Here is a 128,684-nt window from a genome sequence, read left to right on the forward strand (position 1 = left end):
CAATAATGTTTATATATTACTGTGACAAGTTCAATGACAGTGGGGACGGTCAGACCCTTTAATCTGTGTCTGAATATAAATGTCTAAAAACTAAATATGATAGCTGTTCAAATAATAGATAGGACAGCTCTTGTATGTGTCTGAATACAGCTTTCCAAAGACTAGACAGGACAGCTGTAGTCTGTGTCTAACTAGAGCTGTCCTGTATGTGTCTGAATAGGGCTGTCCAAAGACTAAACAGGACAGCTTTAATCTCTGTTTGAATAGAGCTGTCTAAAGACTAGATAAGAGAGCTCTAGTATGTGTCTGGAAAAAAAAAAGTCCAAATACCAAATGGGACAGCTCTCCAAAATCTAGACAGGACAGCTTTAATCTGTGTCTGAATAAAACTGTCTAAAAACTAAATATGGACTACAGCTGTATTATCTGGTATTTGGACAGCTCTATTCAGACTCCGACTACTGCTGTCGTATCTAGTCGTTAGACAGCTGTAGTCTAGATAGGACAGCTCTAGTGTATGTCTAAATAGAGCTGTCCAAAGACATGATAGGACAGCTTTAGTCTGTGTCCAAAAAGAGCTGTCTTAAGATTATATAGGAGAGATGTCTAAAAACTACAAACTGTAGATAAGAGAGCTCTAGTATGTGTCTGAAAAAAATTGTCCCAATACCAGCTCTGGACTACAGCTATACTACCTGGTATTTGGACAGCTCTATTCAGACTCAGACTACAGCTGTCTTATCTAGTCTTTAGACAGCTATAGTCTACATCTAAATAGAGCTGTCCAAAGACTAGGTACGACAGCTCTAGTTTGTTTCTGAATAGAGCTGTTCAAAGACTAGACCAAGACAGCTCTGGTCTGTGTCTGAATAGAGCTGTCCTGTCTAGTGTTTCAGCAAGACCTGATGAAGCCTGCTTGGATGAGAAGCGGCACATCTACTTGTATGGCCAACAATAACGTTTCTACATTACTGTGACAAGTTCAATGACAGCGGGGACAGTCTGACCGCTGGAATGGAGTCATTCAATCGTGCTTGAATATCCTCGATGCATTTGAACACATCATGGCAGAAAGGACATCATCCCATTCTCAGCCTGCAACGAGTTGAAGTGGATCGTATGAGAATCCAACAGTTCAACAGAGTGTTCATTTCATCAAGTGGTTGAATTTATGGACTCCATAAAACCTGACGCCGTCTCCGAATATGGCAGCAGAGGCGTGGAGAAGGCCCACTCAGGAGCCGTGAAGAGCGCGAGCTGATGGGCTTTATGGCGGGCTAATTGCAGGCCTGGGACAGTCAGGAGGGAAAGTATCACCAGCAGAGCTGGAGGAGTGCGGGTGTTGCTTTTCTGCACAAATGAGGGCTATAGATGCACACATGCCAGAAAGTAATAAAAAATGCAAGCGGTTGTTTACTCTCAGGTGTCCGTGCTTCTCAACTTCTCAATGGATGAGAAGAATGGTATAATTAAAAGTAAAATATTAACCCGGGAGATGTTGTGTTGTGCAAAATGCGTGTTTTCAACCCTATTTATTTATAAAACTGACAACCATTTGTGGTCTTTCCTTTATACACACGAGGCCGTGTGGTGGAACTGTTTTGGTTCGGAAAAAAACACTAGAGTCAACCAGTGATGATGTAATAGGAGGCTAACACAGCCACAATGTGGAATAAACACACAAACAAAGACATCCATATCCAGGGAAAGCGGTGACTTTGTTGGTAAAATCCTCTATGGAGCAACACAATTTGCAAATGCATATCTCAATCTGTGTGTGCGAGTTCTAATTTGTGTGTCCGTGTATAGATTTGTGTGAAAGGGTAAATGGTATTAATGATAACTGCGGTAAAACTCACGATTGTTCGTATGACCCTTTTAAATTCAAGTTATCGAAACACCGTGATTGGTAACTGCACAATTTTAAATGCTAATATGAAAACAAGAGACATTACGGTTGTTCCCCTTTAATAAACAACATATCCCGATCTTATATAAACACATTCCTGTCCGAGCAACAAATATATTTAATTGTGCACATTGCACTTACAAGCTGGAGGTGTTTTAGGGTGCGTTCAAGGACCGCTAAACAGAGTAGGATATATATACATACATATATATATATATATATATATACACACTACCGTTCAAAAGTTTGGGGTCACATTGAAATGTCCTTATTTTTGAAGGAAAAGCACTGTACTTTTCAATGAAGATAACTTTAAACTAGTCTTAACTTTAAAGAAATACACTCTATACATTGCTAATGTGGTAAATGACTATCCTAGCTGCAAATGTCTGGTTTTTGGTGCAATATCTACATAGGTGTATAGAGGCCCATTTCCAGCAACTATCACTCCAGTGTTCTAATGGTACAATGCAGGCTCGGCCCTAACCAATCTGGCGCCCTAGGCAAGATTTTAGGTGGCGCCCTCCCACTTCGGCAGTGAAGTGTATATACTCACAAGAAACCGAATAGCTTTGTCTGTGACCTTTTTTTTTACTTAAAGAAAGCAAATTAACAATCAGAATTGTTAACAAGATAAAAAAAACTACGGATAAATAAATGAATACAAAAAATAAAAAATGAATATATGAAATACAATATTTTTTACATACATAAACACAAAATAAAACGTGTCAACAAGTTGCATAAAATAAATTAAAAATACAATATAAATAAGGCACTGCACAAAACAAGATATCAAACCAGTATGACTTTAACAACTATATTACAAAAAAAGGGGATCCAACAGAGTTCTCTATTTGTGCTTTTTAATATTGCATTAACTAGAATGACTTACAAATTACTGTACACCAGGGAGTACTGTAATTACCTAACGTTACATTATTATTTTCCATAACAATTTAGCCCCCTCCACAATATTAACCCGACGTTAAAACAGAACTAGCTATTTATTGATTAGCAATTGCCGAATCATGTAACATTAGCTTAATGCTAAAGGTTAATATCACATTCTGTAACAGACAAATAATTTCATGTAGGCTAACGTTACCTACCTGCTACCTCTGTCTTTTTCTCGTTTCTCCTCCTCTTCTTTTCTATTTTTTCTTCCCTGGGCACCTGACAGTTTTGGCCGTTTTGACATCTTGTGTTGATTTTTTTATGTGGTGACGTCCAAAAAGAGTCATGATACGGGAAGGGAGGGGGCGCACCGTGCAGGAGGGGGGGGGGGGGGGGGCGTAATGTTGTAACAAATAATATTTCTATTAAATAGGCTTTACTTTGTATTTTAATTAACGTGGGATTATTTTATGTATTTAGAAATAATAGTACCAACTTTTTTATTTTTTTCCTCCAACATTTGTGGCATTGGCGTGGCGACCCCTGATGGACGGCGCCCTTAGCATTTGCCTATACGGCCTATGCCACGGGCCGGCCCTGGTACAATGAGTTTGCTCATTGGCTCAGAAGGCTAATTGATGATTAGAAAACCCTTGTGCAATCATGTTCACACATCTGAAAACAGTTTAGCTCGTTACAGAAGCTACAAAACGGACCTTCCTTTGAGCAGATTGAGTTTCTGGAGCGTCACATTTGTGGGGTCAATTAAACGCTCAAATAGCCAGAAAAAGATAACTTTCATCTGAAACTCGACAGTCTATTCTTGTTCTTAGAAATGAAGGCTATTCCACAAAATTGTTTGGGTGACCCCAAACTTTTGAACGGTAGTGTATATATATTTATATATACACATATATATGTACATATATATGTGTATATGTATATACACACCTATATATGTATATTTGTATTTATGTGTGTACATGTACATACTATATATATATATATATATATATATATATATATATATATATATATATATATATATATATATATATACACACACACACACACACACACACACACACACACACACACACACACACACACACACACACACACACACACACACACACACACACACACACACACACACACACACACACACACACACACACACACACACACACACACATATACAGTATGTCTGCATATATGTACATATATATGTACCTCTACATATATATACACATATGACAGATTTCTATGCATAGAAATCTAAACACAGACACTTATTGTAACCCAGACCAAATTTAAACACACACAAATATAAACATGAGCACACCAATTTTTTTTAACACACAAATGTACCCAGACACACAGATTTGTTTTACAGAAGCACACACATCTAAACACAGACACACAGATTGCAACACCGACATTTTTTTTTTTTTTACAAACAAATGTAAGCACACACTTCTATATTTTTTTACACATACACAAATGTAAACAGACACACAAATTGGTTTTACACAAGCACACAAATCTAAACACAGACACACAGATCATAATGGACAGATTTGTTTAACACACAAATGTAAACAAATATGTTTTTTCAAACAAAAATGTAAACACATATATTTTTTTTAACACATACACAAATGTAAACAGACGCACTGATTTGATTTGTTTGACACAAGCACACAAATCTACACAGACCGTGACTTTTTCCACACACACGAATGTAAACATTTTTTTTTACACAAATCTACACACAGACTAGAAACATTTTTTTTCACACATGCCCAAAACTTTTTTTTATTTGTATACACACACGCACACACACATCTAAACACAGACGCACAAGTTTTTATTTTATTTTTACACCCTCACATCTAAACACAGCCACACAATTTATAACAGGCAGATACTCTATGGTTACACACACACACACACACACACACACACACACACACACACACACACACACACACACACACACACACACACACACACACACACACACACACACACACACACACACACACACACACACACACACACACACACACACACACAAAAGTGCATTTACAAATAGTTTTGCTTCAAAAATACTTCCATAGTCCTTCTTACTTACTGTCACTGGTTTTCTTTCTGTAGAAAAATGCCAGCTCCCCTGCGCCGCCTTCTCGATGAGCCACATTACTCTGCACCTCGCAAGAATGGACGTCACACTTACATTAAAGACACCACACGGCATGTAGAAGTCAAAGTGTATGATAAATGTTTCTATAAACATATTGGCAATATGATGTGATCAGATGTGCAAATTAAGTCACTTGCACTTAAGAAACTTAGACAAACTTTATTGATCCACAAGGGAAATTGTTCCACACAGTAGCTAAGTTTCAAAAGATGGAAAGGGTAAGGATTGAAAGGATAATGCAGGTATTAAGTAGACTAAAAATGTACCAAAGTAGCAATATAAAATATTACATATGTAATATTTACATATTATTTATACAGTATATTATACTGATATATAATATATACAATTACCATGTACAATATTACAATATATGTAACAGCTGCAGCAAAAAACATAAAATGCTGCTCCCCCAACAAACCACTGCAAAGTACAGGGCACTGGCCACAACAGACTGATAAAAGATCTCCAACAGCTTCCTGCACACATTAAAGGCCTACTGAAATGAAATGTTTTTATTTAAACGGGGATAGCAGATCCATTCTATGTGTCATACTTGATCATTTTGCGATATTGCCATATTTTTGCTGAAAGGATTTAGTAGAGAACATCGACGATAAAGTTCGCAACTTTTGCTCGCTGATAAAAAAAAGCCTTGACGTCACAGGTTGAAAGGCTCCTCACATTTCCCCATTGTTTACACCAGCAGCGAGAGCGATTCGGACCGAGAAAGCGACGATTACCCCATTAATTTGAGCGAGGATGAAAGATTTGTGGATAAGGAACGTGAGAGTGAAGGACTAGAGTGCAGTGCAGGACGTATCTTTTTTCGCTCTGACCGTAACTTAGGTACAAGGGCTCATTGGATTCCACACTTTCTCCTTTTTTCTATAGTGGATCACGGATTTGTATTTTAAACCACCTCGGATACTATATCCTCTTGAAAATGAGTCGAGAACGTGAAATGGACATTCACAGTGACTTTTATCTCCACGACAATACATCGGCGAAGCACTTTAGCTACGGAGCTAACGTGATAGCCTCGGGCTTAACTGCAGATAGAAACAAAATAAATAAATCCCTGACTGGAAGGATAGACAGAAAATCAACAATACTATTAAACCATGGACCTGTAACTACACGGTTAATGCTTTCCAGCCTGGCGAAGCTTAACAATGCTGTTGCTAATGACGCCATTGAAGCTAACTTAGCTACGGGACCTCACAGAACTATGCTAAAAACATTAGCTATCCACCTACGCCAGCCAGCCCTCATCTGCTCATCAACACCCGTGCTCCACTGCGTTCCAGCGATCGACGAAGGACTTCACCCGATCATCGATGCGGTCGGCGGCTAGCGTCAGATAGCGCGTCTGATATCCAAGTCAAAGTCCTCCTGGTTGTGTTGCTACAGCCAGCCGCTAATACACCGATCCCACCTACAGCTTTCTTCTTTGCAGTCTTCATTGTTCATTAAACAAATTGCAAAAGATTCACCAACACAGATGTCCAGAATACTGTGGAATTATGTGATGAAAACAGAGCTTTTTGTATTGGATACAATGTGTCCGAATACTTCTGTTTCAACGATTGACGTCACGAGCATACGTCATCATACATAGACGTTTTCAACCGGAAGTTTTGTGTGAAATTTAGAATTGCACTTTATAAGTTAACCCGGCCGTATTGGCATGTGTTGCAATGTTAAGATTTCATCATTGATATATAAACTATCAAGACTGCGTGGTCGGTAGTAGTGGGTTTCAGTAGGCCTTTAAAGGACTTGAGCTTCCTCAGGAAAAAGAGTCTGCTCATGCCCTTCTTGTATGCAGCTTTGCTGTTGTCCTTCCAGTCCAGTCTGCTATTCAAGTGGACTGTTACCGTTGGAATAATAACAGTTAATCAGAAAAATATGTTATCATTTTTACTTTTTTTGTCTGCCAGAACCACATGTCACTGATTTTCAATTGGATTCAAGGGACACTAACCAAAATAACAACATACAGCAGTTTAAGCATAAATACATTAGACACTTAGACCAGGAGTTTAGGGAAATGCTTTTATTTATTTTTGCATTTAAAAAAAAAGAAGTACTTTTAAAGCACAATGTTGTACTTTGTGTGTATAGACACCTCTATACCTTCTTACACTAAAAAAAAAAAAAAATACAAAAAATGGTAGCATTTGCACATTGTGTTTCAACTGGACATGTGTACAACCACTACGTGTGTCCTGTGGCGGACAGAACCAAAGTAAACGTTTTATTGCATAAAATACCTTTGACCCTAGTGGCCATTATGCGAGCGGAGGGAGAAGCACTGAATATGAAAACAAAGAAAGTTGCATTGTCTTTTACAGAGTGAATAATAATAGCAGCTTTCATAATGCACAAGTTGCACCTCACATCGCGGAAATAATAATGAAGCCGAAATAAAGCCAACTAAAACAATGGAACTTGTGCTTTTGTCTAAATAGCAAAATGATTACAAACCCACCACACGACCTAAAATGAAAGTAGAAAAAAAAATCAATAAGTGTGCACAAAAATCGGTTGATATTGTAGCTGCACCTAAATGCTAATCTCTGGTTGCACACAGCCCCCTTTTACAGAAACTTTGACCTATTTCCCCCCCCTTAAAATCTACACTACCATTAGTACTAAAAAGGCAAAGTCACAAGGTGACTGAAGCTCATATAATGCTGAATCTGTTCAAAAATATACATGCAATATTCTCTAATGAGTGACTTTGGTATAAACAAAACTGAACTTTCCTGTGTGCACTTTCAGCTACAGTGAAAACAATGGAAAGACATGAATGAATTACGCAGAAATTGCAAAAACACAGAATTGGAGTACTAACATTCTTAGAACAGAACCTAACCTGTTTTTAAAAAAAACAAAACACTGTGGTTTAGTCGAGCGCACCAATATGACCTTTTACCCGTTTCCTTAAACATCTTATAATGACGCGGATGCATTTGGCCAGAGCAGGTCAAACTTGGTTAGATATCAACAATGAAATGATTCTAACTTTCATTACCTACCATAATGATTTTTGAATTTAAAATAGGCTGAAAATTGAACCTTTTAAACAGGAAGCGAATATCACTTATTCTCGCATATTCACTTCAACGGTTGAAGGACAACTGTTTTTGGAAAGGTTCTTAAAATATCAATATCAATATGTATTGCACTTATTCCCCCCCCCCATAATATCGCTTATCACACAATCACTGTACAGTGGCACCTTGGTTTTCATATACCCCACTTTTAGACAAAAGTCTTTGCCAACATTTTTGGCCTGGGTTTTTGTATGCTGGCCTGGTAATCATACAAATAAACTACTTTCACATAATCCAGTGCCCAAACAATGAATCCATGTTTGGTTTTTAAATTTGAGTATGATAAATGAATACAAATACACTGTGGGGCCCAAAAAAGTTGCGAGCGCTAGCACTGTGATAGTTTTCTGCATGTAAAACTTTTAGGGGTGCTCAAAAAATGGATTCACATCCAAACCTGCTCAGTGGCCTTGTGGTTAGAGTGTCCGGCCTAAGATCGGGTAGGTCATGAGTTCAAACCCTGGCCGAGTCATCCAAAGACTATAAAAATGGGACCCATTGTCATGATTCGTGGTCCGGATCATGTTTTTGTGTTTTCTGTTAGTTTTGGACTTCTTGTGTTATTGCTTGTGCACCTGTGAGTTTGTTTGGTCACCATGGTTACTTGATTTTCACCTGCCCTGCACACGCACCTGTTACTCATCAGAGACTCTATTTAGTTCTGCCTTTTCCTGTCACTCGGTGTGGAGTCATTGTTTTTGCGTCACACCTTTGACTAAGTAAGTTTTTGATTATGCCATGTCCTAGTCCATGCTAAGAAATTAGCTTCATGTGTTTTAGGCACGCTTGCCTTTTTTGTTGTTTTGCCTGCATTTTGGTAGTTTGGATTATTTACGTTTAATAAACCAAAGCCTACCTTCACGCTGTCGTCCGGAGCCGTCCATTGTTGCGTTGAGAGAACGAACCGCAGCAAACTGCACCCCCGTATGTGACACCCATTACCTCAGCATCAAGGATTGGAATTGGGGGTTAAATCACCAAAATGATTCCAGAGCGCTGCTCACTACTCCCCTCACCTCCCACGGGGTGGAACAAGGGGATGGGTCAAATGCAGAGGGTAATTTCAAAACACCATATGTGTGTGACTATCAGTGGTAGTTTAACTTGAACTGCAATTCATATTTACTGCGATTAGAAAATATACGAATTTTAAAAAAGTCGTTTAAAAAAACGGAAAAAAAATCAACACTTTTTTTTTTTTTAGAATCAATTTTCGGTTCAAAAACAATGAACATCTATTATTGATTTTATTATTGATACTGTTGCTTTAGTTCATTTTTGGTTAACTAGTACTAAATGTTTTTAGTATTGTATTTGTATGTCTTCTCAATTTCTTGTACATTTCTTAGAAGTATTGTAAAGTTAGGATTGGGTTGGAGTTGCTCTATTTTCTTTTATTCGATTGATTAATATTCTGTGATTTTCATCCATCCATCCATCTTCAACCGCTTATCCGGGATCGGGTCGCGGGGACAACAGCTCCAGCAGAGACCCCCAGACTTCCCTCTCCAGAGCAACATTAGCAACTTCCTCCTGGGGAATCCCGAAGCGTTCCCAGGCCAGAGAGGAGATGTAATCCCCCCCATCTGGTCTTCGGCCTGCCGCGGGGTCTCCTCCCAGTGGGACGTGCAACGAGGACCTACCTCGGGAGACGCTCGTGAGGCATCCGCACGAGATGCCCGAACCACCTAAGCTGGTTCCTTTCCAAGCGAAGGAGCAGCGGCTCTACTCCGAGTCTCTCTCGGGTGACTGAACTTCTCACCCTATCTCTAAGGGAGATGCCAGCCACCCTTCTGAGGAAACTCATTTCAGCCGCTTGTATCCGCGATCTTATTCTTTCGGTCATGACCCACACTTCATGACCATAGGTGAAAATAGGAATGTAGATAGCTCGGTAGACCGAGCTTTGCTCATTCTGTGATTTTGGTAAATAAAAAAATAAAAAAAAATTTTTTTAGGCCCACACTGTGTGTAAGTTGTACATCAGCAGCCAAGAGGAGCTTTTGTAACCTGTATGTTGTGTTTTTAGTGTTTTCCTGCCTTCTCCTTGTCTGCACCTGTTTTTAGCGATTCGTCCTCGGCTAGGGGCGGAAATGGTGGCACATCCGCTGGCAATTAGCTCACCAGTATTTAGGCTCGTCACTCACTGCTGGACCTCGCTGGTTATTGTTTCCTGAACTCCACCTTGACGTGTGCTACCTGATCCCTGCTTCCATGGTATGTTGCCTTAGTATATTCTGTAATATTGACTTCATTGTGTTTTGTTTTCCTAGCCTCCTTATATTGAGAGGACTTGTTTTGCCACGCTGTGTGCGTCCTGGCTTTTGCCCCGTCAACCTCCGAGAGAGACAACATTTGTTATATTTCCCATGGTGTGCACTTTTGCCCCATCACCCTTTGTTAACATTTTGGACTAATTAAACTTTTTGCATTTCTATCGCATACCTTGCCTCCGTTCTCTGCGTCCACTCTTGAACTAAACCTTAACACTGTAACCTGATTCAAAAATGTTTTATTCTTATAGTCTATATACCAAATATATTACAAGAATCAGAAATGTATCGTTAGATGCCCAAAGATTCCTCTAAAACAGGGGTGTCCAAACTTTTTCCACTGAGGGCCGCACACGGAAAAATTAAAGCATGCGGGGGCCATTTTGATATTTTTTATTTTCAAACAATAACAAAATATATCAATTTTTTTTTTTTTTACCTTTAGGGCTCCTGGGGCCCATAAAGGGTCTCAGTCGCGGATGTAACAGTTGGTTGGGGGGCGCATAATCAATTAAAATAACATAACATAACATTAAAATGTTAAAAACAAGTCAAATTATTATTTTTTCTATTTTTTATTTAACGCTTACAATAAATCTGTATATCAACTTCAGGTTGATATAAAGTAAAAAAAAAAAAAGAAAAAATGCCTTACGCCTTTTCTGTCAAAGACAACTTTGTTTTTTTTTTATAGTAAAACTGAAATATGCAGTATTTGAACAATTGTGAAGTAATTGGAGCCCTGAAAAGATCAATAATGCAGGACACCATTGATTTTATTGTCATTGTTGTTTTTGATTAATCACAGTGAAAAGATAAATAAAATCCCCACTAAATATTTTGGGATCCAAAAGGTCCCCCACTCATAAAGTGATACATATTTATTATTATCGGTCTTACTTTCAAGACTTAAGTTACAAGATCAACTTCAGATATTTCTGTCGATTTTACGTTTGAACTATTATTTTGTTTGTTTTATGCTGTTTTGTCAAAGAAAATATGTGCAATATTTTTTCCACATAAAACATTTTAATGTGAAATATTTGAAGTAATTGGAGCCTTGAATAGGTCAATAATTCATCATAACATTGATTTTTTGCCTTTTTTCTTTCTTTGAGCATTGGCAAAAAAAGGAAAACAAAGATAGACAGCCTGCATGGCAGCTTTGTGTCAACATTGCAACTTTTTCTAGTTGGATTTCACCTCATTCCACTTTTTTAATGTTTTTTTGATTTTTGTAATAGCATTTCCAGAATGTGTGGCGGGCCGGTAAACAATTAGCTGCGGGCCGCACTTTGGACACCCCTGCTCTAAAAACTACAACTATAATCGATTACAGTCTGGAAGAGATTGGATTGACATTATTTCTGAAGGGAAAAATTGCTTTGGTCTTTGTACAATTGATTGAACAAAAACCAAGGTAGCACTGTATCATGATATTATAGTTATCGCAATACTATTGTAATCCAAGTTACTCAGACGACACACAATACTGCGCCGTTGTCATCTTACTTTACATACATCTCAACTGTCTGTACGCAGTTTTGTTCTAAGGGTCAAGACAATTCCGATTCGCATAATAAAACATTCACTTTTTGACTTCCTTCCTGCTGAATGCAGACTGACCCCGATTACTGGCTCCTCTGCTTCCATTGAGGATATTTGCGCTACATCAACTCAAAGCCTCTCAATTGTTCTGCTGACTCACGCATTACCGCGGGCAAGCTCTCCTGACTAGAAGATGGTTTATTGGCAAGCTTCCGTCTTATCATACTCGGCTAGGCTTGTTCAAAAAGATTAAGGTTAATGCACCAAGGAAAAACTTGAGTCTGTCAACAATTCACCTCAGGCTTTGGTCATCTTAATGCTTTTTTTTTTATATAATGTTGAAATCATAGTAAGCCTTTGCTGCCCACATTGAATTGCATGGACAGAAAACATTTCTATCAACCAACTACACCTGCCTCCACAAACTGCCACCAACACACTTAAGGACCATATTCTCCTGTTTGAGCTTAAGCAAAAGTGCTTAGGTCGTGAATGAAGGCGGGCTCATTACTAATGAGGCAAACTTTTTTGGGGGGGGCTGTGTGAAAATTGTGTAGTGTCGGGTTTTCCTAACACTCGTGCATGTCACTGAAATCCATGAAAAAAGAGAACACTTTAGATTAAAAAAAGGCTGCATTCATACAGGCAGTTGTCGTCATGTGACGTAGTGTGTGTATGCACGCTACAACAGCTTCTTCTTCCTGACTGGTTTTGAATAATAATCAGTAGATAATATTTTGTTTACTTATTATTATAACCATCCTGATGCTATTTGTGATGTTAAGAGTTCTGTTCGTGAAGCCATGACAGATGGGTGTAAACAGTTTGTGTGTATGGCCTTACGCAGGGGCGTGAGACATCTGAAATTAACTGTCAAATAAATTAAATCATATGATAAGACTCTACATTATATACAGTACAGGCCAAAAGTTTGGACACACCTTCTCATTCAATGGGTTTTCTTTATTTTCATGACTATTTACATTGTCACTGAAGGCATCAAAACTATGAATGAACACATGTGGAGTTATGTACTTAACAAAAAAAGGTGATATAACTGAAAATATGTTTTATATTCTAGTTTCTTCAAAATAGCCACCCTTTTGCTCTGATTACTGTTTTGTACATTCTTGGCATTCTCTTGATGAGCTTCAAGAGGTAGTCACCTGAAAGGGTTTTCACTTCACAGGTGTCATAGTTTTGATGCCTTCAGTGACAATGTAAATAGTCATGAAAAAAAAAAATGCATTGAAATGAGAAGGTGTGTCCAAACTTTTGGCCTGTACTGTATGTACTTTCTATTAAATAGTCACATAGTCCAAAAGCAATGAACATCTGTTAGTCCAGGTTGTCCAAACACAAATGATATACGCGCAGCCCCCCTCTGCTGTGGTCGAACTCACAAGACATTGATGAGCAATTTGTATTTCGATAGTTAATTTAGAGTGGCGTTTTGGTCCTTTTATCCCTATCTCAACGGATATTTCCGGATGTCTCCATTGAAGGGGTCAGAATAGATTTATTTGATAGTTTTCTGGAAGCTTATTTTGTCATTTTTCATGTGTGGTGTACACAGTATGCAAACTTCAAGTGCAATATGATGTTTCACCTTGGACTTATTCCAGCCTAGGAAACGCATACAAGCAAAAGTAATTAAGTGGATGGGGGAATATGCAAAAAGGCCAGATTTGATAGGGAACCTCATTTTAAGGTTGCTCCATCGAGAGTGTGCATCTTGGATGAAGGCGGGCAGTGACAAGACTTAAGTCATGGGCCAGAATCTGTGCAGTTGCGCACCTTTTTTCATCTAAGTACATTGTAGAATAGGGCCCTGAAAGACTATTTGCAAAGTAGTGTCTTGTCTACTGTACATGTTGGCTTTGATAACGAAAATGAAATACTAAAGAGCGGGTTTGCCAAGATTAATTCACCCCTATGCTATTCGTCCATTTTATGCAGGCGCAATAAGCTGTTTGTGAACTTAAATATTATTAACATCTGACGATGCATCACATGTCTCTTATTACCGTCGGGAAGGGATTCATATGGCCCCATTCCTGGGTGAATTTCGCGTGAGAAGAAGGGGTGGGGGGTTAACCATTTTGCAATGCAGTCTGCTTAAAATGATGGAAAACTGCTCTAAATAGCACCTGACATGTGGTCAAAGTTGGAATTGCTACAAAACACATTTAAAGATATTTAACCCTCTACTGCCGATGGGTGGCTAAAGTGGGTAGTGCAACCCCCTAATTTGTCATGTTTCATGTGTCAGGTAAACTGAAAAAAAATCCCCTTAATACTGTATAGTAAGTAAGTGTATTCACCTTAAGACCCAAGACATTTGATACATCCATGAGTGGTCTCCAGAGAGGCAAACACCTGCTTTACTAAAGTCTGCACTTTCTAGCTTGTCTGTCAATGTTAGCATACAGCTAACTAAAGTCCAGACATACCATTGGAAGCAAGGTTTAAAAAAGATGTGAGTGTGGGATTGCGATGCATTCGATATAATATTTACAGAGTGGTCATTATGAGATGAAATGGGGGAAAGTACAGCTGAATCCCAATCGAGACCCTTCAAATGTGATGCGCTTTTACCAGTTACAGTGGCACCTGGACTGAAAAACGTGATCACGCGTGTTGGCAGCTTGGCGAAGCAATTCGAGCGCATCACTGCGAGCCTGCACCGTTTTGAAGCAGAATGAGTCTAACCCCAGCCAAGAATAATAAAATAATATCTAAACGGTGGACATTTATCCATGAAGATATGGGAAAGCAGCTCGAAGGAGATACTGTAGAAGTCCTCTCTCCAAGGTAAATGTACATTATTATTACATTACCTCATAAAACTACTGTCGTTTAGAGTACATTCTATAGTAATTTTTTTTTTTTTTGTAGATTTTTTTTTCATTTTTAAAAGTCATTTTACATGTTAAAATTGTGCTCTTTTGTGGGGCCAAGCACCAATTACATGTATTTAAATTCATTTCAATGAGAGATGTTGATTTGGGATACATGTGTCGAGTTAAAAGGGAACTTGAATTTTGCCTATAGTTCACAATCATAATGAAATACATGATGACAGATGGATTTTTTTTGGTATGCATTCTAACATTTGAATAAACGTAAATAAATGTCAGCTTATAGGGGAGCCAACGGGAGGTCCTCGATTTTGCCCATAAAATCCATAAATAACCATTCATCTAATTAATTCGCCAACAATAATCCATTTACATTTTGTGACTTGAATATTAGCCAAGTATTGGTGATATTGTTATTATGAGCGCTAACGCAGACCCCTCCATCCATTTGCTACCGCTTATTCCCTTCGGGGTCGCGGGGGGCGCTGGACGCAGACAAACTTTTTATAGTGGTGATGGCAAGCTTTTGTGCAATTTCGACATGATCGACTGGTGAGGTGTTTCCTCGATTCCTTGCTCCCTGAAAGTTTATTCTTGATCATAAATCATGCATTTCACCTGGACAGAAGAAGGCTGAGGACGTATTCCGACAAGTTGTTACATTTGAAATGGCGAGAACAACACGAAAAGACACTTGGTTTCACCCCCCCTTTTTTGCGAGGATTATGAGTCATTCTTCATCCAAACGGGAATATAACTAGATTCTATCAGTCTGCATCCTAATGACAGCGAACATTGCACAGTAGGTGATGTTTTATTATGTTTGTTGGCTTTCATGAAGTCTGTAGTGAGTAATAATCAGTGATGTAGTTAAATAAAAAAGCGAACATTTTGAAGCGTTTTTGGAAATTAATGTGCCGCGTATGCTTAAAATAAGATACGGTAAATATTAAATGTTATTATAAATGTGCTTGTTACTACATTACATACAGTATATACTTACAACATGTATATAACACCTGAATGGAGGTGTTTTGATGATGGCAGAATAGAGCGACTACTACAGGCTCCATTGTAAGTGGACTTTTGATCGTATTTAATTAATATTTTTGTCATGTCTTTTATTATGATTGTGAACGATGGGCAACATTTTAAATTAAATGCAGTTCCCCTTAAGCGCTCCATCACAAAACCACGCTCGTAAGTTGAAGTACTACTAGATTTAAAAAAGCACAACACAGAAGGGTCATTCCTGGGAATAAAAAACAAACAAACTTGTATGTTGTAAACTAAGTCTGTGCATCATTACAAATACTAGCTGAAGAAAAGTATGTGTGCTACAATCAGTGCTTGAGAGAACAAAACACCTGCAATAGAGCACACAAGGTCTGTATTTCTAAGAGGCCTTCAGCTACGTCAATCCCATTCTTAGGATTCTAAACCTACACTCCAACACCTACAGACATACAATATATACGCTTCCTCTTCACATTCAGTCAACCATCCAGTCACACAAAGCGTATTCACCCTTTTGTCGCTCTAGTTGTGCTTAGCACGGATTCCTTTCAAGTAGCCTTTCCAGCGCTTTACCACTTCCTTAAAGATGGGCGAGCTATCGATGGATGCCAGCAGCTGCAGCTGGTTAATGTGCGTGGTGTGATAGTCCCAGCGAGCCAAATTGGGCGCAGTGCCCAACATGAAGTGGCGCAGGTCATAAATACTCCCTGACCCGGTGTCAAAGAGCGGCAGCATGGCTTTCAGAGACTCCATGCCGCGACTTAACAGCTGCCCGGCTTCCCTGCCGAGCTTCTCGCCAGCTGTCTCGCTCAAGTCGTAGAGTCCCAGCAGGGAATATATGAAGCCGTTGAGGACAAAGGAACTGGGTGAGGTGGGATACTCTTCATACCAGTCATATTTGTTCATAAATACAGCTTTCACCCCATGCTGCGCTGAGGGAACCTTATAGGGTCCCACTGCCTTTAGTGCAGCATTGAGGTAAGCCTGGTCCTTGGTGAGGAGATAGGCTCTCACCAGGGTGGACATGGCCTGGCCCTGGGCCATGGCCGAGTACCAGCCAGGGTCTAGTGGCCGGAAGCCCTCACCCAATTTACGCGTGACCATGATGGGCCAACCGCCTCGTTCGTCCTGGTTGCGCCGCAGCCAGTCGCTGGCAGCAAAGAAGGCGGCCATGTGGGCTGTGGTGGAGATCGTGATGTTGTCAACAAAGCCCCGCCCATGTAGTAGTAATCGCACAACTCGCTTGGGCATGATCTAGGGGAGAAATCAAAACCAGTATAGTAAGTACAGTGCACTCAAAAAGTATTCACAGCGTTTCACTTTTTCCACATTTTTATGTGACAGCCTTATTCCAGAATGGAATAAAATCATTTTTGTCCACAAATTTTAGTTTTTTTTTTGGATGGGCTTTTGGCAAATTTATTTTAAAAAATTGAAATCATATGTTCAGAAATATTCACAGCTTTTCCTAAATACTTTGGCACCTTTGGCAGCAATTACAGCCACAAGTCATATTAAATATGATGCCAAAAGCTTGGCACACCTATCTTTGAGAAGATACCCCCCTTCCTTTTTGCAGCACCTCTCAAGCTCCATCAGGGTGGATGCGAAGCTTCGGTGGACAGCCATTTTCAGATCTCTTCAGGGAAAATTGTGGCACTAAAGAAACAGGTCTGTAATTTGTAAATAGGTATTTGTCTCCAGTCTTGTAAATGGGTACAACTCTTGCTATTTTCATTTCCTCTGGGAATGTGCCAATTTATTTCCTCTGGGAATGTGCCAGTTGGAATGATAGATTGCTGCTATACATCAATGGTTCTCAAATTCTTTCAATCACTTTTTTTTATCACTTTCATAGAAATTCCGTGACAGTCAGTAGAGGTATTGGATTTACATTTCTTTACAATTTTGATTATTTTCTCTTTTGTCACATTATTGAGGAACATGGAGTTGGGAATTGTATTTATTGCGTCATTCAAGTCCTCAACTGGTCCGGTTTTTGGAATTCTTTGATCTAGATTGGTACCAATATTTACATGGTACCAATATTTACATAGTAACTATTAAAGTGTTCCAACTACTTAATTCATATTGTCATTTTTTATGTTTCCGTCTATAAAGTATTGAGGGTAATCCTTCCGAGCACCATTTTTAATTATATTGTTTAGTATGCCCCATATTTATCGTGTGTTGTTTCTGTTGTCTAACAATTGACTGTAATATTATTTTCTACATGTTTGGAGTATGCTGGTTAGTTTGTCCCTATACTTTTTGCACTTAATTTCTACCTTTATAGATCTTTGTTTTATAAATGTTCTATATAATGTATTTTTTAAGATGAACCGTCACCCAAGTCTGAGTTCAAGAGCGCTCTGGAGCAGGTTTTCATCCAGGATGTCTCCGTACATTGCTATACTCATCTTTCTAGTCTCGCAGTTTGTGCCGCTGAAAAATATCCCCACAGCATGATGCTGCCACCACCATGCTGTAGTGCAGTAGATGGTATAGGCCTGGTGATGAGCGGTGCCTGGTTTCCTCCAAACATGCCTCACATTCACGCCAAAGAGTTCAATCTTTGTCTCATCAGACCAGAGAATTTTGTTTCTCATGATCTGAGAGTCATTCAGGTGCATTTTGGCAAACTTTTTACAAAGGAATGGCTTCTGTCTGGCCACTCATTGCTGCAGAGATGGTTGTCCTTCTGTAAGGTTCTCCTCTCTCTAAGAGAAATGCTGTAGCTCTGACAGAGTAATCATTGTGTTCTTGGTCACCTCCCTGACTAGGGCCCTTCTCCCCCGATTGCTCAGTTTAGACAAGGAAGAGTCCTGGTGGTTCCAAACTTCTTCCATTTACAGAAGATGGAGGCCACTGTGCTCATTGGGACCTTCAAGACAGTAGGTATTTTTTGATACCCTCCCCCAGATTTGTGCCTCGAGACAATCCTGTCTCGGAGGTCTACAGACAATTCCTTCGACTTCATTCTTGGTTTGTGGTCTGCAATGCACTGTAAAAACCTCATTCATTCATTCACTCACCCTCTCACTCACACACACACACACACACACACACACACACACACACACACACACACACACACACACACACACACACACACACACACACACACACACACACACACACACACACACACACACACACACACACACACACACACACACACACACACATTATATACAAACAGGTGTGTGCCTTTCCATATCATTCCAATCAACTGAATTAACCACACGTAGACTCTAATTAAGCTAGAGGGACATTTCAAGGATGATCAGTTGAAACAGGATGCTCACTTTTGAGTTTCATGGCAAATGCTGTGAATACTTATGTAGATGTGATTTCTTAGGTTTTTATTTGTACTAAATTTGCAACTATCTTTAAAAAAACGTTTTGACATTGTTATTATGAGGTATTGTGTGTAGAATTTTGAAGACAAAAATTAATGTATTACATTTTGGAATAAGGCTAACAAAATGTGCCAACGTGCATTAATACTTTCCAGATGCACTCTAAACATGTAATTAGTCAAGATTATGGAATCTTCAGTTTGCATTTCAACTTAATTCATCATCAGACTAAAACTAGTCCTGAACAATTAAAGGTTTTATGATGGCAGCAGTTTGACTCCAGGACTGATTAACATTATTTCTCACCGGAAAATGTCCCTCAAGATGGATTACAGGTGCATCTCAATAAATTAAAATACGGTGCAAAAGTTAATTGCTTTCAAGATTTTAGTTCATGGGGATCAATGAAAGGTATAGTAAGGCTTTTTAGCTCACTTGCAGTTAACAGTGTGACACAGTTATTTACAATATTCAACTGTTTGACCTTTTTTCAAATTTTAGGAGGTACTGAAGTTGGGTTCTTTATTAGCTGCAAGCTATAATGATCAAAAATGATTAAGAAATACATTGTGGACTTCACTCTGTGTAACGAATGTCTGATTTAGTGTAGTTTACTTTGTACCTTTGGTAACACTTTAGTATGGGGAACATATTCACCATTATTAGTCGCTTATTAAAGTGAAGACTTAATTTAGAGTTATTTGGACACTAGGGGAACATATAAGGGTTGGGGTTAGGGTTACTAATAAGCAATAATTCTGAGGTTATTGAGGGAAGACTCTTGCTTAATGGCTTACTGGTTGTATAATAAGGCCATGTAGAATAAGGCATTAATAAGTACCTAATAATGACTAATTAAGAGCAAATATGTTATTAATTTGCATGTTAATAAGCAACTAATTAATGGTGAATATGTGTTCCCCATACTAAAGTGTTACCGTACCTGGCTGGGAACTGAACCATATCCACTGGAACAAAAGACTGATAATTAAGCCATTGCACTACCCAGGAATCACAATAATGTAAGCTGCAATTTGTATTCTTACCCAATTTTATATTTGTCTTACTATTATAATTTATATTGCCTTGTGGTGGCCAACTGGCTATTATCTCGCATCTTACCGCTGATTGGTCAGCTGCTTCATGCTGTCAATCACTGGCATGTTGAAAAGAAGGCAGCCCCAGAAATCCCATCAATAAGCTTGTGGACAGTTAAAAGAGAAAAGATTCAGCCTGAGCGGCCGTTTTTCGCATGGTGCTTGTGTTTGATTTATCTCCATTCAATAATATTATTTTTGGATGTTAAAAAGTGCAGGGGACACACCCCATCCTCAAAATGACATCAAATTAATTCCCTTTTGAAAGCTATATCATTCATTGAGATGCACTTATGTGTTCAACTATAGCGGTTCCACAGCGTTACATAAGGCTTAGCTTTACATAAAGTGCAATACAAGCAACACTTTAGAATCGTATAAATATGAGTGGGACAGATTCCCACCAACTTTGTGCCGCGTAAGTTTCATACCCACCTTAGTGGATTTCACAGCCTTGGTGTTAGACAAACCGACGCCTTTCCTGAGGTCTGTGACCAGATCGCGTGTCAGGGAGGTCCAGATGGTACGCGGCCCTATTCCATAGGTGATTTCACGGTCTTTGAAGGCGATGAGCTGCGTATTGGTAACATAGTGGATCGTGAACGGCGAGCCTTTCTCTGTAGTGTCGAGGATGACCGACAAACTGCCGTTGGAGGTGAACTTTATGTCCAAGCTGAGGATGAAGTCTTTGGTGTTATCTAACGGGAGTGATACTCCCCCCGAGGACTCTGTGTGGAGATAACGTTGAATAGGTTAGAAGCAGCAAAGATGTAATAAATGCATGGTCAAAACCTGAAACACAAAAACAGAGCATTCCTTTTTTTGCATTAACTGTGGTAGAAAAAAACAATGACCTCAATTTCAAGATTTTATTTTTAAGTGATCGAGGATGAGAGAGTATTCTAAACCCACTTTCATGTTCCCAACTAGGGATGCAACGATTAACCGGTTTAACCGTGATTAAAAACAATTATTCAATCACAAAAAGGCTCCAGAACACCGTGTGATTCAGTCTTCTTTACTCGCAATAAACGGACATTATGCTGGTACGTTATTTTTGGCACAACCTGCTCCGAGTACGCACTTATACGCACCTACTGAGAGGCATGCTAGTATGCTACATTGGTTTAAAATGGCAGCAGGACAAAGTAGTGAACTTTTCCCATGCAAAAAAAAGCTGAGGTCGACAGTGTGGGGAAATAATTTGGGTACCGGTATTTAAAAAATTTACCACGGAGTCATTGAAGACGATTGCTCAAGCATTTGCAAAACCTGCCAATATGGTGCAGCATTTGTGAGATCACCACCCAGCTTTACTCGCCAAAGTAGGTAAGCATACTTGCCAACCTTGAGACCTCCAATATCGGGAGGTGGGGGTGGGGGGGGGGGGGCTGTTTGGGGCGGGGGCGTGGTTAAGAGGAGAGTATATTTCATATATATATAATATATATATACATATATATATGTATGAAATACTTGACTTTCAGTGAATTCTAGCTTTATATATATTTATTTTTCATTTTATTATACATATAAATAAAAGACATACTTGAATTTCAGTGTTCTGCAGGCTATCCAGTAGGTGGCAGTATTGTCCTGTTTAAGAGTGTCACAACATTGCTGTTTACGGCAGACAAACTGCTTTACGGTAGACTAAACGTGACTGCTGTTGTTGTGTGTTGTTACAGCGCTGGGAGGACGTTAATGAAACTGCCTAACAATAACCCCACATAAGAAACCAAGAACTCTCTCTCCTTGTTGTGCACTCTACTCTCTAAAAGCCGTAGATGTTATGACGTCATTGGGCAGGCAAGCTGCTGGGAAAGCGGACGTGAGAACGGCTGTCCCCACTCAGGTCCGCATTGAGCTGAAGGGGGCGTGGCCTCCAGCTCCGGCTGAATACCGGGAGTTTGTCGGTGAGAAAATCTCTGCCGGGAGGTTGTCGGGAGAGGCGCTGAACAACGGGATTCTCCCGCTAAAAACGGGAGGGTTGGCAAGTATGGGTAAGGCAAATAACGAAATTACTACAGATGTCCAAAAATGGCTTTTTTGCCGATATCCGATATTGTCCAACTCTTAATTACCGATTCCGATATCAACCGATACCGATATATACGGTCGTGGAATTAACACATTATTATGCCTAATTTTCTTGTGATGCCCCGCTGGATGCATTAAACAATGTAACAGGGTTTTCCAAAATAAGAGAACAACTTCAACTAAATTATGGAAAAAAGTGCCAACATGGCACTGCCATATTTATTATTGAAGTCACAAAGTGCATTATTTTTTTTAACTTGCCTCAAAACAGCAGCTTGGAATTTGGGACATGCTCTCCCTGAGATAATCCTGATACCCACTAGAACTATGGGAAATACTATACTTTGACATTCACAAAGTGCATTATTGTTTTATTTTTTTTTTAAACATGCCTCAAAACAACAGCTACAAAAACAATGAAGGCACACAGCTTCAGTCCAGAGTATACTACAGTAATAAAGTAAACAATAACATAGTCCTTCTTTAGTGCAAGACTGCCTGGCATACTGTATAACAGGAAATTATAAACTGGGCTCAATCTGCCCTGCTCTAACGTATTTGTATGAGTAACAAAAATGTGCTGCAAGCGAGTGGTGAGTGCTTGAAGTGGGCTAGCAGTCAGCCAAAGCTTCTGAAATGCTGCGTTGAGACAGGGCACTTCTGTTCACTGCAAGCTGCAAAGTGTGCGCCATGCAGGGTAGGCTAGCCACACCAAACTCCATCGTAGCTTTTGCCATACTGCGTACGGTGTCCCTGACCACAACGTGAGCTTTCGCCCTGGGGTGTTTTTTGTTGTATTTTTGTTTTTTCTCGGCGGAGTCTTTAAGATACAACTCTTTTTCGGTGTTTGCTTTTCATCCATCTTCCACTTGTATTCATCGTGTATCTCCTTATGATTCTTGAAGAGGTGGGAAATCAACTTGCTCGTATTAAAGGAAGACGTCTTGGTTCCTCCTCGCATAACCAACTTTTTGCAGTCATTACAAATTGCCAGTTTTTTATCAGTCAGACACACTTTAAAATAATCCCAAACCATAGACATGGTGTCGTTAGTCAGTCACCGAGCGAGCTCGCTTGTTAGCCACGGCTACAGCACCGGCAACAACATACTCTTGTTGTTATGCTCCGCTCGCGGCGGTTTGATGAGGTCATCAAGCGTCGCCAGTAAACCTCTCATGCTGCAGTCGTCAACTCCTGTGTTGTGTGTGGGAGAGGGAAGAGGGGAGAGGAGAAGGGGAGGGGGGACAGGCTGCTGACTGGGAGACGTATCTGCTCTGTACTTTCCCCTACGTCCGTGTTTTACCGGATATGTACCGCTCCGTACAGCGCCATTTTAAAAAGTCATTAATTTTACTTTTTGAAACCGATAATTTCCGATATTACATTTTTTAAAGCATTTATTGGCATCCCTAGAAATTACATAATGTTAGTGGCAAGTTACTTCATGAAGATTTGAGTTGGTAGGGAGTTAAATATAAACATGTTAATTACAAACAATAGCATAGCGTTAGGTTAGTTTAGGGTGAACAAACATTGAGAGGTACTCCTCAATGGCTTCATTCCGTGACCATTTAACGTTAGAGATCACTTCTTCTGGTTTGCGTTAAATAAATGATCGGCATTGTAAGTTAAAATAGCGAGTGTAAAACACTAACATAACATCAGGAGCTTGCACAATAACTGCATTATATCATGCTATCTAATTATGTACATTCCAGTTATTAATAACACAGCATATTTTAATGATTAAAATTGAATAACTATACATGGATGACAGCTGATAACAATGACACTTGAGTTAATTACCCATATGAGTAACATTTTCCCCTGGGTGACCAATAAAGTTAGCCTTAGTCTTATATTAATAATACAATTATTAATTTATTTGTTTATTTATTGTTAGCAATTTTGTACTGTTATTATATTGTTATCATTGTTATTTCAGCCAGTAATAAATACATCAAAATCTCTAAAAGGAATGTCTGAGATTTTATAAACGTTTTGTTGTGAAATGAATGCATATCGTGAAACCGTGATTATTACTCAAGACTATAATCGTACAGTCAAAATCTACAATAGTTGCATCCCTATTCCCAACATGTATCTACTTTAATAACAGTCATGCTTTAGGAGAAACACTTTTAAAAATAATATTATTTACCATAGTGCAATTACCAGATGGAACACACATACACACACGGACAAGCTTCTCTAGGGATACATGAAAGTATGTGTCATTATACCCTGAGCTTAATTAAAAGGAACAGAAGGGAATTAATAAATCCCAGAATTCCCAAGGAAAGCAGTACCAGGTGGTCTAAACGAAAACAGACGATGTAGAGGCAATGCAGAAACTTTCATTGTGTCTGAATTTGCAGCTTGAATGTCATCTGTCCCTCTCTGAATGTGTTCTGTTCATGCTCAGCTGAAGTATTTGAGTTGCTTTTGTGAATTCACTTCAAACCTCTTAAGTGCGAGCAATTCTCAAAAAAGACTCCTATTTGGTCTCGTTGCTCGGCGCAGCTAAAAGAGTCACAGCCGCTTCACAGAGAAGCCCCTTAAAAGTTGATGAGACGAAAGAGTGCAGGAGTTAAAAAGAAGAGATGAGCAATGCAACGTCGGGTCGCACAAGAGCCTTTGAGGCCAGACAAACGGTGGAGTGGGTGAAAACGAGCCGACCGAGAGAGGACAATCGACAACCAGAGACAGCGGTTTCACACATGGCATGAGCCAAGTGAGTAGGAGGAGGCAATGGCCAAAGATACAAGGGCAGTCATCAGGAGAATAAGGAAGGGAGACAGTCTGGCGGGGGCCTCTGGTAGACTACAGCTCTTTAATGCACTCATAAATCCATTACTTCAGGCAAAGCAGAGAGTAAGTGGATTTGTACTCTTGCCCTGTGATTACTCTGCTATCAATAAAGAATGGGTGGGGAATATAGACGAGATTCCACCTCTTCTGCTCTGCACTTCAATATGGCTTGTTATAAGGTGACAGGGATATCATGCTGTTAAAACATTTTTGACATTAGGACTGTCAAGCGATTAATTTCTTAAAAATCAGATATATACTACAATTTAGAATATGAAATAATTGCAATGAATCACAGTAAATTACTTGCTTGAATGATTTTATTTTACTTTTAAATAGACGCTGATATGTTGACACAAATGCAATTTTATTGTCATAGACAAATATATCTATAATGTTTTTACTTTTACTTACCGCGGACATTTATCCAGGAAAATATGGAGAAGCTGCCGAATTGTGTGCTGTGTTTCAGTTTGTCTTCACTCTACAAACTGGACTTAGCCTGAATCAATGGGTCATATGCAGACATACATGTCAATTGCTGTCAATTTTGACCTCTCCGGTCCGTCACTCAAAGGTGTCTGTCGGTAACATAACCAATAAAAACAGGTCCTATTGTTACATGACGGAGAAGCAACCTAAAGTAGAAACCGATTAGTCCGCTCACCATTGTTATTACATAATTTCATAAAACTACTGTAGTAGTTTGTACTGCATTCTGTTGTATTGTTTTAATACAATAAACGTTTGCTTTTCTTTTAAAAGCTGTGCTAAAATTGTGGTGTTTTTTGGTGGACAAAGCACATTTTAAATTGATTTTATTTACTCTTAATGGTTTATGCGGTTTAGCAATATTTAGTTTTTCAAGGCAGGAGCTGTATCACAGAACAACTTAACCTTGTTTCCCAAGGCAACGCTGTACAACTTACAGTAGCACTATTAACATTTGCAAAAATAAACATTTCTTTATCTTACACACTGCAAAAACATGAAATCCTCGTGAAATAAATGGTATTTTGTCTGAGCGAATGATAAATCCACAGAACAGTGGTGGCCTATTATTTATAGAATGACATGGATAAAAAATAATTCAGTAGTAGAGGTGGCAATCTTTGGGTACCAAACGATTCGATTTCGATTCAGGAGCTACGATTCGATTACAAATCGATTATTGATGCATCTTTAATTTATGTAAATTAATGTAGTTTTAAATTTATTTTCGTTTCACTAAATAAGCGTTTATCACTTGCAACTTAAAAAAACCCAATTCATTTGGAATAAGAAACAGTTAAATTAATTCCTTGATTTATTAAATTAATGAAAACGTGCGCAAAACTAGAACATAAGTGTCCTACAATAAAGGAGTAGGTCGGATCTCTCAGAGTGGTGGCTCACCAAGTTTTAGAACAGTCTGCATTATTTTATTTACAATACATGAATCGATTATTGACGTTTACTAATCGATTCTATAATCGTCCATGTCCGAATTGCGATGCATCTAAAAATCGATTATCTCCCCCACCTCTAGTAGATTCTTAGTGCATTTTTCCATGGACAATATTGGTGCCGGAATGCACAGATGGCAAATAGTTGTTTTTTTTAATCAGGGGACAGACAATTGATCTACTTGTCAGAGGATTTTAGATGCTGCTCAACACTGGCATCCTAGATACAGTAAGGAAGAAAAATGAAACACCCAAAGTGAAAGAAGAGAGGAGGAGGCGGAATAAATGGAGGGAGGAGGCAGAGTGAAAAAAAAACAGACAGTAGAGTATGAAAACAACAGACATATAGAGGGTACTTTTTGATGAGAGAGCAGAATATGGAGTCGAACAGATGGAGCAAGTGTGATGGCAATACTTAGACAATACAAGACGCCTTGACAAGTGGGCGGAAATTGGTAAACAGGGTTTGAAGACAGAGTGAAATCTGCAGAAAGATGGGAATAATGGAGAATAAGGAGTGCTGAGAAAAGACTGAAGAGCAATGCTAAAAATGCCAAGGCAAGAGAGTGATGATTGAGAATTGAACTGTAAAGCAAGGCGAGCAAGAAACAGCAGGGGGGAAAAAAGTGTAGAAGGCAACAATTGAAAATAAATTGTTGACGAGAGGCTGAAAGGAAAAGAATTAGGAGAGGAAAATTACAGTCTAGACAGTAGCTCAATGGGGGACAACGAGAGAGGAAAAAACAGCAGGCCCTCAGAACAACAACTCACAGTATGCTTAGGTTAGAATGTTGTAATGTTGTATAGTGAGATTTTCCATATAACCTACAGTACATATTCTGTTTGGGCTGCAGCTATCTTTTTTTTTGTTACCCACTATTCTATCCATTATTTTGTTCGATTAATCGGATAAAACACACTTTATAGCCTCAATGCGTACAATGCATATGAAAAGCATACTTCACTTTTTCCACATTTTCTTATGTTCCAGCCTTACTCAAAATTGAGTAAATGCCTTTGTGTCCTCAACATTCTCCAGACAATATCCTTTAATGACAATGTGATTTTTATTTTCATTTTATAAAAGTATTCACAGCCTTTGCACAATATTTCTTTGCTACACGTTTGGCAGCAATTACAGCCTCAAGTCTTTTTGAATACGATGCCACAAGCTTGGCACAACTATCTTTGGACAGTTTCGCCCATTCCTCTTTGCAGCACCATTTAAGCTCCATCAGGCTGGATGCGAAGCGCTGTTTTTTCATCCAGGATGTCTCCGTAGATTGCCGCTTTCATCTTTCCTGACTAGTCTCCCAGGTCCTGCCGCTGAAAAACATCCCCACAGCATGATGCTGCCACCACCATGCTACAGTGTAGTGATGGTATTGGCCTGGTGATGAGCGGTGCCTGGTTTCCTTCAAACATGATGCCTGGCATTCTCGTCAAAGAGTTCAATCTTTGTTTAATCCGACCATAACATTTTGTTTTTCATGGTCAGAGTTTTTCAGGTGCCTTTTGTCAAACTTTTTACTGGCTTTTGTCTGGCCACTTTACCATTCAGGCCTCATTGATTGGTGGATTGCTGTAGAGATGGTTGTCCTTCTGGAAGGTTCTCCTCTCTCCACAGAGAAATACTATAGCTCTGACAGAGTGACCATTGGGTTCTTGGTCCCCTCCCTGACTAGACTAAGATCAATGCTGTAATGTACAGCGACATCCTGGATGACAACCAACGCTTCCCATCCAACCTGATGGAGCTAGAGAGGTGCTGCAAAGAGGATAGGGCAAAACTGCAAGCAGGTATGGCAAGCTTGTGGCATCGTATTCAAAAAGACTTGAGGCTGTAATTGCTCTCAATGGTGCATCAATTGGATGATTTTTTATTTTTAACATAACCGCAACATTTTTAAAAAAACCTTTTCATATTGTCGTTATGGGGTATTGTGTGTAGAATTTTGAGGACAAAAATGAATTTATTCCATTTTGGAATAAAGCTGTAGCATAACAAAAAAAAAGTGAAGTAGTGTGAATACTTTCCGGATGGACTGTGTTTTAGGAAAAATATTTTAAATGAAAGATTTATCGATCTCAATTATAGGACTGATCGCGGCCAATAATTGCCATTTTTAACTGATCGGTGATCACCTGATGAGCTGCCGAGCCCAGCCCATCTTTACCGCAGCTGTGTCTTGCCAGAACACTGGCTTTAATTCGAGAGCAAGCGTAGTCTATCCACAGTGCAGAGCTGCTTCAAAGATACTAATCCTCACCATCATGGCGGAAAGTAAAAATTGTTTCCTCCATTTATCATTATCACTGGAGGACTAGAGGAAACTGACTGGCTTAAGCATGCAACACAACAAACACACCGAGCTGGACAACACAAGAAGCTAACCGCTAAAGCTTCAATGTAGAGTAGGGGTGATCGATCCAGATGTCGATACTCGTACGGTATAGTATCATTATATAAGCAATACTTAAGCGAGTAGCTCATTCTTTTTTCTTGTTCTAATTATTAAAATAAAACGTATTTGTTATTGTTTACACACTCAGGGAGTAAGTCCCTGGATATAGAAAGGCTTTGAGGGCAAAACCCAAATTATTTAAATGGGAGCCAATAGTAGTTTTTGTTTAGTTCTTGTGCAATAGCCACTTTACTTTGTTTAAAAAATCGTATGTAGCATTCAATTTCTTTGAGACACTTGTGATTTAGGGCTATGTAAATAAACATTGATTGATTGAATTAGGGCTGAGCGATTGTTTGATCACAATTTGAGTTCGATCACAGTGATCCGCTGTTAGCATATTTCCTCGATCAAGCATGGTGGAAATGTCTGTTAGAAGGTACCGCAGTAGTAAACAACAGGAAAGCAACAAGGCTTGGTATAATCCTGCACGGAACAATCCACCTTTATTGACCGCGATCCTGTGTGTGTCTGTGAATGTGTGTGTACGTTTGCGTGAACGTGTGTTCGTGTGCACGACAATCTCGTTCCACCGTCGCAAAAGTCAGTCTCCTGACGACGTAATAAATGTGAAGTGAAGTGAATTATATTTATATAGCGCTTTTCTCTAGTGACTCAAAGCGCTTTACATAGTGAAACCCAATATCTAAGTTACATTTAAACCAGAGTGGGTGGCACTGGGAGCAGGTGGGTAAAGTGTCTTGCCCAAGGACACAACAGCATTGACTAGGATGGCGGAAGCGGGGATCGAACCTGCAACCCTCAAGTTGCTGGCACGGCCACTCTACCAACCGAGCTATACTGCCCCACAAATGTCCTATCAGTATTGTACTTCTTCCCCCGTACACAGCTGGAAGTGCAGTCCAGAAGAACAAAATAGAGAAATACAACTAACACTCGCACAGAAGTTGAAACACATTTAAAAGAAGCAGCGACTTTAGTGACACACTTTAGTTTCACTTCAGCTCACCAGTAATCCTGCACTGAATGCGGACTCGCAGGTACTCATAGAACATCTATGTGACTGTATTGGTCCCGACTGGGAGAATCAACACACCCACTGATTTAATCAGAATAGGCATTTTTATATCAAAATTGTATTTTAATCAGACATTTTGTTTATGAGTCTGCAAAGATTCCACTCCTCTGATATAACATGTACTAAAACTCAGCTGACACTTTTTTAAATCCACAAACAAACAAAAAGAACACAAACATTTTGTTACTGAAATAATCATTAAACTTGTTTTATTTGTTGGTACACATTATTTTACAGTACCTCTAATTTTTACTGCACTTTAATGTATTTTCATTCAATACAAGACAGAGAATTTGAGTTTTAAAAACTCCGCAATGTGGGTCACCACTTTTTGTTTGCCAAAGCACCGGTGGGAAACACTGATGCACAGTGAGGTCCACAAGTATTTGCACACCCTGCAATTTTGCAAGTTCTCCCACTTAGAAATTAGGGAGAGGTCTGAAATGTTCATCATAGATGTATTTCCACTGTTAAGAGACATACTCTAAAAAGAAAAATCCGGAAATCACATTGTATGATTTTTTTAATGATTTATTTGTATGTTACTGGGGTTTATAAGTATTTGCAAACATGAGAACATCAGTGTTAATATTTAGTGCAGAAGCCTTTGTTTGCAATTACAGAGGTCAAAGGTTTCCTATCGTTCTTCACTAGGTTTGCACACACGGCAACAGGGATTTTGGCCCACTCCTCCACAGAAATCTTCTCGAGATCTGTCAGGTTTCGGGGCTTTCGCCGAGCAACACGAAGTTTCAGCTCCCTCCAAATATTTTCTATTGAATTTATGTCTGGAGACTGGCTAGGCCACTCCAGAACCTTGATATGCTTGGTATGGAGCCACTCCTTGGTTATCCTGACTGTGTGCTTCGGGTCATTGTCATGTTGGAAGACCCAGCCACGACCCATCTTCAATGCTCTGACTGAGAGAAGGAGGTTTTTTGCCAAAATCTCACAATACATGGCCCGCATCCTCTCCTTAATACAGTGCAGTCGTCCTGTCCCCTTTGCTGAAAAGCACCCCCAAAGCATGATGTTTCCACCCCCATGCTTCACTGTAGGGATGGTGTTCTTGGGATGATACTATCCTTCTTTTTCCTCCAAACCCGACGAGTGGAGTTTATACCAAAAAGTTCTATTTTGGTCTCATCTGACCACATGACTTTCTCCCATGACTCCTCTGGATCATCCAGATGGCCTTAGGCAAACATCAGACGGGCCTGGACATGGGCTGACTTAAGCAGGGGAACCTTCCGTGCGATGCATGATTTTAAAGCACTACGCCGTAGTGTTCTACTGATAGTAGCCTTGGAAACAGTGGTCCGAGCTCTCTTCAGGTCATTCACTAGCTCCTGCCGTGTAGTTCAGGGCTGATACCTCACTTTTCTTATCATGAGTGATGCCCCACAAGGAGAGATCTTACATGGAGCCCCAGTCTGAGGTAGATTAGCAGTCATGTTTAGCCTATTCCATTTTCTAACAATTGCTGCAACAGTTGATCTATTCTCACCAAGCTGCTTCCCAATTGTCCCATAGCCTTTTCCAGCTTTGTGGAGCTCTACAAATTTGTCTCTGGTCTCTTTTGACAGCGCTTTGGTCTTGCCCATGGAAGCAGTTGGACCTTGACTGACTGTGGGCTGCACAGGTGACTTTAATGAGCTCAAAGAGGTGGTGGGTGGGTATTAGTTGTGGGGTAAAGGTGGACTTTTTGTTAAGGTAGACTGACAGCTCTTTGAGAGTCATAATTCTTGCTGATTCTCATGTGTGCAAATACTTATGAACCCCAGTAACATACAAATAAATCATAAAAAAAATCATACAATGTGATTTCCGGTTTTTCTTTTTAGATTATGTCTCTAACAGTGGAAATACATCTATGATGAACATTTCAGACCTCTCCCTAATTTCGAAGTGGGAGAACTTGCAAAATTGCAGGGTGTGCAAATACTTGTGGACCTCACTGTATACAAGTAATCAAAGATTACAAATAATAATTTGCCATTCGAAAGTGTTGTTTAGTAAATGTTAACTTGAAATAAAAGTCGTATAGTATTCACTACACCAATTATACTTTGTTTACTGCAGAATACAAGCAAAAAAACAAAAATAACTTTGATATGGTTGTTATCTTTAGCCCCACAAAACGTACCGAACAATTATATATATATATATACACACACTTATACATATGAACAAATATTACCTCAATTAAACATGGTGGAAATGTTTGTTATAAGATACTGCAGTAGTAAGCAGTAGGGATGCGGTACTCTCTATAATCCTGCATGGGACAATCCGCTTTAATGAAAAATAATATAATTGTGATATTAATCAAGATTGGATGATATGAAAAAAATAATGACTTTTTTTTTTGCTACATCGCCCAGCTCTACATTCCATACCACAAATGTAATATCATCACTGTGATGAGGTGGCGACTTGTCCAGGGTGTACCCCGCCTTCTGCCCAAGTGCAGCTGGTATAGATAGGCTTCAGCCCCCCCGCGACCCAAAGGACAAGCAGTAGAAAATGGATGGATGGATATTTGCAACAATACTATAGCATATTTTACATGTATCAAGATAAGCTTTTTAGGCATCCATAGTTCTATAGAATAGAAAATGAGAAGTGTAAGAAATCAAGATATCGTCTGGACAACACAGTTATCAGCTCACTGTTAAAAGTTATTAAACAAATTCACATTTGAAACATGAACACACACAGAAGTACCAAATATTGGTACAATTGACTTATGGCGTCGATTACCAGGTACCGAGAATTGGTACTGTATCGATTCCAATCAGAAAAGTATCCATCACTAGTTGTATGAGATACATTTTGTCAGGCAGATCCATTATGAAGAAACTTGAACATTCGAGAGAACATTCTATGAACTGCCCCCCCAAGAACTCATTGAGCAAGTACTGACTGACTGCAAGCCTCACTTATAACAAGTGCAGACACATCTGTCACTTGGCAGACATATTTCTGCCCCGGACACAGGAGATGGACTGTTGAACAAAACCATTAAGAAAGGCGCCTGTAGACACCGTTAGAAAAACCGCAGGCACTTTCAAAAATATGGAAGTAGGACATGCACTGCGCTCTTCTGTCAGTGAAGAAATATTGTCCAGTTATGATGAAACTACAATAGCAGCATCTATATTTAGACCTGAGCGATATAGCCTAAAAATAAAATCTTGGATTTTTTTTTTTACAAATATTCTATTTTCTGATTTTTGCTGTACTTTTCAAAGAAACCAATGAATACAAATTATAGAGGTCATTCAAAACAAGTTTTTTTTTTAAATCAAAAACTAGTGATTTGAAATGACACTGCATTCACTGCATCCAACTGTTAGCAAAATTCTAATTTTCATAATATTCTTCTTTTTAGACCAGATATACATTTACTTTTTATGTAATCATTTTCAAAGAATGACATTAATCTGAGAGACAATACTTCTGTCTTGAATAACATTATTCTGTAAACAAAAATGTAGCATTGTACATTGCATGCAAATAAATAATAATCTACAACATTGAGATTATTAAAGCACAAACTTAAAACTTATGTCTTGAATACAATACTTATGTAAACAAAAATGTAGTATTGCATATTACATGCAAATACATTGGCTACAATAAATCAATTAAAATACCAATAATCAACAAATAGAAAATAAAAAATAAATCCCAAAGTGCAAACATGAATCTTATGTTGTGAATAAAATACTTCTGTAAATAAAAATGTAGTAGTGTACATTGAATGCAAAAAAATAAGTAAAACATTACGATGACTTTAGTTTAAAAAGTGGATAAACATAGGCTTTTCCATTTTATTTGCACCACATCTCGGTGATGCGCATAGTGACTGCTTTAGTGTTTGCTCTGTGCATTGTGCTCCTTTTTTTCCCTAACATGGTACCTTGTGTAAATGATTCCACCACAGAAAGCTACTTTTTAGCAGGAGTTTGTTTGTGTTCATGTTCGCCTTGTAAAGAGATGCATTTCTCCCAGTCGGCTCGATGCTGTTGTGCTGCTGCCTTTTATAAACAAACTTTGCAGCGTGCAGTCACTTGTTCCACACCTGTTGCCGCAAATCTAAACCACTGACAACACTTTTCCTTTTTTGGGGACAAATGTCTTACTCTAATTAGCATTAGCCATGTTTTACTGGGTGTGTGGATCTCTGATAAAGAAATAAGGGGGCATGCGGAGGCTAAAAAAGCTCAGGGAGGGAGGGGCAAAAGTATGCCGGAGGTAGAGGGAAAAAAAACATAGATGTTTTTTATTTTAAATCGTCAGCAACAAAAAATAGGAATTTATCCATAAACTTAATTTAACGCTCAGGCATATCTATAATAATAATATACCAACGTTATGATTTGTGACTTGATCCAAGCAGGTGTTTTGTTTTATTGTGCAAGTTGGCATTTATCATTGATATCATTAGGAGCCAATATCAGGTTCTTTGCAAGTTTCAACAAGTTAAATTTAGGACTTAAGACCATAATGAACATAATTTAGGACCCATGTCGTATCCATACAGACAAAAAAGTACAAGCATTTTGTGGCAAGGATGCAGCACACATACCATCCTGTCTTGAGGGAGATGTTTATATCAAACCTTATATAGCCACAGTTAACAAGCGATAAGCTCCTTACCCCACGGCCAACTGGGCTGACAGAATGCTTACATACCTGGAGCACTAAACTGTCGGACTGAGGAAGCGCGGCTCTTGTCGTAGACACGGCTGAGACTTCCGCCCTTTGGCACAGCCCATGTTGCAGAGCTGATCCTGTTATCTCTCTCCTCTGCTGTATCATAGACCACCACGTGAGGTGCACGCTCGGTCAGGTTTTTGCTGTAATGGCTCAAGCCGTACTGGGCAATCTGGATGGCATAGAAGTAGCCCTGAGGACCCCATTGAGTAGACAGAGGAACACCTGTGCGGGGAGATAGGATGAAAATTACCAATACTGATAAAAAAAAGAAGAGGTTTTTTTTAAGTGTTGTCTTTCCCCCCAAAAATGCAACAACAAACAAGAAAAACTTGCCGACCACCTAACTTTCCAAATTTACACCATTTGGAAACAGTAGGAATAAAAGTCAAACACAAATAGACAGCGTAGACATTGACTGTAAATCTCATATTAAAAATATACAACATGAAGTGGCAAAGACACCTCAATAATGAATAAAGCAAAATATGTTTTGGACCTAAAAAAAGACTCCTTATTTTCTACTGTTCTCAAGTGTTATCATATCCAAGTTATTATGTAGAAATATGGGGAAATAACTACAAAAGTCAACTCCATTACTAATTGTGTTAAGAAAAAGGTCAGTTAATATAATGTCGGCTATAGAGAACATTTTCAACACTATTGAATCAAAAATATTTAAATTCAAGAATTTGGTGCTTTCACAAACTTAGAACTATGCAAACAGTTAACCTGTTACTCAAGAATGTACAACAATTCTTCTCAACATAAGGAGAAAATAACATTAGTGAACATTTTAATTTAAAATCTTTGTATTTACTTAAAACACTTAAAATCTTTAGCATATCAGTATGTGGAATCAAATTACGAAATGGATTAAGCAAAGAAGTCAAACAATGTTCCTATATGTTCCAGGTAAAGAAATTGTTCAACCTCAATAGAAGAACATCATACAGTACTTACAAACATCTTGAATTTTATATATGAGACATAATACATAATCTATTACATATACAGAAATTATGTGAATCACAACTAATTATTTATTCATGTGAACGTTATTGATATATTGTTTTTCATGTAAACTTTGTTGATATTTATTTTGTTTGTGATACAGATCGAGACAATGGCAAGTAAACAAGTGAACACATTTGTTAGTAAGTCCTGTAAAAAAGAAAATGCATAGGATTAAATACATGCTGCTACTTTCTACTCCTTTTCAGACATATTAGAGTGACATTTTATATACGTCATGTATAGACTGTAACTTTATGCATTTTTGAAATAAACTATTACTAATAACTATCTAAATCTAAATTATCCAAACTCTATTTTAAATGTATTTTACTTTAATAATTTTTAAAAATGTATTCTCAAAATGTACAAACTTTCAATGTACAAACTAATAGTGACCTAACATAGGGTGTGCTATTAGATGCTGTTGAGACTGCAAACAATGTACAATTTTAACAAATGCACCTTTCAAGAGCCCTGTGAGGTAGTTGGTATTAAGGTCAGTGTTCCACTGTTGCTTATTTTAACAACACTTTAAACATTAAAATGCTTCTACAAGCATTAGGAGAAAAGAGAAAGCCTGACTGTAATCTGATCTAATCTGTATGATTGGAGGGCAGCTTTTCGTTTTATACGAGACCAAAATACCTCGGCCTGTAGAAAAACTGATTAAATGATAACTGACATCAAGAACTTGTGACAGATAATTGTGTGTGAAATATGGACCACATTGCAGTCACGGAAGCCCTCTGAGGGCCGCTTCATGATATTGATCAGTCCCTCCAGGATTTCGCAAAGTTCGGATGACACCAACTCACACTAATTCGACAATTCCTGCAAATTATGTACGGTCTTGCAACTTTGGCCCGATATCCGGAATTAATCCCGTACATTTTGGCCAATCATCGACATTTTCGCCAACAGAATTTGTCCCGGCAGCATTCAAACCCGACGCAAGTGTCTAACCGTTACAGGGGTCTTTAACGTTTTCCAGACCAAAGACACCCAAACTGATGGAGATATGGAGCAGGGACCCCCACTTACATATTCCGTATAAAATTGTGTTATACTGTAAATTAAGATGATCCTAAAAGGTACCTTGTGGTTGTGCAAAACTAAGATTTTCAAGAATATCGCAAGCTGGCAGCAACCATGCTAATCCCTATCTTGCAACTAGAACGCTAATAGCTAGCTATTTTAAATGCTAAGATTATTAGAATAATGCAGAGTAATTATTGAGTCATGTTTTTATTTCAAACCTGCAACGTACAGTGACTAGGGCGGCCATGTCACTGCCAATTTATAAACCAATGTTAATGTATACACTACCGTTCAAAAGTTTGGGGTCACATTGAAATGTCCTTATTTTTTAAGGAAAAGCACTGTACTTTTCAATGAAGATAACTTTAAACTAGTCTTAACTTTAAAGAAATACACTCTATACATTGCTAATGTGGTAAATGACTATTCTAGCTGCAAATGTCTGGTTTTTGGTGCAATATCTACATAGGTGTATAGAGGCCCATTTCCAGCAACTATCACTCCAGTGTTCTAATGGTACAATGTGTTTGCTCATTGGCTCAGAAGGCTAATTGATGATTAGAAAACCCTTGTGCAATCATGTTCACACATCTGAAAACAGTTTAGCTCGTTACAGAAGCTATAAAACTGACCTTCCTTTGAGCAGATTGAGTTTCTGGAGCATCACATTTGTGGGGTCAATTAAACGCTCAAAATGGCCAGAAAAAGAGAACTTTCATCTGAAACTCGACAGTCTATTCTTGTTCTTAGAAATGAAGGCTATTCCACAAAATTGTTTGGGTGACCCCAAACTTTTGAACGGTAGTGTATATAAAGATTAAAAACATTTACATTTGTGAAAAAAATCTAAATAGAAAAAAAAAGAAGTCTAAATAACCAAATATTTCACGACCCCCCCTCAGTATCGCTGCAGGCCCCCTGTGGAAGACCTCTGGTCAAACCAATCAAATGTCTCCCAGCATCAAAAGAGGCGATTATACCGCAACCTTTTGAAAATGCTGCAGCAAAACCAGGCAATTTAGGCCCCAAAATCACAAAAAAAGCCCCAAAACCCTAAAGGGACTGTTTTACAAACTGATAGAAAGCTTGTTTTGGAATCAGAAGTCAAGCAGATTCCAAGTAGAACTTAATTTAAAAAAAGGTTTCAATTAAAAAAAAAGTTTGGAATATCATGTTGTATCAAAATATCAAGTTAAAAACGGCATTTGCATTCATAAAAAAAATGTCTGTCAAAATTGAAATACATTTATTAAGAAAGATTAAATGCCTTTTTGATACATTATTTCCAAGCTTTTGCGGGCCACATAAAATACTGTGGTGGGCCAGACATGGCCCCCGAGCTTTGAGTTTAACATCTGTGAAATAGAACCTCCACGACTTAGTCACACAACTTCATATAAAACTGCCTCTTGACACATCACAGATTTCTATTTCCACCAATCAAAACAGGATAAAAAGAGGCCGCCGCAACTAGTTCTGAGAATGTGTTGCCTTTCTCTTGGATTTACACCATTTTTAGATATCAGATATTTAGGTCAGAAAGGAGTTAGTGTGCACTAATACAAAAATGTATTATTTGCACGACACTAATGAACAACACAGGCGCCTTCTTGACGCCACAGGCAAATAATACCCATGTGCTTTGATTATACAAAACATGTTCTTCCATTGTTAGAGCAGATTTTTAACTTGTACAGAATATCTTTTGCGCAGCGAGAGTAAACAGACAGCAATTCCGGGAAACAGTATCTCTGCTAATTGGACTATTACAACAGTACTGTGCACAAAAATCCTGCAGTGTGCAGTTTTCTTGCCAGTGTGCTAGGGAGATTTCGGTTGATTAATCATTTTAATTATCACAAAGGTTACACTATCAATACTCAGTATACATTTACACTAGAAAATATAAACTCTATATATATATATTTCTTTTTTAAGCCTAAAGTCACCGTAATTTGGAACAAACTGCTTGTGCACTCCAGTATATATTTGAGTGATGAGTGTTTTCCTTATTTTTAGGTTAAAAACGATTCCTTGTAAATATCCAAATTGATCAACTCTAATACAAAATTATTTTTCATATTTATTTTAGGTAGGGCCTTTTCAGAAGGCCAGCTTTAACATCCTTTGGCAGTATCACACTCGCACATATTTTTCAAGTAGCTATTTTAAGCAGATGGTGTCTGCAGAGTTAGCGAGCAAAACAAATGCCAAAAATTAACATACTGTGTTATTTAAAAAAATAATTTAAGACTCTGGCTTTCATTACTTCTTAAATTGACTTGTCTGATACTGACTAGGGATGTGCCGATCGATCAGCAAACAATCAGTATCGGACAATTTTCCTGAAAAAGTATGTGATCGCCATTGCTGATTAATGGCCGATCACAAACGTTGAACTCCTCTGGCTTATATTGCATTTATTTTTAGTCACCCGGCTGACAAGCTAGCAGCTAATTGTGTATTTCCATACATAGTGTGGACCCGCTTCCCTAAGTTAATAATAATCAACTTCATTATGGCAAATAACATGCACTTCTTAGTGTCCTAATAACATTGTCACTGGAGGACCAGGCTAACCATGTTACACAACAAGAGCAAGCTAAGGTAGCCGCTAAAATAGGTTGAAACACCAAGAAATAAGTACCTGGTGAAGTTTATGAAGTGTAGATGGAACTACTTTAACTGACAACAGAAAGTAAGCAGTTATCAAAAAACTAGTAAGTAAAAATAATATAACAACTGTTGATGCATGTCAGCATTGTCACAGTCAGTACACGACATGTAAGAGGGCACATTGATCCATAAGTTAGTGGTGTTAAGACCAAGCGTATTATCCGTATACCGGTATTATCAATACTAGAGTGATTAGATCAATATTTGTATTTTCTCAAAATTATTTTTGTTGTTGATTTTCTTCATGGTTACAAATTCAGGGAATACGTCCTGGTCACAGGAGTGATTTCAATGAGTAATATCAATTTAGATTTTATTTAGTTATTGTGTACTCTTGACGTTCTTTTGATCAAACAATTGTATTTAATAAAAGAGAATAAGGAACAAGTTTAAATATTGTGCTGATATTGATACATTGTCAATAGCACTTAATATAAATACATTGAAAAATTTACTGTTAATACATGTAATCGGTATCAGAAACAGCAGCATAAATCCCTAATCGGGACACCCTTAATTCCAACAGTAACACAAACAGTCCAAAATATAATTCACGGAAATATGTATTTTATATAATTTTTATACATTTTATTTTATGCAGTAAAAACTACCTACCAGAGATACTAACTACAGAGATGCACTTGGTACTAAATCAGTACGTGTCCATGGACTAAATTTGTCCAATTTCTCAAATAGTTTGGCTCTAAATAAGTATCCTAAAACTTATGGAAACACCTTAATATGATCGTGTTTGGTTTTTGAAAAGTCGGACTAACACAGCTGGGTTATGCGATTGACAACCAGATATCTTGAGTGGGTGTGTGCTGCCACAGGATCTTTCGCATCCACCAGTCTCAACGCGTGAGATATAGCCCAGAAGCAGATCCCGTTCAATAAAAAAAGGTAACGATCGGAATTAAGAGGAGACTGTTTATTTGCTTCACATATTAAAAGGATGTAACATTTTGAAGTGCATTGATGGGATTAAAAAAAAAAGACACCAAGATTTATTTACCGTAAACAAGATGGCAAAGGATATGTATAATACCGGCTTCATTAGGACTTCCGACGAGTGAGATGTAAGATAATGAAGCAGGAATATTACAGGGCAAAGATAAACAAACCCTTCCACGCTGCATTTGTGTACTCCAAATTGGTTAGCAATAATCTTTATTCTGCACAACTGGCAAGCTTGTACACAACAAATGAAGCGGGCAAAAACCGTCTTTTTATTCAAACATAAAACTCCTTCCATCAATCCACAGTTATTCACCAAAGTTTTCTTTCCATTCTCTGTCCAAAACTTCCTTCAAAACAACTCAAAGTCTTTACCACCCGTCTTTGCAAAACAGACTCAGAAGTTCAAGAAAACAATATTATCTCAGTGATAATTAATTAAACACATTGAGATTTTATAATTAATTAGTGAACAGACAAAAAAGTATCTAATATTGGTACTGTTGAGGACCGGTAGTGATTACTCGCTAACGGAATCTAGTCTTGTATCGGTATAGGCCGAAGTATTTATTAAAACAAGGCAGAGGTTTTATTTAACAAGTATATTTAATATTTTGGCTACTGTAACATTACACAGAGTTTAAACAGTGACGCTGTGTCTTAGGCGTAACACTAGATGTAGCCCGCGTACCACAGTTTGAGAATCACTGTTCTAATTAGTATATTAGTGGTGTGACGATATATTCATTTCTCGTTTAGAGAAAAGCTCTCTCGCAGGCAAAACAAGACTCAGACTTTTTTTTTTCCTTAAATAGAAGCTTACCGTCTGGACGTGCTCTACAACTCTAAAATGTCGATAGCCCAATATCGCCTATGGTCTTGCCTCATGAGAGGATGGTATTGTCCCACCGCTGGTATCAGTGGGAAGCAAGGGAAGAATAGTTTCCCCTAAAATGCCAATAAAATAAGTCGTCAAATATGTACTTTTGTGTTGATATTTCATTGACTAAATATGTGCTGGAATGCATTCAACTCTTGTTCAGAATCAGCTACTGTCACGACAGCTGATTAACTTCGATAGGGTAGTTTAGAGTGGGCCGTTCCACTGCAGCCAACTAAACAGACATTGGATAAATGCTTGGCTTTATCCCGCCCATCCGAAGTGAATGGAAAGTAGGCTTTGCCTTGGCTGGCCTCAACCATAGACATGGCCTCAACGCTGAGCTTCCGCATGATTGGATGATCTAAGGCTGAATCCCTTTTTAGTTGACAGCAAAATGAGCTGATAAGCAATCTAGAAATATAGACCACTGCCAGAAATTATTTTTAAAATTTTTATTCTGGTGTTCCAAATTCATATGGAGTATTAAACAAATTTAAGTGGTGTTTTCTTGGTAAAATCTAGTATTTTCATATATTTTATTAGAGACTCTGCACACTTAGCTTTTTCACTAGAAGCACCGGAACAACTGAATAACAAATTTTAGTAGCACAGAAAATAATTGGGAGCAATATCAAGTGTCCTACATAAACACAATTGTACAAAATTCAAAACCAGTGAAGTTGGCACATTGTGTAAACCGTAAATAAAAACAGAATACAATTATTTGCAAATCCTTTTCAACCTATGTTCAATTGAATAGACTGCAAAAACAAGATACTTAACATTCGAACTGGTAAACTTAATTTTTTGCAAATATTAAGTCATTTGAAATTTGATGCCTGCAACATGTTTCAAAAAAGCTGGCACAAGTGGCAAAATAAACTGAGAAAGTTAAGGAATGCTCATCAAACACTTATGTGGAATATCCCACAGGTGAACAGGCTAATTGGGAACTGGTGGGTGCCATGATTGGGTATAAAAGCAGCTTCCATGAAATGCTCAGTCATTCACAAACATAGATGGGGCGAGGGTCACCACTTTGTGAACAAATTGTTTAAGAACAACATTTCGAGAGCTATTGCAAGGAATTTAGGGATTTCACCATCCGTAATATCATCAAAAAGTTTAGAGAATCTGGAGAAATCATTGCACGCAAGCGGCAAGGCCCGTGCCCTTCGATCCCTCAGGCGGTACTGCATAAAAAAGCAACATCCGTGTGTAAAGGATATCACCACATGGACTCAGGAACACTTCAGAAAACCACTGTAAGTAACTACAGTTCGTCGCTACATCTGTAACAGGTGGGTGCCATGATTGGGTATAAAAGTAGATTCCATGAAATGCTCAGTCATTCGCAAACAAGGATGGAGCGAGAGTCACCACTTTGTCAACAAATGCGTGAGCAAACTGTTGAACAGTTTAAGAAAAACCTTTCTCAACCAGCTATTGCAAGGAATTTAGGGATTTCACCATCTACGGTCCGTAATATCATCAAAGGGTTCAGAGAATCTGGAGAAATCACTGCACGTAAGCAGCTAAGCCCGTGACCTTCGATCCCTCAGGCTGTACTGCATCAACAAGCGACATCAGTGTGTAAAGGATATCACCACATGGGCTCAGGAACACTTCGGAAATCCACTGGCAGTAACTACAGTTGGTCGCTACATCTGTAAGTGCAAGTTAAAACTCTACGATGCAAAGTGAAAGCCATTTATCGACAACACCCAGAAACGCTTCGCTGGGCCCGACCTCATCTAAGATGGACTGATGCAAAGTGAAAAAGTGTTCTGTGGTCTGACGATTCAACATTTGAAATTATTTTTGGAAACTGTGGACGTCGTGTCCTCCGGACCAAAGAGGAAAATAACCATCCGGACTGTTATAGGCGCAAAGTTCAAAAGCCAGCATCTGTGATGGTATGGGGGTGTATTAGTGCCCAAGGCATGGGTACCTTACACATCTGTGAAGGCACCATTAATGCTGAAAGGTACATACAGGTTTTGGAGCAACATATGTTGCCATCCAAGCAATGTCTTTTTCATGGACGCCCCTGCTTATTTCAGTAAGACAAAGCCAATTCACATTCTGTTTGTGTTACAACAGCGTGGCTTCGTAGTAAAAGAGTGCGGGTACTAGACTGGCCTGCATGCAGTCCAGACCTGTCTCTCATTGAAAATGTGTGGCGCATTATGAAGCGTAAAATACAGAGACCCGGACTGTTGAACAACTTAAGCTGTACATCAAGCAAGAATGGAGAATAATTCCACCTGAAAAGCTTCAAAAATTGGTCTCCTCAGTTCCCAAATGTTTACTGAGTGTTGTTAAAAGGAAAGGCCATGTAACACAGTGGTAAAAATGCCCCTGTGCCAACTTTCTTTATAATGTGTTGCTGGCATTAAATTCTAAGTTAATGATTATTTGCAAAATAAATTACGTTTCTCAGTTCGAACATTAAATATCTTGTCTTTGCAGTGTACTCAATTGAATATGAAGTTGAACAGGATTTGCAAATCATTGTATTCTGTTTTTAGTTACGATTTACACAACATGCCAACTTCACTGGTTTTGGGTTTTGTATTATTAACACTCAAACAATGTACACAGTAACATGTGCAACCATACATATCATAAGCCCTAATGTAACTCTCACTTAAACAGCCCTCCCCTACAGCTTTTTTTAGTCAAGTAATACTACATCATGCCGCCCACACATGTACTAAGCTACACATACATTTACATAACATGACTTACATCACATCACATGCAATTACATAACATATCTTTATGCTACTTATACACATGCCAGAATGACTAGTGATGTTGATAGGTTTTCAATGTAATGAGTCCCTAAGACTCACAGGTGGTAATTTAATGTGGTTCCTGGGAAAATTCAGTTGGTACCACTAAAAGGGGCTGTTTGCAACCTTTACGCAGATGCTTAGGGAGAGATACATTTCTTGAGGATTTTAGGTTTTCCATTCGGACCACTATGGGCTCCTAGCACGTAATGACATAACTACTATTGGTAACATAAGCTAGCTGGTGGTGTTTTTATGTTTTTTGTTTAAAAAATGCAGTCGCAAACAGCTACACCCTTTTAAAAATATGTATTTATTTCTAGTTCTTGAAAATGTATTAAGTTAGTTATAATTATTTATAATAATGATAACTTGATATGATATGGTTATCATGACTTAAATATATTTTGATTTATCTTGAAAATCTGATTGAACTTAAAACGGTCACAAGGCCATGACATACACAATTCTAATAAAATAGCATTTTGGAACAACATAAATAACACCTAAATCAATTAGTAGAATTCAAATGAAAATGAGTACCAAAACATATCAACAGAAGTGCTGATTTGAACAAAAACTAAATCTTAACCGCAATCGACGTGCCTGTTTTGTTGAGAGTGGTGCAAATATGCAGTACTTGAAATTGTCATCTGAAAAGTGCAGACATTGTATGTGATTATGAGACTCAGCTGGAAAAAAGTGTACTTTTTTTTAGGAGGACGATGTAACCTAAGTTTGTACAGGAGATGTTGCAGTGCTATTGCTAGCCTGATCATTAGGAGTGGAAACAGAAAATACAGGTGCAATACTAGTCTGCTGACCAGCATGAGCTTTTATCTTTTTCTTCAGTGGCATTTTTGTGTTCTCCTTTTCCTGCTAACTATTTCATCAAGCAGCATGTGTGAGCAGACACCGTTTTAGTGTAACAAAACAGCGACCACCATTCAAAGTATTGTAACATTCCGAGGAATGGCTGCACGGAGAGATTCCAAGTATGCCTTTCTTTATTTCACAAAAATGCTGCGTTCAAGTTCAAACTCTTGTGTCTCTCATTTTACCGGCAACTCTCGAAAAACCTTTAACCCGCACAACACACATCACTTCCATCCATGTCTCTGAAGTCCCATCCCCCCGTCAAAGCCATTGTAGCTCCGTAGCCAACCACTACACCGCCGACAAAGTGTGTTTACTTATTTCATTACAGCACGTCCCATAAACGTTAAAACACAATCAACATGAACGATCACAACACTTGGCAGTGGTAACGTTGGTTTATTTACTATCAAGTTCGTATCTTTAGTTGTTAAAAATCAAATCCGCTGTGATTGGCTAGTTGTTTTGCTGGCAGCTAAACCAGCAAGTCGAGAGAACACCGATGCGGTGTAAGCGGTGAGCATTAAAAATAAGACAGACATTTTATTTACCAAGTACTTTATATTTAATATTTTTGTCCACTGTAACATTACACACAGTTAGAACAGTAACACTGTGTTTGAATATTTAATTAAGTGATTATTTGCCATACCACTCGATGGAGCCCGCATACCACTAGTGCGGGGGTCGGCAACCCGCAGCATGCAGCTCTTTTGCGCCGCTCGAGTGGCTCTCTTGAGCTTTTTCAAAAATGTATTACAATTTTGAAAGATGAGGGAAAAAAAAAAAATCATTTTATTACGGTTTCTGTAGGAGGACAAACATGACACAAACCTTCCTAATTCTTAGAAATCCCACTGTTTATATTAAACATGCTTCACTGACGGGAGTATTTGGCGTGCGCCATTTTGTCCTACTACTTTTGGCGGTCCTTGAACTTACCATACTTTGTTTACATGTACAACTTTCTCCGACACTGCCACAGAAAGACGTATTTTATGCCACTCTTTCTTTGTCTTACTTTGTCCATTAAACGTGACTGCAATCTAATCAATGCCAAAATGCTATTTAGGCTAGCTGTATGTACATATTGCATTATGCCTCGTTTGTAGGTATATTTGAGCTCATTTAATTTCCTTTACTTATGTCCACTGTGTATTTAATTTATACTGCTGGCCTCACTATGAACTGGACTCTCACATTATTAACTGTATCCACTAGGCATCCATTGCACTGGTCACCCAAAGGGGTGTCCCCATATCTGCGGTCCCTTCCAGGGTTTCTCATTGTTCCTATCGGGTTGAGTTTTTTCTTGCCCTGATGTGGGATCTGAGCCGAGGATGTCGTTGTGGCTTGTGCAGCCCTTTGGGACATTTGTGATTCAGGTCTATATGAGTGAACTTTGATTGATTGATTGATATATGCATGTCTCATGACATATTATCTATATGTAATATTGGCTGCATTTCTGATAGTTGTGTGCCATTATAGACCACATCAAACATTACCCAGCTTGCAAAGATTGTAATAAATCCATTATAAGAAGACAGCCTGCCGTTTCCTTTAACTTGGACACACATATTGACTGGACCTTTGGCAATTCTAAGCTGCTAATTTCCCGGGAGTTATCTCACCCTCCTACAAGACCCCTTTTTACCAACATTTCCCAATTATGTAAAAATGTGTAGAATACGAATTACATTTCAACATTTCTGTCAACAAAGATTTGTGTCAGCGACACAGTCATTTTGATTGTAGGCTATTATAGCAAATATAGACACTTACATCAATTTTAATTTAAAACGGTAATACTAACCGTGGGCAGATTTACTGTGGTTATCAATATTACCGTTTATTGTTACTGTACATTCGTAATTAGGTCCTATGTTTGGCCGTACGATAACCAAGACAACATAAGAAAACCGGGGCAAACGCTATGAATCTAAACCAAAAACAAATACAAAAAGTGGGGCCTATGAAAATGAAAGTCCGTCTGTAATACAAATTGAAGTCATACAGAGTTTTGTAATAACACATGTCAATGAGCAAAAGAAGATCTTACCTTCCACTCCACTTATGCACTTGACTCGATCCCGGACCTCCACATTGTAACCCTCAAATGACATGAAGACACCATTGGGATGATAGGGCTCCCGTTGAGCGTACACCTTCGAGTAACTATGCTGAAACTCGAAGCGATCATAGCCATCATACTGCACTACTTTTCCATACACCTCAAAGTACTTTTCCATCCAACTGAAGGGCATGTAGATCTCTCCACCCTCATGTCGGCCTTTGACTGTGGATTCATCATTAATCAGGCAGTCAATGTCCTCATACTTGCTCCCACTAACAATCGGTGGGGGTTCTGGAGGTTGTGGAGGGTGTTGTTGACTGCTCGCATCACCACCTTTGGGACTGGGTGCCACCAAAGCAGCCCGAGGCAGGAAACGCAAGGAGGTGTTAGTGGAGCAGCGATTCCACAGCAAGACAGTGAGGAGTGTGAAAAGGGCGCAGATGACAATTAGGGTCTTATAGTTGACACGAGCAGCCAGGCAACGCATGGTCACAGCTGACCTAAAAGCGAAACAAAACAAAAACATGTTTGAAACAATTATACAAAAACACATTAGTATTTTTTATTTTTGAGTCCATCTTTTGGTATGGCTAAATGACTAACAACTGAAGGAAACTGTATATGATCAAATAAACTGTTTGTTTTAGGACTGAAAAATTAAATAAACAAATAAATTGCGATTTTAAATCACACTAACCTGCAATCTCATTTCCAAATATCAAGTTTTAAAATGTTACTTAACTTAAATCACAAAATAATTGTTACTGTACTCAAGGGCTAGTGAGCCTCCTGGCCTGGGTGAGCTGGCTTTAATGCCAGGGGTCTAACGATGATGGCAAACACCACCAACAAGCCAGGAAGAGTGATCGCATTGAATTAATGCATTTACTTTTTATGTTGTCTTGTCTTTATTATACACATAAATGTACTGTAGAGTGAGCGTTCAGTTCAGTTCAGTTTCAGTTTATTTTGAACATGCATACGATACAATGTAATGCATCACATATTTCCAGTTGTTTCATTACAGCATGTCCGAAAAGGAGTAGGAAGAAGCAAAGCTTATTTAATCCTACCCCTTTTCATGTCATAGCAATTTTATCCGATTTTCTTGTTCTCTGTTTGCAACAGAACAGTGAATAAATAAATAATAAATAAATAAATCATAAGTAAGAAAACAAATATTAAAATACATAAATAGTCATTATCCCATTCTTTTTTTTTTTAAAAAGGTTCAAGATGTTAATCATAATTGTTCTTCTTTGTGAACACTTGTAATTAAATCTGTTTCTTAAAGGCCTACTGAAATGAAATTTTTTTAATTAAACGGGAATAGCAGATCCATTCTATGTGTCATACTTGATCATTTCGCGATATTGCCATATTTTTGCTGAAAGGATTTAGTATAGAACAACGACGATAAAGATCGCAACTTTTGGTATCTGATAAAAACAACCCTTGCCCCTACCGGAAGTAGCGTGACGTCACAAGACAAAGGATTCCTCACAATTCCGCTTTGTTTACAATGGAACGAGAGACATTCGGACCGAGAAAGCGACGATTACCCCATTAATTTGAGCGAAAAGATGAAAGATTTGTGGATGAAGAACTTTAAAGTGAAGGACTACAGTGTAGTGCGGGGTGTATCTTTTTTCGCTCTGACCATAACTTAGGTACAAGCTGGCTCATTGGATTCCACACTCTCTCCTTTTTCTATTGTGGATCACGGATTTGTATTTTAAACCACCTCAGATACTATATCCTCTTGAAAATGAGAGTCAAGAACGCGAAATGGACATTCACAGTGACTGAACATGTAAATACACGGTTAATAATTTTCAGCTTGGCGAAGCTAAAAAAATAGAAGCTAACTTAGCTACAGAGCTAACGTGATAGCAGGCTCAAATGCAGATAGAAACAACATTTAAAAAAAACCTGACTGGAAGGATAGACAGAAGATCAACAATACTATTAAACCATGAACATGTAAATACACGGTTAATAATTTTCAGCTTGGCGAAGCTAAAAAAATAGAAGCTAACTTAGCTACGGAGCTAACGTGATAGCATCAGTCTCAAACGCAGATATAAACTAAATTAAAAAAAACCCTGACTGGAAGGATAGACAGAAGATCAACAATACTATTAAACCATGAACATGTAAATACACGGTTAATAATTTTCAGCTTGGCGAAGCTAAAAAAAATAGAAGCTAACTTAGCTACGGGGCTAACGTGATAGCATCAGTCTCAAATGCAGATAGAAACTAAATTAAAAAAAACCCTGACTGGAAGGATAGACAGAAGATCAACAATACTATTAAACCATGAACATGTAAATACACGGTTAATAATTTTCAGCTTGGCGAAGCTAAAAAAATAGAAGCTAACTTAGCTACGGAGCTAACGTGATAGCATCAGTCTCAAATGCAGATAGAAACTAAATAAAAAAAAAACCCTGACTGGAAGGATAGACAGAAGATCAACAATACTATCAAACCATGAACATGTAAATACACGGTTAATCATTTTCAGCTTGGCGAAGCTAAAAAAATAGAAGCTAACTTAGCTACGGGGCTAACGTGATAGCATCAGTCTCAAATGCAGATAGAAACTAAATTTAAAAAAAACCCTGACTGGAAGGATAGACAGAAGATCAACAATACTATTAAACCATGAACATGTAAATACACGGTTAATAATTTTCAGCTTGGCGAAGCTAAAAAAATAGAAGCTAGGGGGAGGGTTTGGTGGTAGCGGGGGTGTATATTGTAGCCCGGAAGAGTTAGGGCTGCATGGGCAATGGGTATTTGTTCTGTTGTGTTTATGTTGTGTTACGGTGCAGGTGTTCTCCCGAAATGTGTTTGTCATTCTTGTTTGGTGCGGGTTCAGTGTGGCGCATATTTGTAACAGTGTTAAACTTGTTTATACGGACACCCTCAGTGTGACCTGTGTGGCTGTTGATCAAGTATGTCTTGCAGTCACTATGTGTGTGTACAGAAACCAAATACAACATGTGACTGGGCTGGCACGCTGTTTGTACAGGTTGTAGAGGGCGCTAAAGGCAGCGCCATCACGGCAAGCCCTTAATATTGTTGTTTGGGTGAAAATCGGCAGACATTCGAGAGAATGGTTGCCCTGAAATTCTGGAGTCTCCCGGAAAAATCAAGAGGGTTAGCAAGTATGACGCTATTAAGCGCCATTCATATAAAACTCGCAGGCCGCACTAACATTACATTTTCATATTAAGGTGTGGGCCGCAAAATAATGTTGCGTGTCTGAGACCCCTGGTCTAGAACATATTTTGCTTTATTCATTATTGACATGTTTCTTGCTACTTTTCCCAGTTCATTTTATCATCTATTATTCAATTTTTCCCCTTTCAATATCTATTCCGTCTATTTGTATTTTTGTTTGACTTTCCCCTTCTACTGTTACCAAATAGCAATATTTTAGTTCTACTGAGATTCAAAGATAGTGAGTGTGCCATGTTTTTGACTTGATGGATTCTTTTCGGCCTTTCTATTAAGAAAGTCTCCTGTTTGTCTACGATTTTAAGGAGCTCCCGGTAAGAAGACAACGACAAACGTATTTGTCTAATACTAAAAATGATAATATAAAAAAGTGTGATGTATTCAAAATGTAAACACATGGTCCTGATCATGGTGTCAGCCCAATGAAAAAAATAATTGTGACCTCAATCCGAAGCAAGAAAATCACGATTCACATTATTTGAAACTACATTTCTTTAGATTTGAGAATGAGGAGGACTATGTTAGAGATGACATTGACATGAACAGTACAGCAAAATAAGGTGAAAGACAAGTTGTTGTTTTTGCCCGAGCTTTGACTCATTTCTTTCTAAAAATATTTTGGTCATGTTATTGGAGGTCTATATCAAAAGAGATTTGCTGAAGCACTTTTGAATTTGATCAGCAAGCACTCTAAATCAATTGGGCTGATGTCTTAAAATAAAAGTAGGTAGACCAGTGAACAGAGCCAGTCAGACAAATCAATCTGCAGCCATGGTTTTATGTCCGATATGATTCTCTAAGCCAGCAATAAATTACAAGGTTCCTTCCTACACAATAATTACTGCCAACAGAATTGAATATTACTGTAAGAGAACCTGGTCCTCGGATAACAGGAGGGAGAGGGAAAAATCCTTATAACCGGAGTTTGATTCAACACCTCCACATCAGTCAGCTAAAGCTCACCCCAATTAATGTTTAGAACGAGAACTAGAAATAAATGCCACAATACAACACCTATATTTCCCAGACATATAACTGTACATGGGCCATAAATACACATAGCATAGTACTCCAGTATTAGTTAAGATGGTTATTAGCACCAAACAAATCTGGCAATTTTTGGATAGTGTGGACTGTCTGGACTATTGACTTTAAACCTCCTGAAAACCAGTGTCCTGTGCAGTAGACATTTGTGTTTTTTATAACAGGTAGGGCTGCATGAGTTGTCGACATCGAATCGACTTTGAGGTTTTAATCAGTGTTATAAATAACCGCAAGAGGCTGTTTTTTTTTTTTTCCCCTCTGCCATCTCTGACATTCGAGCGACAGACATGTTCGACAATCAGAATTATTGAGCCTCGCGTTTGTTCGTATTGTTGAAGGTTGTGGCCATATGCTGAGAAGTTGGGCAACTTTGAAATTGAACTTAAAACCGAAGACATCGCAAGGAAGACGGGCAATATACTCTTTTTCTACCAGCATTTTTTACCTGAGGAGTGAGGATTACAATGAGTTTCTAAATGAGCAACACAAGTCTTGTGCTGAAAGATAAACGTCCCATATCCCATCAGTTTGCATCCCAGTAAGAGCGGTACAATAGATCAGTGGTTCTCAACCTTTTTTCAGTGATGTACCCCCTGTGAAAATGTTTTTAATTCAAGTACCCCCTAATCAGAGCAAAGCATTTTTGGTTGAAAAATAGAGATAAAGAAGTAAATTACAGCACTATGTCATCAGTTTCTGATTTATTAAATTGTATAACAGTGCAAAATATTGCTCATTTGTTGTGGTCTTTCTTGAACTATTTGGAAAAAAAGATATAAAAATAACTAAAAATTTGTTGAAAAATAAACAAGTGATTCAATTATAAATAAAGATTTCTACACATAGAAGTAATCATCAACTTAAAGTGCCCTCTTTGGGGAGTGTAATAGAGATCCATCTGGATTCATGAATTTAATTCTAAACATTTCTTCACAAAAAAAGAAATCTTTAACATCAATATTTATGGAACATGTGCACAAAAAATCTAGCTGTCAACACTGAATATTGCATTGTAATGAATGGAATAGCCTACTTGATTTGATGTTCAGTTTATGAACTTACATTCATATTTTGTTGAAGTATTATTCAATAAATATATTTATAAAGGATTTTTGAATTGTTGCTATTTTTAGAACATTTAAAAAAAAATCTCACGTACCCCTTGGCATACCTTCAAGTACCCCCAGGGGTACACGTACCCCCATTTGAGAACCACTGCAATAGATGATTGTTTTATTATGTAAGAAGATTTTATTTATTGTTTAGCACTTTGAAATATTGCTACATGATGCTTAGTGTTTCATTATAGCTGGATCTGCTTATCACACAGTGTCTAAAACTTGTAGCACATCCTCCATATATTTAGGCTCAAAAATATAACATTCTGGATCATCATTTGTCCCAAACTAGTTGTTGTTTGCTCTCATGAAGTCTACTACGATTAGTATTAGTTGTTATTGTTGAGGTAAATAGTGAATGTTGGGATGCAATCTGAAATCAATGCACCCCCAAAAAAGTTCCAATGTTCTGTCAAATTTTGCTGCTTCCTTGAAACAGCTACAAGTAGCATAAAACAGTGATTAAAACAAAAATGGAAGCTATACTGTTGTTTGCATCAATGTGAACTTCGTCACACTGTACAGTAATTGTCTACATGATTATTGTCCGTTAATATACAACGTGAATGTTCTCACGCTCTAATTGTCTATATGCTTGCTGGTCAGAAGATACAATGAAAGAAACATCATTTAAAATCTCTACTTGTACATGAGGCATACAAGGCAGCTGCTTTCTATTAGTATTTTGTCCGAGGCAAATATTCTCGTCATGCGCATGCTCAGTAGCATTGGGTAGCAAGACATCAATGGGTAGCAGTCGTGGACAGAATACCGGCAATGTGTAAAATAACCAAAACATGGTGAATATTATGTTATGATAAATGTACTTGTAACTACGTTAGATACAGTATATACTTTCAGCATGTGTAGACAATGTTGTTGGTGGTTTGTGGATTTTTTTTTAATAGTTTTTTAGCGGGGGAATAGATCAACTTCCAATTACTTGCCTTGTTAGCCTCCTCTAGTTGTTTATTGACATGCACAAAAAAAGAGAAAGACATACGTGTTCTTGTGTCACATACAGTCGTGGTCAAAAGTTTACATACACTTGTAAAGAACATAATGTCATGGCTGTCTTGAGTTTCCAATCATTTCTACAACTCTTATTTTTTTGTGATAGAGTGATTGGAGCACATACTTGGTCACAAAAAACATTCATGAAATGTGGTTCTTTTATGAATTTATTATGGGTCTACTGAAAATGTGACCAAATCTGCTGGGTCAAAAGTATACATACAGCAATGTTAATTTTTGGTTACATGTCCCTTGGCAAGTTTCACTACAATAAGGCGCTTTTGGTAGCCATCCACAAGCTTCTGGCAAGCTTCTGGTTGAATTTTTGACCACTCCTCTTCACAAAATGTGTGCAGTTCAGCTAAATGTGTTGGTTTTCTGACATGGACTTGTTTCGTCAGCATTGTCCACACGTTTAAGTCAGGACTTTGGGAAGGCCATTCGAAAACCTTAATTATAGCCTGATTTAGCCATTCCTTTACCACTTTTGACATGTGTTTGGGGTTATTGTCCTGTTGGAACACCCAACTGCGTCCAAACCCGATGCTGATGATTTTAGGTTGTCCTGAAGAATTTGGAGGCAATCCTCATTTTTCATTGTCCCATTTACTTTCGGTAAAGCACTAGTTCCATTGGCAGCAAAACAGACCCAGAGCATAATACTACCCCCACCATGCTTGACGGTAGGGATGGTGTTCCTGGGATTAAAGGCCTCACATTTTCTCCTCCAAACATATTGCTGGGTATTGTGGCCAAACAGCTCAGTTTTTGTTTCATCTGACATCACATGGACAAAGATAAGACCTTATGTAGGAAACTTCTGTGGTCAGATGAAAAGGTGAAACAAGTCCATGTCAGAAAGTCAACAAATTTAGCTGAACTGCACCAATTTTGTCAAGAGGAGTGGTCAAAAATTCAACCAGAAGCTTGCCAGAAGTTTGTGGATGGCTACCAAAAGCGCTTTATTGCAGTGAAACACGACAAGGGACATGTAACCAAATATTAACATTGCTGTATGTATACTTTTGACCCAGCAGATTTGGTCACATTTTCAGTAGACCCATAATAAATTCATAAAAGAACCAAATTTCATGAATGTTTTTTGTGATAAACATGTATGTGCTCCAATCACTCTATCACAAAAAAATAAGAGTTGTAGAAATTATTGGAAGCTCAAGACAGCCATGACATTATGTTCTTTACAAGTGTATGTAAACTTTTGACCATGACTATATGAATTGTGAATAATATGCAATATTCCCAAAAAAGTGCAGTTACCCTTTAACAGAGATGCATACCCAACAGCAACATGGCTACAGCTATCAAAAGTGTGAACCGTGAAGTTCATTGCCAAAAAATAGATTTGATCATTTACCAGGGCATCAGTAGCCCTGTTTGACGCTAGAGATGGTGAAACATGCCAGTGTGTATTTTTCTTCAGACTTAGTCATGAGAGAATTCCTTGGTAATGTTTTTGAAAATAGTGCAACTTTCACAGTGAATGTAAACAAGTCTGTCTCCATTCAAACTACAAAGTCTATTTTTAAAAACAATAAATCAGTTTTAACTTTGATTCCAGGAAGGAAATAGGGGTTTCTAATGAAATAGGAGCCACACTTGTTTTGAATTGCTCAGCTCTAATGTTGTGGAAACTCGTGTTGTACAACGTTACTTCTCATGTGAAAACTAGCAATTTTAAAAGTCTGTCACACATGTGCCTGGGGGCTATATTTAGCTGTGCACACTTACTGCAACTGCATTTGCATGAACATTTGTAAGGCTAACACCATACTGTCAATTAGATCTAAATAGTAGTCATTTAAACATGCCAGTGATTGAACATATGGTGGCTTTTAAGATTACTTGTTACTGGATGCTGCTCAAGCTACTACTACAAGCACCATGAATAACATAATTAGCAAATATTCTCTCAGTTAAACTCAACGTTTAACACCAAGCAGTCTTTTCTATGGGTTCAAGTTGTTCCTTTCCAACAAAGGGAAACTAAGGACTTTAAGTGACCTAAATTACTATAAACAAATCAACATGTAAATGCATCACTGATAGCATGGTTTTAAAATGGCCGATATGTTGTAAGCAGCTTTAACGTGCCTGTGTACTTTATCTCCAGTTGGACGATTAAGCAGTTCATTACTTAACTGTAGCCCACTGAGGGATTAAGCATACTTTTCATCAAAGGGAGGAACCCCCCCGCCCCCCCAAAAAAACAGTGGAATCCTTTCATCACATTTTTAAAGGGCGGCTGTGCCAGTTGCATGTATTGATATTAAGATAAAAAAACACTGACTAAAATCATACAATGAGAATAAAATCTAACGCAGTAGTCCCCAACCACCGGTCCGTGACGCATTTGCTACCGGGCCGCACAAAAGCATTAAATAATTTCTAAACGACCGCATTTTATTCGACCTAACTTTCGCCTGTCCCTCTAGAACACACCAATAAGTTTGTTCATAGATGTTTAATAAAACTCCTTTCTGGTTTACGAAACATGTTGAAGAAGCAAACAAGTTTGTAAATCGAGGTTTCAGTGTATATCTTTGTTACATGTGACAATGCTCATTAATGGACATATACAATGTAAATGCTATAGATTGTAGCCAAATGCTAATTAACATCTGCAGTCCACGGTACGTTATTGGTATATTGTATTAATCATTGACTTGCTGTGGGCAATGTCAACGCAAAGAAACAAGCCCGGGGCTCCCACTAATTCAACGTTATGGTGACATTTATTTTTAATACTTATTCTTGCTGTATTTATCTGCCATCAGTGGAAGGCCGGTCCGTGATAACGATGCCTCCTGGTGCAAACAAGGTTGCGTACCTCTGGTCTAACGGGATCTTAATTAGGGATGGGAATTAATAACATTGTTTGCCATTCCAATTCTATTTTTGACTCAGTTTACTAAAGCAGCAGCTATCGATTTTTTTTAGTAATCGAGTTATCTATTAGTTTGTCCAATTAATCGAGTAATCGGCCCAAACCAACAATATAGCCTCAATGAGTATTTTGGGGATGTGTTTACAATAAACTTTTTTACTAATAAATGCACAAAATCAACATTGAAATTGCACTTTTAACATGTCAGCAATTATATATATTTTTTAAAATTGCGGTTTGCTGGCAGAAAGATCACGGCACCCAATATTAATAATGAATAATGGTTTTAATTCATATAGTGCTTTTTTCTTGTGAATCAAAGCGTGTTACACTGAGAACCTATTATACATTCACTCCGCTCCACCCATACGCCACCGCTCTTTTGCTATGTCCGCATATTTAAATTAGGCAGTATAAGTTAATTTGTTACCTGTAATATTAACTGTATACGATGTGCTGACATTGCCACTAGTAAAGATTCACTTCTGATCGTAGCGAATTAAAAACATTCATTCAAAGTTATTACATGCTGTGTGCTAATGTTTCTACATATTGGCTGTATTTACTCCCTTTGACGAAATAGCCACTTTGCAAATTGCCCTGTTGTCATCCTTTTTTCGTGAAATGTAACCACAAAAGACTCCCAGGAATTTAAAGCACTTTTTCGATTCTCATAACCTTAGCATAGTGGAGTATGCAGAGTACCTAATGAAGTGTCCAGTATGTTAAAGTAATGGTATGCAAAGAGTAACTACATCTCTGTAAAGTCTGTTCTGTTTTATGGCACTATTTTTATGACGTATGTGTTGACAATTTTGATACTGACCTTCAGTCCTCTCACAAAGAAACCGTCAAGTGGCCGCACATCGTAGCCAAGCTCACCATCAAGTCTTTTTGATAGTTGTTAACAGGCCACCTACACATGAGAGAAAACAAAATTACTTACTGCATCTGTAACAATTAATGTATTCCCAATGTGTACACATGTTCCTGTTCAATATGCAATTTTGCTTGTGAAAATACAAATTGTTCATTTTCACTTTTTAACTTTATTATTGTAATCAATTAGGCAGATTTTTTTTTACTCTAACACAATTTTTCTGGCTATATTCACAATTCTGGGAATTTTTTTTAAGGTCAATGTACAGGAATAAATGGAAATAATCTGATATGTAAATCTGCATGTTGGGAATTCAAAGATAATTGCGCATTTTGAAAAAAAAAGCCATCACATTTTATGCAACTAACCACACACACATTCCCCTACATCAGGAGTCTCAAACTCAATTTGCCTGGGGGCCACTGGATGCAGAGTCTGGGTGAGGCTCGGCCGCAAGAAAAGATTTCTTAAAAAAAAATGTTTTAAATGTCTTTATTTTTATTTTCAACACAAAATAAAATCAAAATATAAATGAACAAAATGAGAATTAAGTAAATAAATCAGTCATAAGTAATAACAAGAGAGGAGAAGTCTAGCAAAACTCCTAACCATTATGGACAACACCTCCCACCCAGTACACTCGGACCTTGCGGGGAGAATGAGTACGTTCGGTGGAAGGCTCAGACTCCTAAAATGCAACACGGAACGACACAGGAGGTCCTTCATACCGACAGCCATCAGACTGTATAATGCATATGTTCCTTGACTGCACTTAAATGTAAAGTATATGTAGAATATATTCATATTATTTATATATTATATATATAACATATTATATATATTATATTATTTATTGTTATTCTTGTCTATTGTGAGTGAACTGTGGTGCTGAATTTCCCCCAGGGATCAATAAAGTACTTGCTATTCTATTCTAACAATAATAATTCGATTTCTCCAGTCAGCAACAATGTATACACATACACATAATGTGCAACCCGGTTCACTCTCTCATCTCCCTGGTATTTTGCATACTCCTCAGCATGTCTAGTGGTATACTGACGTTTTAAATTGTATTTCTTGTGCACCGCAACTTTCTCTGTGCAAATAAGACACGTCGGGGTGCCCCTGTGCTCAACAAAGAAATATTGCATCTCCCACTTTTCCTGGAATTGTCTTTGCTCATCACTAACCTTTCTCTTCACTGCACGCTTTGAAAAAGACATGTTTGGTGTTGTAGAATATATTTGTCTTTAACCGATGCACAGAGAATAATGTTATTTCCGCAATGTGTGTCGTTCCGCTTTTCCTCCCGACAGCAACACGGCGGTCGGCGGAAAGTACCGGGACGGCTCCCGGAGTGTTATCCGGCGTCACATAAAAATATATGTAGTGTTCATCGTGTGAGGCAATGCAAATTAAACAAAAAAAAATAAAAAAATAACGGTTTGAATTGGTCCAGGTTATCGGGGACATTGTTACTGACGGGGGGCTCGCTGTGGAGTTTACAGTTACGGTAGCACAATTAGCCCTGATCACGACTAACGTGTTACACTTCCGATTCGCCCAGCGACTCTCTGTCGGAGTATCACCGATGGGGTCCAGTGCACCACGCTTTTGTATTGTCACTCGCTCCTTCGGTAACTACCGCACCGCTCGTCTCCCCCGCCCGGACCAGCGGGAGTGAGAAAGAAACACACAGTGACAGAGAGCGAGAGAGAGAGCGAGAGTGAGGGAGAGAGAGCGCGTGCAGGTCTCGTGGAAAAGCAGCAAAACGTTTCTCAGCTTGCATCACGCAAGTGACGTCAATGTTCGGCCCTCGAGAGCCACATACCACACCATGATTGGTAGATTCCTTGTAGCCCGGAAGAGTTAGGGCTACAAGGGATTCTGGGTATTTGTTCTGTTGTGTTTATGTTGTGTTACGGTGTGGATGTTCTCCCAAAATGTGTTTGTCATTCTTGTTTGGTGTGGGTTCACATTGTGGCGCATATTTGTAACATTGATAAAGTTTTTTTTATACGGCCACCCTCAGTGTGACATGTATGACTGTTGACTAAGTATGCATTGCAGTCGCTTACGTGTGTCTGTTGAAGCTGCATATAACATGTGACTGTGCAGGCACATTGTTAGTATGTACAAAAAGTGTACGCTAAACCTCGTGCCCTCAATATTGTTGACTCAATATTGTTGTCCTCAGTATTGTTGAAGGGTGAAAATCGGGAGGGTAGGCAAAAATGCTTCAGCTCCGCACACAACGCTGTCAAGCGCCATTCATATAAAACTCGCGGGCCGCACTAACAAACGTTCATATTAAGGTGCGGGCCGCACAATAACGTTTCGCGGCCTGCAATTGGCACGCGGGCCGCATGTTTGAGACCCCTGCCCTACATACACTGTGCAATACTCCATTGCATGCAATGATCATTTCCAAGATATATTGGGGCCACAGTAAAGCATTTATAATTTTATTTTAATTTTATTCACTGAAAGAAATGCATTTAGTTAGTTTAGTCTTTATTTGAAGTGACAATGCATAGAGACATTAAGCTCAAATACATATATGTTCTGCACGAGATTATAGCTAAACAGCTCATTTCCATCTGCAGTCCATGGTTACCATATTAAAAATATACAATGACATGCAATAAAATTATAACACTTTTTTGTAAAAAAAAATAACAATTTGGTTGATGTACTGCACTAATGCATGTTTGCATATCTGCTTATCATAAAACAAAATGTTCATAATTGTCTATGCATATTAACAATTACATAAATATGGTATTAGCCAGGATTAATTCGTTGCAGGTAGTACATTAAGACATTTCTTTTACAAACCAGGCAGCTTTTCGTCTGTATGCTGGAACACATTTAACTCTGGTAATTATTTTTCACTGTAGCTACATTGCAATCAATCTTAAATCCATTCTTGGACTCTGAAACCGATGCAAAATAAATCAAGACAAGAGAAAAAAAACATTTACAGTGAAGTGGAGGCTGTGCAGAATAAATCCGTGTTCTGACAGCCCAACCAATCTGTCGAGACAAATTAGCAGCATGACATGGATACTTTACTCAGCAATTAATTTGATCAATACATTTCGAGCTTGTTAAAATTGTTCTGGTTTTGACACACTGAAAGATGACATTGATCTTTTAATGAAATACGGTGATTTGACAAAATACTGCAACGCAATGGTCTGGAACAGCAAAATGTACAGCACAGGTGAAGAATTGACAATTAAAAAAGTTATGATAGCTACACAAAAATATCAACGAAAGCAAGTCTTGACAACTCCAAAAATATTGATGATCTACTGTATATTCTTGACCATAGAGCACACCGGTATATAAGCAGCACGCACAAAATGTTTAGAATTGTTTTTTTTCTCCATATATTTGCGCACTAGACTATAAACCGCAGATATACAGTAGGGTATACGTTGTAAAATTTGTAATACCTTAATCGTTTCCAAACGGTGTCTTTAACGCGGCAGTAAAACGGCTGAACAAACAAAACAGAGGTCATCTTAATGGACCCACTCGCTGCGGAAGCCAGCTCTACAATCAGCTTAACAGACTCAATAACTCCACGGTGATGTCTTGGTGAATTTACTGAGGAATTTGTGAAACTGAAACAATACAAAAAGAATGCTGTTGTCAAATTAATAATACTAACACAGATACTCTTAAACGTGTTAGCATATTAGCTCATGCTAACGACATTAGCTTCATTACATTACAATAGCACGTACAAATATGAATGAAAAACTCCTACAGAAATCACACATTAGACGGTTTAGTAAGTATAAACAGTTTTAGATATATTATAAAACTTACAAATGTGAAAAATCCATACGAGTAAGAATGCTATGGATGGCGATAAAACGGAAAAGCACTTCTACTTCCGGGTGAAAGTACTAAATGGAAGGACACAGCAGCACTTGCAGTAAACGAACTTGTCCAAGAGATGGCGACATAGTACAAACGCACCTTTTCAGTGAAATTGCTTGTTGTTTTTCCATGAATTAGCCACATCGTTTTTTAAGCCACAGGTTTCAAAGTGTTGGAAAAAAGTAGCGGCTTATAGTCCGGAATTTATGGTAAATAAAATGAGTGCATCTTTTGCTGATAAGGGCAAAAATAAACTGTACCTTAGCAAAAAGAAAAGCAGAAATGTCAGTCTTACACAATCGACCATGTCCGCTGCATGGTTCTACTGATATTTTTTAGGCCTGGCATGCTGAAGGCAGGTGGTGAGGAACGGAAAATGAGAGATTGTCCAATTGTTCCACATTTGAGCAGCTCATTATAGACTGCTGCTGTTATGTCTGCATTTGTAAAAACAAAAAAAACATGTGCATTATTGACGTTGTAGCCGTACAGTAGCATCACAAATGAGCTCTGGTGCAAGCAGAGTATTACACATGAAATTAAACACACAGTAATGGTTCTTCTGGGTGCAATATAGGGGTGGGTACCGAATATGGTACTTTTATAGGCCCCCGGTCAAACTGTCAGTACTACCGGGTATCGAGTCAAGTAAAATCAAACGGCGCCATATTTTGATACCTTTGTTCCACGTGACGTCTCATGCGGTTGCAGACTCGGAGGCTCAACCACTTGGCAGACAAACAAGCTTTCAGATTAGACTCTGCAACACTGCCTGTAGGCAATCTTGAAATTGTCCATGCCAACAAAGCAAGTACGCCTAATAGAAAATGCTCCAACATTACAGTAAGGCTCCACTTTTCAAAATGTGCTAGGTCGATGCTAATTTGCATTGAATTTGCCATCGACATGCTACCCATTAGCATTAGTCAAGTCAAGTCAAGTCAAGTCAAGTCAAGTCAACTTTATTTATATAGCACATTTTCAACAACTTTTTAGATTGAACCAAAGTGCTTTACAGGTTAAAAAAGCATGGAGCAAACAAAAAACAAAAAACTAAGCAAAACAAAAAACAAACAAAGAACATAAACAATGAATGTGCTAAACAAGATAGTGCAAATGCAATACGGTAAAAGGGGTCGAATAAAAAGTTTAAAAATTTGCAGAATAAAAATAATAATAAAAGTGCGATAAATTGAAAAATACAACTAAAGCGAAGGGGTGGGAGGGGGGGGGGGACTAGAAATGGTGGCCTAGTGGGCGGACTCAGCTCGGGTCAAAGGCCAGCGAGAAGAGGTAGGTCTTAAGGAGGGTTTTGAAGACCCCCAGGCTCTGGGCTGACCTAATGTGGAGGGGAAGGCTGTTCCAGAGCTTAGGGGCGGCAACGGAAAAGGCTCTGTCCCCTCTGGTCTTTAGCCTGGATCTGGGGACCGCTAGTGATTTTACATGCGCGATTGAACACCTCCAGATTTGACAATGGAAACTACAAAATGTAAAAATCAAACAGCTGGTACATAAGTACAATACTTACAGTAAAAACCCTGTTTAAGACGCAACAAAAGACTAGACACTCAGCTGTGGCTGGAGTCTATCCCACCACATTCGGGCGGAAGCTGGGGTACACCCTGGACAAGTCGCCACCTCATCGCAGGGCCAACACAGATAGACAACATTCACACTCACATTCACACACAGGGCCAATTTAGTGTTGCCAATGAACCTATCCCCAGGTGCATATAATTTTCAATTACAGTACAATGGTAAACAATTTAACATGTAATGAGAAATGGTTACTTAATGATTCCTTGCATAACATATTTTATATAATATGATTATATTACATTATAAACACTGCATATTTTTTATCGGTTATTTATTAAGAGCTTGATGTAGACAAAAGCTTTCAGTCTGTTAGCATAAAGCCAAATATTATTTAGAGGACATTATTGCATATTGTTCTAATGCAGACCCTGGCAAATTAAGGCCCGAGGGCCGCATGCAACCCGTTAAGCTTTTCAATCTGGCCCGCCGGAGATTCCCAAATAATTTTTTAGATCTCTAAGATGGAAACTGTAGCCGCCATTATGATGTGCAGTGATGTTTTCAAATTACCGTAAGTCTTGAACTGTACAAAGTATTTCAATGGTTGGAATCTGCGCTTTTGCATGATATACTAGTTACTATGGTAATCTACATCACAGCAGCTCAGACAAGGCACCAAGCAGTGTGGGTGGGGAGCGTTTTCACAGAGCGGCCAGCCTGAAATGCGGGTGTCAAGGACAGACGCGGAAGGAGATTTTTACAACTAAGTTCTAAAGCTTAGTGATATATCAGATTGTAGGTAAGGTTTTTTTTACCCTTCGCGTTCATATTTCGCTGTGTTTGTTGCATTTTTGTTGTGTTTTGCTTGATTGTAAAATATGTAGATCAAAAGGGTGTGTGACGTTCATATGTTGTCAATAGTCAGTGTTTTATCGTTCATAGTTAATATTGTACATCACAATCTTTTTTTTGGGGGGGGGGGGTTCTCAAAACCATGCAATCCTACTCAGAAGTGTATGATATCAAGACATAACTGGACAGCACACTTATCATAACCTGCCCATTGTTTCATATGAAATACAATTTAGATGTTATCATTAAACAAATTAACACATACACACTTAAGTACAAACATATGGTACCGTTAAATAGGGCTGGGCGATATGGCCGAAAACTATATCACGATATAATTTTTTTATTTTGATCGATAACGATAATTATTAATACTTTTTACGACTTATTTAAGCCGGCTAATAAAAACAGTAAAACAATTTCCAACTTCCAAAGGGTGCCATTTATCAGTGGAGAGAGTGTCTGGTAGCCAGGTAAGATGAGCGCTGCTAAGGGTAATACAATAATTAAAGTAGATTTGAAGGTAGTTGCAGATTTGAGACACTAGATGACAGTGGTGTATAAACTATTGAACACTACACAGTAGTTTGGGAATCAACTCATTAAACCGACACATTGGACATGTCAGGATGTAACCACACTGTCTGCATTAAAACAAACAAAACTAAAGACAAGTTTTGTGTCTTTGTTTTGGGTGGAAGTTGAAAAAATGTGTTTAAAGATTGGTTTGTTTATGAAGCTTGATGTGGTTTCTGTTATTTTAGGAGAGTTCAGTGACAGTCATGATTTAGTTAATTTAATTATCGTACTCGGTAAAAGGTTTATTTTTAAGGCCAAAAACAGATATTCACTTAGTATTACTTTCTTTAAAACATTTATTTAGTATTTTTTAACTTTAGAAAGTTATATGGTTGAAAACGATAATGATGCCAAAAAACATAAAAAAAAGATGGGAAGTCCTCAAAGGCTTATTTTGAAAATGTAATTTTGTTTATAGATGATATGCAATCTGTTGTTGTGTTCCCTAATTTGAGTGTACATAAATGAAGGTGTGTGTTGCTGAGTCCGACTTGGACGTGATCTGGACTGTTCATGGGTGCTTAATTTGAAAATGTAATTTTGTTTGTGGATCGTATGCAATCTGTATTCCCTGGTTTTCAGTGTACATGGCTGAAGGTGTGTGTTGCTGAGCCCGACCTGGACATCATCTGGACTTGACCTGGTTTTAAGAACCCTTTTAAACAATCTGATTTCATTGACAACCTGGTCTGGTGAAGATAAGGTCCTTTTTAAAAACATAAAATAAAATAAGATAAATAAATAAAAAACTTTTTCTTGAATAAAAAAGAAAGTAAAACAATATAAAAACAATTAAATATAAAATTGTAATTAATGAAAATGTTAGTGGACCAGCAGCACACACAATTATGTGTGCTTCAAGGACTGTATTGTTCTATATTGTAGGAACCAGAAGTTTAATAACAGAAAGAGACAGCCCCTTTTGTGTGAACGAGTGTGGATGGGGGAGGGAGGTTTTTTGGGTTGGTGCACTGGTTGTCAGTGTATCTTGTGTTTTTCATTTTGATTTAATAAAAAAATAAAAATAAAATAAAAGGCAAGTTTCTGTTATTGAGTTGATATATCAAGATAACACAGTTTCTCTTCTCACTCCATGCAGAGAATCCACGGCAAGACAGAAAGACGGCGTAACCACACTAATGTTATGAGAGTAGCATATGTGTGTGTGTGTGTACTCCTTTAAGAATGGCAATGAGTGAGTGGAAGAGTTAGGAGAGCGAGCAGTAGCATGCAGCAGTTTTGGAGACTGGCGAATGTGTCCGGTTGAGATCTACAGAAACAAGAATAAAGCGACCAAATTGTCAAGAATCGACGGCTTCGTCATTCCGACACAAAAGTGGAGCTTCGAGGACCCATTTTCAGGTCAAGTGAAGGGTGTTACCCCCAACGAAAAAAAATCGCCCATAGAGGGGACGTCTCCCCGCACTTCTCGACTACGGTGTGGGACTGGGGGGTGGGAGCCGAACAGCAGGAAAGGTGTAGTTGATACCGTTACATGATTGGCGGTTAGCATGTCCTTCCCATTGCACAGTGACACTTCTGGTTCACAATGCGTGAGTGAATTCATCAAATAAATCTTGCTTCATAATTTCTGTTTTCTTCTTGCCAAAAATTATAAACATATAGAATCTTTTATCGAATGCATTTTATATTGATATTGATTATGTGTCTATCGCGACATATATTAAAATCATATTATCAGCCCATCCCTACCTTTGAGTAACAGTATCGATCCTCAGATACCAGGATATCAGGGGCCTCACGTACTAAGAGTTGCGTGGATTTTCTACTACAAATAAATGGATGTTCAAATACAAAAAAGTAAAAAATCGGATGTTTTAAAGTATACACATGCACAAATCCAAGCACATTTATTTGTGTACATTGCAATCAACTTGAAATTGACCGCAGACGTCTGTGTGGCTGGGCACACCCTAACCCGCCCAGGCCAGGCCTCCTTAGAAATATGCAAGTGCTTGTGCTTGAGCTCAGCAAGCTACGTCCAATCACAAGTCAGTAGGAGGTGCATCTTTCTCATGTTTTGAACTGACGACAGAGCGATTGTCAGCCTGTCATTGCTGTGTCTCTGAGAACTGAACACAGACTGCAATAAAAAAAAAGTTTGGGTCAGGGGGAAGGTGAATAAGAAGATAAATGTGCATGGCCAAAACCAACTCAGGGAAATTATGCTGCAGCCCCTTTGAAAAGATAGTCGCTACAATGATAAGTAAAACTTCAGAAGAGGCGGGTGGGCGGATTACCCCTAATATGAATATAATTTGTATAATTTGCAACAAACTGTGCTCATACAGCTCATAAAGCCTGCTGACATAAGCCAGATGAGAGTTTTATGTGAAAATGATATAATATTTGGTTGAATGCGACCTTTTACATTTAAAAATGCCAGCGCCATCAAAAACTATATGAAAGACTTTAACTGTTGTTTGATTACTCAATTTCGTATTACAACACAGGAGAGCTTCTTGCGGTAGCAGCTGTGCGTGACACGAAGTCGGGAAGTCTCCGGTACCAATGTGCCCCAACCACCGCCGGCTGCTGCTACCCGCCCGAAACGGCCAAGAAGTCAAAAGAGCACATTGTGACAGCAATAGGTGGCAAAAATGATCGCTTATATAAAAAAATAGATGTCCTCACAAATATGAAGATGAATCATTACATGCATTTGCGAAAAAGTGAATTGTGTGGCCTTGCCTTGAACTTTTTTACATTGTTGAAATCAAATGTTGGCAAAGACCGAACGACCACCTCTTTGTGTTGCCAAAGTATCCACAGCCCCTAGAAATGTACATATGTGAAGCATGAAGTTGGCATGAGGCAACGCACACTTCCACGTCTTGATACATCTCAACTTTGGAATGAAAAAAGGCGTACGCCAGGTTACTGGTATCGTATCGGTTCTGTGAAAGGCACCCCTCCCTCGTGGCATGTGGATAAAAGAGGTGATTGTGTGTAAACTATAGTGCGTTTGGATAAAGTTGGCCTTCTATAATAGGGTCCTGTTAACAGAAAGCATTCACATGACCAAAAATATTAAAAACATTCAGTAAAAAGCTTTAAGTACGCTCCTCAGTCTCATAAAACCCTTAAATAAGCTACCGGTAAATGTGTATGGATGTAAGTTGTGATTGATCGCCATTTCATGCAAAGCTTTTCAATACAGAACTTTCCTGTAGTTGACCCTGCCTTTAATCAATTGACCAGCAATACAACCTGCATTTCATTTAGCACTTGGAAGAAATTCCACACCTGAGAGTGAACATACCACTTCTTAAAGAAGAATCTATAATGATCAACACATACAAACGTTCCTTTATTTCCTTTATGACCACGTCCTTGAAAAATCGGGATCGGGATTAAAATTGAATTCATTGTGCCGCCCCAGTATCGACGACTGAATTTCTGGCATTCATATAACTTACTTTTTGTCTCACACAACCATATTCCTCTCTCTTAGACACTTACTAACTATCTTGTTGAACAACACAAACATAACTATGCTAATATAACTGTAATTATAGTTCACCCGTGACATATAGTAAGAATAGCTTATAATACCTAACATGTTAAAATTCCACAACTCTCTCTTAGACATATACCTTACTAACTATCTTGTTGCAAACATAACCATGCTAATATAACTGTAATTATAGTTCACCTGTGACATACAGTAAGAATAGCTTATAATACCTAACATGTTAAAATTCCACAACTGCTTGGATTCTAAGCATATTACAGACAAACCAGGTCAAAGAAAGCTTTATCATAATATTATTTGAGAAATGGGTAGTAAAAAGCAGTTAGAGCCAAGCAGCACTCCAGCTCCTCTTTGAGAAGACCCTCTCAGTTTAGCCCTGCGCTGACACCATTTACATTGCTTTTACATATTGTCCCTTTCAGTCGACCTCTCTTCAGAAAGCAGTTGCCACCACGCATATGAATCATGAGCATCAACTTTCAGGCTCACTCTTGTGAATACATTTTGAACATTAGGCAGAAATTATTACTTTTACTGGTGCTGGGGATGTATATCAAGTAAATGTACAGGTGGGAGAATGTGATGTGGTCGGATAAAATTCTACTCTACTATCAGCATCATTAAAAGGCATCAACATGAAATATTTTAAGCTATTAATGCTGCTAAGGGTTTTCTTCGCCTATGCAGTAGCACCATGCCAAATTCCCAACCTCAAAAACAGTGTGATTTCATGCTGGATTTAGGGAATAAAGAGGGTTTCACGGGTGCTGAGTTTGCATGCAGAGAGGTGCCGTGTCGCAGTCACATATGTTCAGGAAAGCAGGCAGCGGGTTCTATATTTTGTCGGGCTGGACTACGGTTCGGTACGCTAGTCTTAATCAAAAATTAAAAAAACAATAACAAATATAATTGCCATGTGAACAAAGGCTGCATAGTACAAAATAAAATAGTACATGAATAATGTAAGGAAATGATTAGGCAGCATTTGTGACTTAATTACGTGATAAAACTCAGATGTTCCAAAACAAAATGCAGTCCCCTGGGTTAAATGTGTTGCTTATTTTTGTAATTTCCATTTTTACCAGCTCAGACTTCACAAGAATATTCTAAAAAAGATATTAGAGCATGAAAACTTTACAAACTTTAAGAAACTTAAGTGTTCCGCAGAAGCATGCCGTGGTGACCTGTTGATTTGTAAAGTGGAACATTGGTTTACGAACTTAATTGGTTCTAGAACATGGTTCGTAAACCGAAAACTTTACATAATGAACCAAAGTTCCCTATAAAAATCAATATAAACATGAATAATTGGTTTCTCGCCTTGACAAAAGTCCCTATTTCTGTAACAAAAAAAAAACTGCACACTATAGCTGTATCTCAAACCAACATAACAAGGTGGTAATAGCTTAACCATCGTTTTTATCCAAACATTACAGCAAGCGTAACTGTCAACAAGCACACACACAAAAGTATCCTTGGTTCACTCAGAAACGTTAACCATCATGTTGCCACAATTTAAAAACAAAAAAATAAAACCATTTGACCTTGTGAGTTTCGGATCAATAAATAAGCAGTAGCGTCACGTAATCACCGCTAGCTATCAGTGTGAGGTGATCCTTCATTGGCTTGTATCCCGGTAGTGCCTTCTCCTTTGCTGTAATAAAAGGTATGCTGTGGCATCTTTTTTGGTCTCATCACAATTAAAGACTTGCTGCGAAATAAAGCCCCCTTCGCTGATAAAACCTTCAAACTGAAGGTGCCGCAAGCCGGAGGCTAACTAAAGTAAACGCTAGCTCAAAGTTGTTGTCTAGCAACCCGAAGCTATACAGTAAAACTGTGAGAGTTTGGACACATTTAAAGTGTTTCTGATCAAAATTATCTCTAAAACAGGCTGACAAGGTACGACAATTGTGGAAACAGACACGTCGGAAGTGCCACTAACTGTCGAAGCTCTTCCAAATGGCCACGCCCGGTGTGTACAGAATGTAAACATGATGTTACCTAGGGAGCCCCGCCACTTTAAAATGGTCGTGGCCATGTGTACAGGAAGTGGTGTTCATAAATCGAGGTTCCACTGTATGTATAACACTATATACAGACTCCATTACAAGATCACCAGACGGTAAGATCACCAGACTGTTTTCAAGGGGGATAGTATCCAAGTAATTCAGTGTATTTGGCACTCTGACAATGATATCCTATTTTCATGACTGGAATTAAATGTGGGAATACAAAAAAATACTGTATTTAATGCCTGATTCCAGCAATTTTTCAAGAACCCTTAGCACAACTCCATATTTAAATAACTGATACATATTGGAGAGACATGGAAAAATACAAACGTAACATATCCAAAATTACGCCCAAAGGATTGGCCTTTGAAGCGCTGACCTGTTAGTAACACTTCCAGGATATTTTTGGAAAAGAAGGCTGTATTCCAGCTATCTATTGCAAAGACAAGACTTGAATCTTCAGAACCTTGTTAGTTCACTGAAAAGGCCATCGACTAGTTTGGAATATTAAGCAGCTCATGCTGTCGGCATTGAAAAAGGATTTTGGCAGGGAGAAGGAAGCTTCAAAAAGGCTTTGATGGTTTATATTCCTCAGTCTTAGGCAGATATGAAAGAATGAAAATATGGGAAGCGAGGGCTTCTGATGGAGTAGGGTAGCTGAGGTGATTCTATTCTTCAAAAGTATGCAGGAAAAATGCTTTTAAAATGGCTAGACAGAGAGATAATATGGTGGCTGATATTAACGATATCAATATATACCGTGATAGACGCGTAATATCAATAAAAAATGCAGTCGATAAAATGTTTTGGGGTTTTTTTTCGTCGGAAGAAATCTGAAGTTGTAAAGCAAGGTTGGTTGCATGAACAAAGGCACTCGCTCTCTGGTTAACGAGCAGGAAGTGATTACTGATCAGTGGGAGTGACGTGCTAACAGTCAATCAGGTAACAGTATCAAAGAGTTATATTTAGAGGAAGGTTACATTTTATAATTAAAAAAATGCTTACATTTGATATATTTTTGTCATTGTTCTTACTTTTGATAGGGCATAAAAAATAATTATCGATATCGACCATTATAAAACACTCATGTTGTGATACAGTTTTCAGCAATATAAACACTTTAAACACTGCTAATTAGAATTCTTAATTACTTGGGTATCTTTTTAAATCATTTTCCTGTTTTATATAGTTTAAAGACCTCCTTCCGCAGATCAGCAAATTCAACATAGCACTGGGTGAAACGAGCACTGTAGTGGTCTGTCAGGATCCCAGAAACTCACTGAGCTTTTTATTCACACACATTGATTAAAAGCAAACAGGTCACAGGTGAGTATGGTTACATTTAGTAGCCATTAAACCCCTGTGATAACATGCACACAAGCTGATACTGTCAACTGCCAGGCCAAAACCTCCAAGGTATGTAAACGTTGACCAGGGTCATTTGGATATTTTCTGTTACAATTATGATATAAAGGGAGCAAAAACAGTTGTTTGATAATGTCTTCACCTAATCACAAACTATTAGTGAAAGTAAAATTTCAGTAACACAGTATCTTTCTACTGTCTGAAAAATGGGCAATGGCATTTTCATGTATTTTCATTGAATAAAAGCTACAGTATTTGAGTTTTGAACAAGTCTGTTGTTTGCCAAACCACTGGTGAGAAGTACTGATGTATACTGATGGATAAGTAATCAAGGAACAAAAGGGCAATTTGCCACTGGAAAGTGTTTAGTAACAGGTAACTTGAAAGAAAAGTCTCATAGTATTCAACACACCAGTGATACTTGGTTTACTGCAAAATTTTGTTTTTGATGATAAGCTAAATAACAACATAACTTAACACCCCAAAATGTACCAAAACAGAACCAAAAAATATGGCCCAAAATCTTACTGTTACTGTTGTAGCCCTATTCCACATTTGTCATTTTTCTAATGCTCTGACAAACTCAAACCACAGACGTTTTCCATCACGACAGGGATCATTACTTACTGTTTAATAATTAATCCAACATATCTTTAATACTACTCCAGTTTCCTCCCAAAGTGAAAAACATGTACAGTTGGTAAGGTTAATGTATTTTTGCCTCATTCCTGTCAGAATCGTGCGTGTGGCCGAAGCAGTAGAGCAGCACTAAGTAACTTTTCCGCCTTCATTAAAAACATTTCATAACTTTTGGGACTTACAACCAGGGCTGGGCGATATGGCAAAAAAAATGATCAGGATAAATTTTTTCATATCATCCGATGTAGATTGTGTAATATCACAATGTTGTTGTTTTTTTTAAATTAAAGTGGATTGTCCCATGCAGAGTTATACCGATTACCGCATCCTTACTGTTTACTACCGCAGTATGTTGTAACAGACATTTCTATCTATCTATCTATTTCCACCATGTTTGATTGAGGTAATATATGCTCATAGCTGATAACTGTCATTTTGTTCATATCTATATATGTGTGTTTACTAGAGGTGCAACAGTATAGGTTACCCACGCTACAGTCCGTACCTAGGTTTTAGAGCAATTGTTTTGCTTCCATTTCGGTACGTTTTGTGGGGGTAAAGAGAACAACTCGTTTTCCTCTCAAAGTTATTTTGTTTTTTTGCTTGTCATCACAAAAATTCTGCAGTAAACAAAGTATATTTGGTGTAGTGAATACTATAAGACTTTTATTTGAAGTTAACATTTACTAAACACTTTAAAATGGTAAATTAGTATTTTTTATTCTTTAACTACTTTTATACAGCAGTTCTTCTCACTAGTGCTTTGGCAAACAGCAAGCGGTGACTCACATCGTGGAGTTAAAACAAAAAATAAAAATCTAAATTTGTATCTTATATTGAATGAAAATAAACTCAAGCGCAGTTTGAATTTGAGGTACTGTAAAATAGTGTGTACCAACACATAAAACCAGTTTAATGATTATGTCAGGAATAAAATGTTTTTTATCCACAAACCAAAACAACACAAATTGTCTGTATGCAGAGTTGTTGTTTTTTATAGCAGTATACTAGTACTATTGTGCTTGTTACTCCAACAGGAGTAACTTTTTTTAACTACATGTTATATCAGAAAAGTGGAGTCTTTGCAGACACATAAAACAAAAAGTATGGTTAAATTATATTTAGACATACAAATGCCTTTTGTGATTACATTAGTGAGTGTGTTGATTGTCCCAGTCGGGACCAATACAGTCACATAGACGTTCTCTGAGTGCCTGCAAGAAAGCATTCGGGGCTGTATTACTAATGAGCTGCAGCAGATAGTGAAACTAAAGTCACTGTTCATTTAAATGTTGTGTTTTAACTTCTATGCTAGTGTTAATCCAATTTCTATATTTTGTTCTTCTGGGCTGCACTTCCAGCTGTGTAAGGGGACAAGTCACAACACAATTGAACATTAATTAGTCGTAGGAGACTGACTTTCGCGACGGTGAAAGGAGATGGTCGCGCACACAAAAACACTTTCACACGAACACACACAAATGTACACAAACACACACACAGGATCACGGTCAATAAAGGTGAATTGTTCCGTGCAGGATTACACAAAGCATTGTTGCTTCCTGACTGTTTACTACTGCGGTAACTTCTGACAGACATTTACATGTTTGACCGAGGAAATATGCTAACATCTGATCACCGTGATCGAAAACCAAATTAATCGCGATCCACGATCATATAATTGCACAGCCCTACTTACAACTAGTTAAATGACACCTCTGTCAAGGCCTCAGGGGGTCTGTGTCGCTTTCAATGGCACAAAGCAATTTTGAAATAGGTGGCAGGAAGCCTGCCACACAAAAAACTATAATTGTGTTGACTTGTTTTACGGCATAAGTAATTCCAAAGTCAAGGATCAACATTGGCCTGGTTTTCACTCGCTGTGACCTCAAAGACGAGGAAGGATTTCAGACCGATGCTGCCTTGGCTCTATTCCTGCATTACTAGTAAGAACCTTTCCATGCTCGATTCAAAAAAATAATGCTAATGTTAGCGATCGTAAATTTGCGTGGTAGCAATAAATAGCCACCAACTTGATAGTTCGCAAATGAATCACGATCCACGATCATATAATTGCCCAGCCCTACTTACAACTAGTTAAATGACACCTCTGTCGTGGCCTCAGGGGGTCTGTGTCGCTTTCAATGGCCACAAAGCAATTTTGAGGAAGGTGGCAGGAAGCCTGCCACACAAAAAACTACAATTGTGTTGACTTGTTTTACGGCATAAGTAATTCTCAAGTCAAGGATCAACATCGGCCCGGCTTTTACTCGCTGTGACCTCAAAGACGAGGAAGGATTTCAGACCGATGCTGCCTTGGCTCTATTTCTGCATTACTAGTAAGAACCTTTCCGTGCTCAATTCAAAATAATAATGCTAATGTTAGCAATCGGAAATTCGCGTGGTAGCAATAAATAGCCACCAGCTTGATGGTTCGCAGTTCTACACTGACGTGACCAGCCACTAGGGCTGCAACTAACAACTAATTTGATAATCGATTAATCTGTCGATTATTACTCCAATTAATCGATTAATAATCGGATAAAAGAGACAAACTACATTTCTATCCTTTCCAGTATTTTATTGAAAAAAAACAGCATACTGGCACCATACTTATTTTGATTATTGTTTCTCAGCTGTTTGTAAATGTTGCAGTTTATAAATAAAGGTTTATATAATAAAAACAAAAAAAAGTAGCCTCTGCGCATAGCATAGATCCAACGAATCAATGACTAAATTAATCGCCAACTATTTTTATAATCGATTTAATCGATTAGTTGTTGCAGCCCTACCAGCCACGCAACAAAACAGCGTCAAGTTGCAATGCCGAGAAAAAAAAGGCACTTTAACAAACACGAACCGCGCACACACGCACACAAACCCACACAAACCCACAGAGACGGACAGGCACCAATGCGTAGGTATCATAAGATTAAACATACAATCTATTAAATAGCCAACATTTTTTGAATGAATCAAATGTAGAATTCTACATATTGAATCTATTTGCAATGCCGTCAAAAAAGGTTCTTTAACAAATGCGAACCGCGCGTGAACACACACACACACTCAAACACATGCAGAGAGAGACAGACAGACACCAATTCGGAGGTATCATAAGATTAAACATACAATCTATTAAATAGCCAACATTTTAATAATTAATCAACTAAATAATTTTACACAGAGTCTATTAGAGTGCTAAAACTGCAAAGATTTAATCAATAGTTAATATATCAGTGTGCAGATTTTCAAACATCACAAAATGCTTTTCCTTTTGAGGAAGTTAGATTTTGTGTATTGTTGTTTGTTTACACTGTTGCTATTTTAAATGTTTTTTAAATACCTAAACATGGTTAATGTTTTTTGGCCACTTAGCCTTTCCTTTCTTTTAACTTAGCCTTTCCTTTCTTTTAAGTGGACAACATTTTATTAGTCATTTAAACATTTTTAACAGCTGAATGAGCAGCACAGTTACAGTACAAAAAAAATATTTATGAATTAGTCGTCTTTGTTTTTCGTAAGTACATGCCTAAAATAACTTAAGATGCATTTAGAAGTCAATGGAAAATTATGTGTACACTTTATTATCTGATTAGTCAACTTATCGTTAAGATAATCGTTGACTAATCGACTATCAAAATAATTGTTAGTTGCAGCCCTAATGTGGTGGTCCTCATGGGAAAAGTGGTCTTTCTTAAGACAAAACACTACCGCTTTGTCCACCAAAATCAACCAAACCGGAAAGTTCTTAAGTGAGGCATTAAGGAGTGGGACCATCCAGAACTAGATGCAGTGTGCTCAAACAACCACCAGGTAGCATCTGTGACCAGATCATTCAGTCTCTTTCGGATTTATCAGGTTGCTAGCGCATTCTTTGTGCATTCTTCACTCACGCTATAAGTGAAGGATGAGGTAAAAATACAACCTTACCTAGTAAATATAGACTCTAAATTGCTTAAAGGAATAAACGCAAGTGCGTAGGACTTTTCTCTGTTTGCGGGCCCAGCAAAGCAGACAGAGAAAGTGCAGCAAAGCACTTGAGCATTACAGCATTGTCTACTTTAGTATGCGTTGCCAATCCAATAAAAACTTAATAGGTCTCCAAGGCCAAGGCCACGCATCCAACCGCTCAAGAAGGAAAACTTCATTTGCAATCCCAATCATGTGTGAATGTCAGGAAGGGACAGAAAGGATCTCATGGCGGGCTAATTGTGTGCAAGACAGAACAGAGAGCTTCAAAGCTTGTAATCCACTGAAGTGGTGGTATAGTGTTGATTTATCTTTAACCATCTTTAATGAATACAATGTACTAAAATGACACCTGTGTCCATCAGCTTTTCTACATACAAGGTTTACCGTATTTTACGGACTATAGAGCACACCGGTATATAGGCAGCACTGACTAAATTTCAGAAGCAAAAAACTGTTTTCTATATATTAGCCGCTTTGCACTATAAGTCGCAGATATATACATTGTGACATGAGGTAATTACACAGAAAGATTTTGTAAATGTTTATTTACACACCTTAGTTGTTTCCAAACGTGCCTGTAAAACAGCAATAAAATGGCTAATCAAACAAAACATGAGTCATTGTCATGGACCAACTGGCTACAGAAGCTCGCTTTCCAATCAGCTAAACAGACTTAAGTCCACGGTGACGTTTTGGTGAATACACAAAAGTGGAGCAATACAAACAGAATGCCTTTGTAAGTTAATGATACTAACACAGACACTCATAAACGTGTTAGCATATTATTGATTACATTACGATAGCATGTAAAAATATGCAGTATTATATCGAGCAACGATGCTCAGTATAATCCAGTACGGACCGATCCACAGCGATGCTGTGTGTGTGTGTGTCTGTGAATGTGTGTGTGTTTGCGTGTGTTTTTGTGAAAGTCTGTGTCCGTGGATGTGCGCCATGTATCGTTCCACGGCGCGAAAATCTGGCTCGTCATGCGAAAATGAATGTTCAATCAGCCTCTTCTCCTTACACAGCTGGGAAGTGCAGCCCAGAATAACAAAATCAAAGAAATATGACTAACACTAGCAAATAAGTTGAAACAACATTTAGAAGGAGCAGCGGCTTTAGTGACAGGCTTTAATTCCTCTATCTGCTGCAACATACCAGTAATCCTGCCCTGAATGCGGACTTGCAGGCACTCAGAAGAGTCTTTATGAGTCCCGACTGGGAAAATAAACAAACCCACTAATTTAATCAGAAAAAGGCATTTTTATATCTGAATATTTTTCAATTAGACTTTTTGTTTATGTGTCTGCAAAGTTTCAACTCCTCTGATATAACATGTACTAAAAAAACTGCATACAGACCCTTTGTGGTCAAAGCATTTTTGGTTTGTGGATAAAAAAACAAAACATTTTGTTCCTGAATAATCATTAAACTTGTTTTTTGTGTGAACATGTCCTAAATAACTGCATAGAGACACTTTGTGGTTAAATCATTTTTGAGTTTGAGGATAAACAACATTTTGTTCCTGAAATAATCATTAAACTTGTTTTACGTGTTGGTACACATTATTTTACAGTACCTCAAATTCAAACTGCACTTTATTGTAATTGTATTCAATAAACGCTACAGTATTTGAGTTTTTAAAAACTCCACAATCTGGGTCACCGCTTGCCATTTGCCAAAGCACTGGTGAGAAGCACTGATGTATACAAGTAATAAAATAATACAAATAATAATTTACCATTTGAAAGTGTTGTTTAGTAAATGTTAACTTGAAATAAAAGTCTTATAGTATTCACTACACCAATGATACTTTGTTTACTGCAGAATGCACTTGTTGATGACAAGCAGAATAACAAAAGAACTTTGAGAGGAAAAAAAGTTACTACTACTACTACTCCCACAAAATATACCGAAAAAGAAGCAAAACCGTGGCCCTAAAAGCGAGGTACGAACTGGAGCGTGGGTACTACCTGTACCGTTGCACCTCTCGTAAGCACAATGAACAAAATGACAGTTATCAGCTGTTAGTATATATTACCTTAATCAAACATGGTGGAAATGTTCGTTACAAGATACTGCAATAGTAAACAGTAGGGATGCTACTGTACTCGCATGCACAGGACAATCCGACTCAATTTTTTTTTAAATAATCGTGATATTAATCGAGGTCAGGTGATATGAATAAATTAATTGATTAATTTTTTTGCCATATCATCCAGCACTTAGACTTAGACTTACGTACACGCATACGCATGCATACATATACATTTACATACTGTAACTACCTGCTGGTGGTAATGTTTTATCTTTGTTTGGTTTTGATTTGATCTGAATTTTTTCCCATGATTACACACAATTCGTGCCTGAAAGCATATTGGTAGTAAATGAGGAAATGTGTGTCTGGGGAAGCATGGAGACAAACATGTTTGCACGGCAGGTAAAAACCTGTTGGAATTGGGCCATTAGTTATCATAAGATTCGCAATAAAAGGTCAAAATAGTGTTGGACTTTCTTTGTGTGACTTCTTCTGGGGGCTACAATACATTATAACACTTCAATATGTTTTCACGTAAAAACCCTTATTGCCTGTATTCTGACAAGTGATTTCTTCCTGGAAGTAAAAACCAGTGGTGGTGGTCAACCAAGCTATGATGGCTATTGTACAGCATGCAACACATGCACTGAGTACACAAGGGCCCTATATACAGTATTCCTGCAAAAAGCAAATATGAGCAAAATGTTTTACTATGCTATGTAATAGATTCCTGTACTTCAAAAAAAAGATTTGTCGAGTGATAAAGGATTATTTGTCGGTGGAGTTCCCAAACATATTTAACTATCGTGTGCTCCAGACATCATTCTACACGACAAAACAGATGCAAACTTGGAAAAGCATGAAGGTCTAGAACTTATTTGTGTCCGGCTGGGTAAAAGACATTGGCGTCAAGACTCTCCCGGAAAAATATGCATCGTTTTTGCTTGCAATTCATGATTTAACTTTATGTCTACAGCCATTTTTGTTGCCTGCCCTTGTTGTTGCATGCACCGTTTACACATGTTTTTCCCTGTCTTTATCAAAATATAACTATAGATGTCAACGTTGTGAATGTGCTGAAAGTTTAATTTATGAGTGTTGCTTTTGATAAAAGCTTAAGTCTTTTAGGTTTAGCTCACACTTGATTTCTTTTATTTAGACTTGCCGAGTTGGTGCTTTACGAAATACTTGTAGCAAAAATGTGTCTTAAGAAATACAATTAATATCAAGATAATACTTAAATTGGAAACACTAAACGTTAAAAGTATATCAAACAAACCTTTAACAGAATGTTGCCTACGCTGGCTTGACCACCACACATTTTCAGTGAGCTGGACGTGACTTCATTTTGAATCCTACACATTTTCAAGGTGTGGCGGCCTGGACACTGCCGTGGCGGTACGCCACATTAAGTTACATTAAGGGGAAACACTGCATATATGGCCGGATTGGCAACCAAGAACAGGTGTGTCTTGAGTGCCAATCAAAGACAGGTGAGGGAAGCAGTGCTCAGGACAGAGATGCACTGACAGGAAAAAGAAACCTTGAAAAGGAAAAATGCTGGAAAGGAAAATACACAGAACACAGGAGGTAGATAAAACCAAAATGGTAATAAAGGATCATGACAAAGGGACTACTATTCGATTGTAGTAGAGTAAAAAAGCTTTCTAAGGGACAGAGCTTCAAAAGACAAGACAAAAGCAGTGTGTGTATTGCCCTTGAGAAAGGCCAAGGCTCACTGCACTCTGCGGGTCAAAGGACACATTTATACAACATAGGCCTCTCCTGGGGTCCTTGACTCATCCAACACACTGCCAAAAACCAACACGGTATGAATAAATGGTCGACCGAGTGGAAAGAGACACGAACCAACACAGTATTTTAGATCGTATTAAAATGAGTTGTACCGATTTACAAAATTGTAGATGCAATGCAACTAAGCCCTCTCAATTCCTCACTGACTTAAGACCAGTCCACAGAAAGATAATTGGGGTCATTTTGAACCAGAGAATCCTTTAGCCAGGAAAGGCCAGATTATCTGACGACTAAAAATGATTCTGACAAATTATCTTGTGGTATTGGGGGCTTGACTATTATTTTGCAATTGACAAAACCTTAATGCAGTTTGTATAAATAGAATGTTACAACAGAGGTACACTTTCACTTGCATTAAGGGATGTTCCGATCAGGGATTTGTGCTGCCAATTCCGATACCAAACAACCATGAAATCAGTCAATACCAATACCGATACAGATCACATGTATCAACTTTAAATATTTCAATTAATGTATTGTGAGTGCTATTGACAGTTTAAAAATATCAATACAATATTTTAGCTACTTCTTTATTCTCTTTGATAACATACAATTATTTAAGCAAAACAAGGACAACAGTACACAATTGCTAAAGAAATTTAAAAAAAAATGATCTACTGCTCATTTAAATTATTTGGTGTTTGCCCTCAAAGTCATCCTGTGTCCTGAATTTGTAAGCAATAATAAAAACAACCAAAAATTATGTTGAGAAAATAATAATGTTGATCTAATCACTCTAGTATCAATTATATACTAATATTTCTTATGGTGTCGACACCAATTTATACATCTATTTATGGTTCCGACAATGCTGACACACTAACTGATGTTCCTCTCTCGGACTGCTTACTTACTTTCTGCTTTTTGATTGATTGATTGAAACTTTTATTAGTAGATTGCACAGTTCAGTACATATTCCGTACAATTGACCACTAAATGGTAACACCCAAATAAGTTTTTCAACTTGTTTAAGTCGGGTCCACGTAAATCAATTCATTGTAATGTGGTTCCATCTACACTTCTTAAAATGTACTAAGCACTTATTTATTCCGATATTGTTGTTGTCGGTCGTTTTTTCTTAACGGTTAACTTAGCTATTAGCATGACTGCTCCTCCTTGCTCTCGGTGTGTAACATGTTTAGCCTTGTCCTAATACTTGACAATATTTGATAAAGACACTAAGAAATGCAGGTCATTTCCCACCATGGAGGTGATTATTAACTTAAGGAGCGGATCTACACTGTGTATGGAGATACATACTGTAATTAGTAACTAGCTTCTCCCTAAGGGACTGAAAATAAATGCAATATTAACCAGAGTGGATTGGCATTTGTGATAGGCATTAACCGGCGATGGGGATATTGTACTTTTTCAACATTATCAACCAATACGGATCGGTGGCTGATTGATCAGCACATCCCTACTTGCAATTACCGTATTTTTCGGAGTATAAGTCGCTCCGTAGTATGAGTCGCACCGGCTAAAAATGCATAACAAAGAAGGAAAAAAACATATAAGTCGCACTGGAGTATAAGTTGCATTTTTGGGGGAAATTTATTCGATAAAACCCAACACCAAGAATAGACATTTGAAAGGCAATTTAAAATAAATAAGGAATAGTGAACAACAGGCTGAATAAGTGTACGTTATATGACGCATAAATAACCAACTGAGAACGTGCCTGGTATGTTAACGTAACATATTATGGTAAGAGTCATTCAAATAACTATAACATATAGAACATGCTATACGTTTACCAAACAATCTGTCACTCCTAATCGCTAAATCCCATGAAATCTTATACGTCTAGTCTCTTACGTGAATGAGCTAAATAATATTGTTTGATATTTTACGGTAATGTGTTAATAATTTCACACATAAGTCGCTCCTGAATATAAGTCACACCCCCGGCCAAACTATGAAAAAAACGGCGACCTTTAGTCCGAAAAATACGGTATTTTGTTATTTCAAAATTGCACTATTGAAACTTGTGAGAAAGTCTCAACTGTCCAAAGTTGTTTAGTGTGAGGAGAAAAAAGCAAATTACATTGTTATTTTATAACAGATTTGAGACATTTTAAATATTTAAATGCAGACAAAATCTAATCGATGTGTACAATTAGCCATAATAACTGGCCCTACTCAAATCTGCAATACAACAAAACATTTACAAATTGCCAGAGTATCATGGGAATTTATATAACAACCTGATGTTGGTAGAAGCTCCCCAATAAAAACAGAAAACCATTGTTGTGGTTTGTCTCAATATCATCCTAAGACCAAGCATCTTCTGCAGTGGACATTTGTGTTTTGCATAACAAGGCTTTATTTTTCCAAAAACAAATGTACCAAAAACAAAATGTTCACTGCAGAGGACTCTGGTTCTCAGGAGGGTAAATGCCCTGGGATTGTCTGGAGACCAGTCAAGGGCGTAGTTAGCTCGGACTGGCTTTAGCTCCTCACAATTCTGAACAGAATAAACGTTGGGAAATGGTTTGTCATTTAATAATGCACAGAGACAGGCAGAATATCACACTCCACCCACTACAAGTGAAATGTCAACTTGTGAAAAACACCATATATTGTTATTACTGTGCATTGTGCAAGATTGCGCTTGAACAAGCACAGACATACAATGATGGGAACTTGGAAGCATGCGTGAGTATATTTTAGGACTTGCTTTGGTTCTTTGTCCTTAAGACAAACACTTTGTGATGCATGAGGTGTAGTCAGGTTTAGATATCAACTATAATTTCACAGAGATCAGCAGGGGAATCTACTAACCTGATGTCAGACAGAAACCAACACAAGTAGGAGGAACACATGCTTTCCCGTAGGATTTCTTTGGCCTTTTTGAGATTGTGGCAGTCTTAAATGCCTAATTCCGTGGCAGCTTTTCCCAAAAATTGTGACAGAAGTCGCAATACTTTTTGTAGCCGTTCAAATTGTGAGAGATCGTGAAAGTTGCAAAAAGCAGTGGCCCTTTATCAAAAACATAGCAAAATAGGCTGACAGAGGGCACAGGTATCCATAAGAAAAATAATTAAGAATAAATAAAATGCTACCTCAGGCTTCACATGAGGTAGGCTCAAGACAAACTCACAAATAATAATTTTGCCACACCTAGTGTGTGTGTGACAATCATTGGTACTTTAACTTTAACTTAAAAAGTAAAGTAAAACTTTAAAGTAAGACAAATTTAAGGCATACTTTTTGCTGAAGACAACGAAACAACACCATCAATAGACATTCTAGAAGTGACCCTTGCAGTTATTTGCAAGCTGTACACTGACTGCTCCTTGGTTTACTGTAAGAGTGGCAGGGCACTTTTGTAGCCTTTATTTTGTACTAGCAAGTAGGACTGGGCCGATAAAACGTTATCTATATATATCGCGACAGATGTAATCATATCAATACAAAACGCGTTCAATAAATTTTTTTTTTTTGGTCGGAAAAAAACTGAAAGAATAAAGCTTGGTTGGTCGCATTCACAAAGGTACTCGCGGTCTGGTAAGCTAGCCAAACAGGAAGTTATAGTGAAATGGGAGGGACACGCTAAACAGCCAATCGCGTAACAGTATCAACCATCACTTCTGGTTGCGCCATCTTGCCGTCGATTTTCTGTACAGGGCAAAATAAATTAATAATGAGTGCTGCATAGAGCGAATAAATAGAGGTAAAGTCCCCGCTAGAGGATGGCAGTTTTTTGTCGTCCTTCCTCATCTTTTTTTAACAACACACGTCTGTTCCCTATTCAGATGTGCGGAAACAGGTAGGAACTCAAGTGCAGGACTGTATGACTAAAATAAATAACAAAATATAGCAAATGCGCTATTTAAAAAAAAAAAAGTGCTCTAATAATATTTAAATAATAACTACTGCATGCCATTAATTTGTGGCACTAAACATGCAAAGACTTGTTCTTCTCAGGTTTCTCTAAGTCAGTGCTACACCCCCCCTAGGAAAAATAAAATATTTTGCACCCCCCACTCTTCAATGTGACTGTAAGTAGTATAATTTGTCTATAAAATTGTTGTAACTATACCTCTGCATAGGGATGATGTTTGATAAGAAATTATCGAGTTTGAGCCTATTATTGAATCCTCTTATCGAACCGATTCCTTATCGATTCTCTTATCGAGTCCAGATAGGTTGTTGTATATGGACAAAAACACACAATATTTGGTTTAACAAACCACTTCACATTCTCTACTGCTCGTTACTATAGTATTACCATATCTGAGTTATTGTGCAGAAATGTGGGGAAATAACTACAAATGTGCGCTACATTCGTTAACCGTGTTACAAAAAAGATCAATTAGACTGATACATAATGTTGGATATAGAGAACATACAAACACTTTGTTTATTGAGTCAAAAATATTAAAGTTTGATGATTTGGTAAAATTGCAAACAGCTAAAATGATGTGGAATTAAATTATGGAATGGATTAAGTAAAGAAGTTAAACATTGTACTGATATAATCCAGTTTAAGAGATTGTTCAAATGAATAGTGCTTACAAAGTACAAAGAAGAAGAATTATGAGAAATACTTTCAACCTTATTGAAAATAAGATATTCTTCATCTCAGTATATTAATAATGACTGAATTAATCAATTACATATTACAAAACTGTTGTATATACTAATTCACAGATATTTTATTATAAAAAGGTCAGTAAATGATGTATATATATATATGTCGGATCATGTTTTGTTTAGTTATGTTCTGTTAGTTTTGGACTTCCTTAGTTGTTTTGTGCACTTCGGGGGTTTGTTTTAGTTACCATGGTTACTTATGATTTTCACCTGCCTTGTACGCGCACCTGTTGCTCATCAGAGACTCTATTTAAAGGCCTACTGAAATGACATTTTTTTATTTAAACGGGAATAGCAGATTCATTCTATGTGTCACACTTGATCATTTTGCGATATTGCCATATTTTTGCTGAAAGGATTTAGTAGAGAAAATCGACGATAAAGTTTGCAACTTTTGCTCGCTGATAAAAAAAGCCTTGCCTGTACCGGAAGTAGCGTGACGTCACAGGAGCTAGTATTCCTCACAATTCCCCATTGTTTACAATGGAGCGAGAGAGATTCTGACCGAGAAAGTGACGATTACCCCATTAATTTGAGCGAGGATGAAAGATTCGTAGATGAGGAACGTTACAGTGAAGGACTTGAGAGGCAGTGATGGACGTATCTTTTTTCGCTCTGACCGTAACTTAGACACAAGCTGGCTCATTGGATTCCACACTCTCTCCTTTTTCTATTGTAGATCGCAGATTTGTATTTTAAACCACCTCAGATACTATATCCTCTTGAAAATGAGAGTCGAGAACGCGAAATGGACATTCACAGTGACTGAACATGTAAATACACGATTAATAATATTCAGCTTTGCGAAGCTAAAAAAATAGAAGCTAACCTAGCAACGTAGCCAACGTGATAGCATCAGTCTCAAATGCAGATAGAAACTGAATTAAAAAAAACCCTGACTGGATGGATAGACAGAAGATCAAAAATACTATTAAACCATGAACATGTAAATACACGATTAATAATATTCAGCTTTTCAAAGCTAAAAAAATAAAAGCTAACCTAGCTACGTAGCCAACGTGATAGCATAGCAGTCTCAAATGCAGATAGAAACTAAATTTAAAAAAAACCTGACTGGATGGATAGACAGAAGATCAAAAATACTATTAAACCATGTACATGTAACTACACGGTTAAAAATTCTCAGCCTGGTAAGGCTTAACTATGCTGTTGCTAACGACGCTAAGGCTAATTTAGCAACTTAGCAATCGGACCTCACAGAACTATGTACTCTCTCCTTTTTCTATTGTGGATCACGGATTTGTATTTTAAACCACGCGAAATGGACATTTAAAGTGACTTTTATCTCCAAGACAATACATCGGTGACACACTTAGCTACTGAGCTAACGTGATAGCATCGTTCTCAAATGAAGATAGAAACAAAATAAATAAACCCCTGACTGGAAGGATAGACAGAAGACCAACAATACTATTAAACCATGTACATGTAACTACACGGTTAAAAATTCTCAGCCTGGTAAGGCTTAAAAATGCTGTTGCTAACGACGCTAAGACTAATTTAGCAACTTAGCAACCGGACCTCACAGAACTATGATAAAACATTAGCGCTCCACCTACGCCAGCCAGCCCTCATCTTCCCATCAACAGCCGTGCTCACCTGCATTCCAGCGATCAACGGCGCGACGAAGGACTTCATCTGTGGGTTTGGCGGCAAGCATCGGCTAGGCGTAGTAAGTAGTCCTTGTTGTGTTGCTGTAAGTATTGTACTTAGCCGCTAAGACACCGATCGATCCCACCTACAACGTTCTTCTTTGCAGCCTCCATTGTTCATTAAACAAATTGCAAAAGATTCACCAACACAGATGTCCAGAATACTGTGGAATTTTGTCGAAGAAAACAAGAGGCTTTTCTATCGGGTCCGATGGGGTCCAACCACTTCCGTTGCTTTTGTGACGTCACGCGCATAAATCATATCCAAAGGAGTTTTTCAACCGGAAGTGTGGCGGGAATTTTAAAATTGCACTTTATAAGTTAACCCGGCCGTATTGGCATGTGTTGCAATGTTAAGATTTCATAATTGATATATAAACTATCAGACTGCGTGGTTGTTAGTAGTGGGTTTCAGTAGGCCTTTAAGCCTGCCTTTTACGGTCACTCGTCATGGCTTCATTGTTTGCATTTGCAACAGTTACGTTGGCATTCTGGTTTTGAGCGCATGATTCCTGTGCTAAAGTTACCTTAGCTTCTAGTATTCCTGTGCTAAGTAAGTTTTTGCTTTAGCTTCTCGTGCGAACGGCACGCTTTCCTTTTGTTTTGTTCCTGTCTGTTGTAATGTGTATGATTTATGAGAAATAAATCATCTCCTACCTGCACGCTTTCGTCCGGAGCCGTCAGTTTTGCGTCCCGGGAGAACGAACCGCAGCACGCTGCACCCCACCGTGACAAATGACTGAGCTACGTGACTTCATTTCTTGTGATGTCCTACGGGGCATTTCTTGTCGGGACGGGATTCGTTCCCAGGTATTCGAATAAAGAACCAACTCTTTTTATTTACTATAGTGGTCTCGATAACGGGTACCGGTTCTCAAAAAGGGATTCGAGTCCGAGGACTCGGTTCTTTTCTTATCGAACAACCGGGAAAACCGGTTTTGAGCATCATCCCTACCTCTGCATAACATTGTAAGCTTATTAACATTAAAAGGAAACAACACCGGCCTTTCCTTGTCTCCCAACATGGTTACAGTGAAGAAAAGTGCGACATACACTTCATCATATTCTGGTACGGCAAAAAAAAAGCATGTCCCAGAGGTCACACATTTGAAAGGGACTGCTCCAAGTTTATATTTTCACACTTTGCACTATTTTGTTACACTTTATTAGACATTTCTTACATTATCCTTATTGTTTTTACCTTAAAGAGGTTACTGTTAAGTGTTTATAGTAATTTTAGAATTTTGTTTTCATTGACTGATTGTTTTCCATTCTTATATTGACATTTCATTTACTTTCTGCCTTGATAGCTGAGGGGATTATAATCCCAGGAAGGTTACATTTGAAGTGAAAATGTTAACATTTATTATTTTTTTCTCCCGGTCCATATTTCCATAGGCCATAAAAAAAATAAATATTAATTATCCATATCAACCAATACAATATAAAAAGCTTATATCGTGATACAGTTTTCAGGCATATCGTCCAGCCCTACTAGCAAGTATTGAAGACACACTCCAGAAAAGTCAGTAATGTTTCAATGTCTTTGAGGAGCATTACAACCAGATGTAATTTAAAAATGCATTAAAATTGTTGTCCGTTTCACCAGTCTGTTTCTACCAGTTACAGTTAGCCGCTTGCATGTAACACCCCTCTTCCTTGTTGACAGACCCACATAAGGCCCATTTCCATTGCAGGAACTTTTACAGGACCTTTCCTATTTACCTTTGTAAATGAAATACCCCCCTGCGTTCCCACCAAAAACTACCCGAGTAAATAAACATAGAAACAATTCAGTTCTGAGGAGCATGGCGGTACTTTTAACAGTTCCTGCAGGAACTTTAGAGGGGTGGGCTGTGTTGTCCAATGCTGATTGGTTGAACACATTTGGGACGTAAGTAAAGTATTGCATATTGTTCTAATGCAGGGGTGGGCACACTTTTTGGCTCAGGGGCCACATTGGCTTTTGAAATTTGACAGATGGGCCGGGCAAGCACACAATGCATCTTATATCTGTTGGAACTAAGAGTAGGCTTCTTTAACATGGGCTATTTTATTCATAATATATCTATTTTCAACAATATATCATCAAAGAAACATGCAAATAGTATTATATTTTATTCGTAATACATCTATTTTCAACAATACAGTATATCATCAAAGAAACATGCAAATAGTATTAAAGCAGAGGTGTCAAAGTAATTTTCACTGAAGGCCACATCGCAGTTATGTTTGGCCCCAGAGGGAAGCTTCCAACAGTGAATACTATTATTACACCATTTTTTAATGCATTTTATTAATAGATTTTTTTTTAAACTACAATGTAAAAAAATATGGTAAGTTGCAATAATTTCACCTCAAATTTGTGTGTATATTACTGTAAATAGAAAAACAGTACTGCTGTTTTTATGGCTGAAAAAAGGCAGCTCATTTGCCAGAATTTAACTGTAAATTGTACATTAGTTTTTTTTACTGTAAACAGAAAAAAATGCAATTTTACAGTAAATTTTTGGCACCTGAGCTGCCAGTTTGTTTGTTTTTTTCTTTCTACCGCAAATCAACAACTGTAGATTTTTCGGTGTATTACTGTAAATGCTAAAACGGCACCACATTTTATTACAGTAAAAAAGTACTGTTTTTTTTTCATTTAGAGAAAAATGCTGTAAAAACTTAAGTAAATTGCACAATTTTACCCTGAAATCTATTGCTACTTTTACATTGCACAATATGATGGATGACTTGCTTTGCAATCATTAGTATTAATATGTATTTCTATTTAAAAAATGGTTTGAATGTTTGATAATATATTTTTGCATAATTAGACAATATTTAAGTTAACATAATTTGCAATTACATGGAGTACATATATATTTTTTCTCCCAAAATAGAAAAAAAAATTCATTTAGTAAGAAAAGTTACAGTACTTTATTGATACTTATTATTTCCAGGGTTTCGAGGGCCAAATAAAATGAAGTGGCAGGCCACATCTGGCCCTCTGGCTTTGAGTTTGACACCTGTGTATTAAAGGGTTAACACTTTCATTCTCTTTCTCTCTTTCAGTGAGAGCAGTGTTGTTGATCACCCATTTTTGCCAGTGCGTCGAAGTTTAGTATCAGTTTTGTTGTGGCAATTCTCAAAACATATCATTGCTCAATTTTGTTTTAATATCTGGCAGGCCGGAGTAAAGGGACCAATGGGACGGATGTGGCCCGCGGGCCGTAGTTTGACCAACAGTGTTCTAATGTGTGGCACCTTGAGACAAGAATATGTTGATTGACAGTCTAAAAGTAACGTGTCTTGCTTCACTCGTTATGTTCTACACTTCTGTTAAAATGTAATAATCATTTATTTTTCTGTTGTTTGATACTTTACATTAGCTTTGGATGATACCATGAATTTGGGTAGCAATCCGATACCAAGTAGTTACAGGATCATACATTGGTCATATTCAAAGTCCTCAAGTGTCCAGGGACATATTTCCTGAGTTTATAAACATAATATGAATTTTAAAAAACGAAAGAAGATGTGATGCCAAAAAATATTGACGTAATCATAGTAGTATCGACGAGATACGGTACTGTACTTGGTATCATTACAGTGGATGTCAGGTGTAGATCCACTACGGTGTGTAGTGAAGTATGTTTAGCTATTCCTCCGTCCTGCAGGGACATACTTTATTTGTCACCATGGAGGCAAGGATTAGTGATTTAGAAGTAGTTAAAACACTGCCGACGGCGGATGGACGTTAGCCGCTAGCTAGCGAGCCATGTCTTAAAGCACCTCTTCCTGAGGGCGTTTCAGTGTTATAACTTCACCTTTCTCGTCAGTTTTTCAGCTAAAATGCGTCCATTCTCCCTTATCTGTCTACACACTGTGTCTGCTTGTAAGTACTCTGTGATTGTGCGCTGCCGAACATGCTCCTCCGCTCGTAAAACCAGAAATGACACAACGTGGCGACGACGGGGACCGGTACTTTACAGAGGCGGTATAGTACCGAATATGATTCATTAGTTTTGCGGTACTATACTAATACCGGGAAACTGTACAACCCTATTTTGGAGTGAAAAATCACAATTTGTTTTTTTCTCAAAATCGTGCAACTTTATTCAGTACACTTCGATTTTAAATTACATTGTTTTGTTTCTTATTGTTTTGTAATATTGTATCAATCCAACCTTGCTGAATAGTACTAATAAGACAGCGTAGGGCAGGCGTTTTCAACCTTTTTGGAGCCAAGGCACATTTTTTTTCATTAAAAAAATGCGGAGGCACACCACCAGCAGAAAACATTAAAATGTAAACTTGGTAGTTGATATTGACAGTAAAAAGTAATTGTTGCAATTGTTGGATATTAATTCAAACCATAACCAACCATGCATCACTATAACTCTTGTCTCAAAGTAAGTTTCACGACCTGTCACATCACGCCGTGACTTATTTGGAGTTTTTTGGTGTTTTCCTGTGTGTAGTATTTTGCGCTGTAGCAGTTTCATGTCTTCCTTTGAGCGCTATTCCCCGCACCTGCTTTGTTTTAGCAATCAAGACTATTTAAGTTGTGCGGACGCTATCCGTCTTTGTGTAGAAATTGTTGATTGTCATGTCATGTACGGATGTACTTTATGGACGCTCTCTGCTCCACACGATGTAAGTCTTTGCTGTCGTCCAGCATTCTGTTTTTGTTTGCTTTGTAGCCAGTTTAGTTTTAGTTTTGTTTTCCATAGCCATCCCTAAGCTTCAATGCCTTTTTTAGGGGCACTCGCCTTTTGTTTATTTTTGGTTTAAGCATTAGATACGACGTTTACAAAGTAATTAGCTACCTGCTGCCACCTACTGATATGGAAGTGTATTACACGGTTACTCTGCCGAGCTCTAGACAGCACCGACACTCAACAACGGCATTTTATTTGCGGATTATAATTACTGGTTTGCATAAAATATTCTTAACCCAAATAGGTGAAATTTCATAATCTCCCACGGCACACCAGACTGTATCTCACGGCACATTGGTACAAAAACACTGGCCAAGTAAATCTCTTATGGACAGCAAAACAGCTAATACATCTGACTAAAAAATGAGGCAAAACATTAACCGTCTGCTGCAACACTTTCACAAATGCTGGGAGAATATCAACATAAATAAGTTATAACTCCATCCATCCACTTCCTACTGCGTGTCCCTTTTGGGGTCGCGAGGGGTGCTGGAGCCTATCTCAGCTGTATTTTAGGAATTCAACCAATAGTACACCTACATTATAATTCCATCATGGTTTGCGTAATTACAATGATAATGCGTTAATGATGGCACACCAGAATCTGTTTGGAGAGACTGGAGGAGATGCGGATGAAGAGACAGGGCTGCGGAGCGAGCGCTCAGCGCCGGGACAGACAAGCTTCAAAGTGTCTTGGCTGAATGAGCGTTTACCGGACACCTCGGTCTCCTTAGACGCATCCTCGCTCATCCATGCGGAATGGACACTGGCCGAGAGTTAGTGGGCGGCCGAGGGTGGAGTCGGCTCTCTTGGTTGCTTTGTTGTGTCCACTCCTGTCTCTGGCCATGCTCCCCCCCCCCCCACCCCAGCAGACGATGGCGTGAAACACCGCAGGGCCACCACAGTGCATATGTTTTTTTTTAACTTTTGTAGCTGTATGTAGAAATGTCTGGTTGCATCAGCTCTGCTCTTTTAATGTATTTTAATGTCCTTTGTTGCTTGATGTTTCCCTCTTACACACATGCTTGAGTGTGCTATGGCTATGAGGTTTTTTTCTTTCTTTGGCCTCAGTCTGGACCCCCTCTCCAGGGGCCCAGGCTTGGACTTTTTCAAACCCCTCAGCGTTTACCTGTTTCTCACCTTTTTTGTGAGGGGCGCCGGAAGTTGGCAGACCCGTCAGCGATCGTGTTCTGTCTCCCTGTAATGTTTGTCTGATCTTGAATGGGATTGTGCTCTATTCATCCATTTTCTACCGCTTGTCCCGTTCGGCGTCACGGAGGGTGCTGGAGCCTATCTCAGCTGCATTCGGGCGGAAGGCGGTGTACACCTTGGACAAGTCGCCACTTCATCACAGGGCCAACACAGATAGACAACATTCACACACTAGGGACTAGGAGTGTGGGAAAAAATCGATTCAAATTTGAATCGCGATTCTCACGTTGTGCGATTCAGAATCGATTCTCATTTTTTAAAAAATCGATTTTTATTTTTTATTTATTGATTTTTTTTAATTTAATTAATCAATCCAACAAAACAATACACAGCAATACCATAACAATGCAATCCAATTCCAAAACCGACCCAGCAACACTCAGAACTGCAATAAACAGAGCAATTGAGAGGAGACACAAACACGACACAGAACAAACCAAAAGTAGTGAAACAAAAATGAATATTATCAACAACAGTATCAATATTAGTTACAATTTCAACATAGCAGTGATTAAAAATCCCTCATTGACATTATCATTAGACATTTATAAAAAAAATAAAAATGAACAATAGTGTCACAGTGGCTTACACTTACATTATTGCAATCAGCTGATTAAACATTGTCCTTTACAATTATAAAAGCTTTTTACAAAAATCTACTACTCTGCTTGCATGTCAGCAGACTGGGGTAGATCCTGCTGAAATCCTATGTATAGAATGAATAGAGAATCGTTTTGAATCTGGAAAATATATCGTTTTTGAATCGAGAATCGCGTTGAATTTAAAAAAAAAAACTCGATTTTGAATGGAATCGTGACCCCAAGTGATTGTGAGGCACATGCAGCAACCCCTGCACCACCGTGCTGAAAATCATAATTTCCCCTCGGGGATTAATAGAGTATTTCTGATTCCGATTGTGCATTTTGGGTAAACAATCAGTGATTTATGTGGAGAACTTTTGACTGCTGCACCGGTGTCGCTTGCATGCAACACCAAGGGGAGGTAAACAGACGTTAAGTTCACCTAGTTTTTGATACGGAGCCTGAACTACAAAGTGCTCCAACCTCCTCCCCCGATAATAATAAAAGCAGAAATGACCGCTCGGTCATGTTTGAACACGGTTCCCACGCAAGCGAAGCGGACTAACATCATGCAGACGTGTCGTTAGCATACTAGCTAACAGCGGCTTTTGCATCCCAGCTTTGAAGTTCCTGCATTCTTCTTCTAGTTCTACTTCCACCAGCCCACACGCTCAACGGTGTTGCACACGAATTAACGGTAAAGTGGTTAAAGAAAAAGGGTGTTTTAAGAGAAGAAAACCGGCGATATTTAATTATGATTTTAAAAATAATTATTTTTTTTTGGGGGGGGGTCGTTTAATACAAGTGTGACCCAGCTAGCTCTGCTTGTTAGTCTGTCAAGACGAAGCAATACAACAACAACAAAAAACACGTACTGTTGTCGACCTTACCTGCAGCATTTAAAGGTGATAAGCGGTACAGAGATTAATCGTGCCCGGGTACGCTGGCGGTAGTTTGTGTTCGTCTGGCGGTGAGTTTAAAAGATCCACACTTTACCCAAAGGCGGAATCAGCCATCGAAGGGACAGTGTGGTCACGCCGCCTCTCCAGCACTACAGCGACTGGCCGCGGAGCCGCGCAGTGAAGCGTCTGCCTGTGAGGGGCAAGGATTTTTTTAGTATCGCGAGACAAAGCGAGAACAGCATGTACCAATCAAAACGCCAACACGCCATAAACACATGTTACAATCCGAGGAAGTCATAATAATAATAAATATACAGTAAATATACAGTATTTGGGTTTCACTACAAGACCTATATCGAATCACCTCATATTGCCAGGAATTGTTTACACTTCTTGAACATATTAGTGCAAAAATATGTTTTACAAAATAAAATATTTTTTAATTTTTTAACGTTTCAATTATATATATATATATATATATATATATATATATATATATATATATATATATATATATATATATATATATATATATATATATATATATATATATATATATATATATATATATATATATAGTAACTCTTTAGTATGGGGAACATATTCACCATTAATTAATTGCTTATTAACATGCAAATCAGTAACATATTGGCTCTTAATTAGTCATTATTAAGTACTTATTAATGCCTTATTCTGCATGGCCTTATTATACAACCAGTAAGCCATTAACTAAGAGTCTTCCCTCAATAACCTCAGAATTATTGCTTATTAGTACTAAGTAGGGAAGTTGCTGTATATGATTCTCCATTTAATACCATCCATCCATCCATCTTCTTCCGCTTATCCGAGGTCGGGTCGCGGGGGCAGCAGCCTAAGCAGGGAAACCCAGACTTTCCTCTCCCCAGCCACTTCGTCCAGCTCTTCCCGGGGGATCCCGAGGCGTTCCCAGGCCAGCCGGGAGACATAGTCTTCCCAACGTGTCCTGGGTCTTCCCCGTGGCCTCCTACCGGTCGGACATGCCCTAAACACCTCCCTAGGGAGGCGTTCGGGTGGCATCCTGACCAGATGCCCGAACCACCTCAACTGGCTCCTCTCGATGTGGAGGAGCAGCGGCTTTACTTTGAGCTCCCCCCGGATGGCAGAGCTTCTCACCCTATCTCTAAGGGAGAGCCCCGCCACCCGGTGGAGGAAACTCATTTCGGCCGCTTGTACCCGTGATCTTGTCCTTTTGGTCATAACCCAAAGCTCATGACCATAGGTGAGGATGGGAACGTAGATCGACCGGTAAATTGAGAGCTTTGCCTTCCGGCTCAGCTCCTTCTTCACCACAACGGATCGATACAGCGTCTGCATTACTGAAGACGCCGCACCGATCCGCCTGTCGATCCCACTCTTCCCTCACTCGTGAACAAGACTCCAAGGTACTTGAACTCCTCCACTTGGGGCAGGGTCTCCTCCGCAACCCGGAGATGGCACTCCACCCTTTTCCGGGCGAGAACCATGGACTCGGACTTGGAGGTGCTGATTCTCATCCCAGTCGCTTCACACTCAGCTGCGAACCGATCCAGCGAGAGCTGAAGATCCTGGCCAGATGAAGCCATCAGGACCCCATCATCTGCAAAAAGCAGAGACCTAATCCTGCAGCCACCAAACCAGATCCCCTCAACGCCTTGACTGTGCCTAGAAATTCTGTCCATAAAAGTTATGAACAGAATCGGTGACAAAGGGCAGCCTTGGCGGAGTCCAACCCTCACTGGAAACGTGTCCGACTTACTGCCGGCAATGCGGACCAAACTCTGGCACTGATCATACAGGGAGCGGACCGCCACAATCAGACAGTCCGATACCCCATACTCTCTGAGTACTCCCCACAGGACTTCCCGAGGGACACGGTCGAATGCCTTCTCCAAGTCCACAAAACACATGTAGACTGGTTGGGCAAACTCCCATGCACCCTCAAGGACTCTGCCGAGAGTATAGAGCTGGTCCACAGTTCCACGACCAGGACGAAAACCTCACTGTTCCTCCTGAATCCGAGGTTCGACTATCTGGCATAGCCTCCTCTCCAGCACACCCGAATAGACCTGACCGGGAAGGCTGAGGAGTGTGATCCCACGATAGTTTGAACACACCCTCCGGTTCCCCTTCTTAAAGAGAGGAACCACCACCCCGGTCTGCCAATCCAGAGGTACCGCCCCCGATGTCCACGCGATGCTGCAGAGTCTTGTCAACCAAGACAGCCCCACAGCATCCAGAGCCTAAAGGAACTCCGGGCGGATCTCATCCACCCCCGGGGCCTTGCCACCGAGGAGCTTTTTAACTACCTCAGCAACCTCAGCCACAGAAATAGGAGAGCCCACCACAGATTCCCCAGGCACTGCTTCCTCATAGGAAGACGTGTTGGTGGGATTGAGGAGGTCTTCGAAGTATTCCCTCCACCGATCCACAACATCAGCAGTCGAGGTCAGCAGAACACCATCCTCACCATACACGGTGTTGATAGTGCACTGCTTCCCCTTCCTGAGGCGGCGGATGGTGGTCCGAACTCCTCCCATGTCCGAGTTTTTGCCTCCGCGACCGCTGAAGCTGCACACCGCTTGGCCTGTCGGTACCTGTCCGCTGCCTCAGGAGTCCTATGAGCCAATAGAACCCGATAGGACTCCTTCTTCAGCTTGACGGCATCCCTCACCGCCGGTGTCCACCAACGGGTTCTAGGATTACCGCCACGACAGGCACCAACTACCTTGCGGCCACAGCTCCAATCAGCTGCCACGACAATAGAGGCGCGGAACATGGTCCATTCGGACTCAATGTCCAGCACCTCCCTCGTGACATGTTCAAAGTTCTTCCGGAGGTGGGAATTGAAACTCTCTCTGACAGGAGACTCTGCCAGACAATCCCAGCATTTACCACATTGGCAATGTATAGAGTGTATTTCTTTAAAGGTAAGACTAGTTTAAAGTTATCTTCATTGAAAATAAGGACATTTCAAACTTTTGAACGGTAGTGTATATATACATATATATGTATATATATATATATATATATATATATATATATATATACATACACTACCGTTCAAAAGTTTGGGGTCACATTGAAATGTCCTTATTTTTTAAGGAAAAGCACTGTACTTTTCAATGAAGATAACTTTAAACTAGTCTTAACTTTAAAGAAATACACTCTATACATTGCTAATGTGGTAAATGACTGTTCTAGCTGCAAATTTCTGGTTTTTGGTGCAATATCTACATAGGTGTATAGAGGCCCATTTCCAGCAACTATCACTCCAGTGTTCTAATGGTACAATGTGTTTGCTCATTGGCTCAGAAGGCTAATTGATGAATAGAAAACCCTTGTGCAATCATGTTCACACATCTGAAAACAGTTTAGCTGGTTACAGAAGCTACAAAACTGACCTTCCTTTGAGCAGATTGAGTTTCTGGAGCATCACATTTGTGGGGTCAATTAAACGCTCAAAATGGCCAGAAAAAGAGAACTTTCATCTGAAACTCGACAGTCTATTCTTGTTCTTAGAAATGAAGGCTATTCCACAAAATGTCCCGGCCGAGTCATACCAAAGACTATAAAAATGGGACCCATTACCTCCCTGCTTGGCACTCAGCATAAAGGGTTGGAATTGGGGGTTAAATCACCAAAAATGATTTCCGGACGCGTCACCGCTGCTGCCCACTGCTCCCCTCACTTCCCAGGGGGTGATCAAGGGGATGGGTCAAATGCAGAGGACAAATTTCACCACACCTAGTGTGTGTGTCACAATCATTGCTACTTTATATATATATATGTATAAATATTATATGTTTCAGTGTTTCATATATATACTTATGCAAAACCTAAAACCAGTGAAGTTACATTATGTAATTTGTAAATAAAAACCGAATGCTATGATTTGCAAATCCTTTTCAACTTATATTCAATAGAATGGACTGCAAAAACAATATATTTAATGTTTGAACTGAGAAACTTATATATTTTTTGCAAATAATCATTAACTTAGAATTTAATGGCAGCAACACATAGCAAAATAGTTGGCACAGGGGCATTTTTACCACTGTGTTACATGGCCTTTCCTTTTAACAACACTCAGTAAATGTTTGAGAACTGAGGAGACCAATTTTTGAAGCTTTTCAGGTGGAATTCTTTCCCGTTCTTGCTTGATGAACAGCTTAAGTTGTTCAACAGTCCGGGGTCTCTGTTGTGGTATTTTAGGCTTCATATTGCGCCACACATTTTCAATGGGAGACAGGTCTAAACTACAGGCAGGCCAGTCTAGTACCCGCACTCTTTTACTATGATGCCACGCTGTTGTAACACGTGACTTGCCATTGTCTTGCTGATATAAGCAGGGGCGTCCATGATAACATTGCTTGGATGGCAACATATGTTGCTCCAAAACCTGTATGTACCTTTCAGCATTAATGGTACCTTCACAGATGTGTAAGTTACCCATGCCTTGGCCACTAATACACCCCCATACCATCACAGATGCTGGCTTTTCAACGGTGCCCCTATAACAATCCGGATGGTTCTTTTCCTTTTTGGTCCGGAAGACACGACGTCCACAGTTTCCAAAAACTATTTGAAAGTAGCTCCTTGAATTCCTTGAATTCCTTCTAAGTCTATCTGATAGCTCAGTTACAGCTCTTTTTATTACCAAATATGTGTTATATGTGTTTTATGTTGCACGATTGCACCAAGAAAAATTCCTAGTTTGTGAACCCGTTCTCAAACAATGGCAATAAAACTATTCTGATTCTGATTCTGATTCTGATTCTGAAACGTGGACTCGTCAGACCACAGAACACTTTTACACGTTGCATCAGTCCATCTTATATACCTAACAAAATTTACAGAAAACCTGTTTCGTTTCTATTTTTATTACGATAATCAATATGACAGTTACACAAAATAAACACACTATATAAATTCTAAGATTGTATAGAGACATAGAACTTGAAATAATGAATAAGATGGGCACCACTAGTTGCACGAAGCACATCAAGACTGTACTCGATGTCTTGCCATGCTGCAGCATAGCCTCATTAATGGTGGCAACGGAATGAAACGTTAATACCTGAAACACAAAATTGCAATGTGATCACAAACGTTAATAAACAGTGATTTAAATGAAACAAATCTGGTCAAAACATCTTATCAACTGACTTTGTAATACATTTTTTAAATTGTAAAAAGGCTTTATGAACACCCTGTTATATCTTACAGAATTTAAAAAAATATATATATACATGTATATATATATTAGGGGTGTGGGAAAAAATCGATTCGAATTCGAATCGCGATTCTCACGTTGTGCGATTCAGAATCGATTCTAATTTAAAAAAAAATCGATTTATTTTTTTTTTAAAAATTTTATTTAAAAAAAAAAAAATTTAAATTAATAAATCCAACAAAACAATACACAGCAATACCATAACAATGCAATCCAATTCCAAAACCAAACCCGACCCAGCAACACTCAGAACTGCAATAAACAGAGCAATTGAGAGGGGACACAAACACGACACAGAACAAACCAAAAGTAGTGAAACAAAAATGAATATTATCAACAACAGTATCAATATTAGTTACAATTTTAACATAGCAGTGATTAAAAATCCCTCATTGACATTATCATTAGACATTTATAATTAAAAAAAAAAAAAGAACAATAGTGTCACAGTGGCTTACACTTGCATCGCATCTCATAAGCTTGACAACACACCGTGTCCAATATTTTCACAATCATATTTTTGGTTCATTTAATAGTTAAAACAAATGTACATTATTGCAATCAGTTGATAAAACATTGTCCTTTACAATTATAAAAGCTTTTTACAAAAATCTACTACTCTGTTTGCATGTCAGCAGACTGGGGTAGATCCTGCTGAAATCTATGTATTGAATGAATAGAGAATCCTTTTGAATCTTGGCAAAAATCTTAGCCACACGATTATCAAATGTAATAAGAAAATTAATTCATACTGACCAAAGTGGCTTCATGGAAGGTCGACAATCTTCAGACAATACAAGGAAATTGTTTAATGTTATTTACCAGAGGTGGGACCAAGTCATTGCTTTGCAAGTCCCAAGTAAGTCTCAAGTCTTTGCCCTTAAGTCTCGAGTCAAGACAGGCAAGTCCCGAGTCAAGTCCAAAGTCAAGACTGGAAAGTCTCAAGTCAAGTCCCAAGTCCTGCATTTTGAATTTCGAGTCCTTTCAAGTCCTTTTAACCACAGACTAATATATTTACACAGATTTTGTATGCTTTTAAAACGCTGTATTTATTTATTAAAACAAGTGCATTTGAAATTGCAGGAAAAAAAATAGTGCTGACATTGCACTTCATAATAGCACTATTATCCAGTCATTTTAAACATTTAACTCATTCCTTTACAGAATAAACACATTTGAAAAAACAAGTGCAACTGTACTTATTTGCACAAAAGTATTAACATTGTATTTCCTTGGCACATTGCATTGTAACTACCGGTAGTTCCACAGCAGTTTCTATCCTGTTCTTACCTTATCTCATTGATCTCATCTCATACTGTATGTGTGTTGATGTGTGCGTACATATGAAAAACATAACAAAAACATGAACAAAACAATGAACAGAGTTGTACTTTTTAGATGTCAGGGCCCTATGCAATATGTTCACATATTCTTAATATAGTATACATTTTAACTGACCTTTATTTGACTATGTTTGTGTTTTTGTAGGTGGCTAACATACGCGGTGCTGCTGATCGCCGTCTAACGTTACGTTACTGTGTGTGATACATTGACTAACGTAACGTTATGTTTAGGTACCTCATGCAACCCTGCTTAAAAAAAATCACTTGACAAAAAGTATGAATAAGGTAGCGAACTGCAGTGGACGCAACATATTGCCGTGTTTGCAATGACGTTATAACCATAGACATCTTATAAGTAGACGCAGCATTGGCTGCTGTGACACGAGCAATTTGGCCGCCATCTTGAAGTGGTGATGAGGAGCCGGCGAGCAGCCTAAACTGACAGTTGACAGGTAGAAAACAAAGATGGTGTTCAGCGTTTTCCAACTCAAATGAGCGGACTGTTGAAAATAGAAATCGGGTGATTACTTTTCACAAGTAAGATTTAACATCAATGTACTATTGGTTGTATTTTATGAAAATAATATTACCACAGAGTTGAGAAGGAGCAAAGATCTTTAATATTTGTATGTGAAAATCACAAATAAATCTTCTGGGGGAGGATGACCCCCCTACATGGGTTTGGTTTACAAACTTTCAGCCCTACCTAAAACAAAATTCACCAGCTGCCACTGATTATGATGCATTCTCATTTTAGGCAAAATATAAGACAATACTTTCTTAACAGTATAATTGTAACCAGGAATAAGTCTTCAAGTAACAATATTCAAATACTAACATTGTTGGGTAAGACAGAATTTGGTTTTATTCTGAATCCAGTGAAACAGATTGGTGGTTTTAGCTGATATAAAGACTTTCAGGTGTTTATATATGTTTATGTTGAAGTATTTGGCAGACGCTTTTATCCAAAGCGACATACATAAAAAATACATATAAAACAATGACTGTAAACATGATCATTTAAGGGAAGAATGTAATACAAAATATCAATACAAAGTGTCAAGACAGAATAAACTCTCTGCTGCTGCAGCAACAGAGATACAGTCTATAAGATATATAGATATCTAATGTATTCATACATTGTTTATGTAGGATATACGCATGTATATATAACCTAATCATATTGTTTCTTCAATTTAAAAATAGCTGACCGTTTTTTTCCCCTTTCTCTGGGATTATATTCCCAGTTTTGATCTCGGACGTCTGGTCACTTATAGCGTATAAGAATATTATATTACTGTTAAGCAAACTATGAATAATAAAACACGCCAAAACATGTGTCCTTTATCATAGCTACACATATAACAAAAAAGCGCGTGAAAATCAGTGGTATTCAGTGAGGTAAAATGAATTAAATGCGCTGACAGTTCATTGCTCCTGCCAAATGAATTGCACTAGTGGAGCGGATCACCACTCCAAGATGGCGGCCCCGCGTCTCGTCTGCGCCTGTAGGCAGTAGCGCGCGATGCTGCGTACCCTTATAAGATGTCTATGGTTATAACGTTAGCAGTGAGTTTACAGCCTCACTGATTTAACTACACAGCAAATAAAAGTCACGTTACTTAGCCAATAAACGTTAGCTTACATTCAAAACTTACCCTTCTTTGTGCATCTTCAAATGTCGAACGAAGTTGGAAGTTGTTACGTCTCCGTCTATAATATTCGAACTGCATGATTTGCATAGGGCTATTCGTTTTTTGTTGACCGAGTCGTAGTTTTAATACCCGAACGAAATTAACTTTGGCATAATTGTTTCTCACTGCCGCATTGTTTGACAATTCTTCTTCATTGGTTGTCCTGCAATTTGATTGGATGAGAGCTGTGGGATGAAAACAGCGTAGATCTAATTTGATTGGCTGTTGTACTGAGAGCACACCAGCTGACAGGAACAACACGCTGATAGACACAGACGAAGAAAAGGAAAAATACGGAGCTGCGCGCTCCCAAATAACTTTTTAATCTTTGGGTTTTGGGGAAAGTAGCAAGTCATGTCAAGTCAAAAGGCTCAAGTCCAAGTGAAGTCACAAGTCATTGATGTTAAAGTCTAAGTCGAGTTGCAAGTCTCTTTACATTTTGTCAAGTCGAGTCCAAAGTCATCAAACTCATGACTCGAGTCTGACTCGAGTCCAAGTCATGTGACTCGAGTCCACACCTCTGTTATTTACTATGCCAGAAGTCTCCCTTATCCCACAGCAGTATGTACTGTTGATGCGGAGAAGGCATTCGACCACATTTAACTGCTCATTTATGTTTTGCACATTACGTAAATTTGGATTTGGAGATAATTTTATACAATGGATTAAGATGCTTTATACAAGGCCCATGGCATCAGTCAAAACCAATAATCATATTTCAGAACCTTTTTTGTTAAAAAGAGGAGTAAAACAGGGATGTCCTGCATCTGGATTATTATTTAATTTGGTTATTGAACCCTTAGCCGCAAAAATAAGAAGTGAAAATAATATTCATGTTATAAAAATTGGCTCTCAGTATAATAAGCTATCGATGTATTGTGACAACATAATTCTCTACCTGTCACATGTCAACTCCTCTCTACACTATATCAATAATGTCATCACTGAATATGGCTGTTTATCAGGGTATAAAGTCAATTGGGACAAATGTGAAATATTACCACTTAACACTGCAAGAAATCACAAGTTCAGAACTCCAAAATTGGGTTTGGTTTTGAAATTGTATTGCATTATTATGGTATTGTTGTGTATTGTTTTCATTTAAAAAAAAAAAAAAAAAATCATTTTTGAATTGAGAATCGTGTTGAATTGAAAAAAAAAAATCGATTTTGAATCGAATCGTGACCCCAAGAATCGATTCTGAATCGAATCGTGGGACACCCAAAGATTCCCAGCCCTTATATATATATATATATATATATATATATATATATATATATATATATATATATATATATATATATATATATATATATATATATATATATATATATATATATATATATATATATATATATATATATATATATATATATATATATATATATATATATATATATATATATATATATATATATATATATATATATAAATAAAGTCATGTTTCTACTGTACATTTTAGGATTGCTTAATAAAAGCGAGATTTGGAGAGTGACACGCTCTATTTTCCAATATTAATAACAACTGATCAAATATTTCTTTTAACAGTAATCAGGTCTTCAAAATTGCCCAAAATACAGTTATCGTAGTGTCTGATACTATAGTCCTGTCGTAATTTATATATCCATCCATTGTCTACCGCTTGTCCTGTAGATATATATATATATATATATATATATATATATATATATATATATATATATATATATATATATATATATATATATATATATATATATATATATATATATATATTTGATCAGTTGTTATTAATATTGGAAAATACAGCGTGTCACTCTCCAAATCTCGCTTTTATTAAGCAATCCTAAAATGTACAGTAGAAACATGACTTTCATCAGATTGCGTAATCATACACCTTAGAATCTAGTTGAGATGGGCTTTAATATTTGTCCAGTTACTACAGTTAATGTGTTTTTTCTGGACCATGACGTTTAGTTTGATCAGTTAGTTAGTTAGTAGCTGACTCTTTGCTTTTTCAAGTTTATTTTTTTTCTCAAATGCTTATTCTTGTAGATCTTTGTTTATTGAAAACACCTCAAAAAAGGCGCCTGAGACAGCTTTGAGGTCCTCAAAATCCAAAATCGGGGTAATATACCATTCAGTATAGACCAGGGGTCTATATTGGACCAAAAATACACAAAGATATCTGTCTGGAGCCTCAAAAAATTAAAAGCCATATTACATACAGATAGTGTGTCATGAGATATAAATTGAATTAAGAGGACTTAAAGGAAACTAAATGAGCTCAAATATACCTACAAATGAGGCATAATGAGGCAATATGTACATATAGCTAGCCTAAATAGCATGTTAGCATCGGTTAGCTTGCAGTCATGCAGTGACCAAATATGTCTGATTAGCACTCCACACAAGTCAATAACATCAACAAAACTCACCCTTGTGCATTCATGCACAACGTTAAAAGTTAAAATTTAAGTAATTTACTGTGAAATATTTTCACAGAAATTTACTGTAACTTCACAGCATTGATTAAACAGTTTATTACAGGGGTCCCCAAACTACGGCCCGCGGGCCGGATACGGCCCACCAGCTTCCAAAATCCGGCCTGCGGGAAGTCCCAAGTTAAAAAAAATAAAAAATAATAAAAAAAATAACATAAATAAATAAATAAATTTATATATATATATATATATATATATATATATATATATATATATATATATATATATATATATATATATATATATATATATATATATATATATATATATATATATATATATATATATACATACTTATATATATATATATATATATTTTTTTTTTTATCCGTCCTTTCTGATTCATTTTCTACCGCTTGTTACTTTTGGTGTCTCGAAGCCGCTCAGGCAAATCATATTGTCTAAAAATGCATTTTCCCATCGATAAGGTGACATCATCGCGCTTGGACTATATACTGTATATATATATATATATATACACAGCCCGGACCCCGGCCAAATTTTTTTAACCCAATGCGGCCCCCGAGTCAAAAAGTTTGGGGACCCCTGGTTTATGACAATAAAATTACAACTAAATGCTGTAACTTCACAGTTGTAATTTTATCGTCTCATACAAGAGTGTTTAAAGTAATCTACTGAATCTGTTTAAATGCACAGTAATTTGTAGTGAAATTTTACTGTGGCAAAAACAGTTAATTGCTGTTAAATATGAGAGTATCGTAAATGTTATAGTCATTTATTGTAATGTTTCAGTAAATTTAGATTGCAGAATTTTACCGTGAAGAAATACTGTTAAACGCCGTGAATTCTGGGTAAATTCTTACAGGAGTTATTTTTTTTTAGAAGCAAGGCTCTACTGTATGCGGCAGTTTTAATAACTCCTCCGACAGCAGTCCCACTTTTAATTCCTCTTCAGAAAATGTTTTTGAGTGACAGCAGTGGAGAAAAAAGGATTAGCAAATGTGAAATATCAAATGCGACGCAGCCCACATGGAGTACAATTTAGAAAAAAAAAAATGTTAGTAATTGAAGGAAGGCTTAAAAGTGTGTGCAATAAACATATTCCACTGCAGTGAGAGTTGCATGAATGTCACCATCCTCCCTATGGGTCTTTGTAAGCGGGCACAAACTGCAAACTGACTGACTGGGAGAGATAAGGCTCTCACAACCCTTAACATTCATTTGATCTTTGCCTGATTTGTATTCTAAGTCCATCTTTCATTTTGACTTTTGGGAAGGAGAGGAGGCCCACACTTTAATGTGGCACTCTCTCTATCTGACATCATATTCAGGCACAAGGGGGCAAAATAAATTGACTGACAGTGCTGTGTGGATGGCAATACTGAGTGTGTGTGCACGTGGGTGTGCGTGTGTGCGTGTGTGTGTGTGTGTTACGCGGGCGTCACTGCGGATGGAGACATTCATATGAAACTCTTTTATCACAGCTTTATCACGATGACATCTTCTTCAGCCATTACTAGGCCAAGGTTTGGAATGTCATTGGATGATTTGTGTGCGCACGCAGGATGTGCTCACCTTCATTTTGCCCTCACACAACCGGAAGGTGACAGAGTTCTAGCAGGACAGGCTCAAGACAAAGAAAAGATACAATTATTACAAAGGACGTGTGCCTTTTTACATTTGAATGGGTACGGTGCCATTTCCTGGTAGCTGGGAATCGATACTGGTACCATTTTTCCGTAATCCCGTGTGTGTTCAAATGTGTTAATAAATGTTTATCTTTTAAAAAAAAATATTTACATTCAACACTGAGCCCTGTTGTCCAGTTGTTATCTTGTTTTCTTACACTTCTGTGTCTCATTTGCAAGTACTATCAGTGATGGCGTTAATGCACTTTTTGTCTTATTATGCATTGAAATCAGAAAGGACGCGAAAGTCCGTGCGTCCCCCTGACACGGATATTTATTTATTTTTATTTTTTTTACCTATTAACGCTTTCCACCGGAAATTATTAATAATTGGGCCACTTCAAAGTAATGCACTTTCCGATACAATTTCTTACATTTTTATTCGCCGTTTTATCGATCACAAATACTGCATTTCCGTTATTAGGACTCCTGCGTGTTATTGTTTTCGTCATGGCGAGCAATAAACCCAAGAAGTGAAGCTTCAATGAAAAGTGGCTTCAGGACCCCATTTTTATGACTTAATCGGGTCCCTGGGACCCCATTTTGAAAATTCCTAGCGCCAACACTGACTATACCAGGGGTCGGCAACCTTTACCACTCAAAGAGCCATTTTGGCAAGTTTCACAAATTAAAGAAAATAATGGGAGCCACAAAAAATTTTTTTTAAATTAAAATGAAAAACACCGCATACAAAGCTTAAATGCTTTGTGCTATGTTAACCAGGGGTCTCAGACACACGCACCGGCACGCACTTTAATGTGGAAATTTGATGATAGCGCGGCCCGCGGATTTTGAATGAATGGCGCTTGATAGCGTCATACTTGTCAACCCTCTCATTTTTTCCGGGAGACTCACGATTATCAGGGCGTGATGGCACTGCTTTTGGCGCCCTCTACAGCCTGCCCAAACAGTGTACCTGCTCGACCACATGCAGAATGCAATTTCAGCTTGCTCATGTGAGTGACAGCAAGGCGTACTAGCTCAGCAGCCACACAGCTTACACTGACGGTATAGCCGTATAAAACAACTTTAACACTGTTACGTTACAAATATGCGCCACACTTTGAACCCACACCAAAAAAGAATGACAAACACATTTCTGGTGAACATCTGCACTGTAACACAACATAAACACAACACAACCAATACCCAGAATCCCATGCAGCACTAACTCTTCCGCTCAACCAACGTGGGGGGGGGGGGGGGGGGGGGGGGGCTGCATGGGATTGTGGGTATTGGTTGTGTTGTGTTTATGTTGTGTTACGGTGGGATGTTCTTCAGAAATGTGTTTTTCATTCTTTTTTGGTGTGAGTTCACAGTGTGGCGCATATTTGTAACGAAACAGTGTTAAAGTTGTTTGATACGGCTACTGTCAGTGTAAGCTGTGTGGCTGATGACTAAGTATGCTTTGCTGTCTCCTACGTGTGCAAGTAAAAGCTACATACAACATGTGGCCGGGCTGGCATACTGTTTGTAAATGCTATAGAGGACAATTAATGCAGTGCCATTAGGGCACTCCCTTAATTTAGTAATTAGAGTGGAAATAGGATTATATTTTCCCTGGGAGTTATCTAGGAGAGGCACTGAGATCCATAAATATCCTGGGAAAATCGGGGGGGTCGGCAAGTATGCAGCTGAGCCGCATCAGAGTGGTCAAAGAGCCGCATGCGGCTCCGGAGCCGCGGGTTGCCGACCCCTGGACTATACTGTACTGTATCATAGTAGGCTTTGCATGCAGTTGCAATTCCAAGACGTTAGATGGCAGTAGTGTCCAAACTACAGTGTGTTGCCTTAGCCACAAGTAGTCTTTGCCATTTAGTTGAATGTTGCAGTCTTTTCTTTTGTTGAGCCCTACAAAGTGTTTAAACCTGGGTTTTCAAATGTACGGCCCGAGGGCCGGATCAGGCCCACTAACAGGTTTTATCCGGCCCGCGGGATGAGTTTGCTTAGTATAAAAATTAACCTGACATTTTTGAATGAAAGAAACAGCTGTTCTAAATGTGTCCACTAGATGTAGCAATAGCAATTATTTGTATTTTTGTAGATGATGCTACATATGCACAAAATAAACCACATGATGTTAGTACATCAGTCAAGGAAAATGATCAAACTACATAAATAACATACTGTAATTTGATTTTGATATAATTGTTTTATCTTGATGGATTGAAAATTAACACCAATGAGTTGGCTGATATATATAAATGAGGACAAATAACGTATATGTACTACTAACCGCAACAGGTAAATGTAAAAAAACAAAACAAAACAACATTATGATTTGTACAATTTCAGAATGTGCTTGTTCTATTTTTAAACGAAGAAAACAATCTGAAGTTGTCTTTATTTTTTAGTTATCGTGCCGCGATTTGACCAGTCTGTCCCACTTGGGAGTAGATTTTTCTTCATGTGGCCCCAGATCTAAAATTTGTTTGACACCCCTGGTTTAGACCATAAGTATTGTATTTAATACACACCAGCTGTTTGATTGCAAGGTGCACTTTAGTTGTAGTTTTCATCTCATCGCTAAATTTGGAGATGCTGAAATCGCCATGTAGAATTGCTAATGCTACTCAGTAGAATGTCTATGGAAAATAAGGCTGCAACTAATTATTTTTTTGATCGTCAACGAGTCATCGATTATTTTAACAATTAGTCAACTGATTATGAAGCGTACACATATCCAGTGGCTCTAATTTGGCCATTGGCTTTTATATTCACACTGTAAAAAATGACTGTAAAACTACAGGAAGCAATTGTTAAATAGCAACAGTAAAACACAGTAAAATCAAAAATAGTTTACCACGTATTAAATGCAGTGGATTCCTGCAAACTAAGAAACAGTACATAACCTAAATTACTATGGTTATAATATGTAGAAAACACATGACTGTACTGTGAAAATAATGAAAAATTGTGCAATGTATTTGCAAATTATACTGTAAACTCACAAGCATGCACGTATTCTAAAATATACGGTATTATTCTGTCTAATTAAATAATTTCTAGATTGTACATTTAAACTTATATCATAGCTTAATTGTTTTAGGGGTTTGTGTTAAAGCATTAGCCTAGTTCACTTTTGACTAACAACATCTTTTCTTGTATTTTTGTGGAAAGTCGTTTCAGACATTGAGGGGTTATGTCTATCTGCTTCATTGCAAACTACATGAAAATGAACCACGCTATGTGTTTATAGGAGTGTTGGAACTGGTTGCAAGCAGCTATTTAACAGATATGGAGCATTTAAGGCTAATTTTCAATAGCTCACTTGAAGGAACATGTTGCGGAAAGCCATGTTGAGTTGTCCAGTGAAAGGTTGTACAAATTATTTCAAGTTACAATCCTCATGTACCACTCACATGTCTTGGAAACCCAGGCATTTTACGGATGCCAGTCTTGGTGACAAGGTGGCGCAGTGCTTCGCGCTTGCACCTCACAGTGAGAAGGTCCTGGGTTGATACCCAGTCTAGGGGTCTTTCTGTATGGCGTTTGCATGTTCTCCCCGGGTACTCCGGCTTCCTCTCACTTCCAAAGACATGCACCTGAGGATAGGCTAAATGGCAACATGAAAATTGGTCCTAATGTGGTATTAATATCGCGGTACTATACTAATATAGGGGCGGTATAGCTCGGTTGGTAGAGTGGCCGCGCCAGCAACTTTAGGGTTCCAGGTTCGATCCCCGCTTCCGCCATCCTAGTCACTGCCGTTGTGTCCTTGGGCAAGACACTTTACCCACCTGCTCCAAGTGCCACCCACACTGGTTTAAATGTAACTTAGATATTGGGTTTCACTATGCAAAGCGCTTTGAGTCACCAGAGAAAAAGCGCTATATAAATATAATTCACTTCACTTATGGTAGATTCCTGGCAACCACAGCTGCTGTATTTTACTGTAAATTTTAGAGGGTTTTTTGGGAAACAGGTTAATACAGCATACAGAGGCGGGAATAGAATACCGAAAAGTTGTGCTCAAGTAAGAGTACTTTGAAATAAAATTACTTAAGTAAAAGTAAAAAGTAGTCATCAAAATAATTACTAAAGTAAATGTAAGTAATTATTCCGTGGAAAAAAATACTCAAGTATTGAGTAACTTGTGAGTAACTTTTGCTTTATTTAGTAGCTAATTTTAAATAGTTCTTGGACTACAATTGTAGTTGATGTGAGTGTGCGTGTGTAAAACATATAATGAATACACAATTTACTGCAGCATGTTTTCTCTCGTGATAATTGGACTTCTTGTAGGTTAAAATGTGAACATTTCTGTACTGACACAGATGACAGCACATCATATAAATGTTATTTTTACTAGTTTGAAAGTAATCATTGAAGATTTGTGTTGCCTTGTCTGACTTCATGTCACTTTTTACAGTTAGTACATTTCTATTCACTAAATTAGTCTGATTTGTCAAATAATTCAGTTTCTTCTATTTTCATACCTACATTTGGAGTTGTAGTTTTCATTCTCTTATCTCTAATGTGACTGTTGGCCATACGCAGTGTGCCTCTCGTACACTAGGGGGCGATTGTGGTCATTTCAGCTTGTTTTGCTATGTGGGAATGTAAATACAGTAGAATAAGAGAATGCTACATGCTAATAAGCTAGCAGATAACTACACATTTCCACTGCTATTTAGTGTTGTTGGCAATATTTTAATATGTTTAAATGACACTCGGGGTTATTAGGATCAATAGAGAAATACAAAAAGATCAATATTTTAGTCAACTGTTTTAGGAGGTTTCTGCTTATCAGTTGTCTCAAACAGCCGGGATGTGCTGGTGTCATGTCACATAATTAAATTGTCTTCTTTTGAGAACATTCTGACACTTGTTAAAACAAGTAGATTTCTATCTTATCATACCACCGACCAGTGTTAATTTTGACAGCAGGTTTTAATTTAGTTTTAGTCATATTTTAGTCATGTAAATGAATTTAGTTTTAGTCGACTAAATTCCTCAACGTTTTTTTTCCACTAAAATTACAGTACATTTTGTCAACTAAAATATAAAGTATAGGAGAAAACACATCTTTGAAGTTGCCTTAAAGGCACTTTCATTAATTATTTATTATTGCAGAGCATCTCAGAAACTCAATTCACAACAAGACCTGCATGCTATGAATAATTCAATAAGTACATTTCACCCTAACCTTACTGTGTGTTATTATTTTAGCTGAAATTAAGCACTTTTTCAAATGTTGAATAATATGTGACTAAAATGGTCTCATGAAGAAAAAAAACAAGTTTTATTCTAGATTGGCGGGCAAGCTCACCTATGGGTACTACAAAAGTAGAGGTAGAGTAAGCAGTCTTGCTCCTTCTCTACTGCCTTTAATAGTAACAGTAATTCAGTACAGTAGGAGTCATTTGGAAATATTAGTTTAGGCCGACTCACTGTTGCTTAGATGATTAGCCTGCAGATGGCTCTTCAAGTTTATCAAAGTGCAGTAATCAATGTCAGTTTTTAGATCATCCATCCATCCATTTTCTACCGCTCGTCCCTTTCGGGATCGCGGGGGGTGCTTAGACTTGGACTTAGAAAATCTTTATTGTTCCCGAGGGGCAATTTGGTTTGCAGCAGTAGTCATTAAAAACAAGGTACAACAGTAAAAACAAGGTACAAATACATAAAATACATACAACATACAAACCATCATGAAGGCATTGAGCTAAAAACTAAAAACATTTGTAATACAATAAAAACTAATCGTCACACGTCGCTTCCCACTAAAGTGACTACATAGCAGCTAAGCTTGTTTAAGAAGCTCATTTATAAAGTCAACAGCTGAGGGAAAAGATGTGTAAGTTACCCATGCCTTGGGCACTAATACACCCCCATACCATCACAGATGCTGACTTTTGAACTTTGTGCCTATAACAGTCCGGATTGGTTCTTTTCCTCTTTGGTCCGGAGGACACGACTTCCACAGTTTCCAAAAACAATTTGGAATGTGGACTCGTCAGACCACAGAACACTTTTCCACTTTGCATCAGTCCATCTTAGATGAGCTCGGGCCCAGCGAAGCCGACGGCGTTTCTGGGTGTCGTTGATAAATGGCTTTCGCTTTGCATTGGAGAGTTTTAACTTGCACTTACAGATGTAGTGACAAACTGTAGTTACTGACAGTGGTTTTCTGAAGTGTTTCTGAGCCCAGGTGGTGATATCCTTTACACATTGATGACGCTTTTTGATGCAGTACCGCCTGAGGGATCCAAGGTCACAGACTTGCCGCTTATGTGCAGTGATTTCTCCAGATTCTCTGAACCTTTTGATGATATTAAGGACCGTAGATGGTGAAATCCTTGAATTCCTTTCAACAGCTCGTTGAGAAATGTTGTTCCTAAACTGTTTGACAATTTGCGCAGGCATTTGTTGACAAAGTGGTGACCCTCGCCCCATCCTTGTTTGTGAATGACGGAACATTTCATGGAAGCTGCTTTTATACCCAATCATGGCACCCACCTGTTCCCAATTAGCCTGTTCACCTGTGGGATGTTCCAAATAAGTGTTTGATGAGCATTCCTCAACTTTCTCAGTCTTTTTTGCCGCTTGTGCCAGCTTTTTTTGAAACATGTTGTAGGCATCAAATTCCAAATGAGCTAATATTTGTAAAAAATAACAAAGTTTCTCAGTTCAAACTTTAAGTATCTCGTCTTTGCAGTCTATTCAATTGAATATAGGTTGAAAAGGATTAGCAAATCATTGTATAGGTGGCGACTTGTCCAGGGTGTACCCCGCCTTCCGCCCGATTGTAGCTGAGATAGGCTCCAGCGCCCCCCGCGACACCGAAGGGAATACGCGGTAGAAAATGGATGGATGGATGGATGTATTCTGTTTTTATTTTAAGATTTACACAATGTGCCAACTTCACTGGTTTTGGGTTTTGTAACAGATTCGATTAATTCTGAACATTTTAACTATGTAATAGATTGTATATTTCTTTTATAACATCGGTGCCGTGGTGCCTAGTTTGTGTGTAATTTTGTTTGTAATTATGTGCACAATTCCATTTAAGTTATAAAGAAAAGGTCATTGACATGAATTAAAAATAATGGAAACTAGATGTTGGTATACCGGTATATGCAGCATCAAAATGGACAAACTATTAAAATTATTGCAAACTCCCTGTGGTCAACATCTTCATTACAGTACTGAGGTGATTAGATTTTGGGGGTGGTGAAACTCACCAATTCAGGATTTTTCAAAGGATTCTTTACTATTGGGAGGTATGGCCTGGCCTAGATTTGTGCCTTTGTGAGTGTGGTTGTAGGTTGCAGTGGTAGTAGAACTGTACTGCTTCATACTGAGAGCGACAGTATTTTTACTATGTTCACAACGGATGGCCTCAGTTTCTCTAAAAGCTACAAATATTAAAGTATTTGACGAATATAAGGCTGAAGACCTTTTAGTGGAGCCACTTACTGAAAACCAATGGGAGACCAATTGGATTGTTTTCGGGGTCATTTTGACTCAGTCAGGTTGACTTGTCTTCATCTTATCTAAAAAAAACAAAAAGACTCAGGTCACTGCGCAGGATGTCATCTCACGGCAGTAAGATACTTAAATACATTGTACCTGAATACATGTAATATTTTCTATATTACTTGTCAAGGGTTGGACAATTTGTCAGCTAAAATGTCATATGTCTAACTGTGACATGCAGGCTGCTCTGTTTGGACAATGGTTGATTGCAAAAGGTCCAAAATATATCACTATTTAAATTTGATGATTATTATTTAGGGATCGACTGATTATTGCCGGGATGATTATCGGCAGCGATATTTACGGCACGTCTCCTCTGACCACCTACCACCAGACTGTTTTTTTCTTTTAAACTTTAACTCAACAAATACCGTAATTTCCGGACTATAAGCCGCACCTGACTATAAGCCGCACCAGCTAAATTTAGGGGAAAATATAGATTGCTCCATATATAAGCCGCACCCGACTATAAGCCGCAGGGTTTTGATGTGTAATTACCGTAGTATATAGGGGTTCCTGCTACCACGGAGGGGATTGTCGGGACAGAGTTGACTGTTTGGGAACGCAAAGCGTCCCATTTATTAACTATAAATCTTTCAATCATTCAATCAAACTTTCACATCTTTGACATGGCGAAAAGCATTCGTGCAGAGTACAAATAATTCAACGGGTGCAAAGTAATACAAAGTGCTCGCATGTACGTTATCAAAATAACCAGCCTACCGGTATATGAAAAGTCAGTCTTTAATCATTGTGTCATCGTCTTCCTCCTGCGTACTAAAACCACCGAAATCCTCTTCGTCGGTGTCGGAGAAGAACAGGCCGTAAATAAGCCGCACCCTTGTATAAGCCGCAGGACCAGAACGAGGGGAAAAAGTAGCGGCTTATAGTCCAGAAATTACGGTAATCCTGAATCAAAATCAATGTTGTTATGAACTATTGACCGATTGAAGGCTCCAATTACTTCACATCAAATATTCCACTTTGAAAAATTTTGGGGGGAAATCTTGTACATTTTGTGTGTTTGCCATAAAAAAACAAGTTGACAAACAGGCATAAAACAAACAAAACAAAAAACATAAAAAAATAGTAAAAACTTATAATCGACGGATAGATCTGAAGTTGATCTAGAGATTTGAGCGTTGAAAGTAAAATAATAATTTATTATTTTTAACACTTTTATGAGTTGGATGCTTTTGGCTCCTTGAAAATTTTAGTGATTTTTTTTTTTTTTTTAACTCACTGATATCAATGCTGTGATGAATTATTGACCTACAGTATTTGGGGCTCCAATTACTTCACATTAAATATTCCACTTTAAAAAACATTTTGAAAAAAAGTATGACATATTTTGTGTTTTTGCCATAAATACAGGGTTTTATTCTAACAGCAAACTAAATTATATCGACATATAGAATGTTTTATTGTCATCAAACATGATTTTTAGAAAAAATAAAATAAAAAATGGACTTATTTTGAAAATTTTTATGACTGAAGATGTGAGGTGAGTCCTAAAGGTAAAAAAAACCCAACCTATATATATTGTATTGTTGGCCCTGCGATGAGGTGGCGACTCGTCCAGGGTGTACCGCGCCTTCCGCCTGTGTGCGGCTGGGATAGGCTCTAGCACCCCGGTTACCCCGTAAGGGACAAGCGGTAGAAAATGGATAGATAGATGGATGGTTTTGATAATGAAAAAATCTAAATGGCCCCCGGATGCTTTGATTTTTCAGAGGAAAAAGTTTGGACACCTCGGCACTAAGCTATCCACCCTGACATCCATCTCAGCCATTTTCTACTGCTTGTTCCTTTCGGAGGGAGGAAAATTAACGACAAATTAGACAAGTTCACTATTTCTGTTTCAGTTCAAATCCTGATAATTACGATGAAATGTAAGTGTTACCTAGCAGCCTTTATAACTGACTTTGAAACATTGAAATATAGTTGTATTTGTAAATTGATGTTAATGTCTAAAGTTGGATCCGCGTTTTTGGTCAGGAAATGACCAACTTTCAATGGTCAAATCAACGTCACAACCTGACATTGAACACATGTCGTCATAAAGTATGTTGTTTCAACGTTGTATTTGTGTTGTAAAACATTGGTTAGGAAATGACCAAAATTGAAATGACCCGTTTTCATTTTTTATTAAAAGAAAAATGATACAATTAATTAATTTTTCAAACTGAGACACACTGACTTTGGCTCATTTTCTGTGAAGAACATATATCAGAATACATATTTAATGACCACACACCATACAACCCCCCTACACATTTCTATTACATATAAGATGTCCGGGGCTAATAGAAGTGTGGAAATGGATGTTCTGTGTACCACACACACACACACACACACACACACACACACACACACACACACACACACACACACACACACACACACACACACACACACACACACACACACACACACACACACACACACACACACACACACACACACACACACACACACACACACACACACACACACACACACACACACAGCAGGCCAAGACAGGAGGAGGACAGTGTAGGTACACAGAACATCAGAGGGTCAAATGTGCGAGAAAATGAGAGCAGACAGTGTTGACAAACAATGTTGCAACCTTGTGTGGGAACCACAGGTGCAGAAACACAAAAGACGAATCCCTGTGGGATGCAGAAACTGGCAGAGAATATTTCCGTGCAACGTTCATATTGTTACTCAGCCAGCGATTGTGGGTCTGTTGGACCCTTGCATTTTGTGGCTTTTAATGCCTCACAATCAAACACTTTTCTGTTAAAATACTGAACAGATGTTTATTGGGATAAGGTAAACATCTGTTCAGTATTTTAACATAAAAGTGTTTAATTGTGAGGCATTAAAAGCCACAAAATGCAACGGGTCCATCAGACCCACAAACGCTGGCTGAGTAACAATACGAACATTACACAAGGGTTAAAGGTCGTCAAAAAGCATGTTGTTCCAACCTTAGGTTTGAGTTGCTCAACATCAGGACCTAATTTAACAAGTTCTCAACATTGTTTTAATGTATTGTGCCTGCTGGGTGTGGCAGACTGGGGAGGTATATTTGTAGTGTAATAGTGTTACACTGCTTTTGATCCAACTTTGTTATAAAACAGTGAAAAAACAAACAAACGGTACACATGTATTTTATTATTCATTTTGATCATTTCAGTTCTAACGCATCCATCCATCCATTTTCTACCGCTTATTCCCTTCGGGGTCGCGGGGGCGCTGGAGCCTATCTCAGCTACAATCGGGCGGAAGGCGGGGTACACCCTGGACAAGTCGCCACCTCATCGCAGGGCCAACACAGATAGACAGACAACATTCACACACTAGGGCCAATTTAGTGTTGCCAATCAACCTATCCCCAGGTGCATGTCTTTGGTCTAACGCATCCAAGTTGGAAAATATCCTGCTGTGATTCTTATCATTATAGTTTAATGAATTATTTTTGTGATGGGTGCCCTTTTTTCTGGCTTGAAACACTGATCAGAAAAATGGTGCAAAACTACTTAGGACTGTGAAAGGGAGAATAATGACGGTACTGCTGAGCTGAGTCAATATAATTCTGCTCATTGCTCAAAGGCACTTTGACAGTGCCAATAAATACGCGTATGCTCCAGGTGAGGCTTGAACTCACAACCTCGGCATCACTCTGCAGGTTACTGTCTTATAAGTACCGCGCGCTAACCGATTGCGCCACTGGAGCAGATGACAAAGCTTGATTTCAAACATTAAAATGATGTACAAAGTTCCAATTATATATATATTTTTCAATATTTCCATGAAATTGAAGATAACTTTTTGTTAATGCAGTTAAAATTTGTTTCCAGGACAGACATAAAGTAGACAGGGTATACCGAACAGGAAGAAAAAAAGGAAGGGAAAAAAACAAAAACTCAGCTCTTACTGGACTTGATACAGGTGGCGCGGGCGAACACCCGGCCCAAAATTGCCACCATCATACCGCAGGAGGTGAAGCGACGAGGCCGTGGGATGTAGGGGGTGGGTTACGTGTGTGTGTAGCACATACGTAAGCCTGAAGAGTCGCTTACCTCCAGGTCTCGGTGCTCTCGCAGAGTGTTTTCGCAACAACACAGCCAGTCAGTTCAACGAAAGTCAACAAACAATGGGTGTGTGTCCCTGAAAGACGGGAAAGGAATTTGACGCTTTTTTACCGCAGTTCTCTGGGAAGTCTAGTAGCAACCATCTTACCACTCCGTTCATTCCTGGTCCTCAAACTGATCATAACTTCACCTTGCAAAGCAGATAGCTTCTCCAAGATGTTATCCAATTTGCAATTTAGTCCAGGGACTATAAAAGTCTGAATGCCCACTGCGTTTTATTATTATACATATTTTTACGTACACTGTAAAAATAAGTCTCTACATTTTACGATAATACCTGACAGCGCAGTCACCAGAAGTTTACTGTAAAATCTACAGTTGTTACTTTTATTGTGTTCTACTGTAAATGGAAAAACAGTACCAGTTTTTTTACAGTAAAAATTCTGGCGAATGAGCTGCCTTTTTTTCCCTTTTTTTTTCTCCGTAAAATCAAGTTATTTTTAAATTGTTAATGGATAACTTGCTTTGAAATCATAAGTCAAGCAGATATTTAAATATTTATTTTTAATATATAATATAAAATAAATATATAATGAATATATAAAATATATATTTGAATGCGGCGTGGCGAAGTTGGTAGAGTGGCTGTGCCAGCAATTGGAGTGTTGCTGGTTACTGGGGTTCAATTCCCACCTTCTACCTTCCTAGTCATGTCCGTTGTGTCCTTGGGCAAGACACTTCACCCTTTGCCCCTGATGGCTGCTGGTTAGCGCCTTGCATGGCAGCTCCCGCCATCAGTGTGTGAATGTGTGTGTGAATGGGTGAATGTGGAAATACTGTCAAAGCGCTTTGAGTACCTTGAAGGTAGAAAAGCGCTATACAAGTACAACTCATTTATAATGCATTACAACACAATGGTTGTATATTAATGTTTAAAATATACTCAATTGCATGCAGTACATGTATATTTTTTATGTCAGATTGGAAAGAATGAATACATTTCATAAGAAAAAATAAGGTACTTTATAGACGCAAATTATTTCCAAGCTTTCACGGGCCAGAACTGGCACCCGGGCCTCGAGTTTGACACCCGTGCACTACAGTAATGATTCTCAACCTGTGGTACATGGGCTCTATCTAGTGCGGAGGTCTGCAGCCAACGGCTCTTTAGCGCCACCCTAGTGGCTCCCTGGAGCTCTTTCAAAAATGTATGAAAATTTAAAAAGATGGGGGAAAATATATATTTTTGTTTCAATAGTATTTCTGTAGGAGGACAACATGACACAAACCTTCCTAATTGTTAGAAATCCCACTGTTTATATTAAACATGCTCCACTGATGTGAGTATTTGGCGAGCGCTGTTTTGTCCTACTTATTTTGGCGGTCCTTGAACTCACTGTAGTTTGTTTACATGTATAACTTTCTTCAACGATGCCACAGACAGACGTGTTTATGCCACTCCTTTGTCTCAATTTGACAACCAAACGTTTAATGCTGTGCGTAACAGCACAAAGGCGAGCTTTGTTGATGTTATTGACTTGGGTGGAGTGCTAATCAGGCATATTTGGTCAGTGCATGACTGCAAGCTAATCGATGCTAACATGCTATTTAGGCTAGCTGTATGTACGTATTGCATTTTGTAGGTATATTTGAGCTCATTTAATTTCCTATGTCCTCTGTGTATTTAATTTATATCTGCATTTATCATGACATATTATCTCTATGTAATATTGCCTGCTTTTCTGATAGTTGTTTGTGTGCCATGTTGTTCCAGACCACAGCAAACGTAACCCAGCTTCCATAGATTGTACACATCTATACCTTTTTGCCATTCGAAGACAGTCATTTCCAGGGGTTATCTCACCCTCTGAGGAGCCTGCATTTTACTAATGTTTTCCAATGTTGTAAAAATGTGTAGAATAAATATTACATTTCAACATTTCTGTCAACAAAGATTTGTGTCAGCTTGCGACAGTCATTTTGATAGTAGACTAATATATCTAATATCGACACTTACATCATGCGTTGTCTTCATTGTAACACTTATATAAGACTTTTAAAGTCATTTTGATAGTAGGCTAATATAGCTAATATAGACACTTATATCATGTGTTGTCTTCATTATATCACTTAAATAGGACTTTTACAGTCGTCGTTTTGATAGTAGGCTAATAGACACATCATGTGTTGTCTTCATTATAACACTTATATAGGCCTTTTAAAGTCATTTTGATAGTAGGCTAATATAGCTAATATAGACACTTATATCATGTGTTGTCCCTCATTATAACACTTATATAGGACTTTTACAGTCGCCGTTTTGATAGTAGGCTAATATAGACACATCATGTGTTGTCGTCATTATAACACTTATACAAGACTTTTAAAGTAACTCGGATAGTAGGCTAATATAGCTAATATTGACACTTATATCATGTGTTGTCTTCTTATAAAGTTGTCATTTTGATAGTAGGATAATAGACACATCATGTGTTGTCTTCATTATAACACTTAAATTTATGATTTTTAAAGTAATTTTGATAGTAGGCTAATATTCACTACCGTTCAAAAGTTTGGGGTCACATTGAAATGTCCTTATTTTTGAAGGAAAAGCACTGTACTTTTCAATGAAGATAACTTTAAACAAGCTTAACTTTAAAGAAATACACTCTATACATTGCTAATGTGGTAAATGACTATTCTAGCTGCAAATGTCTGGTTTTTGGTGCAATATCTACATAGGTGTATAGAGGCCCATTTCCAGAAACTATCACTCCAGTGTTCTAATGGTACAATGTGTTTGCTCATTGGCTCAGAAGGCTAATTGATGATTAGAAAACCCTTGTGCAATCATGTTCACACATCTGAAAACAGTTTAGCTCGTTACAGAAGCTACAGAACTGACCTTCCTTTGAGCAGATTGAGTTTCTGGAGCATCACATTTGTGGGGTCAATTAAACGCTCAAAATGGCCAGAAAAAGAGAACTTTCATCTGAAACTCGACAGTCTATTCTTGTTCTTAGAAATGAAGGCTATTCCACAAAATTGTTTGGGTGACCCCAAACTTTTGAACGGTAGTGTAGCTAATATAGACACTTGTATCATGTGTTGTCTTCATTATAACACTTATATAGGACTTTTAAAGTCGTCGTTTTGATAGTAGGCTAATATAGACACATCATGTGTTGTCTTCATTATAACACTTAAATAAGACTTTTAAAGTCATTTTGATAGTAGGCTAATATAGCTAATATAGACACTTATATCATGTGTTGTCTTCATTATAACACTTATATAGGACTTTTAAAGTTGTCGTTTTGATAGTAGGCTAATATAGACACATCGTGTGTTGTCTTTATTACAACACTTAATTAAGAACTTAATTAAGATTTTTAAAGTAATTTTGATAGTAGGCTATTATAGACACTTATATCATGTGTTGTCTTCATTATAACACTTATAAGACTTTTAAAGTCGTCGTTTTGATAGTAGGCTAATAGACACAATATGTGTTGTCTTCATTATAACACTTAAATAAGATTTTTAAAGTAATTTTTGATAGTAGGCTAATATAGACACTTATATCGTGTGTTGTCTTCATTATAACACTTATATAGGACTTTTAAAGTTGTCGTTTTGATAGTAGGCTAATATAGACACATCATGTAACTTCATTATAACACTTACATGAGACTTTTAAAGTCATTTTGATAGTAGGCTAATATAGCTAATGTAGACACTTATATCATGTGTTGTCTTCGTTATAACACTTATATAGCACTTTTAAAGTTGTCGTTTTGATAGTAGGCTAATACAGACACATTATGTGTTGTCTTCATTATAACACTCATATAGGACTTTTAAAGTCGTCGTTTTGATAGTAGGTTAATATAGACACATCATGTAACTTCATTATAACACTTACATAAGACTTTTAAAGTCCTTTTGATAGTAGGCTAATATAGCTAATGTAGACACTTATATCATGTGTTGTCTTCGTTATAACACTTATATAGGACTTTTAAAGTTGTCGTTTTGATAGTAGGCTAATAGACACATTATGTGTTGTCTTCATTATAACACTTAAATAAGATTTTTAAATTAATTTTGATAGTAGGATAATATAGCTAATATAGACACTTATATCATGTGTTGTCTTCATTATAACACTTATATAGGACTTTTAAAGTCGTCATTTTGATAGTAGGCTAATAGACACACATTATGTGTTGTCTTCATTATAACACTTAAATAAGATTTTTAAAGTAATTTTGATAGTAGGCTAATATAAACACTTATATCATGTGTTGTCTTCATTATAACACTTATATAGGACTTTTAAAGTCGTCGTTTTGATAGTAGGCTAATAGACACATTGTGTTGTCTTCATTATAACACTTAAATAAGACTTTTAAAGTAATTTTTGATAGGCTAATATAGCTAATATAGACACTTATATCATGTGTTGACTTCATTGTAGCACTTATAGACTTAATTTTTTGCGGCTACAGACAAGATTATTTTTTGTAGTTTTGATCCAAAGTGGCTCTTTCAACATTTTGGGTTGCCGACCCCTGATCTGGTGGTATGCCAAAGAATCACTTAATTAAATATTCAAACAGTGTTACTGTTCAAACTGCGAGTGCCGAACATATTAAATATACTTGCTAAAAAATAAAACCTCTGTCTTGTTTTAATGAATTCTTAGGCCTACTACGCTACTGTATTTTAATGTTGCTCATTATGGTGGTACTTGAGAGCCGAGTGTTTTCTGAGGTGGTACTTTGTGAAACAGGTTTGAGAACCACTGCACTACAGTATAACATGTTTGCTGAAATTTTAGGGGGTTTTCTCACTCTCTGTGTAAGGATGCAACAAAAAAGGAATATTAACAAAAGTTCCACTAGGAAATACTGCGGTCTAATCTACTGCAGTCATGGATGTACTGTACTGTACTAGAGATAATCAAATCAGTGTCAAAAGCTCTGTTAGCTCATAATTAACACAAGGAGACTGCTGCAGATTATCACATTGGCGAACATGTACGGTAATTATGCATCATGATGTTCGAAATACTATCAAGCGGTAGCAGCTGTTTGCGTTTCTGTAGTCTCTCTATTGGTGTCTTTGCAAGAAAGCAGAGGTCTAAAGAAGCATAAGGGTTTCCCTTCGACTTGATGAATTAAAAACAAACCACCATCTTGCAAAACTCAAGAGCAAAAATATGCACAGGAACTCATTGCGCCAAAGGACTATTATTATTACATCATCTCGTGTTGCATGTTGGGCGTCGCATGCCAGTGAAAAAGCCAGGAGGTGACGGGAAGCACGGGAGTGTCTGCACATTAACATCCGAATATGCCGCAGTTGAGCCGAATGAAGAGGCCTCATTAAAATTTAATTGCTGCACAGTGCTGAGTGCCTTGCCATCGACGTCAAGATGCATGTGGCCTTCTTTTTCCCCCTCACAAAGCTTCGACCAAGAGTTTGTACATATCATTTGTGGGAGAAAACTGGTCATTGTTGAGTCTTTGCTATACCGTATTTTCCGGACAATAGGGCGTACCGGATTATAAGGCGCACTGCCGATGAGCGGGTCTAGTCAGGGGTATTTTCATATAAAAGGCACACCGTACACATTAAAGGGGTCTTTTTAAAAAAAAAAAAGTAAAACACTTCCTTGTGGTCTACATAACATGTAATGGTGGTTCTTTGGTCAAAATGTTGCATACATTATGTTTTACAGATCATCTTCAAGCCGCTTTCTGACAGTCGCTTCAGGATGCGCCGTTTTTTGGGTGGTCTAATTTTCGTGGCTCCACTTCGACAGCGTCTTCTCCCCGTCATCTTTATTGTAGCGTTGTAGCGTGCAAGGGCGGGAGTGTAAGAAGTGTCAAAAGATAGAGCTACCTGTTTTAATGACATTCAGACTTTACTTCAATCAATAACGGAGCAGAATCTCCTCATCCGTGGCTCACTATTGCAAAAAACAATGTGGTCCGTGAAAAAACATCCAACCGGAACTCTCTAATAACTAAAGTTCCTTGGGTGAATAATGTAAATCTCACTACACCTGTATGTTCTACTGACAAGATATATTAACTTTACACTAATTTATATTAGAAATGGCAACAGCGCAGGATGAATGTCCCATAACAAGATGATAAGAGAAAAAGAAGCTTGTCAACTATGGCGTCGGCATGGACTACAAGAGCGGATGCGCGCGCATTTTCAGGATTTACGCAGATCCCAAATACACATCAACAGGTACCAGAAGGTAAGAAAGTTACTTTTGCATAATATTGTGAAACAAATCGCCAGATAATATGTCTTACCTTATACACACACCATTACACTCGTGTGTTGGAAGCACAGTACAATCCATCAAGCGGTGCTCCAACCGGAACTCTCTAATAACTAAAGTTCCTTGGGTGAATAATGTAAATCTCACTACACCTGTATGTTTTAGCGTTTTCATGGCGAATCTACTGACAGATATATTAACTTTACACTAATTTATATTAGAAATGGCAACAGCGCAGGATGAATGTCCCATAACAAGATGATAGAGAAAAAGAAGCTTGTCAACTATGGCGTCGGCATGGACTACAAGAGCGGATGCGCGCACATTTTCAGGATTTACGCAGATCCCAAATACACATCAACAGGTACCAGAAGGTAAGAAAGTTACTTTTGCATAATATTGTAAAACAAAACGCCAGATAATATGTCTTACCTTATACACACACCATAATACTCGTGTGTTGAAGCACAGTACAATCCATCAAGCGGTGCTCCAACCGGAACTCTCTAATAACTAAAGTTCCTTGGGTGAATAATGTAAATCTCACTACACCTGTATGTTTTAGCGTTTTCATGGCGAATCTACTGACAGATATATTAACTTTACACTAATTTATATTAGAAATGGCAACAGCGCAGGATGAATGTCCCATAACAAGATGATAGAGAAAAAGAAGCTTGTCAACTATGGCGTCGGCATGGACTACAAGAGCGGATGCGCGCAAATTTTCAGGACTTACGCAGATCCCAAATACACATCAACAGGTACCAGAAGGTAAGAACGTTACTTTTGCATAATATTGTGAAACAAAACGCCAGATAATATGTCTTACCTTATACACACACCATAATACTCGTGTGTTGAAGCACAGTACAATCCATCAAGCGGTGCGGCTTCGTAGGTAGGTAGGTTGGTCTTTATTGTCATTGCACAAGTACAACGAAACTTTGTTCTCAGCACAAACACGTTCAAGATTAGACAAACAATGTACAGGGTTACAGAACAGGAACATTGATGGGTCGCCACAAGGCGCCCCATAAAAGATGGGAAAAAGGTCAACGCTGGGGAAGGATGAGTAAATAAAAATACAATCTAGACTGGGCTCCTAAGGGGTCCCAGTCTGGAGTGGGGAAAAAACCTCTATAGCAAAGCACATATATATATTACAACGTACATCTCGAGATATCTAGCAACAGAGGGGAGGGAGTGGGGGGCCATGGTAGCAGGCTGCAGCTCTCAGGCGCTGCCCATCTGTCCCATCACCCCTATGGGATTTGCGTCAAGGGCGTTGGATTGGGGGTGGGGTATGTGTGTGTGGTGTATATTTTTTGTGGATGCATGTGTGTGTGTAAGCCTGCAGTGTCTCTGTTCTGCGGCCTTGATGTTGTGCAGCCGATAGTCAGTCCAAAGTCAACAACAACAGGTGTGCATCTATAAGAGACAAGAAGGGAGTTTGTTGTGTCTTTGCTGCACTGTCCTTCGAGAGAGTCTCGAAGCCAGGGAAACAATCCAAGTTAGAATGTTTTGTATGCGAGTGAAAATAAAATGTGCTTTTCACTCTAAATTGTCGATGACTGATCCTCAAAATCCTGCGGGGCAGACAGTCCGATGTGATCCAAATCAAAAGAGTGTCCACAGTTCTTCCCGCATCCTCCAATCATTTGTGGCAGCTTTGGGGTACTTTGAAGACTGCCGGCAACTTCCAATTTGTCGACAAACCAGAGCAACGCTTACTCCAATCAGCAGATGTCCTGTTGTCATAATTCCGAATAGGTATATCTTCACGTCCTCGACTGTAAGGGTCGCCAGGCACGAGGCACTCCTTCTCCCAAGAGTCCGTCGTGTGTCCAGTAACAACCGCTGCGTCACGACAAGCAGGTTCCCTCAAACCCAAGATCTTGTCAATTTCGTTGAGGCCAGTTAAATAATTCCAATTACAGATGCCGATAAATGCTTTAAAATCTAATATCGGAAATTATCGGTATCGTTTTTTTTTATTATCGGTATCGTTTTTTTTGTTTTTTGTTTTTTTTAATTTTATCAACATAAAAAACACAAGATACACTTACAATTAGTGCACCAACCCAAAAAACCTCCCTTCCCCATTTACACTCATTCACACTCATTCACACAAAAGGGTTGTTTCTTTCTGTTATTAATATTCTGGTTTCTACATTATATATCAATATATATCAATACAGTCTGCAAGGGATACAGTCCGTAAGCACACATGATTGAGCGTGCTGCTGGTCCACTAATAGTACTAACCTTTAACAGTTAATTTTACTCATTTTCATTAATTACTAGTTTCTACGTAACTGTTTTTATATTGTTTTACTTTCTTTTTTATTCAAGAAAATGTTTTTAATTTATTTATCTTATTTTATTTATTTTATTTTTTTTAAAAAAGGACCTTATCTTCACCATACCTGGTTGTCCAAATTAGGCATAATAATGTGTTAATTCCACGACTGTATATATCGGTATCGGTTGATATCGGTATCGGTAATTAAGAGTTGGACAATATCGGATTATCGGATATCGGCAAAAAAGCCATTATCGGACATCCCTAGTTCCAATGTTTAGATTTGGAGAGCAGTGCAAAAAGAGGCAACAAAAAAGTTAAGACAAGACAAAGAAGCAAGCAGGAGAGATAAGGGAGAGGAAAGGGGAGCGTCCGCCCTCGATGAGTGCCAGTGAGAAAGCCCACCATAGCTTACCAAAGTCGTACTAAAACATTTTGATCGATTTTGAGCACCTTGTGTAATGTTCTATGTTTTCAACGGAACATATACATTTAGGTGTTTACTTGAGTCACATTGCAGTCTACACGTATCTCTTATGTGTGACTGCCATCATATTACAGCCGACACGTATCTGTTATGTGTGATTGCCATCTACTGGTCACACTTATCATTACACCATGTACCAAATGAAATATCTTCGAGGTCGGTAAGCACAACCAAAACCATTCCTTACATTAGGCGCACCGGGTTATAAGGCGCACTGTCGAGTTTTGAGAAAATGAAAGGATTTTAGGTGCGCCTTATAGTCCGAAAAATACGGTACTTAAAAGCTATAACTTAAAAGTAGCTTTTCAAAGCAGGTCAAAAGAGCCGGCGGCCTCAGAAGCAGGGGTGAAGCTACTGTAGGGCAACACATACAGAACAGAAAGTGGAAACAAAATAAGAGTGCAAAACAGGAAGTAAAGCAAAACACTGAAGAAACACCCTCAAAACAAGGAATGACGTGCCCTAACAAGTCATAACAAGAAATATCAGTGTCGGTGTTGGTATCGATATACATCACTAATCGGGGGTTTATTATCAAAGTTCATGCATAATTCTAACTTGTTATATACAAAAACGTGTCCACTCTAGTATAATTTCATATTTCTCAGGTAAAACAAGTATTGGAAGGAAAATCTAATAATGCGAAAACACGACAGTACTTGTCAAATATATGGTAAAAAAAAATGCTAATTACTAATTAGCGTTCCAATATGTTGGCATAAATGTTGATTAAAAGGACAAAATTTATTTATAAATGGTTGATTTATATAGGCTAGTAAGGTAAAAGTTTTGTACCTGACAAGTTTCGGCTACCTTGTTTCTGCAGCCTTCATCAGAGGTGTCACGTGATGTTAGCGTGACGTGGTCTGTGACGTGTTATATGGATTATATTATATGCGCCGGGGGTACCTTACTAGCCTATATAAATTGACCATTTATAAATACACATCAGTAGGCTAAATTAACCTCTTCAACAAAAGGACAAAATGTTTGGTAGGAAGAGTTCCAAATAGTGAGTGGAGTTCCAAATGGTGAATGATTGTACAAACCCCGTTTCCATATGAGTTGGGAAATTGTGTTAGATGTAAACATAAACGGAGTACAATGTTTTTCAAATCATTTTCAACCTATATTCAGTTGAATATGCTACAAAGACAACATATTTGATGTTCAAAAAACTTTTTTTTTTTTTGCAATTAATCATTAACTTTAGAATTTGATGCCAGCAACACGTGACAAAGAAGTTGGGAAAGGTGGCAATAAATACTGATAAATTTGAGGAATGCTCATCAAACACTTATTTGGAATACCCCACAGGTGAACAGGCAAATTGGGAAAAGGTGGGTGCCATGATTGGGTATAAAAGTAGATTCCATGAAATGCTCAGTCATTCACAAACAAGGATGGGGCGAGGGTCACCACTTTGTCAACAAATGCGTGAGCAAATTTTTCAACAGTTTAAGAAAAACCTTTATCAAGCAGCTATTGCAAGGAATTTAGGGATTTCACCATCTACGGTCCGTAATATCATCAAAGGGTTCAGAGAATCTGGAGAAATTACTGCACGCAAGCAGCTAAGCCTGTGACCTTGGATCCCTCAGGCTGTACTGCATCAACAAGCGACATCAGTGTGTAAAGAATATCACCACATGGGCTCAGGAACACTTCAGAAACCCACTGTCAGTAACTACAGTTGGTCGCTACATCTGTAAGTGCAAGTTAAAACTCTCCTATGCAAGGTGAAAACCGTTTATCAACAACACCCAGAAACGCCGTCGGCTTCGCTAGGCCTGAGCTCATCTGAGATGGACTGATACAAAGTGGAAAAGTGTTCTGTGGTCTGATGAGTCCACATTTCAAATTGTTATTGGAAACTGTGGACGTCGTGTCCTCCGGACCAAAGAGGAAAAGAAACATCCGGATTGTTATAGGCGCAATGTTGAAAAGCCATCTGTGATGGTATGGGGGTGTATTAGTGCCCAAGACATGGGTAACTTACACATCTGTGAAGGCGCCATTAATGCTGAAAGGTACATACAGGTTTTGGAGCAACATATGTTGCCATCCAAGCAACGTTACCATGGACGCCCCTGCTTATTTCAGCAAGACAATGCCAAGCCACGTGTTACATCAACGTGGCTTCATAGTAAAAGAGTGCAGGTACTAGACTGGCCTGCCTGTAGTCCAGACCTGTCTCCCATTGAAAATGTGTGGCGCATTATGAAGCCTAAAATACCACAATGGAGACCCCCGGACTGTTGAACAACTTAAGCTGTACATCAAGCAAGAATGGGAAAGAATTCCACCTGAGAAGCTTCAAAAATGTGTCTCCTCAGTTCCCAAACGTTTACTGAGTGTTGTTAAAAGGAAAGGCC

At 38.2% G+C, this 128,684-nt stretch overlaps 1 protein-coding gene and 1 non-coding gene across 3 annotated transcripts; both read right to left on the reverse strand.

The window, feature by feature from the left end:
* Positions 1-6,945: 6,945 nt before the first annotated feature.
* glceb (glucuronic acid epimerase b) lies at positions 6,946-93,412 on the reverse strand. Of its 2 annotated transcripts, XM_062031934.1 has the most exons (6): positions 93,218-93,412; positions 57,293-57,382; positions 47,122-47,636; positions 34,794-35,039; positions 20,728-21,020; positions 6,946-17,087 (listed from the first exon to the last, which is right to left on the reverse strand). In XM_062031934.1, the coding sequence occupies exons 3-6, from the start codon at positions 47,621-47,623 to the stop codon at positions 16,356-16,358; spliced, it is 1,773 nt and encodes a 590-aa protein (XP_061887918.1). In that variant the 5' UTR covers positions 47,624-47,636; positions 57,293-57,382; positions 93,218-93,412; the 3' UTR covers positions 6,946-16,355. The 2 variants fall into 2 exon arrangements, with proteins under 2 accessions (XP_061887918.1, XP_061887926.1); XM_062031942.1 differs by lacking the exon at positions 57,293-57,382.
* Positions 93,413-116,761: 23,349 nt separating this feature from the next.
* On the reverse strand, positions 116,762-116,855 carry trnai-uau (transfer RNA isoleucine (anticodon UAU)). The gene is made up of 2 exons: positions 116,818-116,855; positions 116,762-116,797 (listed from the first exon to the last, which is right to left on the reverse strand). It is a non-coding gene; the product is annotated as a tRNA-Ile (tRNA).
* Positions 116,856-128,684: the final 11,829 nt, after the last annotated feature.

This window comes from Entelurus aequoreus, linkage group LG02 (assembly GCF_033978785.1).
Source record: "Entelurus aequoreus isolate RoL-2023_Sb linkage group LG02, RoL_Eaeq_v1.1, whole genome shotgun sequence".
In the NCBI taxonomy this organism is placed as follows: Eukaryota; Metazoa; Chordata; class Actinopteri; order Syngnathiformes; family Syngnathidae; genus Entelurus; species Entelurus aequoreus.

Excerpts from the sequence above, each read along its gene's own strand:
- glceb (XM_062031942.1), bottom strand. The coding sequence starts at position 47,623 with ATGCGTTGCCTGGCTGCTCGTGTCAACTATAAGACCCTAATTGTCATC. Across the intron at positions 35,040-47,121 it reads GTGCATAAGTGGAGTGGAAG|GTGTTCCTCTGTCTACTCAA; the intron begins GTAAGATCTTCT and ends CTCCCCGCACAG. Across the intron at positions 17,088-20,727 it reads AGGCTGTGAAATCCACTAAG|ATCATGCCCAAGCGAGTTGT; the intron begins GTGGGTATGAAA and ends TTTCTCCCCTAG.